General features: G+C 42.6%; 1 protein-coding gene and 3 long non-coding RNA genes across 9 annotated transcripts; 3 read left to right on the forward strand and 1 right to left on the reverse strand.

The window, feature by feature from the left end:
* Positions 1-7,654: 7,654 nt before the first annotated feature.
* On the forward strand, positions 7,655-61,953 carry LOC140639103 (uncharacterized). Of its 6 annotated transcripts, XR_012035949.1 has the most exons (8): positions 8,450-9,440; positions 10,293-10,446; positions 10,896-10,950; positions 27,533-27,614; positions 40,183-40,361; positions 41,557-41,658; positions 60,197-60,396; positions 61,687-61,953. It is a non-coding gene; the product is annotated as an uncharacterized lncRNA (long non-coding RNA). The 6 variants fall into 6 exon arrangements; XR_012035951.1 differs by lacking the exons at positions 8,450-9,440; positions 27,533-27,614 and adding an exon at positions 7,655-8,075; XR_012035952.1 differs by lacking the exon at positions 10,896-10,950.
* LOC140639104 (uncharacterized) lies at positions 42,617-102,353 on the reverse strand. The gene is made up of 3 exons (XR_012035954.1): positions 102,136-102,353; positions 46,903-47,123; positions 42,617-44,606 (listed from the first exon to the last, which is right to left on the reverse strand). It is a non-coding gene; the product is annotated as an uncharacterized lncRNA (long non-coding RNA).
* Positions 102,354-102,430: 77 nt separating this feature from the next.
* On the forward strand, positions 102,431-106,438 carry LOC140639205 (uncharacterized). Its single transcript, XM_072837695.1, has 2 exons — positions 102,431-103,769; positions 104,289-106,438. Exon 1 carries the CDS (start codon positions 102,431-102,433, stop codon positions 103,055-103,057), a length of 627 nt encoding a protein of 208 aa, XP_072693796.1. The 3' UTR covers positions 103,058-103,769; positions 104,289-106,438.
* Positions 106,439-111,675: 5,237 nt separating this feature from the next.
* LOC140637689 (uncharacterized) lies at positions 111,676-115,437 on the forward strand. Its single transcript, XR_012034748.1, has 3 exons — positions 111,676-111,860; positions 114,906-114,978; positions 115,165-115,437. It is a non-coding gene; the product is annotated as an uncharacterized lncRNA (long non-coding RNA).
* The last annotated feature ends 28,742 nt before the right edge of the window (positions 115,438-144,179 follow it).

Consider the following 144,179-nt stretch of genomic DNA (forward strand, 5'->3'; position numbering starts at 1 on the left):
GCATGGTTTGAGTCTGGTTCACAGCTGTGCTATGGATTATTACTTACAGGGACTTTGTGCATGGGGTTGGATTTTGTATTCCAGGAGATGCCTGCATCCTCACTTTCCAAGCATGGTGCCACCAGTGATAACATGCAAGAGATCCACAGGGAAAAAGCGAACTTTAGCATAAAAAGAATCACCAAGTTCCATGGCTTGACTTGCAACCTCCCGCTCTTACCACCTTTCTTATCTAGAACTCGTGTCTACAGCCCAGTTATGAGTGTGACCACAGCAGACACCCAAGCCACACAGGCACACTGTGGCCAGCAGAAGGGGGAAAATGTACTGCATGGATGTGTGCATGATCGAAGGCAGCTTCCAGAGCCATGAGCCAAGTCATGGGCTGCAGGAAGGCATTGCCATGCTTCCAAACACCTAAGAAGAGGAGCGAGGCAGACACCAGAGGCATGATCAAAGGGCAGCTTGATCACTTCAGGAAGAGAAGTGGTTGGCACGCTGTGGATGTTTGGAGGTATGTAGTAAGTGCAAATACAGGAAAGCACCCAGTGGGGAAGAACTTCCTTTTAATCGAGAAACCTCTGAGCAGAGGCAGCTGACAACCAAGTCAGGATTGAGTGGCCCAGCCGACCAGTTCCCCAGGCCAGCTCTCCATATTTTTCCAGCTCTTAAGGTTTTGTTCGTTTGGCTTAATTAACAACAAGGAAATCAGCAAGGCTCCTTCGGGAACAGACTTCGGCATCTCAGTTTCTAGACTAAGGGTGTTTACTTCTCCTACATCTCTCAAATCCCATCTCAGACATTAAGCTAACTGCAGTCAAGCAACTTCCTAGATCCTTATTGTAAAAGAGGATCATAGTCATTTGAAATGTCTGGGAAATTAGGAGCAAATAGCAGATTTAGCCTTAGAAATTTTGCAGGGAGCATAGGTTCATACTAAAGCTCTGAAGCAAATGTCACAAACCCTCCACATCATCTTAGAGAATGTTTGCAGGTATGCATTTCATTGACATATTTAGAGCAAATTAGTCTATTTTGCATTGTTTCTCCAAATTGCATCATATCATCGCTTCATTAAAAATGCTCCAATTAAGGGAAAGAATGAAGTTCCTGTAGGGTAGCTCTCTGTACATATTAGTCTGAAGCTTTCAAATTAGAGACGAAATCACAGGTCTCTGTTACCATGAGAACCACAGCATTTCTCTGGCTGTTAAAATTATTAACTCAAAGAACATGCATCTTCTTAAACTCTGCCTGTTATTTATCTACTGTTCCATGGGCTTGTCTGTGCCTAGAGTGAACTCTATTAATCACCAGTGCAAGAGAGAACAGCCGCGACTTTCTTCCTGTCGGGAGTGGCAAGCAGTGGCAATTCATTTCCCCATGTCGCTCCATCCCTCTTGGAGGGTAGAGAAGAGGAAGGATGGAAGCACTCTGGAGTGAAGGCAGTCTTAAGGAGCCTGAAATGATGCACAGGGATGAGACAGACTGGCTGTCAATGGCTTTCAAACCCTCTGAGGGTGACCAGAAGACTAGAGGCTTCCTGGACCAACTGCCCATTTATTTTTTTTTCTTTTTTTTTTTAATTTATTTTTTATTGGTGTTCAATTTACTAACATACAGAATAACCCCCAGTGCCCGTCACCCATTCACTCCCACCCCCCGCCCTCCTCCCCTTCTACCACCCCTAGTTCGTTTCCCAGAGTTAGCAGTCTTTACGTTCTGTCTCCCTTTCTGATATTTCCCACACATTTCTTCTCCCTTCCCTTATATTCCCTTTCACTATTATTTATATTCCCCAAATGAATGAGAACATATAATGTTTGTCCTTCTCCGACTGACTTACTTCACTCAGCATAATACCCTCCAGTTCCATCCACGTTGAAGCAAATGGTGGGTCCAACTGCCCATTTAAAAGCAAAGACTAGTAATTGTGCAGTACAGTACAGTACATACATCACTTTCTGCCGTACAGAATGTTTTCCAAGCCATTCACTCTTTTCATCTCTATTTTACAGAGAAAGAAACAGCCGCTAAGAGAAATTCCAAAACTTGCTCAAAACTTAGGAACCCTGGGTGGCGCAGCAGTTTAGCGCCTGCCTTTGGCCCAGGGCGCGATCCTGGAGACCCGGGATCGAATCCCACGTTGGACTCCCGGTGCATGGAGCCTGCTTCTCCCTCTGCCTGTGTCTCTGCTCTCTCTCTCTCTCTCTCTCTCTGTGACTATCATAAATAAATAAAAAATTAAAAAAACAAAACAAAAAACAAAGTCAGTGAGATACTCCATTTTTAAATCCCACATCTGCCACACAAAAAATCTGCACAAGGGTGTTTACAGCAGCTGTATTTGTAATTGCTCAAACTTGGAAACAACCAAGATGTTCTGCAGCAGGTGAATGGATAAGCAAAACTGTGGCACATCCAGATAATGGAATATTATTCAGCGCTAAAAACAAATGAGCTGTTAAGGCACAAAGAGATATAGAGGAAGCTTAAATCCTTATTACTAAGCGAAAGTAGCCAATCTGAAAAGGCTACCTACTGTATGATTGCTACTATATGACATTCTAGAAAAGTCAAAACAGTGGAGATAGTAAGAAGATCAGTGGTTCCCAGGAATTCACAGGGAGGGAGGGATAACCACGCAGGACACTGAGGATTTTTAGGGCAGTGAATATACTCTGTATGACACGATTGTGGTGGATACATGTCATTACACATTTATCCAAATCCATAGAATGCACAACTCCAAGAATGAAGTGTAATGTGAACTGTGGACTCTGGGTGATGACAGCGTGTCAGTGTAGGCTCATTGAGTGTACAAATGTATCACTCTGGCGGGGGAGGTTCATACTGGGGAAGGCTCCACATGCGTAACGACCACAGATACACAGGAGATCTCTACGCCTTCCTCTCAATTTTGCTGTGAACCTAAAACTGCTCTAAAAAAGAGAGGCTAAAAAAATTTCATGCCTTTTCCTTGTTATTCAGCAGGCAGGAGAAGGGAACTCTTGGCCATTTAAGAGATCAATAGAAGATGGACACTGTGATTGGACACTGATCGGACACTGTGATGAGAAAATGGGTCAGGAGAAATGAGTGTTGGCAATCGATGGGGCTCTACAGGAACCTGGGCCCAAAGCTGTACAGAGCCTCTTCAGCAAAGCCTTCTGGCTGAATTGCCACCCCCCTACCCAATGTGGCGACAATCATTCATTTCTCAAGTGCCACAGTGCCTAGTCACACACTCTGCCTGTGGCTGACTTGCTCTCTTAAGGACTGTAGAGAGATGAGCATGTGCAGTGTGATGTGATCTCACAAAGAAAACACACCAAGCTCCCCAATCAGAAAATCTTAATCCACATCCTCCAGGCTCTGTTGTATCTTTTCTTGGTCACTACTTTTACTCTCACTACTTTTATTCTCATTTCTCTTTATTTTTTGAATATTTTATTTATTTATTTGACAGACACAAAGAGACAGAGAGAGAATGAGAGAGAGAGAGCACGAGCAGGGGGAGCTGAAGGCAGAGCGAGAAACAGGCTTCCTGCCAAGTGGAGAGCCCAACACGGGGATCCATCCCAGGACCCTGGGATCATGACCTGAGCCAAATGCAGGCGCAAAACCGACAGAGCCACCCAGACATCCCTACTCTAATTTCTTTTTTTTCTTTTTAAGATTTTAAAATTTATATTTCATGAGAGAGAGAGAGAGAGACAGGCAGAGACACAGGCAGAGGGAGAAGCAGGCTCCATGCAGAGAGCCCGACGCAGGACTCAATCCCAGGACTCCAAGATCATGCCCTGGGCCAAAGGCAGGCACTAAACTGCTGAGCCACTCAGGGATCCCCTTTCTTTATTTTTAAAAAAGATTTTGTCTTTTCTAAAAAAAAATCTTCTAAATTCAAATTCAAATCTTCTAAAAAAGATTTGAGAGAGAGAGAACAGAGTGAGAGAGAGAAAGCATGAGCAATGGGGAAAGGGCAGAGCTTGATCCCAGGATACTGGGATAGTGACCTGAGCCAAAGTCAGATGTTTAACAGACTGAGCCACCCAGGCATCTCCCCACATTCTCTGATTTCTAATACTATATATGAGTATTCCCTGTTCTGGGGCTTTATATAGATGAAATCCAATCATATATCCTTCTTTTGTTAAGCATTATGCTTGTTAGCTTCATCCATCTTGCATGTGGGTAATAGTTTGTCCATTTTCTCTGCTATATTGTACTCCTGTGGATTAATCAACCACGATGCACTTTTTTCTTCTGCTTTTGTTTATCTGAGTAGTTTCCAGTTTGGAACTATCATGAACTGTGTAGGTACATGCATTCTTCTGTGTGTTTTGGGGGAATATGTGCGTATTTCTTTGGAGTATATCCCAGGAGGGGAATTGCAGGATCATGGAAATGTATATGTTTAGTTTTAGTAGTTTATTGTTGAGTACTTGGGGCTGTGCCTTATATTTGTGTAAATTAGTAGACATTTGTAAATACTGGGCAGCCTGGGTGGCTCAGCGGTTTAGCGCCACCTCGGCCCAGGGCCTGATCCTGGAGTCACAGGATTGAGTCCCACGTCGGGCTCCCTGCATGGAGCCTGCTTCTCCCTCTGCCTGTGTCTCTGCCTCTCTCTCTCTCTCTCTCTCTCTCTCTCTCTCTGTCTCTCTTGAATAAATAAATAAAATCTTTAAAAAATTTGTAAATATTTCTGTGCTTTTGTAAATTATTCTGCGGTTTTATGTGTCACTGAGTATTAAAATGGGACTGTTTCAATTTTAGATGAAGGCCCAAAGATAGAAAGCATAACTATAGATGGCCAGCACTTTACATTCTCAAATGAGCATTTATACCATTTGGGAAAGGCTTAGAATTCCAAAGGTGGCAGACAACAGGCCCTGTGCCTCTTAGTGCAATGAAAGTGGGAGAGTTCAGGACAGAGTTGGTGTGTGTCTTGCTCCCAGTTTTAAAGGGCTTCAAAGGGGGCACCCAGGATGCTTCTATGGGTCTCCTGGAATGCAGTTTCTCAGATGGCTGAGTGTGGAGAGCAGTGAGCATGCTGGAAGCTGGCATACTGCTCTGATTGTGGGCAAGAATGCACATTTCCCTGGAATAGTGGGAGCACCATAGGAAGCAGAACTTCCTAAGGAAAGGGGGAATTTCAGAAGAAAGAAGCCAGAGTTGGGGTGGCTGTAATAGCCTGCCAAAAGGGGCCTTGCCTTGCTAAGGGAACAGAGTGAGGTGGCTTGCCAGTGGGGAGCTCCAAAGGACCCACAAAACAAGAGGCGGCAGTAAATTCCTGCTTATGGGCAAAGGAGACCACCAGGCCACCCAGGGGTTTCGGAGCAGTCCTGCCCCTTCCTCCTCCTGGTGTCTGACTCCTTTCCCCAAGAAGGAGGAGCCAAAGGCAGCCTTCACAAGGCAGATAGAGGATAGCAGCACTTGTCAGGGAAGTGGAGAATTCACCAGATGGTGCGTTGGTCCAGCCTTACTGCCTTTCCATCCTGCAGCAAGTACAGCTGACCTGGGAATGGTTTAACTTCATATGCAATTTGGAGTTTGGAGTTGATGTCCTTCAATCGTATTAGCTATTGAGATGAAATTACTCTGGGACTATCCTATCCTAGCTACAGGATCTTTAGTTTACAAGAGTGAGCTGAGCAGTTTGGGGCATCTTGCTCGGTGGGGCCGCTGAGATTGCACTTGGAGCTAGGGATGAGCTAGGGATAGGCCTGTAGAGGCAGATATGTCATGATGCAGGCAATGTCAGAGGCTTTGGATGGAAAGGAGTCATCAGTGGCCACAGACAGCCCTCACCCTCAAGTCAGGTGTAAAGTCTGGTTCACTCCAACGCTCTCATTCTCAACTTGGGAGGGAAGTATCTTTCCACACTGTGCAGGGCAAGCATGCCCTCACCAGTGGGGTTCTCAATACATCAGGACCCCTCGATTTAAACGTTCTAGGGCTTTAGGGGAGAAAGTATAAATGACCCAGGAAGATCTGTTGTAGGCAAGAAGAAACTGACTCCCTGGCAATGAGGCATACTCAGGAAGCCCACTGTGGCTGAGTTCCTCAGGCTGTACCCAAAAGGGACACTAACTTATGAATCCTGAACTTCACAAAGATGATCAAGAGTAATGATTCCCAACCCGTGGTCCACAAACCCCTGGGATAGGGGACAGAGCTGGGGTAGGGCCGTGCTTAGAATTAGAGCAAGAAGTTCAACTATTTCTTACCATCTTGAGACCATGCACTGCTGGTAAACCAACGTAGTAAAATATGGTATCATGGATGGTATTCAACAAGTGTGTAATAAGGCACATATTCTTTAAATGCACTACTGGATTTTTCATGACACTGGGCCATTTGCAATTCTTCATCACAAATGTTATCATGGGAGGACCTGCCGCTTTCTTATTTTTTGTTCCCTTAAAGAGATGTCCTTACACCAGATGAGAGGAAAGAGATACACAGGACCGTGATGCCATTGCATTAACACTAAAATGCCATTTAGCCAGCATGCGGGCTGCCAGATAACACTGTGAGGTACTAGAGGGATGAATTGAAAATTGTCATTCCATCAAACTTAGTGACAACATTATCTGCAGATCTTAGAAAAATCAGCTCAGAAAAATCCCTGGTTGGTAGTGATCCTCTCAGATAGATTGAAATCTTTCTAGGCTATTCCTCAGGGCTCATCAATCAAAGGTAGTTGTCATGGTGAACAGTTGAATGGATGGTTTCCATTTAATTATCTTCAGCCCTCTGGATATTGAAAACACTTGGGGACAGCAGGCTCTGCCGGCCCCTGTCTCGTCAGCTCAAATAACTGTTGCTCTTTCCTCACCCACCTCACCTGGAGGCATTCATTCATTCATTTGTTCAATAATATGTACCAAGTGCCTACTATGTGTTAGGCAAGTGCTCCTGCCAAGGATTCCTCTGTGAAAATATCAGGTGCCATCTATGACTTTGCAAACTTCAAGCTGGATCCAGACAATCATGACAGTTGGGAATCAGAGGAAGGCACCGATGCCTGGGAAGGTACTACTAGGCATTGGCCAAATGGCCAGGAGCTAGGAGTTGGGTTCCAAAGAATCAATAGCGCAGATGAGAGTATTGACTGAGAGAGGAGATCCAGGTACAATTCTTTCCAGAGTGGGAGATAAAAGGGGGTAACAACAACATAGGGGAACTAAACAAAGCAAGAGGGAACCCAATGCCACCAAGAGGAAACTGATGATGAGGAATCAAAGGGTAAAAGGTGGGAACCAGAGAAGAATTAATAAGAAATTAAGAAGGGTCCTGGGCATTTCCTTGAAAAGCGTCATGATTTCTGTGTCTCCCATTCATTAGATGTGAAGTTTATGATATCAGAGACAAGGCTTATATTAAGGAAGCAAAGTTAAGTGAGACCACTCAGACAATCAACATGGCCATATATCCATCGATCCACCTATCCCCCACACATCCATCCATCCATCCATCCATCCACCCACCCATCCATCCATTTGCTCATCTGGCAAATGTTTTCTGAACGTCTACCATGCACCTGTCTTCTGGGAGTGAAAAACATAAAACAGATTATTACACATGTGTTTATTTAGTCACAAGTGTAAGTCATGCTGTGAAGTCCACAATCAGAGAGATGATCAGGGAGAGAACTGCAGGGTGAGGAGGAACTAGTGAGAAGAGGCCAGATATGGGGTAAATTTTCCAGGCAGGGGGAAAGCACAGTTGGGGACTTTACAGACATACAAGCACACAGTAAACAAATGTGGATGCTGGCCATGTCACAGAGGGCCACTGAGACTTGGCCCTATAAGCAACAGCATTTAAAGAGGTGGAGAGATATGAATGGGGCTGCCTTTTTCAAGACCCACTCTGTGCTGTGGGAAGAAGGTGTAGATGAGGGCGAAAGTGGAGGGATGTAAAGCTGTAAGGAAATGGATATGGCAGTCCGGGCAAGAGATGTCAGAGGCTGGGCCTTGAGTGGCATCAATGGAAATAGAGAGCAGTGGTCATCCTCACTCTGGTGTCAAGGTTTATAGCTCATCTATACATACCTCCTGCACTTGACGGTATGTACCTTCACTGGACACGCACACTTAGCAGAGGAGCTGGCTCCAAACCACAGTAGACTCCCTTGGAAATCTTCACACCCACCCATAATGCTAATCAGTTCCATTAGGGAACACAGTTTGGCCTTAAATGAATGGAGTCTCTCTGAATTGGTGGCCTGACAATCACCTCAAATCCAGGACTAGGCTAGGGGGCTCAGGCTCCATGCTGTATCAGAAGGAAATAGTACTGACACCGAAAAAGAAATGTTTGAGTTATCTCAACATTTGGGGAACCAGCCCAGTGGTAGGGGTCTGAGCAACATCTGCTGCTGACCGGCTTTGTACCATATCAATGCTGCTTTCTTGGTTGATGAGAAAGAAAAAAACAAAATAAGCCTTTAAACATTCTTCCCTCCAAAGTGGTGGGGAAGTTCTGTCTGGCTTGTCATTACAGGGGAACAGGGAAGAGAGGAAGGAAAGAGAAGGGAGAGATTCGACTTTGTTCATTTTTGAAGGAAGATTTTTTTAAAGATTTTTATTTATTTTTTTGAAAGAGAGAGAAAGCAGAGCAGGGGAAGCGGTGGAGGGAGGAGCAGGGTCCCCGCTGAGCAGGGAGCTTGACATAGGGCTCCATCCCAGGACCCTGGGATATGACCTGAGCCGAAGGCAGATGCTTAATGAACTGAGCCATCTAGGTTCCCCAAATTTTGTTCATTTTTGAAGTTTATCTTTAATTTTTTCCCTTCTAGCAACAGGGCCAGTTTTCTATAATCTGTACAGGTGTGGAGACGGTTGGTAGAAACATATCAGGTGCTATATTGGCACCCAAGAGATGTAATGTTGGTGCGAATGGATGGCAGTGTAAGCAGCGCATCAAGTAGGGTGTTGACATTGACAGTGATGTGTCAATGTCAAAAGTAGGGTCTTTGGAAAACATATAATGAAGTTCCCAATTTTTACATTTAATGTGTTATCACCCAACTGAACTGACATTTGGAGATCAAGTGATGACTACTTCATCCTGGATTGCTCTTTTAGTTGAAAGTGGACATCTCCTCCTGTCCCTCACAGGCTTGGTTTCAGGACTCTCAGGAGCTGTGTTATGTGTATGTCTTGAGAAGCAGGATCTTGGGTCCCTTGTGTGGTTGGCATTTTACTCCTTGCTTGCTCTTGCTCGGAGCTTGCATGCTGCAAGGCAGGTTCATTCTTGTCAGTGCAACATGAAGGCTGCTATGTCACCAATGCCCAGTGTCGATGGCACACTGTTGTCCCAACTAGTTACCAGCACATCACCACCAATGTCAACACCTCCCACACACACTGCTGTGCCTCCATGATTGGCACCAACACTACATCTTTTGACGACCAGATGGCAGCTACGAGGTATTTTATCACCTTGGGAAGTCACACACTATCAGTTCTGTGGACCCCTGGCTGTAAGATCAGCCTGTTGATGGGAGGAGTCTGCACGGGGTGGGAAGACCCTGTATTTCTTGAGGGCTCAATGGGGCTACCTTGGAGCCTAGCTACCACACCTCACAAGCAATGATGATCTGTTAGAGGAGCCCTTGGAGGGAAGAAATAGCCTGGTTCTAGAACACTTGCTGGGCTCAGCCATAGGATGGGAGAAGCAGGGAGCAAAATGTGACTTTCATGTGAATGCTGTGGAGACCCCATGGAGGATTCATGAAAGATGGGGAAGGGGGAGCTTCTGGGGGCTGACTGCTCACTACACTTCTCATGGTAAGTTTCCTCCAAGGGAGATCTGAGCGGTACACCCCCCACGGGTGCCCCATCCCCATTCCTTTATGAAACAGATCCTGAGAGCATCCATTTATCAGCCTCCTTGTTCCAGGATTTTCTGAGTTCAAGGTGTTCAATACACCTTCAGGTTGAGCTGGGAACACTGTCCCCTCCCCCCCCCCCATTAAGAAAAGGAAGCATAGAGAAAGAGATACAATAACCCGAGGTCTTCCCCAAGATGACAGAAGCAAGACTCTAATGAAGGAGTCTCAATTCCAAGCCCAGTGCTCTTTGCTTGGTGCCATGAAAGGCCCATAAATTCTGCCCTATGTGAGGGATGGGCTTACAAGGACACTCCTGGCTGCTGAAGATGCCATTAGCTCTGAGGCACATTCCTATTTTTACTCTTCGTGCTGCTACGGCAACAGATTTGACTCCCTAATTATGTTTTGCTTGGGCTAATGTAAAAATTAATTTTTGTTCCCTGAACAGCCATCAACCGCTGGTAAGAAGAGATAACTGAGAAGATTATAAATTCACTCGACACCAGCACGATCCACCAGCAGGGGAAGGAGCTGTCACTTGTTACACGTGCGTTCTGTGCTCTACTCTATACAAGATGCCTCCTTTCTCCCGAACCTGTCAGGTAATTTTAATATTCCCATTTTAAAGTTGAAAAAATAGAGGGTAAGCATGTTGTTCAGAATTATATGCAGAATGAGTGGCAAGATGGAATTTAAGGAGTATCTGTCAGAGTCCAAATTTAGTTCTCTTTCGCCTAGGTGGGACTGCTTCCAGTTTTAATATTCACTTAGATGCCTAGTGGCAAGTAGGAGATGGGAACAAGAAGGGAAAGGCACACAACTGTTCAGAAGGGTCTGGGCAATGGTAGCATTTGTTGGGGTTACTGCTGTTCAGAGTATAGTTTTGAGTTTTGGTTCTGAGGCCTAATTATTTCAGGTCACAGGAGGATTTGTGAATCTTGGGGGGAATATATTCCTATTGATTAAATTCACAAGAGACTGATGTATAAATCTGAATGAAAATCCATTTCCTTGGAAGGGAATGACCAGAATTTCCATGTCCATCCTCCAGGACTTCCTCTTCCCAGAAGCTTCATAGGTTGGCTTACTGAGCATAAGGCTACTTGGTAAGTATAGAATCAGAACCACACTAACTGGGAGGTAGCTTTGAAGACCTCTATGGACATCTTGTGGATGACTCCTTCTTAGCCTCCTCTCTTATATGATGGGAATATTCTGGTGTCTCTCTCCTGTAAACACTCCTAAGGAAGTACCGTCATGTCTTGCTCATCACTTTTGTTTTACTAGACTTTCCTAACTTCCCTTTGAAGGAAAAAAAAAATATATATATAGGAATATATATTCAATATATAGGAAATATATATTCAAATATTTTATTATAATTATAATGAATTATACTACAATTATCTTTGCTATGCAGCCATGTTTAATTTCAGGGCCTCTTCCTACTATTTTGGCTTGGAGATTCTCTGTCCTTTGCTAGATGGCTTCACAAATGTTTAACATTATACATTTTATCTTATTTTCCTTAAGATGGTACAAGATATGTCAATCTAGTGCCTAAGGGCCTGACCATCCTCCAGAGTTATAGCCTCAGCTTGAAACCCACTCTCAGCTAAAGGGATGTGCACTGTTTTAAATCAGAGCTGATGGAGCCAGGTGTGGGGCCCTTACCTGAAAGAGGCCCATCTGTAGACTCATCAGATATGAAAGAAAGACCTATACCAAATAGATCCTTTCCCTAAAAAGTCTGAAGGGAGAAATAGAATTTTTAAAAAGGTTGTTAGCAGAGAGAGCTTGCCAGTGAGAGGTCATGAAGCAGAAGGATGCCTCTTGCGTCGCCTCCGAGGGCTGCCGAGTAAAGTACCACACCCTGGGCCACTTAAATGATAGGGATTTATGGCCTCACAGCTCTGGAGGCAGAAATCTGAAGTCAAGGTGCCATTAGGGTTGGTTCATCTGAGGACTGTGAGGGACGATCTGTCCAGGCTTCGCTCCCAGCATCTGGTAGCTCTAAGGTGTTTCCCGGCTTGTAGATGGCATCCTCTGTGTGTCTTTGCATCATCTCTTTCTGCCCGTGGCTTTTTCTCTTTCCAAATCATCCTTCTTTGTATTGGATTACAACACACCTACTGCCCTCATTTTAACTTGCTTACCTTTGCAGAGACCCTTTTTCCAAATATGGTTACATTCTTTTGGTATGAGGGTTAGGATGTCAATGTATCTTTTTTTTTTTTTTAAAGATTTTATTTGTTTATTCATGAGAGACACACAGAGAGAGAGAGGCAGAGACATAGGCAGAGGGAGAAGTAGGCTCCTTGCAGGGAGCCTGATATGGGACTTGATCCCAGGACCCTGGGATCATGACGTGAGCCAAAGACAGACGCTCAATTGCTAAGCCGCCCTGGCAGCCCCTAAGTACCTTTTTTAGGGGAATACAATACAACCCGTAGAGCCATGCCCAGAAACAAGGCCAGGATGGAGCCAAGTGAAGTTCTTGTTAGAGCCATGTGCTTCAGTGAGGAGGTGTAAGTCTTGGGCTCAGGACTGGGCCGCAGCCGATGCCATGGGAGGTGCCTCAGCAGAGCCAACAGAAAGGACAGCAAGGCACAGCAGGGAGAGAGGACCTCTGGGGTCACCACAATGACCTCTAATGGTTTCCAAACACACTGTCCAGGCATCGAGGGGAGGAATATACATTCTGGGCAGGGAATCAGATTTCTGTCCCAGTGTACCCACAGCTGCACACTGGCTGTGGGACTCTGGGCTTTCATCCTCTTGTCACACCAAGGCTCTTCCTAGCTATAAAATTCTATGATTTTTATCATGATCAATCTATTAAACCCAAAGAGTCCTTCCAACAGAAAGCCTTAAAGATGCATTTTAGAAAATGCCCCGCATAGGTAAATCACAGGTCCGTAAGTGAGAGTTTATCACCCAACTTTCTGGGAAGCAAACCAGAATTTCTTCCCAAATGTGAGCTCTCGTTGAAGCTTAAGTTATTTTTAAAAGATAGGCAAAACCTATGATATCATCCCTCTGTTAATTTGTGGATGTGGAAGATTTCTACTTGTTCTGAGTCTTAGATAAATACACAAGAATAATAACAACCCTTGCAAAAAGGTATTGAACATCAGACAGTTACAGAAGGCGAATATCATTTGTTCCAAGGAACCCGTGCAATTGGGGCTTTTGATTCTGTGTGTAAGCTGCCAGGAGAGGCAATTACTGTTCTTTTTCTATTTTGGGTCTTGAAATACCTTAGAATTCTTTCCATTGTGGTCCAGCCGTCAGGAGGAGCAACTCGGCACCGTTGTAGGAAAGGCTTCATATCAGACTTCTTCAAAGAAATAAAAACTCGAGGTCTGTGTAAGGCGGCCCCTGGGAAGCAGAAGGAAACTGTGCACGCTTGCACCCTGCAGACCGTTAGCAGGTGCCTACTGTGCTGGGGGGCCTGGGATCCACCGCCCCTCCCCTCCAAGCCTTCACAGACTGAAGTCGGGACCCCCAGGTAGTCAAATATTCTGGTGCGGTTTATGGTTTCTGTGAAGTGCCCGTCGAACAACAGAGGAATGCCTGAGTCCATTACAGCACGACGGTAGAAGTGAGTGTTATGCAGCCATAGAACATTGCATTTAGGAAGAATATTTAAAAGGGCTTGCTTTTTTATTCACCACTGAATAGGAAGTGGAAAGGGCAAGATACAAAGTTTTATAGGGTATGAACCCACTTCATTTTTTTGTTTTGTTTTGTTTTTCTCACTTCATTTTCTTAAAGATTTATTTATTTATTTGAGAGAGAGAGAGAGAGTGCGTGTGTGCACATAAGCAGGGGAAGGGTAGAGGAAGAGGGAGAGAATCTCAAGCAGACTCCCTGCTGAGCCTGGAGCCCAACTTGGGGCTCAATCCCATATTCCTGAGATCAGGACCTGAGCTGAAATCAGGAGTCAGAGCACATAACCGACTGTGCCACCCAGGCACCCCTGAATCCATTTTATATAAATGATACGGCTTGTATGATACGCTTTATTTGTGTTATATGCTATATATTACATACATATTGAAATATATATGTAGTATACACTTATACATAGTTTGTATATGTGCTATATATTACACATGTCATATATCATACATAAAGCCATAAAAAGAAATTAAACTTACCGAGAAGTGGTTGTTGAATTATTACTATGCAACTTAATACATTCTAGGTCCTGTGCTAAATTCGCCGTTTATCATGTCACTTAGATCTTAGATTTGTTGTTGTTGTTTTTTTGTTTTTTTTTTTAAGACTTATTTATTTGAGAGAGAGAGAGTGGGGGTGGATTCAGGAGAGGGAGAGAAAGAGGGAATCTCAAGCAGACTCCCCACTGAGCATGGAGCTGGCAGTGGGACTTGATCCTGAGATTCTGAAATCAAGAGTTGGATGCTTAGCTGACCGTGCCATCCAAGTGCCCCAGCTCTTAAATTTGCTTTATGTGAAATAGATAACATATAAAAGAGTAGCTATATCATGTGCACAGTGTTAGCAATAAAAATGAACCTAATTTCTGTGAGCCCACCTCCCAGCTTATGCTGTAACACAGTGGGGATCTTTATGTTTTCCTCGATGGCAGGTCCTGCCCTACTCCTCAGAAGTAACTACTATCCTGACATTAGTATTAATAATTCTCTTGCTTATCTTTATTATTATTTTTATGTTAGTTTAAAAAAACACAAAACCGGAGCTCTATCCTCTTAAAAAAAATTTTAAATGTATAGGACAGTACTGTTAACTAAAAGGACAATGTTGTATAGCAAATCTCTAGGTTAACAATTTTTATATATATTTTAATAATTATTTGATATGTATTTATATTGTTTATTTTAAAAACATAAATAACAATATTCCTTAGTTATTCAGTACTTATTTATATTACATATATAATATAAATAAGAATTTATACAATATGTATAATACATATAAAGATATATAATAATTATCAATATAATTTTGCTTCCACATCTTGGCTTTTGTGAATAATGTGATGAACATGGTATACAAGTAACTCTTTGAGATGCTGATTTCAATCCTTTAGAATAATTACTCAGAAGTGGGATCGCTGGGTGATATACTCATTTTATTTTGATTTTTGGAGGCACTTTCATACTCTTTTCCATAGCAGCTACACCATTTTACACTCCCATTACCAGTACACAGCTTTCAATTTGTATTTCTCCTACTCCATGTGATGTTGAATATCTTTTCATACACTTGTTGGCCATTTGAATATTTTTGGAGAAATTATTTAACTATATTTCCCATTTTTAGAAAAGATTTGTTTATTTTATTTTAGAGAGGGAGAGAGAGAGAGACAGAGCATGCAAGCTGAGCTGGGGAGTCGCAGCAAGAATCCTTAAGCAGAGCCCCCACTGAATGGGGTGCCCTACATGGTGCTCAATCCCAGGACTCTGAGATCATGACCTGAGCCGAAATCTAGAGTTGGCTACTTAACTGACTGAATCACCCAAGTGCCTCAATACTTTGCCCATTTTTATTTTTTTTTTAATTTTTTTAAAAATTTTTATTTATTTATGATAGTCACAGAGAGAGAAAGAGAGAGAGGCAGAGACATAGGCAGAGGGAGAAGCAGGCTCCATGCACCAGAAGCCCGATGTGGGATTCGATCCCGGGTCTCCAGGATCACGCCCTGGGCCAAAGGCAGGCGCCAAACCGCTGTGCCACCCAGGTATCCCACTTTGCCCATTTTTAAATTCAGTTATTTGGAAGTTTTGTTTTTGTTTTGTTTTTGTTTTTGTTTTTTGTGGGTTTTTGGCTATTGAGTTGTAAAAGTTCCTTATATGTTTTGCATATTAAGCACTTATCAGATATGTGCTTTGCAAATATTTTTTTTCCCATTCCATAAGTTGCTTTTCACTCTGTTGATTGCTTCCTTTGCTGTGCAGAAGCTTTTTAGTTTGATGTCATCCCATCTGCCTATTTTTGCTTTTGTTGCCTGGGCTTTTGGTATCATACACAAGAAATCATTGCCCAGAACAATGTTTTGAAGCTTTGCCCCAATATTTTCTTCTAGAGTTTTACAGTTTCTGGTATGTGTTTAAATCTTTATCTTTATTCTTTCTCAGGGAGGGTGTGTATCCCTAAATAATGCATGCTAGGGTCTGAATGTTTATGTCTCCCCCAAAATTCCCACATTGGAATCCTAACTTCTAAAGATGATGGTATTAGGAAGGTAGGACCTTTGAGATGTGCTTAATTCATGAGGGTGAGGCCCTCATGAATGGGACTGGTGCCTAACAAATGAAGCTCCAGGGAGATCCCGTGTCCCTTCTACCATGTGAGGACACAGAGGCCTCCTGCTATGAGGCAGGGAGAGAGACTTTACCAAAATACGACCATGCTGATACCCCGATCTTGGACTTCCCAGTCTAGGACTGTGAGCATTACATTTCTTTTGCTTATAAGCCACTGAACCTGTGCTATGTGGTTATAGTAGCCTGACCAGACTGAGACAATGCATTTCTTCTACTTTTTTTGTCTGTTTATGAACTTCTCATAAATGCCATCACATTGTGTATGTTCTATGATTCACTCTGTCTTGTTCATTATTATATTTCTGATATTCATCCATGTTGATTGTGTGTAGCTGCGGTTGATTTATTATTTTGGCGCTGAAATATTCATTTGCACTCTTAGCCCACAATTTACATGCCTGTCCTACTCTGACTGTTCCTCATTAAGAACTGTTTGACATTTATGTTCTGCTAGTATGGATATTACTGTACATGACTGTACTGTACCTGACTTCTGGGACACTCAAGCAAGAGTTTCTCTGGGAGAAATAGTTACAAGTGGACATACTTGCTCTTAGGATAGGCACATGCTTACTCTTTTCTGATTACATTAGTTATGTTTATCTAAAGTAAGAACTAGAAACAAAAGTACCTATGAACTCATCTCCTTAATCATAGAATACCTTAACTGCATTCTGGATCAGTGGAAGGTTATCCTCTAGAATGTAATTCAGAGACCAAGACCTCTTCCATCTCTTGGCGGCCATCCCTTTCATCTTGAGCAGTGGAGAAAGAAAGGGAATGTGCAAGAAGCTCAGCCACTTTTTAAAAGCCTGGAAATGACCCACAGCTCCTGTTCACACCCTGTTGTCAACGGTCAGGCAGTACCTGCCTGTAAAGAGGCAAAGAAATATGATCCTGACTCCACAATCCCATGTTCATCAGGCTCTTCTCAGAAACAATCCAACAATACTTAACAAAAGGGTGAATGAATGAAGTAAGTCAGTCGGAGAAGGACAAACATTATATGTTCTCATTCATGTGGGGAATATAAATAATAGTGAAAGGGAATATAAGGGAAGGGAGAAGAAATGTGTGGGAAATATCAGAAAGGGAGACAGAACGTAAAGACTCCTAACTCTGGGAAACGAACTAGGGGTGGTAGAAGGGGAGGAGGGCAGGGGGTGGGAGTGAATGGGTGACGGGCACTGGGGGTTATTCTGTATGTTGGTAAATTGAACACCAATAAAAAATAAATTAAAAAAAACAAAACAAACAAAACAAACAAACAAACAAAAAAGGGTGAATGAATTTTGGAGGACAGCCAGCTGGTGGTGTGCTAAAGAAGGTCAAGCCATGTCTCTTCCAAAGTAACCATGACCATTTAAATGGTCACAAGTAGTGCTTCAAAATGCCTACCACTATAGTCCCTTGCCAATGGGTGGTATTGCTCAACTTCAAATGTCTTGACAATGTGACATGTGTTTGATTATTATTTGGAATCATTTCATGGTGTCATGAGCTCTTTATGCGTCTTTTCCTGTGAAATGACAGTGTACGTTTTTTGCCTTTTTTCTTTTAACTACTTTTTTCTTCTTTTGATTTTTAAAAGTTCTGTATTCACACTGAATATGAATTCTTTTTTAGTTATATGGGTAGCAGGTAACATCTCCAAGTCTGTGTTTTTGCTTTACATTCTCTTTATGTTGTGTTTGGGTGAAGAACTTAGGTATAAGACTGTCCACTTTGGCAATTTTTTACCTTATTACTTGTGCATTTGTGTCTTGAAAAATGATTTCCTGTTCTGAGATCCTCCATACAGTCTCCTATATCTTCTCCTAAAAGTTTTAAGGTTTTGCCTTTTTGCATATGAATTTTTAATACATTATCTATCTATCTATCTATCTATCATCTACCTATCCATCTATATACCTACCTTCCTATCTATCCATCCACCCATCCATCCATCCACCTGTCTGTCTATCTTTTTAAATGGTATATGGTAGGGATCCAAATCTATTTTTAATCTTCATTGATAAATAATTGTTTCTGCTTCACATAATGAGCAGTCTACTTTTTCTCACTGTTCTGTAATTCTAGCCCTGATATGTAAGTTTTTCTATATATGTATGGGTCCTTTTCTGGGCTTTCCATTATCTTCATGAATCTAAACATCTATCTCTGTGCTTGCGTGATTGTCTTGATTATTATATAGCCTTAAAATAAATATTGATTTTGGTAAAGCAAGTCACTCCTCTTTTGCATCTTTTTTTTTTTCCAGGAGTCTCCTATATTCTTTCTGCCTCTACTTACTTTTTGGAAACTGCTTATTAAGTCACAGTATTGGCATTGCATTGTATATATGGATCAACTTTGTGGAGAATTAAAATCTTTACAATATCCTGTCCTCCCCTCCCTGACGTGGTGATGCTTCCTTACTTATGCCTCTTTAAATGCTTTTAAGTCTTGCCATTTTTTTTGTTAGATTTATTCTTAGATACTGCATAAGCTGTATCGTTATTGTAAGTGATATCTTTTTTCGACTTTATTTTCTAATTGTTTCTTGCTAGTATTTAGAAATTCAGGGGACCTCTGTATGTTTACATACGCAAACAGTGCTAAATTACCTACTTGAAACTAATAATTTGTTTGTGAATTCTTTAGCAGTTTCTGCATAGATGATTTTATACATTGAGACCATTGAATACTGTGTATCTTACTTTTCGATGTTTATATATTTTTCTTGTTTTGCTGCATTGCCTTGGATCCTTAATGTGATGTTGACTGAATTGGTGCCAGCAGACATCCTTGTTTTGTTCCTATTTTATAAAGAATACTTTGCATAGAATGAGTGAGATATTTACTGTGTGTTTGTGCATTTTCCACACAAAGAGGTGCTGTTCTTTTCCTAATTTGTTAAAAGATTCAGTTGTATTCTAACAAATAATTTAAAATTTTTAAAATACATTTTTTTCTTTCCTGGGTCTTGTTCTCCTATCACCTATTATCATTATACATTTCATTAATAGAATTTTTATTATTAACCACATTTATAAAGTAAACCTGACGTAGTCATGATGTACAGTCTTTTTACACATTGTTGGTATCACTTTGCTAATATTCTGATTAAAATTTTTGCATTTATGTTAACAAATTCTTTTCTCATTTAATTCCCGCATTGTTAAGGTTATGTTAGCTTCCAATGAATTGTAGCATGCTTATTTTTTCTTATTCTCTAAAATAATTTGCATAAGATTAGAATTCTTTCTTCCTTGCATATTTTGTAAAGCTCATCAATAAAAGTTTCTGAGGCTAGTGCTACCTTTGTGAAATTTTAAACTGTAATTTCAGTTTATTTGAATAATTATAGGATCATTTTGATTTTATATTTCTCTTTGAAAAAGATCTTTCAAAACTTTTAGATATTTGCTCATTTCACTCAAAAATCCTTTTTTTTTTTCAATTTTTTTTTTCCACAATGCTTTGTCTTCCTCTGGGACTCCATGGACACAAATGTTAGATCTTTTGTTACTGCTCCATGTGTTCTTGAGGCTCTGTAAGTTTTTTCCTCAATCATCTTTGTTTTTATTCTCTGTCGTCCAGATCAGGTGATCTCATAGCCTTTCCCCATGTTCACTGATATTTTTCTGTTTTTTTTTTCCATTCTGCCTCTGAGTTTCTCCAATGATTTTTTTAAATTGTGATTATTATATAAAATTGCAATTTGGTTCTTTTTAAAGATCTTTTATTCTCTGCTGAGGCTTTCCACATTATGCTCTGTTCAAAAAGTGTCTTTGTCTGATAATCTCAACATCTGTGTAATTTCATTGTTAGTATCCTTTGGTTGTCTTTTTTCATTGTGAGATGTTCAGATTTTCTTATTTCTTAATATGTAGAATTATTTTGAATTGTGTTCTAGACATCTTGGAATGAGTTATGTGACTCTGAGTCTTATTTAATTCTTATCACATTAGTTCTTTTAAAGCAGATAAATACCTAGTTAGATTCAGGCCACAAATTCCTACCCATCTTCTGAGTGCATTAATTCTTTCTAATGTCGGTTCAGTATACAAAGCCCTTGCAAATGTTATTCATATCTCTTCCACCCATACATTACTCAGGGATCCGTTTGGGATCTGGGTGGTATTCTAACACATAATTCAGTTCTCAAAGACTGTGTTATTTGTTTTAGCATCCAATCCATATATATACTTCATGTGTTTGAGTCCACAAGTTGTACATAATTTTATAGGATTGCTTCCTTGAACTCCCTCCTCCCCATGATCTCCCTGACACTTTCTGATTTTCTTGCTAGAAATATGGAGCTTTATTGTTCCCACTTTACTGCATATTTCCCATGATTGTGTCTGCCTCCAGATCCCAGTAGTAAGAGAATATTTGAGAAAAAGAAACTTGAAACTTAGAGATTCCCTTCTCCCACCTCAATATTGGTCAGAGGGAAGAATAGTCCTCTTTCAGAATTTTAATCTTCCTATCTACTTATTTCAATGCTGTCAGTGACATTGGAGAATTGCCTGGATATTATAGTAGGAGAGAGAATAAACAAAACAAAAGGGATCAGAGATCTTGGAGAAATGGTTGACTCTGGGGATGGAGCAGGGAATATACAAGATAAGTCTAGAACATCTTGTAGTATCAGAAATGAAGGAAATGCTCACAAGGCAAATGATGGGGTGTATATGTCAAAGGGGTATAGAGATAACTGAAATATGGGGCAATTTGGGAAAAAGAAATAAATTTCATGTACTGGATTACAGTCCAAATGATAAAATAAATATCCATGAATAGTTACCAATATACATGATTGAATGCATAAATAAATATATCAGAAATAGAGGCCTTTGTCTTGGAGCCTTTTGTATTTGTATCTTGTGTACAGTTTTAAATTTGGAACTACCTTTGAGTCCAGACTGGTAGATAAAGAGGGGAAAAATGGAAAAATGAAAAAATCATGATTAATTTGATCATATTTCACATTTTAGTGCCATGATATAATGAAATTATGTATCATAATATTTATTTCATGAACTTTTTTCTAATTATAAAAATAGCAAATGCCTCTCTGTACATGTTTTTAATTTTTTTAAAAAGATTTTTATTTATCTGAGAGTGAGAGAATGAGAGAGAGAGAGCAGGAGCAGGGGGAGAGCAGGCAGGAGGAGAAGGAGAAGCAGGGTCACAACTGAGCAAGGAGCCTGATGTGGGGCTTGATTCCAGAACCCCACGATTATGACCCGAACGGAAGGCAGATGCTTAACTGACAGAGCACTCCAGGCACCCCTGTTCACATTTTAAAAATATAAATAAGCACTAAGAAAAAAAATTCTAGCACTGGAAAGTAGCAAAAATTAAATCATTATTAATATTTGGTGTACTTATTAGTATTACTTTAGTGGTTTTGAGAAAAATTAAAATTATTGGGATGACTAACTTGAAACCATTCAGGAGAATAAAAATGCTGAAGAATAGGTTTCAAACATTTCAAGTATACAGAGCTCAAATGCAAGTTGGAGGTGAGAAACAATAATGCACCATGGTTTGAAAAGAGTAATTAGTTTTTGAAGCTGGTTTCTTTCTTGATGACAAATGTTAATCCATGAAGTGTTTTAGTGAAACACCAAAATCTAGATCCCCAAAACAATGTATAGATGGGTCAGAAATGCTGTCATAGAGTTAGGGCTCTGTGATATAAGACACCCTCAGAGGAGGGTTCCCTGGGTGGTGCAGTGGTTTGGCGCCTGCCTTGGCCCAGGGCGCGATCCTGGAGACCTAGGATCAAATCCCACGTCAGGCTCCTGGTGCATGGAGTCTGCTTCTCCCTCTGCCTATGTCTCTGCTTCTCTCTCTCTCTCTCTCTCTCTCTCTGTGACTATCATAAAAAAAAAAAAAAAAAAACACCCTCAGAGGATACAGTCAATACAATTCTTGTTCTAGAGAAGGAAGATCTTGAAAAAATTGCTGGTGTTTTTCCTAGCATCAGGTTGAATGACTGAAGAAAGAAAAGGTCTTTTGAGAATCCTAGTTAAAAATATATAACAGGGACGCCTGGGTGGCTCAGCCGTTAAGCGCCTGCCTTCAGCCCAGGGCATGATCATGGAGACCCAGGATCAAGTCCCATATCAGGCTCCCTGCATGGAGCCTGCTTCTCCCTCTGCCTGTGTCTCTGCCTCTCTCTCTCTCTCTCTGTGTCTCTCATGAATAAATAAATAAAATATTAAAAAATATATGTATATATATAACAAGAATTTGGGTCAGAATTCATTCCATGTACATGCCCTGGAAAAATCCAGCTTGAAATCTTAGATTAGGGCAGCCTGGGTGGCTCAGCGGTTTAGCTCCTGTCTTCAGCCCGGGGCATGATCCTGGAGACCCCGGATCGAGTCCCACGTTGGGCTCCCTGCATGGAGCCTGCTTCTCCCTCTGCCTGTGTCTCTGCCTCTCTCTCTCTCTCTCTTTGTCTCTCATGAACAAATAAATAAAATCTTAAAAAAAAAGAAAAAAGAAAGAAGAAATCTTACATTAGGGCAGACTCACATAGATGAACTTCTCTGGGACCTGAAATAGTGATCACAGTGTCTGGAGTAAACAAGTCACCACTGGAGTAAGAGTTGACAGAAAGAGCAAACTATAGGATCAGATCCACAAAGACAGCACAGTGCAATTACTGACAATGCTATGGAAAGGAAGTGAGTTTCATACATTTAAATGAATACAATGGATCAAAAATGATGAAGGAACAAAGGAATGCAGAACATTCAGGAAGATTTCAAAAAGATCTCAAAAAGCCATGAGGATTAGAGAATATTGAAGTTGGAAAAAAATGGACAAGTTGAACAGCATGTTGATGCAGATAATGAAAGAATTAGAGCACTGGAGGATAGATCTGAAAATGTTGCCATAAAATCGGCACAGAGAAAAGGGATGGAAAATATGAGAAGTGAAGCAGTATGGAGAAAAGAAAGAAAAGGTCCAATTTAGGTGGTCCAGAAAAAGAAAACAGAATGAATTGGTGAATTCACCAAATTTGGTGAATTTCAGTATCCAAAGAAGTGATAGTTGTGAATATTATAGATTGGTAAAATACATGAATATTTAACCTCGGAACACCCAGTGAATCCCAGGAACTACAAAATATCTAGGGATCACAGAGCTTCACTTGGATTTTTACTTATTTTCATATTCCCCAAAATAATTATTTGAAGCTCAAGAGGAAATACATATATGATCTTTGCCTATATTACTGCAATGCCCGGCACATACCAAGTGCTTGACAAATGCTTATTGACACTGAGGATGGTTATCTCTGGTTTAGTAGACTGCCATATATTGAAATATTTTCTGCACCTGAATTTGAAATAAAAATATCTATTGTTTGACCCTAATGTAATCACCATTTGAACAACTAGATAGGGGACGCCTGGGTGGCTCAGCGGTTGAGCATCTGCCTCCAGCTCAGGGCATGATCCTGGGTCCAGGGATCGAGTCCTGCATCGGGCTCCCTGCAAGGAACTTGTTTCTCCCTCTGTCTATGTCTCTACCTCTCTCTGTGTATCTTTCGTGAATAATAAATACAATTTTTTAAAAAAGAACAACTAGATGTTATTTCAATCCAGTTAACCAAGATGATAATCTCATTGCCATAATGTGAAGCTATTAATGGTACTCAAAAATATGCCTCATATGAGCTGAAGATTTTTTCAAACTTTGATTTAATGTTTATACACAAAATCCCATGAAGTTAGATTTAGTAAAGGTTATTTTGAGTACAAGTAACAAGAGTATGCTTCAAATTACATCGAATGCAAAATGTAACATAGGATTTATGGCCATTGACATATCAGAATATTATTCATGTATTTAACAGAATTCAAGTAAGAATTTTACAAAAGCTTCAAGAATCCCTTCCTTTTTAAAGAGCTCTTTCATCCCTTCCCTGCATTGCATAAAATTGCACTACACATGCTAAATCTACCTTAGAATGCTTATTTCTGATCCAAATTGAGGAAAGAGAACTAAATCCCAAGTAGCAAATGATACTTAAGAGATCTAAACACCCAAGGAACATGTCTCTTCTGCAATTTTTTATTTTTTTGAAAGCAAGATTTACTACTTCACAGTAGATGAAAAAAATTTAGACACAATAAAAGTATTTATGATAATGGGTGAGAAACCCATTAAGAATTTTATTAGGTAAGGATGACAAAATTAACTTTCCCTGTTTTCATTTTGGAATCACTGAACATTTGTGTTTCCATAATAAAAATAGCAATGAAAAGAAAATTGGACACAGAGCATTACCCCCTTTCCCTCTGCAGGGTGGAGGAGGATAATTCCTTCTCCGTTGAAAGAGGAGGGAGACCTACCATGGGTTTAATTAAAGAGGGCATTGCATGTAGAAAAAGAGGAAGATTTAAGAGACTTCAACGTAAGGCTTAACAGCCTACAACGTAATTGCCTGTGTTTCCTAGTAGTTACATGCTCCGGCTCGGATTCACAGCACTAGGTGATTTTCAATACTGTCTCTGCCAGTTGCTCGAGATACCGGGCAAGGAACTTTATATCTGCATCCTTCCTTTTTCCCTTCGGTGAAGTGGTTGATGGAGAGTGTCTCACCATCTAAGAGTATAAAATGAGCTCATTTATTCCGTAGAACAGTGTTTGGCACAGAGTGTGTGTGGGGTGTCACTGAATGCCAGCTGATAGTATCTGCCCTTAGTGCAAAATGGTATGAATCCAACCATGATGTGGGAGAGTGAGCCACATGTTTGAAAGGATTCTGTTTGTGAATTGATTTGTTGATTAGGTCTCTCACCCAAAATTCTGTGCCAGGCAGTCTGCATTTATCTCATCTTGTGACATGACAGAAAAGATCCAGACACCTGCCACGACCTCTGTAGTTGATGATTACTGGTTGCAGAAACTGTACCTGTGGGAGGATATGGGATAATGTGTTCGATGGAAAAACCAACAAAAGGATAGAGAGTAAGTTTAGAGGGGAGATGTAAAAAGAAAGAGAAGATGACCACTGAAAGAAAAGACAAAGTATAATTTTTTTTTTCCCTTACCAAAACTAGGACTAAGGATTTTGGTTTGTAGTGGGTCAAGCCCAGATGAACCTAAGTGGAGACTGGGTGCACGGGGCCCCTGATACTCTATATTTATTATTGCTGATCTGTAGGATGAACTGCTGGTTATTTGTTAATTCTGTTTGACTAAAGGCAAGGAGAAGGTTCTGTACCCAGTTTTCTGGGAGGTTGCTATTGGAAGTGGAGAACTGGAGGCTCTGCTTGCACCAGGTCCTTAGCCTGGCCCCAGAAACCAAGGTGGACATGCTAGAGAGATGGAGAGTGCAGTCAGAATCCAAAGGACCATCAGATACAGGACCTTGTGGGACTTAAGGTGGAAGCAATGGTGCTGTAGGCACAAGGCTTCATGATATACAGGCCACAGAGAACTGCAGCCCCCAGCCAAGGAGGGTTCTGTGTCTTAGTGGGGCATGTGCAGGAGCTCGTGCACTTAGCAGAGCTTTTTACATTTCTGTTCTATTATTATTTTTAATAATAATGTTCTTAGAACTCTGCTCCATTATTATTATTTTTCAGTGACTCACAAAAAACACATTTATTCCAGGTCAGTATTGCCTTTTAGTCTATTTCTAGAACATTCTATCATGGTTGTTCCCAGAAAGAAGCAAAGAATTTTTACCTCCGAAACTAAAAAACATACTGCCATTCTACATTTTCTGTATAAGCAAGTCAAGAACATGAGGTAAGCCGCTCTCAAACTCGAGCAAGCTTACAAGGTAATGAAAAAGAAAAGAAAAGCTAAGGTCGATGATGGGTTCTTGGTTGCCAGTACCTTTGGAATGGTCTTCCAACCTCTAGACAACTCTTCTTTCTCATTTGAACCAGTTTCTTTCTTTCTTTCTTTCTTTCTTTCTTTCTTTCTTTCTTTCTTTCTTTCTTTCTTTCTTTCTTTTTTCTTTCTTTCTTTCTTTCTTTCTTTCTTTCTTTTCTTTTCTTTTCTTTTCTTTTCTTTTCTTTCTTTCCAAATATTTTATTTATTTAATCATGAGAGACACACAGAGAGACATAGGCAGAGGAAGAAGCAGATTCTGTGGGGAGCCTGATGTGGGACTCAATCCCAGGACTCTGGAATCACAACCTGAGCCAAAGGCCAACACTTAATCACTGAGCCACCAAGGCACCCCTGGACCAGTTTCTTAAGATTCCTTCTTAGAAAATTCCAGTTGGGCTCCAATAATAACTCAAGTCTTTGAGCACTTATTATGAGCCAGGTGCTAGTCTCAGTGCTTTGTATGTAGTCACATATTTAGACCTATTGGTGAAGTATAGTTTCTAAGCACTGACAATTGGAGTGACTAAGTAGCTTGCCAGAGTCTCAGTTACTAAGGAGTAGAACCAGGATTTGCATCAGGATGTTGAGTATGGCATCTTGTTTTGAACCACCCAAGAATTCTGACCAATGGGGATTCCCTGGGTGGCGCAGCGGTTTGGCGCCTGCCTTTGGCCCAGGGCGCGATCCTGGAGACCCGGAATCAAATCCCACGTCGGGCTCCCGGGGCATGGAGCCTGCTTCTCCCTCTGCCTGTGTCTCTGCCTCTCTCTCTCACTGTGTGTCTATCATAAATTAAAAAAAAAAAAACTCTAAGAATTCTGACCAATGGATGGTGTAACATGTGTGTGTTATGGCTCTCCCCTGCTCATACATATTCAGTTGCTTCCCATTACTTATGGTTGGTCCTTTCCAAAATCCTTAGCCAATTATTTTCCTCAGAGTTTAAAAGTAATCTCCTGGCACAATCAGCCTGGTTTCCTCTGCCTAAAATCACTTAGTAAATCCATGGCATGAAAATGTTAAGATGGGAGAAAATAATTAGAAACTCCCAGAAAGCAAAGGGTTATTTTTAGCTGAGATTTTCTGTGTGCAGACAATCCCTTGGAGTGAAGTAAATGTCCATGAATCCATACTGATGAATGAGTGAATGAATGAATGAATTCAGTCAAACAGATGAACAATAAGTGGAAATATATTCTTCTAGCAAAATTCCAATCAACAAATAAGTGGAGCTGAGCTAAGCTCTTTTAGAGCAGTTCCCGGCCATGGCAGGTATGTTATGAGATGGGGTCCCCCTTCTGTGACCAGTGCTTGCTCTGGGTTTCCACCTTGGCTTTGCGAAGACTTTATCAACAAAAATGGTTATTCCAATTGTCAGAATAGATTATTATCAATTATTTTGTTGCTAAAATTATCCCAGATTTGGTCATTAAAGTCTTCTTCAGGCTGACATGCTCATGTAATATCTTCTGGAATCATGAATCATATTGGGCTCATCTTGTTTTCCATGTCCCAGGCCTGGAATGGACCATTTCTCCAAAGATCTCTGGTTCCTTATTTTGGACAACTGTATACAGAAAACAAGATCTAAATACCAGGTATGGAAAAAGCATTTTGTAAAATGTCACAGAAAAATAGAGGCAAAACAAACAAAAAAAACCAAACAGATTAGGGTAGTGTGATCTCAAAGATTAACACAGTGCACTCACTGGACACCCAGTAAGTGTTGCTAATGTGACCAAATTTTTAAACGCAACATAATCAAGTGACAGATGCTTACTTCAGGTAGTACGAGTAGAATGGCAACTATGAAAGATATTTGAAAGGTTTCCCAGAGGTGGCTCTGTGGTGCAATGGATAGCGCATTGGATTTACAGAGGCTGAAAGATTTCCCAGGACACTGGATTTTCAGTGAGAAACCAGGGAAAGCCCAGGGAAAATGGGATGAGTTGGTCGCTTGAATGTAGAATAGGGTTGGCTTGATATTGTTACTTCTTTATATCAGCTTGACTCGCCAATGGGTGCCCAGACTAAACATTGTTAATCATTATGTCTGGGGGTGTCCTTGAGGGTGTATCAGGACAACATTAGCATCTGAATCCATGAACTCAGTAAATCAGATGGCCATCCCCAATGAGTGGGCCTCCTCCACTCTGCTGGGGATCTAAATAGAACAAAAGGCAGAGGAACAGAGGAATTCAACCACTTTTTATTCTGCCTCAGTATTGGGCTGGAACATTTCATCTCATCTCTTGCCCTTGGACTGGGATTTAAACCATTGGCTTCCCTGGTTCTCAGGCATTTGGATTTGGATTGAACTACACTAGATTTCCCTGAGACTCTAGCTTTCAGATGGCAGATTGTGGGGCTTCTCAACCTCTATAATCATGTGAGCCAATTCCTCATAATCAATCAATCAATCAATCAATCAATCACTGTTTTGGTCAGGATTCTAACAGATAGATGATGGATGGATAAAAAGGTAGATAGGTAGATGATAGATAAATAGGGTCAGAGTTCATAGGTAGCCTACTGATTCTGTTTCTCTGGAAGTTCTCCAGAGAACACTAACCAGCACAGCTTGTTAGGGTTGGGGGTGATCACTGGTGGCTTCTGGGGGGAGGGGAGGAGGCAGATCTCTGAGGCTTTAAGAGATCCTAAAACCCCCTTGCCCCTCCTTATGCAGCTCAAACCCTGTCACTCCCTGTGAGTGGTTTTTGGCGCATGGGTCTCAATCATAGCTCCTGATTTCCTCCTCTCTCCTCAACTGAGCCGTAAATAATAGCTTTGGACTTTAAACACTGCTCAGATAAGCTGTGATTGGAAACACGGTCTGTGCCAATGGAGCATGTGTCTCTGCCAGTGACAGCCTGTTGGAGCAGGAGGTGGGACGTCCAGATGCACAATTACTATTGGGCTTCCAACAGCCTCCTATTCCAGGTTTACGGAAACACAGCGGCAACAACAGAGGTTCTGTTTCAGGCATCACTGACCACAGCTGCCAAGGTGTCTCAGCTTTTCCAGTGCAGTATTTTGTTCAAGGGCTGGGTGGGCAGAGGTTGCAGGTCAAGGCGTGAGACATTTGGATATAACGAAGTCCTAGGCTGGAGCAGCTCAGGCAAATACCCGATGTCAAGCTCCCTGTCTTTATGCAGGAACTCTTATTGTCCCCATAGTAAGGATTCAGAAACAGGCTTCAGAATGATGATCCGTCACATCAAGTTGCAACATTAATATGCACTGGAGCTGAGACGAAAGAACTTTCTGAAAGAGTGCTCATTTTGTCACAGCAATGTTTGCTCCATACTATGTATACCTTTTTTTTTTTTTTAGATTTTATTTATTTATTCATGAGAGACACAGAGAGGCAGAGACACAGGCCGAGGGAGAAGCAGGCTCCCTGCAGAGAGCCTGATGCGGGACTCCATTCCATGACACCGGGATCACGCCCTGAGCCGCAGGTAGACACTCAACCACTGAGCCACCCAGGTCTCCCTATGTATGACTTTTTGAAGTCTGCAATGGGCATAATGAGATACTCTGTTAAAAAAATAATAATAATAAAGGTCCAGATTTCTCCACCTTATTTGAGCATTAAGTTCTCTCTTCACTGGATCCCTATTATGAGATGACGGAATGCAGAGTCCAGGAACCTTGTCACGGGTAGGAAATTTATAGCAAAAGAAAGGAAAGAATTGGTGGAAATCAGTGACACTGATGGAGGGACCCAAATCCTACAACGGCCAATGAGGAATTGCTTTCGTTGGGAAGTCGAAATGATTGATACCACTTAAGGACATTTTGGTTGGCTGAGTTACGGTTTGCTTGAGACAACAGAGTATCTCCGCCTCCAGTTCTGCCACTCTCGGCAAGATTTGCACGCAACCCTATTTATTGTTCAGTGGGGGTGTGAGGACTGCAGCCATAGCAGGTGTTCTTCATGAAGAGGATTTAGAGACTCTGGGCGCAGGCGCTGCTACTTTAGGGTGCAGGTGACAGCCTGTGAGGCAGTCAGGAGGAGAATCAATCTCCCTGCTTTGACTCAGAGTTCAGCACATGGCTGGCACTTGGAGGATTCATGGTCTGGGAAGCGTGAGGAGATGGCACCCCTGACCACACACACACTGACGTTCTCACGCAGGGACGTCCTGTGTATTGGTGATAAAAAGATGGAAAGCCCACTAGGACAGTGAGAAGAGCTGCAAGAAGGATGTTTATAGAAAGGGAAGGCACCAAAGTTTTAAGCATAAGATGAGAGCCCAGGCTAGGTGGCAGGTTAGGAATTGGACAAATGCCATTTCAAACAATGGGGGCTACTCCTTCATGCTGAGGCACTGGTGAAAATCAGAGCTGGGTGGCACCAGCATGGGCAGGATGTGAAACAATGGTGAGGGGGCAGACACTCCTCGGGTGGGAGGGTGGACTGGTGCTGCCATTATGGAGAACCACATGGCACTACCCAAGCGATCTACACATGTGCACACGTGTGACTCAACAATTCTTTGGTGTGTATAGCAGGAAAATGATGTCGCCATCCATAATGGACAAGAAAGCCTGTTACACTATAGTTGAGGTCAAGGCAGTTTGGAGGCAAGCTGGTAATTCATCACTTGAAGAGGGGACAGGCAGGGGTGATACTCAGCTGCCATAGTACAGCCATGCTGGTTGTTGAAAACCAGTGTTCTGCTGATTGATAACTGGCCTGCTTCTCCTAACCCACTCAATGTCTCTTTATCTCCTTTTGAGACCTACCCAATCCTTATATATGCAGCAATTAAAGATTAAATTCCTGCATTTCAAGGACTTATAAGACCCAGTTATAGCACTGACGCAGCTTCCTGATTGGGCCATGCCTGTGTTCTACAAAAGTTAAATGTTTGGGACATTAACTCTGCGGACAGGTCAGATGAGATGGATTTATACCATGGAGTACTAGCGGTTGGAAGGAATGGATATAGGGGTGCCTGGGCGGCTCAGTCTGTTAAGAGTTCGACTCTTGATTTTGGCCCAGGTCAGGATCTTGGGGTGGTGAGAATGAGCCTTGTATCGGGCTCCGCTCTCAGTGTGGCGTCTGCTTGAGTTTCCCCCTCCTCTCTCTGCTCACCCCGCTTGCCAGGCACTGTTGAAAGCACTTTGCCTATATGAACTCATTTTATCTGGATGATAACTCTAAGTCCAGCCAGGCCGTATTTTCCCTCTGGATCCAGTCCTGGCCACTTGCCTGTCTTTGCTGTATCCTAGCAATGCTGAAGTTGTTCCAGTGGCTTCCCGAGAAGCCAACATTGATGAGTTTGAGCAAGCCAGAGCAGTAGCAGAACAGCGCAGAACAAAGAACCGTCCTGCATATAGGTCCAAGGTGGTTGGTAAGGTGTTTGAAGACACCCACTGGGGACCATCGTGGCTTCCTATCAGTGTAGTAACAGATACCACAAATTTAGTGGCTTAAAATGATTCATATTGATCATTTTAGGGTTCTGTGAGAGTCAGAAGTCTGACTCAACTCATTGGGCTAAAATCAAGGTGTCGAGTGGGTCATGTTCCTTTGTGAAGGCTCCAGGAGAGACTGTTTCCTTGCCTCTTCCAGCCTCTAGGGGCCACAGGCATGCTCTGGCTCATGGCTCTCCTCCTCCCTCCTCAGAGCCAGCAACATCTCACCTCTCTGACAACATTCTTCCATAGTCCTATCTCCTCTGTTTTCTTTCTTTCTTTCTTTCTTTCTTTCTTTCTTTCTTTCTTTCTTTCTTTCTTTCTTTCTTTTTCTTCTTCTTCTTTCTTTCTTTCTTTTTCTTTTTTTGAATATTTTATTTATTTATGTAAGAGAGAGAGGGAGAGAAGAAGGGAGGTAGAGACAGAGGGAGAAGTAGGTTCCCTGCAAAGCAGGGAGTCCGATGCAGGATTTGATCCTAGGACCCTGAGATCACAACCTGAGCCAAACGCAGCCACCTAAGTGACTGAGCCATCCAGGAGCCCCTCTTTTTTTTTTCTTTTCTTTCTTTTTTCTTTTTCTTTTTAGATTTTATTTATTTATTTAGAGAGAGCATGAGTGAGGGGTGAGGGAAGGGGCAAAGGGAGAGGGAGTGAGAACCTCAAGCAGACACTGCGCTGAGAGTGGAGCCTGATGCAGGGCTCAATGTCAGAACCTTGAGGTCATCACCTGAGCTGAAATCAAGGGTAAGATGCTTAACTGGCTGAGCCACCCAGGCGCCCTTCCAGACCACCGTTTCTGACTCTGACTTCAGTTGGGACCGTTTCTTTAAAGGACTCAGGTGGTTAGGCTGAGCCACTTGGATATTGCAGAATAACTTCCTCATTTTAAGGTCCTTACCCTGAATGATAGCTGCAAAATCTCTTTTTTCCACTTAAAATAACATATTCCCAGGTTCTGGGGATTAGGAAGGACTTGAGCATCTTCAGGGGGCCATGATTCCGCCTAGCCAAGAGATTAAAAGAAATTCTTTGGGATGGAATAACAGCTGAAAAGGGAGACACAATCTTTTTTTTTTTTTTAATTTATTTTTTTTTAAAGTTTTTTCTCTGTAAATTTTTTTTAAAAATTTATTTTAAGTTTACTCAGTTCACATGCCCTGCAATATTTTTTTCTGGAGTAGAATTCAGTGAATCATCAGGTACATACGACTGTGCTCATCACAAGAAGCCTGCACCCTTTGTGAAAATTCTAACGAGAAAGGAGAAGGCAGTGAGGACGGTGGCTGGGACCCTGCCAGCCCCGGAGCGGTATTTCCTGCAGGGTCTGTCTCCCATCAGGAGTCACAGATCACCGCGACCAAGGTCATTTCAGAAAGGGACAGGTCGCCTCCTGGTCTTGGCACATGCAAGGTTGCATGATGCAACCCAATGGGGACTTGGGGCGGCCTTCCCCTTATCTTGGTGTCTGCACTGTTTCCCGCAGGTCATGGTCATCCACAGCTGGAGCAGATGGACAGCGTGTGCTGGGGGCGTGCTGGGGGCGGCGGTACAGCCCCTGCTCTGAGGTCTGGTCGCGTCCCTGTGATTTGGTAACAGTTGAAGTAGAGCCTTCCTGGGAGCTCAGGAATGGCCTTAAAGCTGAAAATCTCCTTTACTTTACCAGCATGGGGCCGGGGTTCCTGAGACCGTGTGTGCCTGTGTGTGAGTGCTGTGTGGGGCTGCGGCGTGGCCTCCCCCAGTTCTTAGACCCTGCCCTGGCTTCCTTCTGTTTAGACTAAATCCTCCGAGGCTGGAAGGAGCCCCCCGAACCACCTGATCCTGGGTGTTCTCCCCCAGTGGGAGGCCAGTAGCCCAGGTGTGACCCCCACAGGATGCAGGCGCCTTCACTCACTTCCATTCAGATCTGTGTGACATGAGCCAGGGATGGGGCCTGTCTCGGAGGGCCACTGGCACGCGTGCTGGGGAGACACAATCTTTGAGGGGCAAGTTGGGGGAGGAAGGACAATTTACTAATAATACTGGTGCCCTGAGACCTCATTTACAATTCAATTGTTGATGAGGTCGGCCAACATTTGAGTTGCACTTAAACTGGAGCCCTTTGCAGCAGATCTAAAAAAGACCTGGAGAAAAGAATTAAATGGAAAGATTTGAGCAAAGCAGTTTGCAGACTCCCAGATGAACCTTATGGTGGTCTGGTGGCAGAGTGGCAGGGCCGGAGGGTGGGAGGGGTGCAGGGGAGGGCATTTGCAGGCTTTCAGATTTACTGTGCTGGAGCAGAGAGAAAAAGAAAAAAAGCCAAAAAGCACACATATCCTTGTCTTTCTTTCAAGGGAGTTGAACCCTAGCATTTTTAATTAGGTAGCTTAGTAACACAAAACATTGATATTAAGAATAATTGAAATATATATATATATATATGTGTGTGTGTGTGTGTGTGTGTGTGTGTATGTATAGATCACATCTTCTTTATCCATTTATCTATCGATGGACATCTGGTCTACTTCCAAAGGCTTGAATAAAAAAGAAAAAGAAAAAAAAAAACTAAAGTAATTTCCAGTAGAATGAAAAAACTGCATGTTTTTCTTCCAAATCACTGACCAAGACGAAAACCAGCCTTCCCCATACATCAGAGGGTAACATTTAAAAAGGCTCACCCAGAGAACATAAAGAGAAAACATAAAATAGGACAGAGGTTGAGTAAAGTGAAGCTGTTTTAGCAAACATAAAACTAACAGTGTAAATTCCACTGCCAAACAGCCAATTCTCTGAGACTACTGGAATATCTTTGTTTAAAGAATTGCTGCAGGGACGCCTGGGTGGCTCAGTGGTTGAACATCTGCCTTTGGCTCAGAAGGTGATCTCAGGTCCTGGGATTGAGTCCTGCATCAGGCTCCCTGCTCAGCGGGGAGTCTGTTTCTCCCTCTGCCTGTGTCTCTGTGTCTCTCATGAATAAATAAATAAAATCTAAAAAAAAAAGAACTACTGCTTATAAAACATACAGCTCAAGAGAGCTGAATTCCAAAGTCTAAAAAACAAAATTGAGGATGGTAATCTTGATTAAAACATAACAGGTGACTGACAGTGGTGGGGATAGTAACAGCATTTAAGGCAGAACTTGTTGGCCATGGTAAATGGGAAAATCGGTTATATGAAAACTATAATCAATACTAAGGTCCTAAAGTTATCAAGGATTTATTCTTTGAATCAATATAATCAACAAAGTACAATCTCTTAGAAATACATAAAATTGTGGGTAACTGTAAAGGGAGGTTTTAATTATTAGAAATTAAATATGGGTATAAATGACATGATATAATGCAAATAAATTAGGTGGAATGGATAGGAGCAAATGTTTTGCTTTACCAAAGTGTGCTTTCTTTTCATATTCTCATGATTACTTATATAAATTGATTGTATGATGCACACCAAAGCTTATGAAAATTCAAGAAAGCTGTTCAGGAAATTAGAAAACTAATAGTATATTTATAGCCACTCGATTTTGAAAAACATTTCATGGAATAACAATCCTTTCAGAAGCTCAAGACTGAAGCAATAACAGGTTATTCAGAAGATAATGAAACTTCTTTTTTTTAATTTTAATTATATTATTTAGGTATAATTGACATTATATTAGTTTCAGGTGACAGTATAATGATTTTATATTTATTTGTATATAATGCGAACATGGCCAGCTAAGTAAGCCTGGTTAACATCTGTCATCATACATAGTTACAAAGTATTCTTTTTTTTTTTTTAAATGTTTATTTATTTATGATAATCACAGAGAGAGAAAGAGAGAGAGGCAGAGATGCAGGCAGAGGGAGAAGCAGGCTCCATGCACCGGAAGCCTGACGTGGGATTCGATCCCGGGTCTCCAGGATCGTGCCCTGGGCCAAAGGCAGGCGCCAAACCCCTGCGCCACCCAGGGATCCCCAAAGTATTCTTTTCTTGTGTGGAGAACTTTTAAGATTTGCTCTCTTAGCAAGTTTCAAATATGTAGTATAATTAACAGTATTATTAGTTGCACTTGTCGTGTTGTACATTATATCCCACAGTTTATTTTATAACTGGAAGTTTGTACCTTTTGACTCCCTCCACCCATTTTATCTATTCTCCACCCATTTTACCCACCCTCCACTCTGATAACCATCAATGTGTTTTCTGTATCAATGAGCTTGTTTTTTGGCGTTGTTTTGTTTGTTTGTTTTGTTTTTTTAGGTCTCACAAATAAGTGAGATCCTACAGTATTTGTTTTTTCTGTCTGACCTTTTCCACTTAGCAAAACCCCCTCAAGGTCCATCCATTTGGTAGCAAATGGCAAGATTCCATTCTTTTCTGGACTATATCAAACTAAAAGTCACTGCTAAGAGTATCATCAATAATATGAAAATCTAGTGAAATGAAAATGAAAATCTGGGAGAAAATATTTGCAAACCATACATCCTGTAAAGGATTGATGTCCAAAATATATAAAGAATATATAAACTCACCACAAGAAAAACAATTGGATTAAAAAACTGAGCAGAGCACCTACATAGAGATTTGTCCAAAGAAGACATACAAACGGCCAACAGGCACATGAAAGGATGCTCAACATTACTGATCATCAGGGAAATGCATCAAAACCACGAGATACCACCTTCAACCTGTTGGAATGGCTATTACCGAAAACACAAGAAACTTCTTTGTAATTTAATACATTATGGAAACATATAAAACAAAGTGGGACTCCAAAATTAAATCCTTCACTTGAAGTATTTTATAATAAAATAAAAAGGTAAAAATAAAACCAGTTGAGCTAAACAGTAAAAGACAGAGAAATCTAGCAAAGAAATAAATGAATTTGAAAAGCATGAAGAGGATCCAGAAGTCTAAGATTTGGTCTTTTGAATAAGCAAAACACTGGCAAGTCTCCCAAACTGAGAAAAAAAACACAAATACGATGAGAAGAGGGGATTTGGCAATAGACAAAAGAGAGTATATACTTGTAAATGAATATGCGTTTATAAGTACATAACCCATTCCTATTAGTAATAGAAGATCTTGCTGAAATAATTTTTTACAGAAATATACAATTGCAAATTGACCAAAAGAGCAAATAAGAAGGTGAAGTTATACCAAGTAACAAAAATAAGGAGAACCATCTAGAAGGCTCCATGCCCAACGTTCTCTACTGACTGAGCCAGTCAGGTGCCCCAACACTGAGAAACATTTAGTGTGGGTGTTCTCTGCTTGCCTCTCCTGCCCTCTACTCTTCCCCACACTACTTTGAGTCCCAGGAATCTGACACACATGGACAACGTCAGTGGATGTTTTTGACCTCTTTCCAGTTGGGTTTGGCCGATGTCAGTTGGGTTTGGGGGTGTCATTTATAAGTCAGAAGGCAGAAGGGGCGGGGGGTGGGGTGGTGATGCATCAGTCAGCCCTCTCCTTGCAGGGTCGCTTGGGACTGTTGGTGTCCAGAGGCCACAACTCCTGTCACACAGCCTGTCCACACTGCACTGGTGTTGCAGAGCACCTGTGATCGCTTCCTCCTCTCACTTCTTCATGCTCAAGGTGGTGATGCCTTCTCTTATCCGTCTGCACACACCTTGGTAGATAAACCTTTTATTAAACACTCTACTTACCCAGTTGAATGTGCTAATGCCCATGTGAACAACCACTATTTGCTTGAGCATCTGCCGCTTGCTCCTCAAACAGCCCCTTTGAAAAACACGTAGCCCAGGAGTCTGAGGTCTGAGACATACAGGTGGCCAGAGGTTGAGTAAAGGGGGGCAGAGGCAGGCAAAAAGACACAACACCCAGGACAAGCTTGTACGTTTTGATTTTTATCACATTTTATAAAATAATTTTATAATGTCTCCTCCTTTTAAGTATTTGTCCAACATGTATTTAATGAGGGTAGAATTGGGGTGCCATCTTCTGTGGCGAGGGCAAACCATCAAAGCAGAAGCCCAAAGCGGGGATTGCATTTCTGATAATCGGACAGGTTGGCACACCTCCGGGCCCTGTCTGTTCGTCTTGTTTTGAGACAGGTTTTCAGCCTGAAATCGAAACGTGCTGGTTCCTTAGGCAGAGTTCTGTGCCAGGCACTCAGACCTCGTGGGCCTCAGGCAAGAGCACTTTGCTTGGGTACCAATGTCTGAAAATCAAAACCGAACACCACATTGCTATTCCTCTCCCAGATCGTTCCAGCGACAGTTCGTACCCACCTGCTTTGTGCCAAGTAATGAGCGAGGGCCCAGGCAGCCTGGAGGATGAGCCCCTCTGAAACACACAACCGCTCTTGCCAGCTCCATCATTTCTGGCAATTCCAGCCAGGCGGGGCTGGCCTTGGTGGTCATGGGGACTGTCCTTTCTGACAGCTGGCACAGAGTTTTTCTGAAACCCTTTCCATTCTGGTTCTTGCCTCTGATCTCCTGCTGGAGAGTATCTGCCAAAGTCTTTCCTTTGGGCTCTGGCCTGGCTGCTTTAGTCTGATTTCAGCTTCAGTACCTTCCTACAGGAGACCGTTTCTTCTGCACAGCTCCTGGAAGCGATGGCCCTGGGCATTCTCTGCCCCCATTCTCCGGTCCCCTCTGCTACAATGCTGCCAGCACTCCACTGGAGACATTTCCTGAATGCACCACTTCATCTCACCAGCTGGGTCCACGCCTGGTTGAGGCCACCTATGGGTCTCAAGGTCAGCTCCCAGCAGCACTAGCATAATCTCTAGAAGAGGTGCTGGTGAACTTGGAAATAGTGCAACTCAGATATCTCCACTGTATTCCTTGATACTTAATTAGTGGCAATAACTATTAGGTGTTATTTCTAAATATTTATTGAAGACTTTCTCCAGAAGCCCTGTGGCATGGACCAGGACCCTCCAGCTCACTGCCTCTACTTACCAGCTAGAGTCATCAAAGTGGTGCCTTAAACTTTCTAGGCTCTATTTGCTTCCCAGGTAAAATGAAAACCAAGACTCCCTGCCTGCCTGTACCCTCACATTTAGGCTCCCTCATGGGGTGTGCTTAGATGCTTCTAGTTCTCTTAGCTGCAATATTTTCTGCTCCAGCCAAACAGGACTTGCTGCTCATCAGCCCCATGCACAGCATGCATTTCCACTCTGCTGTACTGGAAATGCCTTTCCCACAGATCTATGCCCTCCTATATTCCATACATGCTTCAACATACTTTCAAAGTGACAAATGTCTCCTGGTGGGCTGTGGATCCGTGTGGGCTGAGGAGCTTGTTAAAAATTTAGGCAGTTTTCATATCTGCTTTGACTTGTGCTGCTGCTAGGGCCCCCTGAGTCTCAGTCACTCAGGATTGCATGGAGAGTTTACACACACACACACGTATGTGTCTATAAATGCATATATACATATATATATAAATACATATATATCACGTATCTATCTCTCCATCAGTTCTTTTTAAAAGATTTTATTTATTTATTTGAGAGAGAGAGAGAGAGAGAGAGAGAGAGATAGCACCAGCAGAGGAAGGGGCAGAGGGAGAGGGAGAAGCAGACTCCCAACCGAGCAGGGAGCCTGACACGGGCCTCGATCCTGGCACCTGGAGATCATGACCTGAGCTGAAGGCAGACGCTTAACCAACTGAACTATCCAGGTGCCCCTCTCCATCACTTATTCTTTAGAGGAAGTCTTTGTACCATTTTTCTCTTATTGCTCCCAGCAGCACTCCGAGGCATGAGAAATTATTACCCTTGCCTTCCAGAAGAGACTCTTGAGATCCAGAGAGCCTATACAGGTCGCTCGATTTTCCTTCTCAGAGTCTAACCTACTGGAACCCCAGGAGCACATCTCCTCTAAATATCTTCTCCTGTGCCTAGCACAATGCTTGCTTGATCAATGAATGGGCACCCATGTTAAATAAATAAGCAAGTGCCTATGGTGGCTACTTTCGATCTCTTAGGCCTATTGCCCAGTTTCTTTGGGGACCATGCATGCAATATCAGGGTTGCATTTAGGGCTACTGCCACATATTCCATTTGAGGAATAATTTAGAAGTATCACTGGAAGATAAGATATTAGTCTGACTCCAGGTTAACCAGTGTTCCTAATTAAGCCACAAGGTACAGTGCTTACAGCTAAAGACAGTGCGGCTTCAGTGATAACTCAGCTAATAGTCTGTGGCCTCTGCTATCCCCTTCTCTGGCATTTCCCTGATGAGTGCAGAAATCCCTATGGAATCATGGCCTCCATCTCTTTAATGAGGATTTAAAATACCCAGGGAAATTATATGGACAGATAAAGTTAGCTTATATATATACCTCCCAAAGGTTTCTCCTCCCTGAAGTGAGGTAATATCATTTGATAGACCTTGGAGTTGAGTTTCATGTGAGTTGACTGTGTCACATGGTTGAGTTAATTTCCCAAGTAACAAAGGAATATTAAAAGCAGATTCTTTTATTGGTGGTCTTCCCTGATCTGATGGGAAACAGAAATTCAAATATTCTTTTTTTTTTTCTAGTAAAGAATGGAGTGGAATGGGAGAGCTTGGCCTTCATAGTCATGGACCCGGGAACAATCCTCTCATGGTCAATGATTACTAAGCCTCTACTATGTTGGGGATAACAGCAATGACAAAGGAGCTTTGAGAAAATTCTACCACTATGTAGAAAGTGCTGAGGTGGATGAATGTGTAGGAGGATTTCCAACCCTGATGGGCCGGACACTTGCCTGTCAGTACTTGGCATCATTTCCAACACCTTCCATGCTCTGCTTGATATTGCAGATGCCAGAAGCATGGAAACTTGTGTCCTCCACTCTCTTGCCAATGGGATTCCGATGTACAGTCTGTTCTGAGAGCTCACATGCAAGATTTGGAAGAAGGAAGAGAAGTAGAAGCCATTTTCACAGCGGCAGGTGGAACCACGGATTTAGGTCGACATGCAAATTCACACAGAAACACCTGTAGGTGGTACCTCAGACAGTTTGGCAATAGCTGTGGGTCCTGACCTAAGAGATAGCTAGCGCTATCATTTTTCTTCGAAAGGGAATGGTGGGCCTTACAGGTCAAAGTGGTCTTTCAATGCTTTAGTTCCTTTAGTGCTAGACAGTGTTGCTTGGGGGAAGACTAAGGCTCTGAGTTTTGGAGATTCCAATAAATATCAGTAGATTGTGCTCCCTGCCTCCACTGCCCACTTAATTCTACTGAAAGCAGAAGTATCCTCCACCTCCTGCGAGGAGGCTGCTCTCCCCCTTTCTTTTTTTACACATTTTTTTAAAAATTCAATTTGCCAACATATAGTATAACACCCAGTGCTCATCCCAGCAAGTGCCCTCCACAGTGTCCATGACCCAGTTACCCCATCCCCCCACCCACCGCCCCTTCCACAACCCTTTGTTTGGTTCCCAGAGTTAGGAGTCTCTCGTGGTTTGTCTCCCTCTCTAATTTTTCCCATTCAGCTCCTCTCCTTGCTCTTAAAATCCCTTTCACTATTTCTTATATTCCCCTTGTTTAAAGACCTTGCAATGACTTTACCTGAGATGGTTACCTTGTAAAATACTATTCTCAAGAAGACCCTCAAGAGCCACGCTGTCTACTCCTCATTATCTCTAGACCCATAACTGGATGAGATCTCAGCATAGCCTAGAGAGATCTCTACAAAGGTCTCACCTGGGGGGAGCCCATTTACATACCAAAACAATGATTATATTTTGTTAGCATTGGTAGAAGCCCAAGGAATATGTGTGGAGATGGATTCTGAAAAGTGTAGATCAGGAAAGTTACCTATCTGAAACCTGACAATATTTTTCTTTTGGAGGAGACTTCTAGTAATTCCATTCTAAATGGTAGATGTGAACGGTGACAACAGTAAATACAGGCCGAATCATATGGCAGGAGGTAAAGTTTGTCACCCCATCAGAGAGAAACCATAGCTGCAAAGGGATCATAGAGTAGATGGTTGAAGAAGGAAGTTCTGGACACCAACTCTGGTCTCAGGGACTGTCACAAACAAGCAAAGAAACATGTGTAAAATACATGCACAAGTTTTTCCTTGCTTTGCTATTTAAATATTTGCTTATAATAATTGCTGTGTAATTTCTTTTTTCTTTACCATCTTATTAAGAAATATTGGTGGTAAACTAAATATTTATTCTCCAGGGTAAAAGATGTTGAAAAATGAATAGAAGAAGAACCAGCATCAGCCAGAGATGGATACAGTGTCTGATGGGACCAGAGCCTTCCCTTTTGAGCATAAAGTGGGTATGTCTTGGTTTGCACAATGTAGAGCCATATCATGTTATATTGTTAAGTATTAGAAACGTATATACAGATAAGGAGAAGTTGAAGGGGCTGACATCCAGATGACGCTCTACTGGAATTTTGCAACTTTCTGGCTCCTTTCTATGTTCTCCCTATAGAACAGATGAGGAAACCAGAAAGTGCATCTTCCAGAATCCCTGGTCAGCACCTGGTTTACACTCTAATAAGGACAGAAGTGAAGCAGAAGCCACTTTTGCTCCTCTGGCAGTAGTGAGAAGATGTTTGGGCTTTGGTAGGCATGACGTAAAGTTTTGTACCAGCATCTGGGCAGATTCTCATGATATATCTGTCCCTGTGCCACAGACAACTGTGAACAACAATTTTGGCATATTTATGTACCTGACTTGGGTGGTCAGATTCCCTAAAAACTAGTGGTAACCTTGAGATCTGATAGTGGACGTCCTGACTTTTCTCCTCTCATCTTCGTACAGCATCATAAGCCCTGCTTTATTACGTCTCTTTATTTTATAAATACCTTTTAATTCCTTAACATTGTTTGATACACCAGTTTAGGAGATCCAGCAAAGTGATGAGAAATTCAGGTGGAACATGGAATGATAGATTCTATAAAGCCTAAACATAAGAATATGGGGGAAGTAGAAGGTAGCAGTGGACACTATGATTTTCCAGGCATCCCATAAATAATTCTAACTCATCCCTATAGTAAGAGCTTGGGCTCTAGAGGATAGCTTTTAGCTTGGATTCTAGCTCTTATTCTTATTCTTAACCCTGTGGGATGATGGATAAGAAAAGTTTCTTTACAGAGGCCCCAGTATGCTAATAATGTGTGAGTAATAAATTCCTAGGCCATAGCTCTATTGAGAATACAAAAGACCATTTACATAAAGGCTCAATGCTGAGGACAAAGTAAATCGTGAGTGTAGATAGCTTCTGTTATTTCATTTTAACGTACCTCAGGAAATGGAGCCTCAGAAAGAGAAAATGTACCTGTATTATAACAGTTAATATCTGATAGAGCCAGAACTCCAAAATCTGTGCTCATTCTTCTATATAAGGCAACCATCCACATAGCTAATATGTGATAATTAACAGGCTCAGAGACTGTATGTTTTGCTGAGATACCAAGCAACTCTGAAATCTCATGGCTTTTAAGGGTGAATATTTGTCAGGGATTTGTAGGTTGTCTGTGGCTCTGTTGACTGGGTGCCATGTTTTTGTTTTGTTTTGTTTTGTTCTGTTTTTGTTTTTTAAATCTGGCACATCCAGGCTAAAGGAGCAGTAGCTCTCTTTTGAATGCAGAATCTCAAGATTCCTGGAAGAAACAGGCAATGCTTCTTAAAACCTCTTCTTGGAACCCCTACTTCTGCCTATATTCCTTTGGTCAAAGCAAGACAAAGGCCCAAGCCCACATGGGTGGGATGGGAAAGTAAACTTCTTCCATAGAGCTGGAGAAAATTGGAGGATGAATATTTGGTGAGCAATAATTCAATCCACCACCATATTACAAACCAGAGTTTTGTAATGCTTCTTGCTTTCTCCTTACTTTTCTTTGGTTTCCTCATTGTGCTGGATTATCTGTTTTAATTTGATAAAATTAAAAACGTGGGGTGATCACCACACGCATGTTTTGCAGTCTTTTTTGCATTGCCAGAAAGAAACCTGGGGATATATCTCTTAGAATCTTTATCTCTATGTGGTTCCAGGTTAGAGTCTCCCAAAGACAGGGCCAACAAGTGAAATTTGGAAAGCAAAAAAGAGAATCCATTATTATTATTATTATTATTATTAATTATTATTATTTTTATTATTATTGGTGGCAGTTTCACATAGCTACATGAGCATATGGCCAATATGAAGTTATAGTACCTTCTGGGCAAGGTCCTAGAAGTCACCTGTCTTGATATCATAGACAGCTGATGTTGGCAGTGTTGACACCATTTAGCTTCCAAAGATTTGCTGTGGGTACCGGGTGAGCTCTCTTGTTAATTACCTTCTTCTCGAAGCTTCACTAACAATTATTCTTAAGCCCTTCCAATGATTATGTAGGCTTTTAATGCCCTCTGTTAAAGCACTTTCTACTTGGAATGCCTAGAGTGGCTTCTCTTTTCTCAATGGAATTCTGATTTACATATTTCATATTCTATAAAAAATTTGGATATCTTCCTTTGTAATAAAAATGACCAGCTTTTGCCACCTCTGGGTTCTGAAGATCAACGCAATAATCATCAGGTAGGGTCTGCTTGGTGCATTTTTAAACAGAAAAAACGTGAAGGAGATCCTAATTTGGGTCCCTAAGAAATCAATGGCAAAACAATGTTTTGAGAAATACTAAACTTGTACTTGGTACGTATATTTTTCTCTCAGTATTTACATGGAATGAACCACAAAGGAAGAACCACAGAGCTCCAGTTCATCCTCCATGAGAACGAATGGTGACCCAACTTGTATGGCTAGAGATCTAATTCTTGTTCAGAGCTCACTGGTTCTGAGAGATCTCATGGACCCAGCAGTTGACTCACCCAGTCTGTACATCAGCTCCAGACCCTGCTTTATGTATCTCAGAAGGTTCTAGCAAATGTGTATAGTGAGGTTGCAGTCTTTAACCACTGAAGTTTCTGCTTTGTTTTGTGTTGAAGGGAGCTCAGGTGCACAGAATGGATTAGTCATAATCCTTGATTCATGGCACATTCATCCTCAGTCCATACCCAGGGCCTCTTGTCATTTAAGTATTTATTTGTCAATTAGTACATCTTAATGCAATCAGCATCCATGAACCCATCACTCCTAGATCTTGTGGAGGCTTTCCATTCTTCAATGTGCTCTGCAAAATGCTGGCAGAATTTTAGCAAATATAGCTATGTGATTTTTCCAGGGTCTCTTTAACTTCATCGCCTGATTTATACCATGGGTTGCATTTTCTGTCTTGTCTGTGAAAATAAGGAATAGACATTTTAAACCCCTTTTGGCAGAAGAATAATATCCTTCTGGTAGTCCAAACTATAATGGACCTATCTTGGGCAAAAATACAAATGCCCTGACATTTCTGCTTGCCACTATTAAAGCATCCCCTTGGCAATACCAGATTAGGGCATTTCTACATGATCAGTGTGGTACAGATTAAAGCCTTGGGAACTCTGTTTTGGATTAATAGCAGAAGAAATATTTGCTTTTCAATAGTAGATACTCACCCAAGTAATAAATGAATTAAAAACTAAGTAGTATTTAAATATTCTTTAAATGAGAGTACATTTGTTAAACTTTAATCAAAAGAAATTTTATATCAGAGGGCTTAACAAAATACAAATTTAAAAGCCATGCAAACAAACAATTATCTCACTACTTAGGCAAAATTTCAACTTTTTTAAAGCATGAATTTGAACCAATCATTAAATATAGAAATCGACATTTAAATATGTCAATTTGCTTACAAGCAAATTTAACAAAAAGTATATCATGTAAACAACAGAATGAAACAAAACAAAATCTGAGAATTCTAAAGTAAGTGGAAAGAAAAGCAAATGAAAGAATGGGATCAATTGAAATCTGAATTAAAAAGTACATTTTCTGAAATGATTGCCATGTAACCAAGAGGTATTCTCTAAAATGAATGGGGACCAAAATGCTCATTCATTAAGATTTATTTAGTCATTTCTAAAAGAGTTGACTGTTTTATATTACAGAGGGTCAGTTAATGTGAGAAGTCTCATAATTTACTTTCACTTGAATTCAACATAAGATGGATTGATAGATAGATAGATAGATAGATAGATAGATAGATAGATAGATAGATAAAGATAGATTCTCCACTGGGTCTTGAGCAGCTGGAAAGGAGTCTGAGAAATCTTGGAAAAATTTTCTACTCTGTGACTTTTCCTCCAGATTCAGGAGATCTGTCCCACCCTCCAGGAAGAAATAGCTAACCACCTTTTATCACGTCTATGGTAGAGCAGAAATTTCTCCTGTGGTGGACTGAACACAATGAGGACCTTGAAGAAAACCATGCATTTGCAACTAGTACCACAAACCAAACACATGAATGGTTCAGTGATCTTTGTTCTTACAGCCACACCTACACCTTCTCCAGCCACAGCTCATACTCAGAGATTTACACTTCTCTATATCCATGAGGTAACTTGGTCTTCACCTCATCTAACCTTCTAGGCAGCGAACAAAACCACCTTTACTAAACAAAGTATCAACCCTTTTCCTTTTATTTTCACTTGCATTCATGTCTTCAAAGGAAGTACTGTTGTTGTTTGACTTTTATAGATGTAAAACTGAGGATTGGAGATTGTGTGATGTATCTATAGCTAGCTTTGCAGTGACTAAAGGATGGAGCCAAGGAGGTAAATATGAATCTTTCTCTAAACCTCATATTTTGTGTGTGTGTGTGCTACACTTGAGCACCAATTACATTATCCTCCCAGATACTCAACTCTTCCATGGATGGACAGTGGTCAACCTCAGAAGGCAGCTTGACTCTTCTCCAGCCAAGTGAAATTATTAGAAGAATCTTTCTGTCATTTTCACCCATTGGTTTTGCCCTTTGGAAGTAAAAGAGAAAAAAATAGTGTACCTTTCCTTTACATGACAATCTTCAAGTATCTGAAGACCCCTATAGGGCATTCTAGGTCTGATGTCACCATAGACCCACAAGTGGCCATGGTTGCCACCACAAAAGATCTCCTATGACAGCTGAACATACACAGTCTCTAGGGTTGAATCAATCATAACTCTGTAGTGTGACTTCCAGAAACACTATGTTTTTTCTCTAGATGTTGGTCACTGATCAAAGAGGGTGAAATAAATCCATCTTCAAGTCTCTCTGTAGACTTGAATACTGCAGAGGCAATGGGGGGGACTTTTCTTATTTTTAATAGTGAGTCTATAGAGATGATTGTTGCTTTGAAGACAAGCTACTGCCTAACCCATATCCTAGGAAAAGAAGCCCAAATCAGTGAAATAGGATCTCTGGATCAATCCTGGGCATTATTCTTTCACTTTTGTGTTTCTGTGCCAACATTTGCAGCACATTCAGTACATATTTATTAATCATCTACTATTTGATGACTGCTATTCCGGACACTGAACTCAACAAAATTCCTGTCCTGGTGGACCCTTCATCCTAAACAAAAAGAAAGAAGAAAAGAAAAGATTCCTAGGAAATGTAGGAAGCATGTAAAATTCAAAATGGGTGGTCAGAGAAGGTGTCATTGCAGTTACCTTTAAGCAGACCCACAGGTGACAAAGGAGTGAACTGTAGGTCCATGTAGGGAAGAAAGAAGACTCAGCTGAGGCACCAGGGATGGGGCTGTCTGTGAGGCTAAAGTTCAACCAGCAAGGAGGCATATGGTCCAGATGAGTTCAGGGTGGTGTTGGGGGCCAGATGGTGTGGAGAAGTGGTTCCCAAAGTGTAGTCCACAGATTCGGGGCATCCTCAATCACTTTAAGAAGATCCAAGAAAGCAAAGCAAGTTTTATAATACTACTGAGGTATTATTTGCTTCTTTTTTTTCCTATTCTTTTCTCACTAACATATGATAGAACTTTCCAGATACTACACAGTGGGCAACATTGCAACAGAGTGAATACAGAAGCACATAAGAGAATCCAGCCCTCTTCCACAAGCCAGGCATTAAAGCATTTTGCAATACTATAGTGTTACTTTTACTGCTGATTTTTTTTTGTTTGTTTGGTTTTGGAAAATGCAGGTATTTTCAGAAAGATGTTGTTTGTGGTAATAGGTAAAGGCTTATTATGGTTATTTTTCAATGAATCAATACATATGTTTTTTAAATTCTCAATTTTAATTTCTACTCTGGCATGGATTGATAGATGCAAAGCACAGAAATAAAAGTTTCTTGGTGCCCTCAATCACTTTTTAAGAGTTTAAATGGGTCTCAAGTCTACATGGTTAAGAACCACCGGTGGAGGGCTTGAGAGGCTGGGTTGGTGATTTTTGTCTTTTGGCACTGGGTGGTTTTGAGCAGGGGAGTGATAAGAAGGAGCCCACGGGACCAGTGTGACCGATGACTGGGAACAGGTTGAAGTGGGCAGCAGTGAGAGAGAAAGGAGAGAAGCAAGAAGGCTAGTCAGGAGGTCCCCATAGTGGTCTAGCAAGTGGTGTTGGTGCCTTGGACCAGCTAGAAAGCAAGGGTGGGGGGATGAGGGTAATGAGGGTGTGGGGGGTGAGAAACAGTCTCATTTCTGGATTCATCTGAAATAGTGAGCCAACAAGCATCTTTGTTGAGAGGCTAAATGTGGAATGTGCAAGTGATATAGGAATCAAGGGATCTTCTACAATTTTTGTTTGTTGGTTTTTGAGGAAAGAATGGTCATTAACTGGGGTTCCCCATGGGATTACTTCCCAAGTAATCCAGGGTGCAGAGACTTTACTTGTAGTATCCCCACATCTTGCCTCGGAAAGAATGTAGAAGGTTCAGGAACAGGAAGAGTGGCTTTGCCTATAGAAAGAACGAGCTGGGGGCCTGGGAGTGGGGTTTCCTGTACAGTCATGCTAATTTGGTTTTGCCACCATGGAAGAAAAATCAGACAGTCCTGAAGACATGTTCAAGGTTTTCCCATGTGCTCAGACCCTGTCTGTACCTTGGCGGGGATGGGGAGGGGGGATGTTGCTGAGGCAGGGAGACATGTCACAGCTCTGGAGTATGCCCTGCAGGGCTGGGAGTGCTGTGTGCTGTCCTGGCCCTGGGGGACGGCCCTTGCACCCCATGGATCCCTTTCTTACAAGCATGGCACCAGACTTCTTCATCTCAGGATTGTGTGACTCTGAATGTCTCTGTGGCAGCATTGTGTCAGGGGGACAAGAAGCATGTGCAGCCTCAGTGAAATCACATGCACAGAGCTAACATGCCTGGGATGCCACCAGCCCAGGGCTCTGGCCCCTTTCTCACTTCCTGCTGGTCCATGAGCAAGCAGAGGTGACAGGGCTGGGGCCACGTGCTTCAGCAGAGATGGCCTCCTGGCCCATTTCCTCCACTGACTGAAGCTGCAACACCCGTGCCCTCTCTCCCTCCCTCTCTCTGTCTCTGTCTCTGCTGTGTTTCTGTCTCTATCTCTTTTGTGGCATGAGATAAATAATTGGCCAGTGTCCATAGTAAAAACAGAACAATAGTACATAAGCTTTATTTTCTGTTCCATCAGAAAACCAGGTTAAATTTTTATACCGCCTTAAGGTAATTCTTCCCCCTTCCCCTCCTCCTCCCTCTCCTCTTCCTCCCTCTCTCCTTCTCCACCTGCCACCCGCTCCTCCCCCTTCTCCTCCTTCACCTTCTTCCTCTTCCTTATTCTCCTCCTTCACCCTCCTCCTCCCTCTCCACATCCACCTCTTCCTCTTCTTCCCTCCACCTCTACCTTCTCCTCCCCCTCATCCTTCTCTTTCCCCTTCTCTTCTCCACCTGCCTTCCCCTCCTCCTCTCTTCCTCATTCACCATCCTTTTCCTCCTCCCCCTCCTCCACCTCTTACTCCTTCTTCCTCCTTCTCCTTCTCTTCCCCCTCCCTCCTCCTTCTTCACCCCTTCCTCCTCCCCTGCTCCTTCTCCTTCTTTCTACTATTATCATTTTTTTCCCATTAAACTGGAACCTAAGGCAACCAAACACCTTTGCTCACTCATCACCATCATCTTGCCTGAGTTGGGTTTGAGACATGTGCCAGTCAGTCAGGCTTCTCCAAAGGAACAGAATACACAAACTTGACCCTTGAACAACATTGGAGTTTGAGATACTAGCCTCCTGCAGAGCTGAAAATTTGTGCATAACTTTTGATTCCCCCAAAACTTAGCAGAAGCCTTAATTATAGCATAAGCAGGCAGTGAACATGTATTTGGTATGTTACATGTATTATATGTCATGTTCTTACAAATAAGTAAGCTAGAGAAAAGGAAATGTCATTAAGAAAATAATGAGGAAGAGAAAACACATGTACAGTACCATACTGTATTTTGAAAACCATCTGCATACAAGTGGACCCACGCAGTTCTAACAATTGGGTACCATAGCCAGTTGGCATGGAGAATTAACCATCACGCAACAACAAAATGGCCTAGTTCTGGGGAAGAAGATCAGGTTTTACTTCCAACAAAGCAACAACAGGAGGTAGCTGGCAAAGAAGGCCTCTGACTTAAATGGGTTTGGGGGCAGAAATGGAAAGAGAGGCCATCCCCATAATATATTCCACTGGAAAGGTGATCTGCATTCTGAAGTAGACACATGAGTTCATAGGACCAATTCCCTCCACAGGTGCAAAATCATTTCATAGATGAGCCACCATGCAATCTGGGTTCATTTCAATGTGTAGGCAGCCCACCAGGAAAACATCTTGCAAAGTTGCTAGATGGTACCAGTTGAGGTTGCACAAAGAAAGAGATAGAGTTCCAGCCACCCCATTCCCCATCCTATGGACCAAAGATATTTTACCAGCCAGTTACTAAGAAAGCGAGCTGAGCTTTCATAGGTTGGTTCCTAACAGACACTCTTACCCTGCCTCTAACGTGTCCCTAATCACCACTCCTGTTGCTTATTTCGTGTTTAACATCCCTAGTCTTACTCAAACAGCTATACAAGCAACTGGGTCAGAGTCACAGTAGATGTCCTTCTCCCCTTCCTTCTCCTTCTATGGAATCAGGGTGTATCTTCACTGTATCCCCAGAAGCAACTTCCTAACTTCAACCCACAGCTTTGTATAATAATATCCCACGCACCCAAGCTCCCCACCTTACAGCTGAGTTTTGTGCTCTCAATGGTATATAGGACATGGACAATAGACACTTGATGTTATCATGACAGTTGTCCGGGTATTGGTATGATATGGGGCTGGAAATCAGACGAATCCAGGACTTAAGAAAATTTAGGATCCCAAATCACCAAATGAGAGGGAAGATTAGCTGATGACCCCAGAGGTCAGGCCAGGAAACCAAATCCTAAGTACCAGGAACCTAAAAACACAACCAAGTGAATGGAAAAGAAGATGATGTTCAGGCAGGCACAGGTTTTCAAAGAAATAATCCTGAGTGTGAACCACAGGTCAAAGACAAAGAAATCCTGGCAAGGTAGTGGAAGCAGAAAACAAAGTGACATGAAGACATCTGCTTTAGTCTGGATTGCTTCCTAGAGGCACTCCGTGTCACTTCTTATTTCTTGATGTCTTAAAAGGAACACCTAGTACCTGACAGGCAGAAATGATTCCTCAAAAGGGCACAAGATGGAGGAAGTTTATTGGACTTGTAATCAAGACAAAAGCTTACCTCAAAGGTTTCCCAGTGCCCCTTTCACAGACACTTCAATTACTGGAAAGTGAAGGGCAGGTTCCTTCCACAAAATAGCCCTTTCTGGCCACTTCAGAGTTCTGAAACACTACCTCCAAATCACGCACAAATTAACTGTGGCCACTGGCTATTAATTGTGATAATGGTGCCTCTCCCTCTAGGGACCTGTGAGTACTTCACGCTGAAGTGAGCAAATGGTCCTGTCTGGAACATTGTCATGGGCAACTGTGAGAAGAAGCTGCAGGAATTGAGAAGCCCTAAAGGTCAAGAAAGGGACATTCACTAGAAGTGGCTCTGGAGAATTCTCAGACATTCTGTGGGCATCTGGAAGGAGGTGGATTTCTCCCGAGTAAGGGGGGAGTTGAGTCAGAACAATATTTTTGTACCAATGTTGGGTTTTTTAGAATTTTATTTTAGAAGACTTTTATACTTCAAGAAACATCGAGAAGATAGTACAGTGTTCCCATATATCTCCTCTACGTATCCCCCTATTATTAACACTTTATGTTAGCGTAATGCGTTAGTTATAATAAGTGAACCAATATCAATACATTATTAACTAAAGTCTGTGCTTTGTTCAGAATTCCATAGTTTTTAACCTAATGTCCGTCTTCTATTTGGGATACCATCCAAGGTGCCACATTACATTCAGTTGTCATGTCTCCTTAGGCTCCTTATGGCTATGGTAGTTTCTCAAACCCTGCTTGTCTTTGATGACCTTGATGACTGAGGAATCTTGTAAAATATATTGCAGGATGGCCCTTTATTGGAATTTGTCTGATGGTCTTCTTATGATTACACTGGGGTTATGAGGTTTGGGGAGGAAAATCACAGAGATAAAGTGCCATTTCCTTCACATTAAATCAAGGGTGCATACTATCAACATGATTTATGACTGTTGATGATGACCACGATCACCTGACCAAAGTAGTGTTTGTCAGGTTTCTCTACTATAAAGTTACTTTTCTTTTTTATTCCTTTCCACACTGTACTCTATGGAAAGAAGTCACAATGCACAGCTCACACTTCAGGAATAGAGAATCACGCTCCACTTCCTTGAAGGTGGAATAGCTACATGTATTATTTGCAATATTTCTGCATGGAAAATTTGTCTCTTCCTCCTCATTTATCTGCTTATTCAATTACTTATGTTTGCTTGGGCTCATGGATATTTATTTTATACTCTGGGTTATACTGTTGGAAATAGTACTGGGGAATACTGTTTTATCTACTTTCTGGCTTCGATTATTCCAGTGTGAGCCATTGGGAGACTTTTCAGTTGATCTCTGTGGTTTTCTGAAATGTCCCCACCATTGAGCATTTTTGGTTTTGTTTGTTTGTTTTAGGGGGGTGGTATTTCCTTACTATCTCTCATTACAAGATGCTTGGGTTCATCTTCTGTATTTTCTGCCCTAGTCCTAGAATCAGCCACTTTTCCAAAGAGCTTCATTCTTTTTATCGGAGAATGGTATTAAAAACCAAGATTTGGATGATAGGTGTGCTCACTACTATTGGGGTGTGGTTGCTTCATAAACTTCTTCCTGACCTTTGTGCTGCCACAGCAAGGAAATATATGTGTGTATTCCAACTGATGAACATAGACATACTGTGACATATTTCTATGTATAACCATCTTTATATTCATGTAAACATGAATTTTTACTACTAACTCTAACACTAATTCATTACCACATTGATTATTCTAGCCTCCTCCCCTTGTTGATCTGTAAATTTCCACTCCAACAGTGAGAAACCTGACTCACACCAGCCTCTAACCATTTACTTGTTCATTTCAGACATCAGTGGACAGCAACATCAGAATTGGTAACTCATACCTCTGTGGTAGGCATTTGTGGATATACACTGATCATCTCTAGTATAGAGCTTAGGTACAGTTTCTTTTGGCTTTAATTTTACGTACTTCACTGATTTCTAAAGTTATTTGGACCAGCATATTTTCTCTTGACCCACTTCACTGAGGTTGTTTTATGCATTTATAATACATTTAGATTATTTGTTACATTCTACATTCTATCTGGGATCCTCTGTACTCTTAAATTATTTGTTTTGATGTATATAGTTTCAGGTTCATATTTTATGCAGTAAAGTTCTATGGGTTTTGAAAAATGCCTAGTGTCTTGCATTTGGTAATAACAGTAGCATACTGAATGGTTCACAACCCTAAAAAAATCCCCTATGTTTCAATTCCCTATGCTGAGTCAACCCTCCTCTCTTTCTTCTGGAACTCCTGTCTCTGGGAACCACTGTTCTGTTTCTAATCTCTATAGTTTTGTCTTTTCCAGAGCATCATGCAATTGCAATCACTCATTATGTAATTTTTAACAGATTAGCTTCCTTCACTTAGCAATACACAGTTAATATTTATCCATGGTTTCCTTGTGTCTTGATAGCTCATTTCGTTTTATCATGGAAAAATATAGCATTGTATGTATATACCAGTTTATTTATCCATTCATCTTTTGAAGGACATGCACATGTAATTTGTATGTATCTTGTTAGATTTATACTTCTTGTACCTAAGTATTTCACTTTTGGGGGCGCTATTGTAAATAGTAATTTTATATCCAAATTCCTATTGTTCATGCTGGAAAATAGAAACACAGTTGACTTTTGTGTATTAACCTTGTATCCTGAAAGCTTGAAACACTCATTTGCTAGTTTCAGAGGTTTTTGTGGAATCTTTTGTACTTTCTACATAGACAATCACATCAGCTGTGAATAAAGGCAGTTTTGATTTCTTCCTAAGGCAGTTTTTATATCTGTCTTTCTGTATATATTATTTATATGTATTATGTTATATGCAATAATATATAAGATATACATATCATACCCTGTTCTTGTTTTATTGCACTGGCTACAGCTTCCAGTACAATGTTGACTAGGAGTGGTGAGAAGGGACATTCTTGCTTTGTTCCCAATCTTAGGGAGGAAGCATTCAGTTTGTCACCATTAATTATGATGTCAGCCCTAAGTTCTTTGTAGATTTTATTTATCAAATTGAAATTATCTCTATTTCTATTTTGGTAAGACTTTTCTTTTAAAGATTTTATTTATTTATTCATGAGAGAGAGAGAGAGAGGTAGAGACACAGGCAGAGGGAGAAGCAGGCTCCATGCAGGAAGCCTGACGTGGGACTCGATCCCGGGTCTCCAGGATCAGGCCCTGGGCTGAAGGCAGGTGCTCAACCGCTGAGCCACCCAGGCTGCCCCTATTTTGCTAAGACTTTTTAACATAAATGCGTGTTATATTTTGTCAAAAACATCTAAAAGCTTTTCTGAATCAATTGATATGATCATATGACTTTTCTTCTCGAACTTGTTGATGTGGTATGTTATATTGATTGATATTCAAATATTTAGCCAGCCTTGCATGCCTGGAATAAATCCTACTTAGTCATGGGTATAATTCTTTTTATACATTATTGAATTTGCTACGATTTTGTGGGTTATTTTTACAATTGCATTCATTAGAGATATTAAGTCTGTGGTTCACCTTTCTTGTAATGTTATTATCTTGTGTTATTATTAGGGGAGTGCTGGTCTCATAGAATGAATTAGCAAGTATTTATTCTTCTATTTCTGCAAGAGATTGTGAAATATTGGCTTCATCCATTCTTTAAATATTTATGAGAAATTATTTGTGAAACCATCTGGACCTTGATTTCTTTTTTTCTTTTTTTGGAAGGTTTTTAATACTGACTCAATTTATTGAACAGATATTAGCCTATTGAGATTATCTACTTCTTCTTGTATGAGTTTTGGTAGCTTGCATCTTTGAAGGAATTGGTTTATCTATGTTATCAAATCTGTAGACATAGAATTATTCATAATATTCTTTTATTATCCTTTTAGCATCTACAGGACCAGCAATGATGACCCTTCTTCATTTCAGATGCTGCTAATTTGTGCCATCTCTCTTTTCTTTTTGGTCAGACTGACTAGAGGTTTGCCAGTTTTATTGACTTTTTCAAAGAATCACTTTATGATTTTATTGACTTTATTGCTTTCCTCTTTTCAATTTCATTAATCTTTGCTCTAATTTCTTTTCTTCTGCTTGCTGTAGGCTTACACTGCCTTCTCTATTTTACCAAGGTGGAAAGCTTAGTTTCAGATCTTTCTTATTTTCTAATGTATACATGTAATGCTATAAATATCCCTTTAAAGTACTGCTTTTGATACAACTCAGAGAAGTTAATTATTTGTATTTTCATTTAGCTCAAAATATTTTTACGTTTGGTTTGTGAGTTCTTCTATGACCAATGTGCTATTCACAAGTGTGTTATTAAATTTTAAATATTTGGAGATTTCCCATCTCTTTTTCTCTTGTTGAATTCTAGTTTAATTTCATTGTGGTCTGAGAATATGTTTTGTACGGGTTTTATTTTTAAAAATGTGTTGATGTGTTTATGGCCCAGAATATGCCCTGTCTTGAGGAATGTTTCATGTTAGCTTCAAAGCAGTGTACATTTTCCTCTTTTTGGATGGAGTGTTCTATAAAAAAACTAGATTAATTGACTGACAATTCAGGGCAACTATATCCCTCTGACTTTTCTGCCTACTTGATCTATCAGTTCCTGAAGAGGTATGTTGAAGTTTACAACTATAATATTTCATTTTTCTATTTCTCCTTGAAGGTCTGTCAATTTTTGCCTTACCAATTTTGATGCTTGGTTGTTTGGTGCATATGCATTTAGAATTATGTCTTTTGGAGAATGAAGTGTCTTATTATTATATAGTGCCCCTTGTTACTCCTGATAATTTCTCTTGTTCTAGCGTCTGCTTTGTCTGAATTTAATATAGCTACTCTGGCTTTCTTTTGATTAGTATTAACATGATCTATTTTTCTTCACTACTTTACTTTTAATCCATTTGAGTCTTTGTGTGTTTTTTTTTGTTTTTTTTTTTTTGTTTTTTTTTTTTTGTTTTTAGTCTTTGTGTTTTAAATGCATTTCTTACAGACAAACTATAGTTGGCTTTTTAAAAAAGGTTTTATTTATTTCCTCATGAGAGATGGCGAGAGAGAGGCAGAGACATAGGTAGAGGGAGATGCAGGCTCCCTGCAGGGAGCCCAATGTGGGATTCAGTCCCACGACCCTGGGATCACGCCAGAGCCAAAAGCAGACGGTTCAACCTCTGAGCCACCCAGGTCCCCTTCTTTTTTTATTGAGGGCTGTTTTGACCATACTTTTACCTCTACACTGGTACAATTCAATATAAATATGTTAACTCACAAAATTGTGTAAGATAATGTTATTATTCCCATCTTATACATAAGAAAATGGGGACTTCCAGCATTCCAACATGCCTAACAAGGATGGCACATAGCCCAGTGGGTAATAGTACTTGTCTTTGCCATTTGCTGTATGTGTGATCCTCTTCTCAATATCATTTTCCTCAGCCATAAAATGAGAATGATGGTAACAAGCCTATAGCTGATGATTAAATTATGTTAAATGCACTTAAAGTAGTAAAGCATCTAGAAGAGCATGTTGCACTGGGTATTAAAAGAAGAGAAAGAAAAATAAAGCCCTAAGCTTTTCCTGGATCAACATCTGCCTTTGATTCTGACTTTATCTGAGCCTGAAGAATATGAATAGAATAAACTTCTGAAATTTGTTGAGTAGATTAAATGAAATATTACCTTTGAAACACATGCTAAGGAGATGAGCATCAGGTGAGTGTTCAGCAAATATTGTCTATGGCTATAAAAATGTTTATCAATGTGCTTTCCCACATTTCACTCTTATGAATATTCCTGGAATGACCATCCTTTCACACACGAACATATCATTATGTGAGAATGGTTTGTTTGTAGACTAAAATTAGAGAAGTGCTATTGCTGGGTCAAAGGTAGGGATGTTTAAATTTTGAATAGAAATTTTACACAAGCCCGTTCACGTTCAGAGTTACTATTGAAAGATATGAGTTTAGTGTCATCATGATATCTATTCAGTCCTTGTTTTTGTGGATTGTTCCACTGGACTTCTTCTTAAAGGGGAATTTTAAGAGTCCCCCTTAAAATTTCTTGCAGAGCTGGTTTGGAGGTCACATATTCTTTCAGTTCCTGCCTGTTTTGGAAGCTCTTTATCTCTCCTTCCATTCTGAATGAGAGCCTTGCTGGATAAAGTATTCTTGGTTGCATGTTCTCATTGAGGACCCTGAATATATCCTGCCAGCCCTTTCTGGCCTCCCAGGTCTCTGTGGAGAGGTCTGCTGTTACCTTAATATTCCTCCCCATAAAAGTCAGGGATTTCTTGTCTCTTGCTGCTTTAAGGATCTTCTCTTTATCTTTGGAATTTGCAAGCTTCACTATTAAATGCCGAGGTGTTGAACGGTTTTTATTGATTTTAGGGGCGGATCTCTCTATTTCCTGGATCTGAATGCCTGTTTCCCTTCCCAGATTAGGAAAGTTTTCACCTATGATTTGTTCAAATACATATTCTGGCCCTCTGTCCCTTTCGGCGCCCTCGGGAACCCCAATTAAATGTAGTTTTTTCTTCCTCAAGCTATCATTTATTTCCCTTAATCTATCCTCATGGTCTTTTAATTATTTGTCTCTTTTTTCCTCAGTTTCCCTCTTTGCCATCAACTTGTCTTCTATGTCACTCACTCGTTCTTCCACCTAGTTAACCCTCGTCATTAGGACTTTAGCTTGGATTACATCTGATTCAATTGATTTTTAATTTCTGCCTGATTGGATCTAAATTCTGCAGTCATGAAGTCTCTTGAGTCCTTTATGCTTTTTTCTAGAGCCACCAGTAGCTTTAAAATAGTGCTTCTGAATTGGCTTTCTGACATTGAATTGTAATCCAAATTTTGTAACTCTGTGGGAGAGGACTGTTTCTGATTCTTTCTTTTGAGGTGAGGTTTTCCTTCTAGTCAATTTGCTCAGTGCAGAGTGGCCAAAAACAAGTTGTATTGGGAAAAGGAGAAAAAGAGAGGAAAGAAGGAAAGAAAAGAGAAAAACAAAAAAGAAAAAAGGAGGAAAAAAAGAAAAAAGAGAAGAAAAAGAGAAAGAAAAAAAGGGTGGGGGAAGCAAACAGAAATCAAAAAGCAAAACAAAACAAAACAAAACAAAACACGGGGGAGTATCTTCTGTTTCTGTATACTTTAAGTCCCTTGACTTCCCTGGAACTTGTCCATATAGCTGGTCTTCTGGGGGAGGGGCCTGTTGTGCTGATTTTCAGGTGTTAGCGCTTGGGGGAGCTGCTCTGCCCCCTGCCTGGTGCAGGGCTCAGTGGGGGTTGTTTACCCTGTGAAGCCCCAGGAGTAACAACCACAGTGGTGGCGGCCAGCTCTGGAGCCCTGGAGTCTGCTCCCGCAATAACTACAGAGCTCTCCGTCTGCAGGGCCTGGAGGCTCCGGGGCGGGACCGCTGATCTGCTCAGCTTCCTGCAGGAGCGTCCTTGCGGTCCTGGGCCCTCCTGGCCTCTGCCTAGAAATGACAAATACCCACCATTTGCTTCAACGTGGATGGAACTGGAGGGTATTATGCTGAGTGAAATAAGTCAATCGGAGAAGGACAAACATTATATGGTCTCATTCATTTGGGGAATATAAATAATAGTGAAAAGGAATAGAAGGGAAGGGAGAAGAAATGGGTAGGAAATATCAGAAAGGGAGACAGAACATAAAGACTCCTAACTCTGGGAAACAAACTAGAGGTGGTGGAAGGGAAGGAGGGCAGGGGGTGGGGGTGAATGGGTGACCGGCACTGAGGGGGGCACTTGACGGGATGAGCACTGGGTGTTATTCTGTATGTTGGCAAATTGAACACCAATAAAAAATAAATGTATTAAAAAAAAGAAATTTTACACAAATGTCCCCCTAAGAATTTCACCATTTTAAACCCCTCACAGACAATGTTTGAGGATGCCTGTTTTCTGTACACCTTCACCAACACAGGGTGTTATTAACCCTTTGCATTTTTCTGTCAATATACAAGTTATATTTTATTTTAATTTGTGTGTCTTTATTTATTGGTGAGATTAATCATATTTATATGTCCTTCGCCTTATTCATGTTGTGTACCCATTTTTTCTTTAGATTTCTTTGAATACCTGTTATATGCTGGGCATGATCTCTGAGCAGCAGGAATATGCTGGTTATCAGAACAGATGAGATTTTTGCTCTTGCCAACTGAGGTTGTTTCCTGATTTTTGTTTGTATTGATTTTTAAAGGCTCCCTGTGTATTTAGGAAACATCTTTGTCTATGATGTGTTACAAATTTGGGGGAGAAATGACATTTTTAAGGCATAGGCTGATACAGGACATCTTTTCAAAGTATAATAAAGTATAAATTCTCAGGAGGAGCAGAAGCAGTTATTTCCAAATTGGAGGCAGCAGTTACAATTGACTGTTAATGATTTTCCTGATTCACCAGAAAGAATCAGATGTTAAGTTCCTTAATACATTCTTAATGAGAGCTGGTCAGGGACAAGAGAGGCGAGGTCATCCTAGAGTTTTGAATTAATGCCCTAGTTCATAGCAATTCTTTCTTTTCTTCTCTTTCTTCTTTTCTTTTTTCATTAATTAAACAACTTTTATTTTTTTTTATTTATTTTTATTTTTATATTTTTTTAAATTTATTTTTTATTGGTGTTCAATTTACTAACATACAGAATAACCCCCATCAGGGAAATACAAATCAAAACCACAATGAGATACCACCTCACACCAGTGAGAATGGGGAAAATTAACAAGGCAGGAAACAACAAATGTTGGAGAGGATGCGGAGAAAAGGGAACCCTCATACACTGTTGGTGGGAATGTGAACTGGTGCAGCCACTCTGGAAAACTGTGTGGAGGTTCCTCAAACAGTTAAAAATAGACCTGCCCTACGACCCAGCAATTGCACTATTGGGGATTTACCCCAAAGATACAAATGCAATGAAACGCCGGGACACCTGCACCCCGATGTTTATAGCAGCAATGGCCACGATAGCCAAACTGTGGAAGGAGCCTCGGTGTCCAACGAAAGATGAATGGATAAAGAAGATGTGGTTTAAACAACTTTTAATGGTATGGCCTGGCAATAGACTCTCAGGCCCAAATCCAAAAGTCAAAATTGAAGGACATTACCTCATGTGCCCTAATGATAGAGTCTTTTGGGTAGTAGGTTAGTAATCAGTAGCTCTCATCGAAGTATGGAGCTCTTTTAAAATTCAGGACAATAATTTGTATCTAATCTGTGCCAATGAACCAAACATTTAGGGCATCAAGATGTTCTAATGTAGTCACTGCTACTAAGGTCAGAAGAGACAGAGTTGAGCACCCAGCCTTGGATGGCTCCTGGCAGTCTACCTGGGAAGTCACAGTTGAGCTGAAGTCTCTGGGGACACCAGCAAGTGCCTCTTGGGTCTTCTCTGTGAGATGTGATTTCAAGGGGCATCACTACTACTGTGAGACATCAGGTAAGGATCCAGAAAACCAGAGCACAGACCATGGTACTTGGCAGGAGAGGGTGTTAGGGAAGGCTCCCCCAACTATACTTCTGGCAAAAACTGGAGGATTAGAGAAAACAAAAGAAGAATAAAGCTTCAAGCTTCTACAGTCTCAACCCCCTAGAATCATCCACAAAGGGCATTTTGTTATATTCCTCTGAAGTCTTTACTTTTTAAAAGTTTTTTTTGTAATCTTATTTGTTTTTCTCTATGCCCAATGTGAGGCTTGAACTCACAACCTTGGATCAAGAGCCACGCACCCTTCAGACTGAGCTAGCCAGGCCCCTCTGTCCGCTTTTTATAATCCCACAATTTTTATTAATGCACATTTTTATATTGGTGGAATCTGTTTTTACTGGCTGCAAAATTTTCAATTTTCTGAACGCTCCAGATTTATTTCTCCATCTTTCTCATGATGTTCATTTCACTTTCTATTTATATTTGAATGCATTCTCTAGAATAAATTTCTTGAGATAGAATTAAAGGTGCAAGACAATCACGTGTTTTGTTTTGTTTTGTTTTTAGATTTTATTCATTTATCCATGAGAGACACAGACAGAGGGGCAGAGACATAGGCATAGGGAGAAGCAGACTCCCAGCAGGGAGCCTGATACAGGACTGGATCCCAGGACCCTGGGATCACGCATTGAGCCAAAGGCAGTCACTCAACCACTGAGCCACCCAGGAGTCCTGACAATCACGTTTTACCTTTTTCAAACATTGCAAAAGTGCTTTCTTAGCAGATGATTCATATTTGCCCATCTATCAGTAATGTATGTGATTGCTCATTTCAGCAAACTCCTATCATACTTTCACATTTTTCCAAAGTCATTCTAGCTACTTTGGAAGATATAATAGAGTATGATGTTAAAACTTAATGAGTTTGCATGTTTTTCACATGTTTAGTAGATGTTTAGAATCTAATACTAGTAGATATTTTTTTTGTTGCTGTTGGGGGAGGTAGTTGTCTTGAAAGACCTTTAACACCCTGAGGACTGATGTGGTTGAGAGATATGGAACCTCCTGTCTTGGTCCTGTTGACTTTGTATGTTTCTAGCTACCTTCGTAACCCCAAATGCCCTGGACTGATTTTAGATCTATATGTTTTAGTTAATTTTTTTTTTTACCACTTTCTCTGATGGATCTTGTCCTACTGAATCCATTTAATCCTGGGGGAAGGAAAGGAGAAGCCCTCTTAAAGCTGTAGGTCTAAATCTCTTCTCTTCACCACTGTAAGCCAGTTTTTCTGCTTTCTTGTAGGACTCATAGAGGAAAAAAGATCCATTCCTAGGACTATGAAGATGAAAGCCAAGTGCCAAGCTCTACTAGCATTTCCTTAATGGAGGACCCAAGGGGTCCCACATCATTCTCCAGAGAAGGGGCAGCATGGAACAGTTAAATCCAGTTAAAGTTAAGTTTTGGAATCAGACCTTGATTTGAGACTGGACTCAATCACTCATAGCTGAAGTAATGTGGAGAAATGTTCAGAAGGATTTAACACAGAGGTGGCACATAATGTGTGTTCAATAAATGATAGCTATCATCATCATCAATAGTAGTAGTAGTGTAGATTAATAGCGGGGATGTATGGGAAAAAATAGTCAAGAGAAAAAAAAATGTTGAGAGAAAGAGGGCTAGGAGTGGTTCCTTAGGAGACTTAATATCCCAACTTTACAAGTTTGCTAGGAAGAATATTACTAAAGCTATCCTCCCTCCAATTTTAGTCATTTAGCTTCCTAACCACGTGCCCCTTCTGGTTATAGTTTTCAACTGAGTGACCTAACTTCCATCTGTCTATAAGTGGTGCAATTGACAGAAACCACAAATATCCTTTGGCTAATTGGACCACTCATCAAATGGACTGTAGCTGATCTGTTCAATCAGAAGGCACAGTAGGAAAATGTCAGACTTGGAGTCATTTCCATAACTGGCAAAGACATTGCTAAAAGATCAGAACACTGAAAACATTGAGCCATCCTTCCTTGTAAGATTTTCATGAGAACTTCATTTTCTAAACTTGCCTCTCAGCCTCTTAAAGATTTATAAAGATGATTTAGTGCTTTGATGTGAAGATAAATATGCCTGTGGTTTCAGAAATGTCAAAGATATTGCTTGAAAATGAAAATTTCAGGCTGCCAACTTCATGGTCTACATGGGGCCATGGAACTTGTTAAGTTGCTTCTTATCCCATTATCTCCAGCAAACCGTTACTCCACTTTCCATATATAAACAAAATTAGCCTAGCCCTTCTTCACACACATATTTATTTATTCAGTGACCATCTTTGTTGACATTCCTGATCGGTTTAGTCATACAACTGATCAACATAGCGATAAAGCTTATTTTTCTCCAACTCTACATTTCAAATCTACTGCCTCTCTCCCATCCTCAAGACCCCTGTAGTTTTATATAATCTCGTGTAGGTTAGCATGTTATTTTTTCTTATTCCTCTCCAAGTTATCTTCCTGAAAAGCTATTTCTCTAAAATGCAAATATTAACATAGCATACCCCCACTCAAATAATTTCATATGCTTCCAAATATCCATGACAGTGCTGAGCCATAATTAACAATGATGGAAGTGCTCTGTATCAGAGCTGTTCAAGATGGTGCCCACTAGCCACATGGAGCTGTTGAGCCCCTCAAGAGTGGTAAGAATGAGAAACTGAATTAACCTTTTAAAGTTTTAACTAAGTGAAGTTGAATTTGAAATAGCCATATATGGCTTGGGTTGTCTACCCTGATGCTGCGGATCTATGAGATGAGATCCAGGTTGCTTAGCATGGTACACAAGGACCTCCATCATTTGGTTCCTGACTACTTCTCCAGTCCCAGCTACCAGTGTTCCATGCCTTTAATGTTTATTAGTAAGGTTAAACACTTGTAGCTCATACTTTTCCAGACAATGCAATTATGTCTGTGCATAGCTATTCCCTTGGCCTTATATATATCTGTCTCTCCTCACCTTGTACAATTGCCATATTCTCTAGGATCCTTAAAACTGGAGTTTTATCCCTCCAATGACTCCTTCTTGCCTAACCCTGAAGCCCAATGACTTCTTTAGTTAGGTTGTTTTTACCTCCTGCATGTGGTTTTGTTATTGCACTGCTAACATTAAATTTTAATTACTTACCCAGCTGTCAGTTTCTTGAAAACAAATTTATAACTTAATCTGTTGGTTGGTTGGCTTCTCTAGCACCTACGACATTATCTGGGATAGACTGGTCACTTAATGGATGGTTATTTAATTATGTGTCATTGGATTATTTAATTGACATTATGTAAACAAAACCATTCATTATTTAACAATTATTTTTTTCTGGTTCAGGGGTTATCCTTTGGAATCAGGTGGTTTCTTTTTAAGATTTATTTATTTATTTATTTATTTATTTATTTATTTATTTATTTATTTGAGAGAGAGAAAAAGCAAGTGTGGAGAGGAGGGGTAGAGGGAGAGGGAGAGTTCCAAGAAGACTCCATGCTGATCACAGAGTCCAAAGCGGGGTTTGATCTCACAGTCCTGAGATCATGACCTGAGCCTAAGCTAAGAGTTGGAGGCTCAACTGACTGAGCTGCCCAGGCGCCCCTGGAATCAGTTTTAAGTGAAACACTGAGACATTTCATTTCCTTAGCAATAGAAGAAGAGTTGGGATGGAGTGAGCTTGCTGAATTCTAAAAAAAGCAGCTACAAATGTCTGATATCCAGTTTTACCTGTTTGTTCAGCGCAGAGTCTGAGAATCGAAAGCCCTTAAAAGTACAGACTCTTTTCAAAAAAGACCCTATTCTGTTGTAAGATTGTTCCTTCTACAATCACTTGCCAAACATGAGCTGTATTTAAAATATATGCAGTGCCTGTGTTTTCATAAAACATATATAAATTAGATCTGTCCTTTGCATAGTTTAAAATATTATAGCAATTTCTCTATGTGGAGGGAAGTAACTTCTAGCAAGTTCTTTTCTTTAACAGTTGTTCATATAATGGATAGACTTTGAGTGGGTTATCTCTGATTTTTGATCTGGAAAACACCATGAATCGCTCTGTTATTTTTTTTTCCTGGCTCTCTTAAGCCTTGTATTTGTATAGCACTTCAGAGTTTACAAAGCACATTTATCTCTATTATCCCACTTGATTGTTATGAGAATCTTGCCAAGCAGGCAGAGCAAAAACTGTTATTCTGTATTCATAAGAAAGGAAGAAAGGAGCCAATACTCTATTGCCCAGCCTCTGACTTGCCCAAGTTCTTTGGGGAGCAGGATGGGGCCAGAATTCTTCCTCAGTCTGACCACAACTCCAGAGCTATTCTCTCTGCTGGGATTATGCTCAGATTATGGGCGGGCCGTACTCTGCTGGGACCAGGAGCTTGCAGCCAACAATAGAAGTCTTCCCAAAATTGCAGTCTTAAAGTGAAAGTGTGTTCTCACTATGTCATCTTGCTATTTCCTTTCTGGGATGTTGCTTCTAGTAAATGAGGGGGAAGATTGCCAGTGACAGCTTGATAACTATCCCCAACCACAGTCGACAGGGGTTACCTTCAGCCACAAGTTGGCAAGTGTCTCCATGGTAACCCAGAAGCAAAGCTATTTCTCGGATGCATCTCAACAGCAAGAGCACGATTATAAACTTTGTCAAGAGGCTGGAGTTACACCTCTGGATAGGGGAGAAAGGGCTCCAAATACTTAAAATATATATTTGTAAGATTGCCTTCTGGTCATTGACATATGCCATATCGTATAACTTTTGAATCTCATTCAATGTGATAATATTTCCTGTATACTGTCTTCTGAATTCAGAATTTTGGCAATACCATATAGGTGAGAGCACATTATAATATGAATTTTCGAAAAATTCTGTAACCAAGCTTTCTTGTGTGGAATTCAAATTCAAATGGGATCTACTTCAGAATAAATACAGCATTGCACCAAATCTAATTCATTATGAGGTTTGTTGGTATTTCACATTGATAGGTTGGAGGGTCTACCAAATACTCCAATGGAGTAATGTGCTTTATTTCCAGGTGCCTTTCATAAACAAGAGAATTAAGATACTCTCTATTTTCTGCCAAGTCGCTGGAATGTTAAAAAATCTGGTGGTTTTTTCAGTCTGTCTCCAAATGCCACTAGCTTGCTCTACAAATGTGGACTTCCTACCGCATCTCTCGGGACCTTCTACTCCTTATGAGGAGCCTGCTTTCAACTGTTCCTTAGCTCTAAGACTTCCAAAGATTAGTATTTTGTTCCACACAGAGTAAGGAGCAGATAATGGGTTCAGTGTTCCCACTTCAATTCAGATATCCTGGCAGACAGAAATTCAGAATAAGAGAGCTAAGTAAGGGTAGAAAATGAAATACAGTTAACTCTTAGTCAACTTCTTAGTTGTAGAAATTATCTACAACCTGTGTGTTTAGTACCAAGCAGAAAACCTGTCTCCTTTCTACTTCTGGACTCCTCACCTAAACCAGTTGCTTTGAATCTGAGCAGATAATGTATTTTTAATTAGACATAATCAGTTATTAGTGTGTGCCAGTAATTTATTGCTGTGTAACAAAAGGGCTCCAACGTTTAACGGCCTAAGCCAACAATATTTTATTATTTCTCACAATTTGGTGGGTCAGTTGGATATTGCATCTGCCCCGTGCACTGTTGTTTGAAGTAATATATGCATTTGCATTAAGTTAACAAAACCGATTGGGGCTAGAATGTCCATAGTAACTTCACTTGCCTATCTGGGAGCTCATGTATGAAGGCTGGAATGTCTGGTGGTTGGTGGGCCCTCTCTCTCCATCAAGGTAGCTATTTTCATGGTGACTCAAGAGTGACAGGTGAAGATACTAAAACTCTAAAGGGTTAGAGTCAGAATCAGCACAGTGTTATTTCTACTGTATTCTGTTGGTCGAAGTAAGTCAAAGTCTAGCCGAACCCCAAGAGGCAGAATCAATCCACTTCTCAATGGGAAAAGTTACATCTCTGTACAAAAATCGAACATAAGAGGAGTTATTTTTGGCCATAGCTGGAGACAACTTCCCAGCCTGCCCTATAGCCACAGCAATTTATGAGCCTCCCACATGCAAATGTTATCCACCCACCTCAAAGATCTTTAGTCTCAAAGATCTTGGGCCCAAAGCCAGGATTTAAAGTCAGGTCTGCTGTGGCTAGATGTGGATGAAACTACTCGGGTAAAGTTCCTCTTGATCGGGGACTTTGGAAACCAAAGCAATAACACCACCACCAAAAGCAAGCCTAGTCAGTAGGCTTGCTCATACAAAGACACCCAACATAAATGGTGAGATAAGAACAGAATAATCACAATAGACACATCTGTTCAAGAAGTCAGACACAGGGATCCCTGAGTGGCGTAGTGGTTTAGCGCCTGCCTTTGGCCCAGGGCGCGATCCTGGAGACCCGGGATCGAATCCCATGTCCGGCTCCCGGTGCATGGAGCCTGCTTCTCCCTCTGCCTATGTCTCTGCCTCTCTCTCTCTCTCTCTCTCTGTGTGACTATCATAAATAAATAAAAAAAAAATTTAAATAAAAATAAAAAAAACTTAAAAAAAAAAAGAGGTCAGACACATACCATGAGCTTTGCATCCATGGGGATGGGAAATGTTGCTTTGTTAGAGAATGTTGCTCTGCATTTGAGAATGGTTCCCTAAACCACAGCTTTCCTCTGCTCCAGACTCTACCCTCAGAGTCATTCTCTCTTTTGAATAAGAAAGGGCTAATGCTAATATCTGAGTAGCTTCCTCATCCTGTTTCTGACCAATATGGAAGGTTGGACACCCACAGGACTCTTGTTATTTGGCACTTTTATTTCTTCAGCCAAGTTGGGAGTATTTTGCTAGTACAATTATTTTAAAGCCTTTTGGATTTCCTATGAATCTTATAGTGGCCCAGAAGCCCCATCCAATATTCTCTCTGACACAGCTTCTCCCTGTTTTGTGCTTCTTGGGCTGATATGGGACAGCAAGATTGTTGGATAACCTTACAGTCTATCTGTGAAGATCTACTAACGCTACCTTAAATCTTGCAGGGGTCTTAGAAAGAGTTCTAGCAGCCTTTATTCAAGAAGAGAACATACTCACACTTTTATTGGGGGCAGCACTAGCTGGGCATGGATGGGTGCCACTATTGGTGACTGTCTTTGGAAATAATTCAGCACAGACCTGAGAGGGGTCTCAGAGATCATCTGATCCTACTACCCATTTGGTACCAAAATCAACCCACCTTGAGATTAAGAAACTAAAACCAAAAGAGAAGGACTTGGCCACAACCATAAGCCAAATGGTTAACAAAGCAAGAAAGAAAAATTTCATCTCTTATATTCACATTCAGGAGTGCTTTCTGCTACATTTATCCCCTAAGTGAAGCTGGAAAGAAACATGGCTTTAAACTACAGGCTGAGGAATATCAAAGGTAAATTATCTTGGAAGCATCTTTTTTATTATTATTCATAGCATTGTTAGCTTCCTTTAGTATACACAGCAGAGTCAACTATATTAGAAAGATCTAAAGTCAGAGAACAACAATCAGTGTGAAATTGGAAACCGAGCTCCAGTTTCTGTGTTTCTAGAACATCTGGAGGAAAAATAAAATGCCATTTGTTTTGGTGTTTTAAGGATCTTTTACTTCCCATTAATTTTTCACCAAGTCATATAACAAATGCATTTTTAAAAAACAAATGCTTTTTATTTGATTTTTATTTTTTAAGGATTTTATTTATTTATTTGAGAAAGAGACAGAGACAGAGAGCGAGAAAGAGCAGGAAGGGGGAGAGGAGCATATGGAGAAGCAGGATCCCTGACTTGGGGCTCGATCCCAGGACCTGGAGATCATGACCTGAGCCAAAGTCAGATACTTAACCAACTGAGCCATCCAGGCTCCCCTAAAAGGTGCCTTTTAAACACCTTCTACATGTCAGATTCTATCCTCTGCATTGGAGGTCGGCCTTGGAGATGCTCACTAGGTAAGAGTTTAGACAGCTGATGGTGGGAAATGTAAGTGTGTAGTAGAGCAGAGAAGGCAGCTCCATTTGGAACAGCTAAACAGTACCTTGGATAAAGAAGAAAGAACAGAAACTCACCAGGACTTAATAACTGGAAGGAGCCCTGAAAGAGCAAAGAAAGTCCACAGTTGGATGATGTTAGGGTATAGTATGCATGATGAACAATGGTGGAAAGAGAAGTTCTGGGGAGGTCAAAGACTTGTGGAATCCTTTGACTTGGACAAGGAAGCTGCAGAAAGAAAGAATCAGAGGGTGTTCTGGGCCAACCTCAAATCAGAGGCCATTCACTCTGGATTAGAATGGGGGTTTCCAGGGGCACCTGAGTGGCTCAGTCAGTTAAGCATCTGACTTTTTAAAAAAGATTTTTTTTATTTATTTATTTATTTATTTATTCATGAGAGACAGAGAGAGAAAGAGAGTCACAGACATAGGCAGAGTGAGAAGCAGGCTCCATGCAGGACCCCAGGCTGACCTGAGCCAAAGGCAGACACTCAACTGCCGAGCCACCCAGGTGTCCCAGCATCTGACTCTTGATCTCAGCTCAGGACTTGATTTTAGGGTTGTGAGTTCAAGCCCCATGCTGGGCTCCACACTGGGCAAGGAGCCTACTTTAAAAAAATAAAAATAAAGTAAAAGAATTGGAGTTTCCAATCTATCAGTCAGGTTTCCTTTCACTTTTCTGTTGTCATAGTTGTTGCTCTGTATGGTAACAAACCCTGATGAGAGCATGGCTTTCTCAGGGAGGTAGCACATGGAAAAGACACATGGTCATAAATCAGGAAATGTTCACAAAGACACATGAGTGCTGAGTAAGCCATACTGACCATACTGAATGCACCTACATTTTCTGTTTCGGGTCATGCCTTGTACTCTGAAAGGCATTGCAAATTTGCTTGCAGATCGTGTACCCCTGATTCAGGACCATTGCCATGAGGCAGTCAGAAGAGAAGTTATACAACATGTTTTAGGCAAAGTGAGTATACATTATTTGAAAACATCATTCATTTTTAGAGCCTGCAGCATTTCACCAAAATGAACATTAGAGATCATATAGTCGAAAATCTGCTACTAGTTTAAAAAGAGAGAGAGAGAGAAAGAGCTGGAGTGCCTAATTCTTCTGTGTCCGGATAAACCTGGGCAGGGTGGCTATTCAGACTTGTGTCCAACCTTCGAAGGCTGGCTACCTGTTAAACTTCAACCATGGCTCAAACACAAGGCCCAAGGCCAGACCAGTCATACTCTCAAAGAGACAATCAAGTCGCCGCCTAGCAAAGAAAACAGAGGCAGCAAGAAGGCGTGATGCCATGAAATAAATTAGAATGAACATCCCATTTTTATCTCCATGGCAGGCGGCCCGTTCCATTCTTTGTATGCTATTTTCATATGTTCCCAGCAGTTTGAGAGCTGAATAGGAAGAGAGGAGGAATGGTATAGAGGAATCAGAAGGGAAGTGAGAGAGAGAAAACCACTGGCTATTAATCCTGACCCAGTAAAACCCAGTTGTGTCTATTGTAACTAGACAGAACCAGACGTCCATTCAAGGACTTGGCATTGAAATGAGTGAGACATGGCCCTCACCCAGCCTGGGCCTCTCTGCCTCTCTCCCTAACCTTGTTTCCACTGCCTTCGTAAGCCTGGTTTGAAGAGAGTGACAATTCCCTGATTCTTCCCCAGTGGCTTGTCCAGCTGGGTCTATGGAACTTGAAGAGGGGCTTGGGAAGCTCCCTGATGGAGACAGGAGAGTCTTCTCCAAGTTCAGCAGTACTTCTGTGCACACATCCCTCCTGTCTCCCAAACTGGCCCAGCACTGAGGAAGGCATGATGCTGTATGATGGGCTGGGTGCCAAGCACTGAGATCGTGCTAGAAAATGGCCAGTTTCGATGGCAGATTTTATCCATTAAAACCTATTACTAGTTCCCTCCCAGAGCCCAGCTGGTTCCATTATAGAAAATTGGAGTGAAATGATGTCAGGTTTGTGCCATAAAAATGAATAGGAATCTTGCTTTCCATTATTTTAAATTGCAGATTGTTGCACTGATATGTATTTATTTTTGTCATTTCTCTCTGGCCCCAGTTGAGGGTCTGACCCTTGAATAATGAATAAACAGAAAGACACATGTTGGCACTTGAGCCTTGCCTGTGTCACCCTGGTTTTTCCTTCCATTTGTGACAAATTCAAAAAAAATGCAACACTCTTAAATGGGTTTATAATCTGTACTCTTTTAAGCTGTCACTCAATCTCTGTCTCAGAAAATAGGCTATTGAAACTCAGGAGGAAATATTTCATAGAGACCTCAACACTGCAAACTTGTTTCCAGTTTTAGAGGCAGCCCTTTGGTAGCTTTAGAATTAAAATAAGAATTTGGAGTAATTGTTGCTTATTGAGATAAAGGAGGTTCATTTGGAAATGCCAAGTACACTTTAGCAGCCTTAAAAATGATGGCTTCTTTTGTTTGGGCATAATCGAGTTTTCTAGATGTTTCTTTCAGACCCAGGATTTTTATAGGATGAATCTTGAGAGTGGGGAAAAAGGGCAAAGCAACAGTGAGTATAATGGTAATGACTATGTGTTCATTTTAAAGTATTTTATTGTTAAAGGAGGGTTTATATCTTGTTGCTCTAGTGCTTAAGTGGCTACCGGGGTATAAAGACCAAAAAATATAATAAGTCCTAAAGTTATTAGGGATATGAGAAGCAGTTGAAGTACCGTAGAGATAAGAGAATTTATATTTCTGGGCATCCTTGAGTTTTGGGAAAATGTACAACTCACAATGGCCATTAAGATCACAGGACCATACAAATAAAAAAGCCAGCAAACAGATAATAATTGCTTCCATTAAAAAAAAATTCAAATGCAATTGCTTTCAGAGATGCAGAAAACATCCTAGCATGTATTTCTTTGCCATTTCATTAATTACAAAGTGTGACAAGTGGATTTCAGAGCAGATGGCGGCATGAGAGTCAAACACACAAATGGTCTCTACTAAGTTCTATTCTTCTAGCTAAGTCCAAGTCCTAGTCCACCCTCATTGAGAGTGGCCACAGTAAACATTGGATCTGGCCTCTCTGCAATGTTACCACCTTGACTTTCAGCCCTATGGACAGCTGTTAAGAGTCTGGGCTTCAAGGTGAGAGAGAACATGAGGGCCACGATTTTCCCACTGCCACTTTTGAATGTGAGAAATAGAGAAATGTCAATGCCTTCCTTCCTCTCCAAATCAATCTTATCCTGAGCTCTTGGCAGGCAAGATGCTGAGAAATTTGATCTCAGTCATCATCAGAACTCTAAATTCATGATTGCATAAGAGAAATTTGGGGTTTCACAAAGCCTAGAACGTTTGGAAGTTTCCAGAATATAGTTCTATGTTGGTCATCTATGATGCAGACCTCTCCTAAACACAGAGAGTCCCCTGCACAAGTGCATGTCCATCACTAGGGGTTATACCTGCAACAGGCTCCTTGATGAGTCTGGGAGCCCCCATGCCTGGGTCTCACGACCTACACATGACTCTGTGTTATTCATCTCTGACATCCTCCAACTTGCCAGGCAGGAGTATAGCAGTTCTCCTCCCAGTTTTAGAGAAGTTTTTCCTGCCTCAGTTTGTTCAACTGTGTCTTCCTTTACATGCTCTTCCCTCCAGCCTTTCTTTCCCTTCCAGGAAGGTCTCCTGCCTCCGGTCATTAGAAACATAATGTTGACTCCCCACCCCTACTCCTTATTGGAGGGAGAAGCTGAAAACTGACAGCTCTTGTGACTTACTAAAGCATGTGTTAGGGATGCTTGAATGGCTCAGTGGTTGAGCATCTGCCTTTGGCTCGGGAGTGATCCTGGGGTCCTGGGATCGAGTCCCACATCGGGCTCCCCACAGGGAGCCTGCTTCTCCCTCTGTCTATGTCTGTGTCTTTCTCTGTGTCTCTCATGAATAAATAAAATCTTTTAATAAATAAATAAATAATCATGTCTTAAATCTAGATTCAAGTTCTGATTCTATCACTTTAGAAAAGCTAACTATGCTCTCTATGCCTTGGTTTTTGTACCAGTGGAATTGTGACCATGCCAATTTCATAAGGTTATTGTCGAGATTAAACAAGGGAAAAAAAGTGCATTTATACCGAGCTCAATGCACATGAAAAACACGGATAAAATAATACTCGTTAAGATGGAATTGTGGCTTATCTTTTCATTAGATCTTGTGCCTCAGTTCTTAATAGGAGTAGTTCACTTGGACCAATGTCATTTCTGAAGCCAGTTGATCACCATTTGAAAGTGCCAATGCCAAGATGAAGGCTCCTGAGAAAGAAACAAGGGAAACCTCCTCTCTGTGCCTTGTTCTCCCACCAGAACTCAGGCAGGATAAGTAACATGGTTGATTCATGACCCATCTCGAAGCTCCAGACACAAGTATTTATCTTTAGGTTCAACGATACCGTGCTTAAGGGCTCAGCAACCTACACCTACACCCAGACTGCCCTCTGGCCTCAGCTCAACTAAAATTCCCCAACACAACTCAAGAATGATTGCTTCTCAAACAAAGCCAGTATGATAAAGGATCCAGATATTTCAGGGGAGAAATAGAGAAATAGTCAGAGCTGGGTAGTGGGTCTTGGTGGCGTGGTTCTTAATATGTCACATAGAACAATCATCAGCCATGAATATTAGCTATTGGGTCCCAATCCCTAGAACCTGCAAATGTTTCCTGGTTTGGAAAATGTTTTGTTTTGTTTTGTTTTGCCTCTGTGATTAAGTTAAAAGTTGTGAGATGAAGAGGCCCTGGATTACCTACCCTATGGGCTCTAAATGCCAACACAAGCATCCTTATAAGAAAGAGGCAGAGGGAGATTCAACACACAAAAGGAGAAGACCATGTGAAGACAGAGCAGAGAGGTTTGATGATGCTGGCCTTGAAAGCTAGAGGGATGTGACCATAGGCCAAGGAAGGCTGGCAGCCACCAGGAGCTGGAAGGGGCAAGGAAGGGGTCTTGCTGAGTCTCCACGAGAAGAGTGGCCCTGCCAACACCATGATTTCTGCCCAGTGATATTATTTTGGGATTTTTGGTCTCTAGAACTGTGAGAAAATAGATTTCCATCGTTTTAAGCCACCAGGCTTTTAATTTGTCCTGGTAGCCCCAGGAAGTTGATAGAGCAGGAGAAAGGAAAGTTGATGAGAAGAAAACAGGAAAATGTGAAGGCAGTAGAGGGACAATAACAACGCTTCACCCCTTGTAAAATTGATGCTTCACCTCCTTATGAAATTAAACAGGGTTCTGCATGCAGAATCTGTGTGGTTCTTAGAATATACAGGCATGTTATTGAAATGACCATGAAATAGGTATGGACATGGAGTAAATCACTCCATAAGCACAAGAAAGTCTGGCATAGCAGTTTATAAGCCAAAATAAAAGGACATCCATCACAGTAAACTGTCTCCAGTGTGGCATCAGTGAGCAAGGCCAAGGACACAGTGGCATGGAGAGTAGAATGGGGTCTTCCAGTTCCCTGTACAGCCATTGAAATAATGTCAAGTTTTGTGTGTTGCCTAAACAATAGGACTCTATGCCAGTAGTACTTGCAAGATCTGTTCATGGTATATTGACTGCCACCTGCTTTATTGTAATAGGAAAACACAGAGAAAACAAAGTTGAATATTCATAAAGTTTTTCAATTGGGTCCTTTGGGTCAACAATTAACAGTGGTAAATGATACAGCAACAAACTGAGATTATTATAAAAGTCTGCACACATGCAAAAAGACCATAGATCTCACATTTTCTCCCTCCAATCAGAACTTAATTCACACACGAGAACAAAATTCGATATTAGAGATTTTCTATTCCTTTAGAGAAAAAAGGATACACTATCTTCTTAAGCAGAGCCTGTGTATTCAAAAATAAAGAAATGAAGCAGATAAAAACCAAGTAAACAGTTTGCAGAATCAGCTGTCAGGCAGATTCTCAGATTTATATTTGAGAGTTACCTCCAGAATATAGAAGACAACTTTAAAAACTAATCAAAAAGAATGTGCAGAGATATCAAAATATTTTAAGAATTCAGTACTTTTATTATAATTGTATTCTTTTTTTACTTCAAAAAGAAAGATGATAGACATGGACATTAGAATAAAAAGATCCAATCTGTTAATAAGAAGATTCCCTTCCTCCCCAAAGGTAATCACTACTCCTCTAAAAATAAAGCAATTAATTCAAAATTTTATCTTCAGAACTAATATGGAAGAGAAAAATCACAAACTTATAAAAGATCCAAATATTAGAAATCAAGAAGACAAAATAAGTTCAATAAACAAGACAAACCCATTGTGAAGATTTTAAATTCAAAGGATAAAAAGATAACCGCATGAGCTTCAGGAAGGCAATAATTTGGTTTCAGAGGAGTTAAATACAAGTTAGTTTCAGATTTTCTTTCAGCATAGTCAATATCTAAACATCTAGTTGTTTAGCATATCTTAAATCTGAGGCCCAGAGAGTCATTCTGAGGTCTTCAGAGTCTCAGATATATGTTGCCCCAAATGTCTTTTGGAAATAAATAATAAATAAAACTGAAAATATTTTGAACAATGCAGAGATTGTAATTTTTAAAGAACAAGAGATTGTCATTGAAATATAGTTCCTGGGATCCCTGGGTGGCGCAGCGGTTTGGCGCCTGCCTTTGGCCCAGGGCGCGATCCTGGAGACCCGGGATCGAATCCCACATCGGGCTCCTGGTGCGTGGAGCCTGCTTCTCCCTCTGCCTGTGTCTCTGCCTCTCTCTCTTTCTCTCTGTGTGACTATCATAAATAAATAAAAATTTAAAAAAAAAAAATTTGAAATATAGTTCCTATATGGAAAGGGGAGTTAAGAAAATATGGTATTTATGGTAGCATCAAAAAATGTCCTTAGGAATACACTTAACAAAGGAGGTAAAAAGTCCACAGTGATAACTACAAAACATTGCTGAAGAAAATTAAACAAGACATGAATTAATGGGAGGTTGTCCTGTGTTCATGGGTTGGAAAACTTAATAGTCTTAAAATGTCTGTACTACCCAAAGCATTATACAGATTTAATGCAATCCCTATCAAAATCTGATGACATTTTTTCAAAAGTTGAAAAAAAATGCTAAAATGCATATGGAATCTCAAAGGATCCTGAATGGCCAAAATAATCTTGATAAAGAAAAAGAAAGCTGGATGACTCACACTTTTTGATATTATGCAATATATATTATTTTATATTGCAAAATGACAGTAAACAAAACAGTATGGCACTGGCATACTGACACACATGTGGACTGATGGGACAGAATGGAAAGCCAGAAATAAATTGTTGTGTGAATGGTCAAATGATCTTCAGCAAGGATAACAAGGCTGCACAATGGGGAAATAACTGTCTGCTCAACAAATGATGCTAGGAAAACTGTATATCCACCTGCAAAAGAATGAGTTTAGACCCTTATCTTACACCACACACAAAAATCAACTCAAGACAGATCAAAGGCCTAAATGTAATACCTGAAACTATAAAACCCTTAGAATAAAACATAGGGTAAAATCTTCGGGACATGAGATTTGGCCATGATTTCTTGTAAGTGACAACAAAGTCATATGCAACAAAGCAACACAAGACATATGGAGGTATATCAAATTTTAAAACTTTTGTGCAGTGGAGCAATCCATCAATAAAGTGAAATTGCACCCCAAGTAATGGGAAAAATATCTGTAAGCCACTCATTTGATAAGGAGATAATATCCAGAAGATAAAAAGGACTTGCACAACTCATCACTAAAAAACAAAGAACCCAATGAAAAACCAGACAAATGAGTTGAGTAGCTATTTCAACAAAGAAGATACACCAACTGCCAATAAATATTACGAAAATATTATGAAAAGATGCCCAAGTGTCACTGGTCATCAGAGAAGTGCAAGTCACAATCAGAATGGGACATCACCTCATGCTTGCTAGGAAGGCCACTATCAAACAAACAAACAAAATGAAATCATAAATGTTTGCAATGATGTAGAAAGATTGGAACACTTGGGCATGTAACATGGTAAAATGACTATGAAAAACAGAACAGATATTCCTCAAAAGACTAAAAATAAAATTACCATATGATCCAGCAATCCCACTTTGGGATATGAATCCCAAATAATTGAAAACAAGATCTTGAAAAGATATTTGCACACTCATGTTCATTGCGGCATTGCTCAGGGTAGCCAAGACATGAAAGCAACTTCAATATCTATGAATAGACGGGGAAAGAAAATGTGGTGTATGCGTATAATGAAATAGTATTCAGCATTAAAAAGGAAGGAAATCCTACAAAATGTGACAACATGGATGGACCCGGAGGACACACAATAAGTGAAATAAGCCAGTCACAAAAGGACAGATACTGCATATTCTACTTCATGAAGCATGTAAAGTAGTCAAACTCTTAGAAAGTAAAAGAGTCTTTACCAGGGGCTAGCGGGGAGGAAAGAAAGGGGGAATTGTTCCCTTGGCATAGGATTTCAGTTTTTCAAGAGGAAAAAAAATCTAGAGATCTGTTACACAACAATGTATATATAGTTAACACTACTGTATGCTGAGAAATGGTTAAAAGAAAATTTTATGTTTTTTACAGTAATAAAAAATGGTCTTGACTTGTCTGATATGATTATGATTAAGTAAAAATATCAACTGTGAGAACATGTCATGTTGAGAAATGATTGCCGTAGAATTGTAAATCATTTAATTTTCACATCTTCGTAACATTTTACGGCAAATAGTCATGTATATAGTAAGTGCTCACTAAATGCCTCTTGAATAAATGAATAACATGGTTCATTCAACACAGGACAAAATAGATGTAATAAAGGAACACAGAATATGATTAAAGATTCCATAGCAAGAACAAAAGTTATAATCAAGAAGTGAAAAGTACAGAGCAGGAAATGTAGTCAATAATATTAACACTGTCATACGGTGACAGGTGCAACTACACTTACCGTGCTGCGCACCAAATAATGTATAGAATTGTCAAGTCCCTAAGTAGTACACCTGAAATAACATAATATCATGTGTAAACTATACTTCAATAAAAAACAAAAATTAAAAACTGTAAACAACATAAATTCCCATTTTAAAAGGGGGCTAAGTCTCCGATTGAGGTGTTTTTTGTTTGTTTCCCCTTTGCGTATTTGCTACTTTTGAGAGAAACACTAAAACAAAATGAGAGGAGAAAACCGAAATTGCAATGTTTGGTCTATTACATAAATGAAAATGAGAAGATCAGGGCTAGCAGTATTAAAATCAAACCAGAGATTAAATTTAATATGTTCTATCAAATTTAAACACAGTATTCAAGATAAAGTGTAACAAAAGATCTAATAAAGCGAAAAATGTTGGAAATTAAAAAAAGTGCAAGAAGCACAACGTGGGACATGCTCTCAGCTTGTTCTCATCAGCTCGTGACTAATTAAGTGAGCAGCGGTGGGTGAAGGTTAATGACCGACATCATGGGAAAGAGCCTGTAAGTATAGTCATAACTTAAACCCCCTATGAACTAAACATTTCTTTTTTTAAAAAAAATATTTATTTATTTTAGAGAGAGAGTGCAAGGAGCTGGAGGAGCATAGGGTGAGGGATAAGCACACTAGGCTCTGAGCGTGGAGCCCACCATGGTGCTCGATCTCATGACCCTGAGATCATGACCTGAGCCGAAATCACCAGCTGGTCGCTCAACGGACTGAGCCACCCAGGCGCCCCACAGACTAATAAATATTTCTGATGACTTTTGTTCACAGTTGTACTTTTTTTTTCCCTCATGACAAAAAGTAAAAAATGCTGAAGAAATTTTCAGAAAATATGGGGGAAAGATCAGGTATTTATTGGCAGGGAGGAAACCCAAAACCATAATTATTTTTTCTTTAAAGATTTTATTTATTCATGAGCGACACAGAGAGAGAAGCAGAGACACAGGCTGAGGGAGAAGCAGGCTCCCTGCAGGGAGCTTGATGGGGGACTCCGGAATCATGGCCTGAGTCGAAGGCAGACACTCAACCACTGAGCCACCCAGGCACCCTCAAAACCATAATTAATGAAAAAGTAAGTTGCAGAAGAATTATTACAGTATACCACCATTTATGTGAAGAAATGGGAGACAATGATACATGTATTATATATTATATATACTATATATTTAAATACATTACTGTATTTTATATACTAATTATAATATATAACATCAATACTTATATTATTAGTTACTATATTATAATGTTATTGTATTTTATTGTTACAAATACTTCCTCTATGTAATTACATATAAATTTTACTATATAAATAAATAAATACACATATATACACACACACACACACACACTATAAGGAAAAGCACGGGTGTGAGGAATACTTCATTCAGGATGTCATTAAGTATAATAGTGTCATGATAGGGTCATGATAAGAAAGAGAAGAGATGGAACTGCTCATTCCCCACATGGTAGCCAATTTCCCTTAGAGGATACGTAGCCATATAACCCACTTGATCTGACTCCTGCCACCTTTATGGTCTCACTTCCTGCCATCTGCTCCCATGCTCAGCTATAGTTGATTTCAGTTATTGGATGGTGCCATGATTTCTTCTGCTTCTGAGGCTTTGATATGCCCTGTGCCCTTACCCGATCCAGATCTCGTTTGTCAGGGGTTAGTTAATTTTTTTAAAGGTTTTATTTATTCATGAGACACACACAGAGATAGAGGCAGAGACACAAGGCAGAGAGAGAAGCAGGCTCCCTGTGGGGAGCCCAATGTGGGACTCAATCCCAGGACCCTGGGATCACGACCTGAGCCAAAGGCAGACGCTCAACCACTGAGCCACCCAGGTCTCCCAGGTGTCTTCTAAATGTCAATCCCCCTACCTTTCCCTCCTGAAGCTGGGATAGACACCCTTACTCTCTACGCACAGCTCCCTGTTCTTTCCATCCTTCACTTTATTCTAACTGTTTATAGAATTGTCTAATCTCCCATTTACACTATACATTTTGGAAGATCTTGTCTCTCTTATCTGCCCTGTATCCTGGGGAATAGCGAGGAGGGATACAATAAGTGTTTGTGGGATGAATGGATGAATGCACATGACGAGCTCCATGCCTCACCCTCAGGGCAGGCAATCTCCACTGATGACTGGTACCTCCACATTTCTGTCTCCTCTTCCTGCAGGAATGCCCATTTCACTGCAATTAGAGTTTTGCCCTGGTACTGCCTACAGCCCACTGCATCCACTGCAATGTGGATCGATATGCTACTGAACTGAACAGCAGCCTAAGCTAATCAGCTGATAATCCTAATAGCGGCCAAGGCGGAGTATAAAATATAAGCCCGGTGAAAGGAGGCACCCCAGGGAAGTATTGTGTTATCCATGTGAGAACTGAAGGGCTTAAAGATGCATTGACTTTCCAAGGAAACATTGGGTTTTTAACACAAGAGTTCTGACTCCCGTGTATATCCCATGTGGCCCCAGGAGAAAGGAAATTGTCAATTTCCTACCTCTATGCCTGTGTCTATTTCTATCATCTCTGTATTAAGATATTATTAAATTCAAACTTCCTGGTAAAGAGAAGAACCACAAGCTCAGACTATTGAGCAGGATCAACAGATCCCGAGGGACAGACAAGAACGATGATAAGTTAAGGTCAACACACACAGTTTAACACTCTTGATGGAGTAATGGGTTGGTTTAATTATATTAGCTTCTTTTAACCTGTAGAAAGATGATGCGCTATACTGGAGAAAGCTCTGGATGAGGGGCAGGACACCCTGGTTCTCTCCCCACACGCCCTTTTTACAAGCTGGTTTACTTTAGACAAGTAACCTACTCCTCCAGACCGCAGTTTAAATGATCTGTGAATACCCTTGGTCATTGGTATCCAAACATCATTTCATGTAGCAGTGGATGTACTGGGCTCTATCCCCAAAAGATTCCACTTGACCACTCCAGTAGGCTAATGTGAAAATATGACAACTTATACATCTCTTCTGTTACTAATGGGTAGAATTTGTTTCCAAATATTTGCTATTATGAGCAGTGCTGCTATGAGCATTCCTTCCTGTGTGCATGGGACGCTATAGGGTAAATCCCTAACAGAGAAATCACTGGATTATAGGGTGTGTGCATCTTCACATTTTCTATTACCAAATTGTTCCCCCAAAGTGGTCACATCCACCTACATTTCCACTCGCAGTTCTTGCTCTGTATCCATGCTTACACTTGAAGTTGTCTGACATTTTTGTTTTAAATTTTGAGTAAATGCTCTGAATAAAATTCTTCAAGGGTGAACATTGCCTAAGGATGTTCCTAGTGTCTGGTGTTCCTCTGCCGATGCCCTTCCTATGTGCTTAGTCTGCCTGTCGGGTAAGTTTATAGAGAAACTACCTGCCTTACTATTTTGTGTGCTCTCTACACATAAGATTTAAGATGAGGGGTGCCTGGGGGACTAAGTCGGCAAAGTCTCTGACTCGATTTTAGCTCAGGTCATGATCCCAGGGTGGTGGGATCAAGCCCCATGTCAGGCTCCACAATCAGCATGAAGTCTGCTTGAGATTCTCTCTCTCTCCCCCTCCCTCCTGCTCACGTGTGTGTGCTCTCGCTCTCTCTCTCAAATAAATAAATAAAATCTTTTTTATTTATTTAAAGATTTAAGCTGAATTTGAGAAGGAGGACTCCTATTCTGGTGTTTCTTGCTCAGATTCATTTGTGTAAAGGTGTCAGGTCTGCAGTTGTCTGCGTTGATGTGTATTACAGCTTACCATGAAACTAATTGAAATTGATAACAGTTATATTAGTGAGGTTTAGATCAATTTTAATTGCATAGGGAAGTGTCATAGTGATTTAGAAAGTGACTTTCTGTTACTATATCAATGAAAAAGGCATCTCCTCTAAATGGATGAATGGAATGTGCATGGAGAAGTTACCAGAGAACATGAATGGCCAAAGAATTCTTCATACTAGGACATATGTCTCTGTAGTTCCCTAATGCAACCCTTCAATGAAAAATTCCTTGAAAATTATTTCCTTCAGTTTTGGAGACCTTGATATGTCTTAGGTAAAATCAGGTGAGAAATAGAAAATGACAGGCAGTGACACTTTGGCCATGTGAAGTTAGACTTACAGAGCTTCTAGAATGAGAAGTGGTCCTGAAATGAATAGCTAAATGTCATTAAAATGGGAAAAGGTGCATCTCATGGAGCTATAAGATTCTTTTCTGTTCTCCTCAATCATAGAATATTGAAGGAATTATAGATTTTGAGAATGTGTTGTGACACCACCCCCATGACAAATCAAAAGGACCCTGGTTCTCAGTATGGGATGCCAGTCTGCCTCTCATGTTAGAAGTGGAATTATCTGGTAATCTGCCTCTCTGGGAGCCATGAGACATAACAGTTGAGTTCAGAGGAGATAGTTCTGATGGCCTAGAAGCTAAGTTGTGTTGTCTTTCCCTTCTCACTGCAGCTTGCCGGGCTCTGAGCAGCAGTGGTAATGTAGGAGGGTGCCCCCCTCCAAGTCTCCAGAGTTGGCTCCACCTTGCAGTGGAGGGACGTTCAGTGGAAATGTCAAGTGGCAATGTGGCTGAGGGTACTGACAAGAACTTTAGTTGGACTGAATTCTGGGAGAGCCTCTGATTTTTATAGCCACATTGGACTGCAGAAATCATTGGACTGGACTCAAATTTAAGTAGGAAAGAGATGGAAAATGTGATGTTTGTTCTAGTGGTTGTTTCAGAACAAAACGTGCTGCTGTGAGGATAAAGCTAGCTCTGGGTTTAGCTATGGCTGAGATGAGATTCTTTGCACAGGCTGATGATTATTATGGTTTTCTTATCATAAAAGCAGCACATATTTCTTGCAGGAAATACACTTTATCATTACACTCGATTTTTCTATATTCTCGGTTGTTAGCTTCAGTCCATCTGGGGAGTTATCTAGAGAAGGTAGGGTCTAGGTCACCAAAGATAAGATGACTTTCACTTCTAGATAGAACTTTCATGCACCATTAACATTCCTTGACTTTTGGTGATTAAGAAAATCCAGGAAGGTTTTTGTTTTTGTTTTTTTGAGGGTTTTTTTGTTTTGTTTTGTTTTTTGTTTTTTTTAGGAGATTCATTAGGGCGAAATATCCATGTGGAAAAGTAGAGAAGGAACGGGCAGTCACAGTCTATGATGGAAAGGCAAAGCTACATTCCTTTATAATTTCCTTTAGATACATGCCCCCATGGAGTCCTTCTGAATTCCTGTGGGGAGAAGACATAGTAAGTTTTTTTTGCCCAAATTCATGTATTTTGAGCTTTATAGCTAGTGATGATGAAGACTGTTTAGGAATGTTTGAACTAATTCCTCCAACTCATCTCAGTCACATAAGTGGATCACATCACCTAAGAAATAATAGTTCAGAAGCCCCACCAGTCTCTGAAAGATTGCTGATAATATATTGGAGCCCCAAGGTATTAAATTGCCCCATAGGCATTCAGTGGTGTTTTAAGCCGATATTACACTCAAGGAAAATACATTGACCTTCTTGTGATGACCCTATTGGTCTCATTCTATAGATGAGTGTATCAAGGCTTCAAGATATTTTATATCTTCCTTAAAGTCAACAAACAAGCGAGTAGCAAATCCAGCCCAAAATCCTTGCTCTTAAGTTTTTCAATATTTGGTTGTGCTATATGGTTTTGCTGCCAGACCATATTTTAATCCAGAAGCACAATTATACTCTCCAGAGATACAAAGCATTATAAATGAAGACTTAACAAATCCAGTCTCAAGAGGAGAGGTTCCTATTGCAAACTTTGGTGTAAAGCACAGAAAAGATAGTTTCCTTTTTTGCCATGTATCTAGCTATTAGTGATGCAGGAATGTTAACGGATGTATTGGCTTAAGATAGCCCACTGAAGTACCTAGCTTTTTGTGTCTAGCTTCTTCAATTTACATAAAGCTTAAGAGATCTACCCATATGACTGTGTGTTTCAGTCAGTCTGTTTCTATTTGTCACATGTCCCAGATGGATAGACCACAATTTGTTTACCCATTTATCAGGTCATGGACATTTGGGTTAACTCCAGTGTTCTGCTCTTACAAATAACTCATCTATGAACTAGTGTATGTACCAGTCTTTATATGAACTTATGTTTTCATTTTTCTTAGATAATATGTAAAACGAAATTTCTGGGTCATAACAGAAGTGTAAATTTAACTTGGTAAGAAACTCCTAAATTGGTTTTCAAAATGGCTACAGCATTTCAAATTTCCCACAGCAATGTGTGAGAGCTTCAGTTGTTCCACAATCTCACCAGCATTTGATACAGTCAGCCTTTTTAAATTTAGGCCCTTGTAATAGGTATGTGGTGGCATCTCACTGAGGCTTTAATCCAGATTTCTCGAATAACTAATGATGCTGGGAAATGCTCATGTCCTTATTGGCTATTTGTATCTCTTCTTTGGTGAAGTGTCTGTTCAACTATTTTGTACATTGTTTTTGGAAAAAAAGATTGTCTTTTGGGGCACTTGGGTAGCACAGCCAGTGAAGTGTCTGACTATTGATTTCAGTTTGGGTCGTGATCTCAGGGCTGTGGGATTACGCCTGTGTCAGGGCTCCACGTTCAGCACAGGGTCTCCCTCAGTTTCTCTCTCCCTCTCTCTGTGCCCCTACTCTCTCTCTCTCTCTCTCAAATTAATAAATCTTTATTTTTTAAAAAGATTTTATTTATTCATGAGAGAGAGAGAAAGAGAGAGAGAGAGAGAGAGAGAGAGAGGCAGAGGGAGAAGCAGGCTCCATGCAGGGAGCCAGACATGCGACTGGATCCGGGTCTCCAGGACCACGCCCTGGGCTGAAGGCGGCGCTAAATCGCTGAGCCACCCGGGCTGTCCAATAAATAAATCTTTAAAAAGATCTTTTTACTATAGAATTGTAAATGTTCTTTATATATTCTGGATATGTCTTTTGTAAGATACATATTTTTAAAAACATTTGTTCTAGTTTATGATTCACCTTTAATTTTTGCCAACTATTCTTAACTTTCCATTTTGAAACAGTTTGACTTACACAAAAGTTAGAAAAATTGTACGGAAAGTGTTGTATACCCTTCACTGCACTTCCTTTAAGGCTAAACTTTCATATACCCATAGAGGAGTATTTTTTTGAAAAACAAAAGCTTAATCTTGATTACATCCACTTTATCATATTTTCTCTTCAATAGTTCATCCATTTTGTCTCCTCTAAAGAAGTTTTCACCTAATTCAAGTCATTAAGATTTTCCACATGCTTTCTTTTATATAGGTCTATAGTTGATTTTGAGTTCATTTCTCTAGGTGTGAGGTAGTGGTTGAAATTTAATTTTTTTTAGTGCATATTTACATAATGATTTCAGAAACATGAGTCAAATTGTCCTGACACCTTTGTAAAAATAAATGGTCATACACGTGGGCACTGTATTCTGGCCCATTAATCTATATGTCTTTACGCCAATAACAGCCTTAATTACTCTGGCTTTACAACAAGTGTCAAAATCCAGTATGACATTCTTCAATGTTGTTCTTCTATTGCAAAAGTTTTGGGGCCATGCTAGGTCCTTTGCCTTTACATATACATTTTAGGATCAGTTTCTAACATCCTACTGGGAATTTGATTGACGTCAAATCCATAGATCATTCAAGGAGCACTGACATCTTAACAATATCGGGCTGCCCAGTCCATGAATAAGATCTACCTCTACATTTATTTAGGTTTTCTTTCGTTTATTTTATTAGTGTTTTATTGTTTTCAGAAACCATGCATGTTTGGTTAGAGGTAGACCTGACACATCTTTCTTTTTGTTGCTGCTATTGTAAATTGTACTCCTTTAAAATGGCATTTCCAATTGTTCATTGCTAGTTATAGAAGTGTAATTTATTTTTTATTTTATTTCCTACAAATCTGCTAAACTTAGTCCTAGAACTTTTTTTCATATCCCCTGGGATCTTGTACTTAGAGAATCATATAATTTGTAAATAGAAACAGTTTTGGTGCTTCCTTTCCAAACTGTTTTTTTGCATTGTCTTCCCTTGATGGGTTAGGACTTGTTGATCTATGTTGTATGAGCAGGACCTTTTGCCATCCATGTTCCCAGCCTCAGGGTGAAAGCATTTGGTTTTTAGAAGCCCTTTATCAGGTTGAGAAAGTTCCCTGCTAAAAGTTTTTAATAACATTAATGAATGTTGAATGATCAAATATTTTTATAATTTACATTATCATATAGTTTTTTGTTTTTCTATTTTTCTGTTGCTATGTTGGGCTACACTTACTGGCATTTGAATATTGAACGAGACTGCATTCCCAGAGCTTTTCTTTAAACATTTTGTGCTTTGGTCTGGGACAAAATTAAGTTACTTGTACTCATATATAACTTTTAAGGAATACACCATCTAAGACAAGTCCTAGAATGACCTTTAGTCTAGGATACTTTTGCCCCATGTCTTAGTCTATTTGGGCGGCTGTAATAAAAATACCATACACTGGGGAGCCTAAATAACAACTATTTATTTCCTACTATTATGGAGGCTGGGAAATCTCAGACCAAGGTGCTAGCAGATTCAGTGTCTGTTGAGAATCTACTTGGTTCTTAAAAGGCCATGTTCTCATTGTTGAGATTCAATGTATCTTCACATGGTGGAAGGGTAAGGAACTCTCTGGGCCTCTTTTATAGGAGCACTAATTCTACTCATTAGGTCACCTTTGTGACCTAATCACCTCCCAAAGGCTCCACCTCCAAATACCATCGTATTAGGGATCAGATTTCAACTTATGACTTCTGGGGAGACATGTATATTGCATCTAGCACAGTATTCGTGAGTTATCATAATCCTGAGGACTACACTCTATGCTTGCTGTTTTAAGAGATCTTTTCGCTCTGCATGGTGGGGCTATGAATTCTATCCAGCCCTGGTGATTGGAGGAGTTATTCTTCCTACTTTCCAGGGGTTCTTTTCCAGTCTGACCTGCTTCCTCACGTACACACACAGATCAGTATTTAGCCAAAGACACAAGAACAGCCTTCTGTCGATCACTAGATCTCCCTGTCTGCTTTTTCCTCTCCCCTACCCTTCTATGCTAATCCTGGTTTCCTGGTTCCAGCCCAGACTCCATGAACCTATGTCCTCAGCTCTGTGAGGCCACCTGGCTTTGCGCTGCTAACCCCTCCACATGCTTAGCCAGTAAGTCCTGTTGTGCCCAAGATTGCGAATCTGAGAAACCACCAAGGAGCCGACACTGATGCAAACACACGAGGATTTATTACAAGCTCGAGCTTGGGTCCAAGTATACCCGACACAGTGGAGCAGGGACTTGGACCCGGAGGCTAAGAGGCGTAGCAGCTTTATAGGGGCCAGTGGCCAATGGGATTGTAACACACGCAGAAAGTTGCACAGTCATGTCGGTTCACACGCAGGTGGCCAATTAAATTACATTTTACCCTAAAGTATCCATTTGACTGGCCTATCACTCTGGTCGGAATTGGCGTGCAGTTTTGGCGGGCACAAGGCGGGGTTATATTTTTATGAGCCGATTCGGGTAAGGGTGTGCCCAGTGGCTTGACTAGGGTGGGGCAGCGCCTTAAACAATAAGCAGGTCAGGTGGGGTGATAAAGGAGGTGGTGGGTGCAGCATAAAATGGAGTTAGTCCTGCTCTGCTTGTTCAGGGGTAGGGGATTTTTGTTAAATTTCCTGGGTCCCACAGTCCTTCTGCAGACAGCAAGTTGGGGTACCCTAAGGCTCACCTTGTTTGTTTCCCTTCTTGGTAGAGGTCACTGTCCTGTGCTGTCTAGTGTTCAATTTCTGAAAATTCCTGGGTCATTTTATCCAATGTGCTAGAATAGATCAGAACTCTCATCCTTGTTATTTTCTCAGAGCTGGAAGTAGGAATCTCTTAAGATTTTATTTATTTATTCATGAGAGACACACAGAGAGAGGTAGAGACATAGGCAGAGGGAGAAGCAGGCTCCCTGCAGGGAGCCCAATGTGGGACTCAATCCCAGGACCCTGGAATTATGCCCTGAGCCGAAGATAGACATTCAACAACTGAGTCATCCAGGTAACCTGTTACAAAAACTTTAACAACAATTTTAACTTAAATTCTCATGCAAGAAATGGAGCTTGCCCTAGAAAAGCCCTGATACTTAAACAGATTAGAAGAAACCAAGTCGGTACTTTCACGAAATTAACATCTCTCTGCGATCAGTTCACTACATCTGCTAATTCTCCAGATTTTATCTTGTGTGTAACTGGCTTCTTCCCCACCTGGTTCCCACCCTTTCTTTTTGAGCCACAGCTCTACTTTAAGTAGGATGTGAAGCATAAACAAATAGTAATGGTCTTTCATCTCATCTTCATTTCTCTTTCCTCCCCCACTAGACTCTTCGTACGCATTAAGTATCATAACATTCACAGGATGGGCCTGTGAACCATCTGCCATTAGATAGAGAGAGCATTTGAGAAGAAATCATGTATGAATTAGAGGCTGCCTCCTTCTGCCTCTGAAACAAGCACATCTTGGAATCTTACTGTAGCATAAATGAGAGAGGTAAGCTAAATGGCCAGAATATTTAAGTTGCATGAAATTAGTATTGTGTGGTTGGACAAGTCCCCCGAAGGGATCATGAGGAGCACCTTTCCTTGGATAGCGTGGGGGGATCTGCTCTATGGAATGAGAAGAAGAGCAGATGATAGTAGTTAAGCCAGGCAGGAAGCTAGAGACAGGGATGTAAAATATTTGTGCAAAATTTACTTTATTTTTTTAAAGATTTACTCATTTATTTTAGAAAGAGAGGGAGAGCTTGTGTGAGCAGGGGAGAGAATAGGACAGAAGCAGACTTTGAGCTGAGCAAGGAGCTCAACTCAGGGCTTGATCTCAAGACCCTGAGATCATGACCTGAGTTGAAATTAAGTCAGAGGCTTAACTGACTGAGCCACCCAGGTGCCCCCCAAATCTATTTTAGGTGGCTATATCCCTGCCATGTGAAAAAGCCATTCATTCATTCATTCATTCACTCACTCACTCTTTTATTCAGCACACATGCATGGCATGTTCTGTGCAGATGGTGATGGGTGTGTGTGTGTGTGTGTGTATGCAAAGTAGTGGTTTCTACAGAACCCCACAGTTTAATGAAGAAGCAGACAAGTAAATAAATAGTGGAGCATGATAACTGTAACCATGACCTTTGTAACTGACACATCTCAATTAGAATCCCAGCCTAGGAAACAAACTAACTATGTGAGCGTGGGCTTACAGTTTCAGAGGCTTAAAGCCATTATTTGTAATATATGGATAACAACATCCATCACTAAGGAGTTTCTCAGGGTTCAACACATAATAGAAACCTCAGGTCTGTATTTAATAGGCATTTAATAGATAATTTAAAATAAATGTATGTCCAAAATACAATGGTAATTTGGAAGAAGATATTTAACAAGAAGGGTCATCCCAAAGGGCAAAGAGAATATTTGAACTGCATTTTGAAGGAAATGTCAGAGTTCACCAAGTGGCTAAGGCAGACTGATTTCAGGCAGATAGATAAGCATGCACAAAGTCTGAAAATCATGAAACTATAACCAATTTGGGTTGATGTTTGGAAGAAGGTATGTGGTAAAGGTGGAAGGTCACCAGGGAAGTGTGACAGATTAGGTGTCATGAGGCTTCACATGGAGTCATGGTCTGTAAAAGGAGCCTTTAGCCCGAGCAAGCCAAGAAACTTGATATATGTCAGTGCACTGAGAGGGATTCAGTGTTCAGAGGGACTCACATTAGCTCAACTCTTGATAGGCTGATATTTAACCCGAACGCCTGTGTTACTTCCCATTGACAAATCTAACGAATAGTAAGGCTGGAGTGTTTCCATCAGCATATCAGCACTTTGTGCCTCTATACAGATTCACAGAAGGTGGATTCTCAGCTAAGGTAGCTTGAGGTACAGTATTCTCTAACAAGAAGAGGCAAAGGGGTTCTAGTGGTCAGTCTCTCCTGGACAGGGGTATCGCCAAGGCCAAATATGCCTCCCTGAATCTCTGCCATACTGACAAACAACTGCACCTTCTGGTTGAAAACAGAATTTCAATTTTTGGAGGTTGCTAACCCATTCATTTAGATTATGGTTGTATCTTGCTTCCACTGGGGAGCCCGTCAGTGCCCTGAAGATCAACCTCTATCATCTGAGCCTTCAGCTATCTTGTTCACCACTGTACCTACACTTCTTAAAACAGTGCCTATCCATTATCGACACACAGCAAAGATCCTTTAGAGAGCAAATGAGGTATTGAGTTCGTTATATTCTGATTTTATATCCAAAGTTTCAGAATGCTATTTTTGAACCAGTTGAGGTGACCTCACCTTTGGTCTCTTTCTTCCATGAACCTCCTACAACATGGTGGGCCTAGAATTCAGAGAGGATGGGGCAGGAGTGCTGATGGGAGACCTGGCGGTAGAAAGTTTGGGTATGCAGACTCTCATATTTGAAGCCAAGGAATAAAAATTAGAGGCTTGAACTTACTGTACCTTCCTCTTCTTCATGGAAACAACTACCTTTTAGTTTGTGTTAAGTGATTCTAGCTTCTATAACAGATAAACCCTGACTCTCAGAGTTTCACACTATGAGGCTGGTTTCTAATTCATGATCCAGGGTGGGTTCTTGGTGGGTATTCTCCATGTGGTGATTTGGACATCCACGCTCCTTCTATCTAGCGCTCTATCCTCTTCAATCCTGACAGCAGTAGTGCTTGACATGTGGTCCCCAGCCTGGCAGCACCAACAGCAGCATCACCCTAGAACCAGTAAGAAATGCAGGTTCCTGGGCCCCACCACAGACCTACAGACTCAGCTACTCCAAAGGTGGACCCTTCAGGTGATTCTGAAAGACACAAATGATGCAGAACCACATTTCTACGAGGGAGGTGTAATTTTGGTGACTTCAGTCAGAATTCATAAAAAAAAAATGTTATTGTAATTAGATGCAGTAGGAATGGTGATTGAATCATTATTCAATACATATTTGTTGAAATCCTTCTATGTGCCAGACTTCAAGATAGATAGGCCCTGTGTATATTGATGACAAAGAGGGTGACCCATGACTACTCTATTGCCAATATTTTAGGTTATATAGGCTCTTGTTGGCTTACCTGGGTACTTAGACTGATACCCAAGTAATGGATATTTAGGCCATTAATAAGTGTTTACTAAAAGAAAATGTAGGGCAGCACCAGGGTAACTCAGTTGGTTGTGTCTGACTCTTGATTTCGGCTCAGGTCATGATCTCAGGGTCATGAGATCAAGCCCTATGTCAGCCTCTATGCTGGGTGTGGAGTGAGCTTGGGATTCTCTTTCTCCCTCCCCCCTCTGTCCCTACCCCCACCCACATGTTTTTTTTTCTCTCTCTCTCTAAAATAAAGAAAATGAAAAAGAAAAGAAAAAGGATGAGTGAATCATTATTTTCCTGAGACTCAGATTGCTAACCTTCAGAAAGACAGAACTGAATTTCTAAAGTGGGCCCCCTTCAGATTCATTCTAGCAAAATACACCTCTAATATGGGGATAAACCTCCCTTGGTGGGTGACCATGCAAAACCCCATCCACAGAAGAAGATTCTCTCGGTTGGGCTACTAACAATGAGGATGATCATGGAAATGCCTTTCAAAGTTAACAATGCCTGACTAAAGCAGGCATTTTCCATGTCTTATTTTACACGACCCTCACAACCTCTGATATAGCTACTATTGTGTATTTCCCATTTTAGAGATGAAGGCAGAAAGACGGAAGAGCTCAAAAAGGTTGCACGTGAAGTAAGCGGCCAAACTGGGATTCAACTCACACTCTGTGTGGCTCTACATCTCTGGGCTAGTTTATAGGTTATATAGGTTGTGGAACCAACTTCAGGCTTATAAAAATAGAAGCAGGGGATCCCTGGGTGGCGCAGCGGTTTGGCGCCTGCCTTTGGCCCAGGGCGCGATCCTGGAGACCCGGGATCGAATCCCACATCAGGCTCCCGTTGCATGGAGCCTGCTTCTCCCTCTGCCTATGTCTCTGTGCCTCTCTCTCTCTCTCTCTCTCTGTGACTATCATAAATAAATAAAAATTTTAAAAAAAAATAGAAGCAAACCATAAAATTTGGTAGGAAGGAACTGGATTGGAAGGGCAAGAGCACCCTTTAGGAAAGCTTCTGCAGGATCCTGACAGCAGGTGCATGGGGCTGGTGAGAGAGGCCCTCTGGAAAGATTCCCAAGACAAAGGCAATGTCTCTACATATAGCAAGGCCTGGGAGCTTGGGTGCCCGGGTCCTGGTAGAGGCCCTACCTTCAGCCTATAAGGCCTTGGACAAATCAGTGAAACTTTATGAGCCTTACAAGCATATGGCCTGTAAAACGAGGATAATGCCTTTAATGATTGTCTTGCATGGCCATTATAAAGATCCAATAAGCAAAATTATAGTGTACATAAAAATGGTACCCACAGAAGCTGTCCTTAGAAAGTAGAGTGGCGTTCTATGCCTTAAGACAAAGGCATCAACATCGTCAAGGTGGATCGGGAAAGGATATCCTTGAGCTGGGGTTGAGAATGTGTACACATTTCCCACGGACGGATGACAGGACACTCACCGCAGAAACAGATCAGTCTGTGCAGAGCCAGGGAGAAAGATGTATCTGGGAAATAGTAAGTGACTTTCTTGAGTGTGAGTATGAGTGGCAAAGAGGAGAGGAGCAGATGAGAAGAGAGAGACAAAGTATGGTGGCCCTTCCCAAATCTTCCACGATAATGAAAAATCAGCATACCAATCCTAAAATGAAAACAAAAGTATCGCTAGAGCAGAAACTAAAGGGACTGGCTCAGTTGGTTACACGTCTAACTCTTGATTTTGGCTCAGATCGTGATCTCAGTGTCCTGAGATCGAGACCACATTGGGCTCTCAGCGGGGAGTCTGCTTGATTCTGTCTCTCCTTCTCCCTCTGCCCCCTCCTCGCTCATGCTTATTGTCTCTCTCCAAAAAAATAAATAATTAAAAATTTTAAAAAATAGGGCAGAAAGGAGGAAATATTTCATGGGAGCCCTCTGCAAGCTCCAGAGCACCAATTCAAACATTAGGTTGTTGCCTTGGCTACTGGCATGGGCAAGTAACAGCAAGCCAGGCATGGCCATCCTTAAAAGACAGCATGTAATTTTAAATAGTCACAGAAAATGTCAAAAAAAAAAAAAGAGAAATAAACAAAACTCCAAGCAACAACCACCACCACACACGCACACACATATACACACACACACACCCAACCAATGGAAGGAAAGTCCATCCAAATTGTCGCTGATTTATTACCGTGCATAATCAATAGTAGTAGGTCCACATCAATTTTATATCTAATTTAAAAATTTGAGGTCTCAATGTGCTCATTAAAGAATATAATGGATTTACATATTTTAATTATGTTTTATGGATTGTGAACATAATGTAATTAAGAGACTTTTCAGGAGGCATGATGAATGAACAGGGTGGCCCAACATATGGCAGGAGACACCACAGCGAGTGGCCGGGGCAGAGCGGCCCAGCCCCACGGCTGCCAGCCCACGCTGGAGTGTCAGGGCCATGGTCACGGTTGTGGCAGCCTTGTGACGCCACCAGGCAGGGAGGCGCAGGCCCAGTGGCCACGCGAGAGGGGGTGGGAGTGCTGTATCTGCAGGAGAGGGCAGCCCGCCTGCTGCCCAGCCAGGCCTTGTCTTGTCCCGCTCTCCATCTTCCTCTCTGTTGCAGCCTTGGTGGAAAAGCAATCCTGTCAGCTTTTTCTATTTTAACTATGGTGAGAAAAATAGCACGTGTGCACACACACACGCACACACAACCATGTAACAGAAACACATGCACACTACAGAATTGGCCACATTAACCATTTTTTAAATTAATTAATTCATTTATTTTTAAAGATTTTATTTATTTATATAGGAGAGACACAGAGAGGCAGAGACACAGGCAGAGGGAGGAGAAGTAGGCTCCCTGAAGGGAGCCCAGTGCAGGACTTGATCCTAGGACCCCGGGATCATGACCTGAGCCAAAGGCAGACGTTCAACCGCTGAGCCACCCAAGCACCCCTGATCACCCCTATTTTTAAATATGAACTGGGACCTTGATATTCCCTCCTGCAACATGAGGAGAATAACGCCTGGACTTCAGGTTTACTGTGGGCATTAAAAGCAGCAAGCGTTTAAATTAGGATTTAGGAGTCAAAAACATACTGCACACAAGGGCAGGAAGCAGACACTCGGAAGAGGGTAGTTTCTTTTCTCCTTTCCTCCAGTGTGTCCTGAGATTGAAATCCGCAATTCCCAGCTCTAGAGGGTTGCTTTGCTAGATACCTGCATGACACAATGAATTGTTAACAGGCCTCCTGGGCTGATGCCCCTGGGAGCACTCCCATCACTTCTCAAGTGTCCTTGTACATCTCATCTTTCCTCCTCTCAGGGAATGATGTAATAATTGGCCTGCATATTGGCCTGCAGAGTCTCACCGCTTTTCCTTCCTCACAACTACTACTGGCCTCTAGGGGGAGCTCAAGACTTCATCATCCTTGGCTTGGGTCAGAGGCAGGGTATCATCCCAGACTTAGTCAACCAATAGATAAATAGATAAATAACTTTTGCTGAATGAAGGGACACAAGCAAAGAAGGATGGATGTCAGGGATAAGGTGAAGCTTGACTTTAGAAGGCTTTTTCTCATTTAAAGCTTTACATTTGGATGCCCTCTTCTTTGCTCCCTGTTGGGCTCTAGGGACCTCAAGATACCTTCCACTGAGTGGAAGCAAGTCTACTCTTCAACCCACCACCATCTCTCTTTAAGAAACTAGGTACCAACTCAGTTGCAAAGAAGAAAGGCAAAGCACAGCCTGATGTGGGTGCCTAGGCCAGCCACTCCAGGCCCTGTGCTGAACCCAACCTGGAAGCATTTCCTTCATTTGTCTTTGCTTCAGCTCATGCTTAGCATGTGAGGCTTTGAGAGCCAGAATTGGAGTTCTAGAAGCAGGAAAATATATTGGTCATTGAGCCTTGGGTCTTTGTTTTGAGCAAAAATATCCTGTGACATAGAAAGTGATCTAGTTTGGTGGCTTTGCTGGTGTTTGAGACTTCATTGTTGGTCAAGTGTTTCAATGACTGATTCTCAGTACTGATAAGTGTTCACTTCTGGAAGTGAACGGAAGAATGGTTCCATGGATGAAAGATTAACTCATTGTCAGGAGGGCAACCAAGGAAACTTTCTCAGAGGTGGTAAAGTCAGAATTGCGTTTTGCGCATGAGTGAAGGAGGAGTATGCCAAGTGCATTGTATGGGAAATACATCCCACCATGTGGGAGGAGCATGTGTAAGAGTAGAGAGTTGTGATAAGGACCAGGACATGATGTGTGGATGTCAGAGATGGCTGAGCCCTGGGTGGGGTCTAAGGAGATGAAACGAGAATTAGATGGGTTTCACAAAATGGCAGGACTGGTATTCTTTCTTTCAACAAGTATTTTTTGAGCATCAACCATATATACTGCTCTGGGGACTAGGAGGCTGTGAATAGCAGACTTATTCCTTGCCCTCAGGGAGTGTAAATTCTACTACACAATCCAGGGGTGATTGCATTCATCCAAGGTTACTAAGGAATCATCAGGGAAAAGAGTAAGCAAAATGGCCCATATGATCAGAGCTGTGTTTCTGAAGCATTACTGATGTTGGCATGGACGGTGCACCAAGGATTGGAGACAACAGAGGTGGGAAGCCCTGCAGGAAGAGATTACTGAGGGTAGATTGGGAGGGATAAAAGCAAGGGAAAGATTTGGAAGTTATTTTAGAGGTCAGTTTCAGAAGCATATTTGGAAGAACTTGGTGCTATTTTATAATTCATTGAATGTTGGGCATGAGGGTTAACAAGGAAGAGTCAAGGAGACAGAAGTCCTAAGTTGTAAGGAACAGGAATATGATACAATACACTGGGTACAACATACCAAGGTATATGGTACCATACACCAGAGTAGGCAAGGGAGCTGGGAAATTGGCTTTCTGGGAGAAGGAGGGCTTTGGACTCCGTGGGTTTGCTGTGTGTGAGTACTTACAGAGATTTATCTGGTAGACAGCTGGTTGTTGCCAAATACTCAAGGACCTCTCCCAGGTGGGAGTTAGAGACTCAGATTTGGGAGTCATGACAGACTTGCTCCAGTAGTTGTGAGGGGGAGGAACAAGAAAAGGCACTGTGGGAAATGACACGGAGAGAGAAAGGAAAGGACAAAGAGTCTATGGTAGGGAAAAATGAGTGATTAAAGATCACATGTTCCCATGTGATCCCATGGGAAGATCCAAAGGTAGAAAGGACACTGGTGGCTGAGGACAGACACACCATTGTTCTGGAGGGGGTGAACACCATATTGGCACAGCCTGAGAAATAAGGAATTGGAGAGGAAAACAGGAACTTAAGAGAACCATATCTTCAGACCGTTGAGTGATGAGGGATGGAAGTTTGGGATAGTGACTTAAGTGACAGCAAGGGTTAGAGTAGGGATTTTTTTTTTTTTTTAATGGATAGTAGCTTGCCTTCCTGTTGAAGCCTTTCTGGTGCTACCAGGTGAGAACGTAGCCCAAAACATTTGTTTCCTTGAGTATGTTTGCTCCAAGGCTGCCAACAATAGGTGGGGTAAGATTCTCAATGGGCATCTTCCCCTTCTGTCTGTCCCAAGTGTTATGTTATGTGGCAGGAATATCTGTGAGCACTGAAATAGCTGCAGTGCTGAGAACCTTCTGGAAAAAAATTAATTTTGCCGAGGGATGGCCTTTCTCCCTTGTGGAAATCAGCACAGATGGAAACCCTGCTTTTTGACTTTTGTGGGCATCTAAGACTGCCACTTACTAGCTATGTGACAGTGGGCCAGCTACTTACTCCCTCTGCGTCTCAGTTTCCTTATTTATAAAACGGGGACAATATGTCATTACAGGAATGTTTTTGGAGACTTAAATTCTGCACCATTAATTTCCTGGAGCCTGGCAGAGTTAGGCTCTCAGTAAATGTTTGCCCTCTCTTCCCCACATCTTACCAGCATTTGATTGCCATGCATTTGATTACTTTGGCCTGAGCCAACTCCCTTAACAAATGTTTCCACCTTAGATTAAAATTAATTCAAAGACAGGGACCAGCAACACATCCTGTAAGGGACTAAGAAAATGGCATTAATTTTGTAAATTAATAAATATGCAAATGGAAGCTTTGTATGGAATAGGCTATATAAGCAGGAAGTAAATTGTGTTGTAAATTATGCATTGCCATATGGAGCAGATACCCTTGACTTAGCATGCAAGGCAGGGAAAGCTGGAGCAGACTCTGCCGTAATGGCTTCTGAGAATGAGTGGCATGCTCATCCAACAGCAACCCCGGGTGCTGAGTCATGTGGCTGGTCCTGGAGTGGCAGTGGAAGCCCCATGGTGAGCAGGCTGTTACCCAGCCATTGATGGGAATAATCTAGGGAAGACCATCCTATGGCTGCCAAGAGAATGGGCAAGCATGAGCTCAGATGGGACAGTCTGTGCGCACTGAGCACCATGCCCAGGGTCTGGAGGGGGCTTGGTGGGGGTTGTTGACTGGATGGGGAGAGCTGTCCTGGGCTTTCAGAGCCTTGCCAGCCAGTACTACAATCCCAACTCCAAGGCAGGTGTGACTGGCCTGGGGAAATGTGCATTACTGCTGGATTGATCCATCAATCATTAGAAAACAAATAGTGTAAGAACAGGCCAGGTGTTCCACATTGTGCTAAATAGATGCTGGAGGGCAGTGGTTCCCCCTTATGACTATTCAGCAGAATCATCCAGGGAACTTTTTAAAAATAGATTCCTGGCTCCTACCTCTGGGATTCTGGTGCAGCAGGTCTGGGCTGAGAATGAGAGTCTGTTTCCAAACTCCCAGCTAATTCCTCTGATCAGCTAGATTTAGGGGTCATGGTGGCAGAAAAAGTTTCTCCTTGGTCCTGAGCTTTGAGGGTCTCAAAATATAATTGGGAAGGCTAAGGTTAGGCTCCCAGACCCAATCCTAGTGTGTGTTCTTATTGCCTACGAGCTTAGTGATGGGGCAGACAGTGAGTCCAAGGGAGAAATTTCTCATTGAGAGGCAGATCAGAGAAGGCTTTCGGGGAGGCACGAGCCGTGGCTGCATCTGAGAAGCAAGGAGAAGGTGGGGAAACATTTGAAGATGAAGCTAGCTGCCATGGGAGACAGGGTTTGAGCGTTATCCTCTGGTGTGGGGAAAAGCAGCTTCGAGCTGGCCCCTGACTGGTCTGGAATGCCAGGTGAAGATGAGCTTTGTGCCTTTCGGGGTTCTTCTTGGTGCCTTGCCTCTGGGTATGCTGAGCAGTGGTACCTATCCAAGTGTGGCTCAAGGCCTCAGCACCTGGGACCCCAGGTACAAAGTTGTGTCAGGGTGCTACGGCAACCATCCACATTGTTTAGACTCAGATAGTTCACATAACCAAGAATGTAGAAGAAACCCATGTCTCTTCCAGGATGATGAAAGACTGGGGAGACCTATGGTTCTAGCACAATGCTTTTCTCCCTCTCTCTTCAGCCTTCTTGAAATTATACCTTGATCACATTTCCACTTCCCCACCTCTTACAGCCTAACATTCTCCTGCTTTCTCCAGGATGAGAGTCAAAGGCTGGTCTGACAAGGATGAGGAAGATGTGAGACTGGCCAAGCCAATGTCCTTTTCAAAGAGCAGGGGACCCTTGGAACTCAATCACAGCCAGCCTGTCCCGCGAAATGGAAACTACCACCAGCTTTGCCCACTCAGCCTTGGCAGACTCTAGGCATTGCCCTGCGGCTGTGGTCCTCAGTGAGGCGCTGGTCAGCTCCTACGGCTGCTCTCTGGATCTACAGAATGTGGGGCTCCAGAGCAGGCCCGGAGGATCTGCATTCTTGACCACTGGTGCTTTTGATGTGGTATACCCCCTTACACATCTGCAACATTCCCATACTGGGCTGGTCTGGCCCAGCTTACCACATCCTGTTTGTGACACTACGGGGAAAGTCTCAGCTATGTTGGCTCGGTGTGAGAGATCAGCGTGACATCACTGTAAAATGATTCCCATCATTGTGGGCTTTGCAGTTGTGGGCATGGGCCAACACCTCCTGTTTGCTTCACGTTCAAAGCAATGTGATCTTGAACATAAGCCCCTAAGACTCCGTTTCGTCGTCTGTGAAATGGGAATGGTAAGAAAACTGATCTTGCAGGACGGCAATGCATTCAAAGGCCAGCAGGGGGGTTTGCAGAGGTAATTAGGTGTTAGCAAGTGCTGCCCTGAGCCAAATCTGCCTCCATAAGACTTGGCTGACCAGGTACTGGTTCTGTCCTCGAGCCTGCCTCTTCCTCTGGCAGATCTTCAGATCCTCTCTGGAGCCTGGGACCCTGCCCCTCCACATCTCCTCTCCAAGCGAAACATCCCCATGGACCCACAAGAGCTGGCTGTGTTTGCCATCCCCGGAGGTATCTCATTTTACAGCTGGGCAAACCCCAGCATGCCAAGTTCCCGTCCTTGCAAAGTCATGCAGTTACAGAAATGTCTGGGCAGCAGGTGGCAAAATGGTGTTGTTATCGGAACCACACAGATAATCATGCTTTGCTTCTAATCATCTTCCATCTAGTCTGTGTTTTGTCATTTACAAGGGGCTTGCACAACCCTTACCTCATTTGGTCCTCCATCGCCCCGTGCAGGGGGATTTAGATGGTAATAGTGATGCTGTGCTCTCAGGTAGCACGCTGCCCTTTCTGAAACATTTCTACATCTCTTATTGCACTGGTTCTCTGTCACACCCTCGAGAAATAAGAGCAGGAATTATCAGATGAAGAAATTACAAAACAGAGAAGGCATGTGCTGGTCCAGATCCCACAAAGCCATTGACACATTCAGGTGTTGGACAGGCCTTGGACTGGGACTCAAAGTCCCTTCAACACTTGCGCTGGTCCTTGGCCTTTCTGCTCCTTTTCTGAACAGGTGAGCTTCTCCCCTGCCTCCTGGGGTGTTAGTATAAAAGTAGCAAATAATGTCTGAAAATTGTGTTCTAGTCAATAAGAATTACATATACATCCAGAGCTTCTGCTGCTTCTTCTGAGCTGAGTCATTACATCCTTTGCTCAAGGGCAAGGTCTAGTTACCACCACCACACTTGTATGCACCTGCCAGCTAGCAGAAAGCCCTGGAACATGCACTTCCAGGGCTTTCAGGGCAGACAGGATGGTGACCATGGCCCAAGCTCAAGTCCAGGCTGAGCACTCCTCCACCAAGTGGGAGTCCAGAGACTTGGCCATCTGTGGGCTTTCTTCCTTTTGCCTTCTGTTCACTGGCAGACCCTAGGGTTGGAGCTGCGGCTTGAGCCTGCCAGTCTCCCCAGTGACTCCTGCTCAGGCCTTGGCTGGCCTGCAATTGCCCGAGGGAAAGAAGAGACACAAAATCCACCCAGCCTCACGGAGGGGATTGCTTAAGTTGGGGACATGGTCAGCCTTCTTGGATATGGTCTGTTGGCTCAGGAGATGAGACAGAGGGATGGGAAGCCAGGCTGCCCACAGAAGCTCTGCACAGGAGGATCAGCAGGGGGGCATCCTACCTCCACTCCCCGGTGGGAAGAAGGGGAGGTGGAAGCTTTTGAGACGGAATCACAGCATGGATGGGAGACCAAATGTGGTCAAGGGTTGGGCAGATTCAGAGTGTATCTGTGGGGATTGCTTCAAGGAAGTGAAGCAGGGAAGGAAAAGGAGCAGGAGGGCTCTGCCTCTGGCTCTTTGCTTTCTCTTCCCCATCCCTATTTCAGGCTTCCATCTTTTGGTTATTGTGGGTACCATTCTCTCCCTATTGTATTTTTCGTAAGCCACTGTCTTCACTAAAGTTTACCTCCTGAATTCTGTGTATGAGGTGATGGATCAAGAGGTGAATTCAGGAATCCTAAGGGACTCTAGGAAGGCAAGTTCAGGTTGAAGCCAAGGCAGGGGAGGAAATCATACCTCGTGGCCCCCAGGATCCAACGGGGAATAGGAACAGGCAGGGGGCAGGCATGAGGAAGGACCGGTATACCCATGCCCCTGCCCCTGGTGCTTTCATGTTTTCATGAAGCTTGTAAGCCGAGATTGACTTTTCATTTTTCCCCTTACTCTCAACGAGGCTTCCCTACCCTTAATACATTGTTCTCTCCAAGATACATCCTTCAAGGGCTAGAGTCTTGAGTGAGCATGTAATGAGAGCTGGCAGATTGGCTTCCCAAGATCAAAAATGCTTTGGAAGATGTTCAATCTTGGGCAACATTGCAGGAAGGAAGCTATCTGGATTTAGCAGAGCTGGATTCAAGTCTTGGTCCTACTTCGTCTTAAAAATTAACATCCTTTATTTTTTACAGTAGTTTCAGGTTCACAGCAAAAATGGGCAGAAGGGACAGAGATCACCCGTGTACTCTGTGCATGAACAGCTTCCTCCACTGTGGACATCCCCCACCAGCGTGGTGCACTTGTTGTGACTGGTGAACCTACATCAACACGGCATTATCACTCAAGTCCATAAAAGACTGAAGAATTCACTGTTGTTGTTGCACATTGTTCAGGTTTGGACAAATGGATAACGTCTTGTATCCATCACTGACGGAGCATAAACGGTAATTTCACTGCCCTAAAAATCCTCTACAGTCCACCTGTTCATCCCTAAGTCTTCTCCAACCTCTGGCAAGTACTGACCTTACTGTTGCCTCCATACTCTTTGCCTTTTCCAGAATGTCCTATGTTCGAATGGCCTTACGTTTTTATGATCAGGCCGAACCATGTGCAATCGGCATTTAATATAAGTCAATGCTGGCAATTTCGTGCGGCTTCATGTAGTGGTTGGGGGGATGCTGGATGTGTCACTGGGCATGTCCGGTGCCCTCCTGCCTGTGTCCGTGGGTCCCGCTGTGGAATCAAGCCCCTCTTGCCACCCCAGCACCCCTACTCAGTCCCCAGGTCCGGTGGTGTTTACCTCTGAAATCTCTGGAGCCGTGTTTGCTTTCTCCGTCTTCCTCATGTTGTCTCTGTCCAGACCCTCATCCTGTTCTGGATGAGCTCATGCAAACACCCCTGAGTGGCTTCCATGCCTCCTGCCACAAGCCGCGGTAACGTTTAAGACCTAGCTCCAGATCGAGGTAGATCCCCGACGGATTATTCTGTGCTTGACAACTTCATCGCCTTGCCGCCTTGCCCCTGCCCGTGACTCAAGGTGACTCAAGGCTTCTGGCCGCGTGGGGCCACCAGCAGAGTCTTTTGATCAGGACCGTCCTTACACCTCCTGCTCTGCCCCCTGGTGTCCGTCTGCAGATCTGGGCACTCAGACCTCACACCCTCCCCGCCTCCCCCATGCTCAGCGCCCTTAGGCACATTCTGCTGTCCCTGTCCTAAGGCCCTGCCATTTCTTCCCTTCAGCCTGAAAACAACCCTATTCATCACCCAGGACCCAGCTCATCCCTCCTTGCCCTCCGCGGCCGGGGCTCTCAGCATTTCTGCTGTCTGGGGGACTCCACCCTGTTCTTGGCCCTGAGCCAGGAGGGGGCTACTGCCTCGTTCCCCTCCGCGCTCCCCCCCAGGGCCAACACTCGGCAAACACCGGTGATGCCTCCACGAGCAAGGCCCCACGTGGACACGGGAGCGCGCGGGTACCTGAGCACGGAGGCAGGGGCCGCTTCCTCCTGAAGCAGAATTACAAAGCCTGGACATCTTCTCTTCTCAAAGCCCCACAGTCGCAGACAATAGTCTTGGGGTTGGATTTCAGGCGCGATTCTGAGAGTGTCACGTTAGATCAGGTCCGGTCAGCGAGCCGAACGCCGCAGGGCCCCACGCGCCATCGCTCCCAGCGGCGGAAGTGCGTGCCCGTGCGTGCCGGCGTGCGCGTGCGTGTGCGTGCCGTGCGAACCCGCGTGCGCGTGCGTGTGCGTGCCCGTGCCCGTGCGCGCGCATGCGCGTGTGGGGGGCGTGGCTGACGGGTAAGCAGAGCTCCCGCTGGGCGGGTCCGCAGAGGCCCGGCGCTGATACCGTGGTCGGTGTTGCGTCCGCGCCATTCGGTGCTGCCTCCGATCCACTGTGGCCCGCGGGCCCTCAGACCCAAAGCTGGCGGAGGAGTGAAAATGAGAAAGACATCAGAGGTCTGATTCGTCTGGTGACGGTGGAGTGGAGCGGAGATCTCGAATGTCTCCTAGGACATGTGGGGGCTGTCTCTAGCAACTACCCACCTCTGCGCCTCCGTCCTATGTCCCCGGTCGTCGGGGCGTTAAGGACTACGGGTCACCACACGGGCCAAAAGAGCCTCTCTCTGCTTTTGCTCGGAGGGGAGTGCGGCGGACACGCGGGCCGGCCTAAGCGCATGCGTGGTCGGCGTCTCCCGCAGCAGCGGGACAGCGCCCCGTCCCGTGGGTTCACAGCGACCGTAGATTCCGCGGGGGCTGTGGCCCTCGTGCACCTGCACCTCGTGCACCTGCACCTTGTGCACCTCGTGCACCTCGTGCACCGTGAGCTGGTGGAGGCCCGGCTGGGATCTGGTCGGCAAGGCTCCCCAGGCACGTGGGCTGGGGGGCATCTGAGTTAGACGGGATCTAGACTCTGCCAGCGAGCGGGGCTGTGCCCAGCACGCCGGGCGCAGAGTCCTCAGCGGCCGCGACCCTGCGACGGGATTCCAATTTGTCGTTAACTTGGTTTGGTCCTTTGTTTAGAAGTCGTGGGGCCTTGGTATATTTTTGTTAAGCGGTTTGAGAATTCATTATCTTGGTCCAGGGCTGGTAATATTGCACCACTTTCTTCTCCCTCACAAAAACGGTTCTCGATAATGTTCAAAGCAGTCAGGGCAACCTGAGGATTCTCGTGAAGTTGCAAAGCCTCAATTTTATCAATGCCACCAACTTCTTCTATCAGAAGACACAGATTTTCCTTCTCTGAAAGCTTCTCTGCTGCCTGGAGGATAAAAGGGATAACATCAAGGATGATGACAGCAATTTTGGTGTCTTGGACGGATTCACCAGTGGCTCCTGGACTCCAGGGTGGACAAGGTGGATCAACTGGTCTATGGTGCCTCCAGTTATGAAGTTAGCCACGGTCCAAACAGCCTCTTTCTGGACTTTAAATTCTCCATTTTTTAGCACAGCCACCAAGGGAGGCAGCATGCCGCAAGCGATCAGCCGCTGGACGTGTTGTCAGGCAGAGGGAGAAGCAGACTCCATGCAGGGAGCCCGACGGGACTCGATCCCAGGACCCCGGATCACGCCCTGGACCGAAGGCAGATGCTCAACCACTGAGCCGCCCAGGTGCCCCAGATTATTACTTTTTAAAATTTTGTCTTCACGTGTTTGTAGGCTGTGTACAAGCTTATTTTTGGAGTCTTCACCCTATAATAAGTAAAAACGTACCTATCTCCCACAGTAAAACACAACGCCCAGCACATCCTCACTCTTTCCTTCCCAACACGCAAATGAAAAGTTTTGTTTTAGAGAAATCCATTTCTGATGTTGGATTTCATGTACATTTTTGTTAGAGCAATCTAAGTTGTTTCAAGGCAACCTAGCTGAGGTAGGTTGAGTCTTGCAAGGCATGTATAGCTAACAGTGGAGAAGAAAAGCACAAAAGTGGATGTTAGGGACTGAATTGCGTCCCCATGACCTTTAGGTGTTGAAGCTCTAGCCCCCAGTATGACTATCTCTGGGGATGGGGCTTTTCAGGAGAAAATTTGAGTTAAATGAGATGGTGAGGGTGAAGCCCTAATCCAACAGGACTGTGTCCTTCTAAGAAGAGGAAGAGACACCGGTGTGCTTTCTCTTTATGCACAGGCAAAGGAAAGGCTGTGTGAGAAGATGGCCACCTGCTCGCCAGGGAGAGAGGCCTCAGGAGAAACCAAACCTGTTAGCACCTTGATCTTGGCCTTCCAGCCAAAAGACCCTACAATGTAAGCCCTCCTGTATGCAATGTTTTGTGACAATAGCCCTGGCAGCCTGATACAGTTGAGTATTTTATGATCTTCTCTTGCTCTCTGTTGCTGGAAAGTGCTCTATGAACATTTTCTTATCTGATCCTGGGAGAAGTTCATTGAAATGGCAAAACTTTTTAAAGGGACCAAATGGAGAGACCTATTTCCAAGGATGCTTAAGACTTGCTGACTCAGCCAAACCTAGCAGACATGTCAGCTTGGAAGCAGCCTCCTCTGCTGTGAGCTCTTGCCTCCCGGGGAGCAGCCACTTGGAGTTTTCTAGGCTGGAGGGTTCCCAGGTGTGCCTGATTTACCTGTGTGCCAATGTATCTGTGCGCCGATGTACCTGCGGAGTGTTACTTTGTGCTGGTGGACCGGCCACATATGTCTCTTCTGCTCTGATGGAGTGATTGCGGAGCTTCCCCAGCTACTTAATTCCTGCCTGTCATTGGTTTGACATTTGAAAGTGAAATCACAGACCTGGATGCTGGCCAGGCTTTGGAGCTTGCTCTCCCCATGTCTACCTTTCAGTTTATGTACCTGTTTGCTTACTCGTAAGCTGAAGTGCACCCTGCTGCATTTCACAAATAATCCAGCAAATCCTTGAGATTTATTTTAAGGATTGATTAGAAAAGTCAATGTTGTACACGAAGGATTAAAACAAGAAATATTTGCAATCTGCTTATGTATCTGTTATCTCAAAGCCAAGTCTTGATTCCTCCAAAAATATACCGTCACAAGCAAAAAGACTATACACATTGTATAGTCTATATCATGGGAAGAACGCGGGGCTGGCCCTCAGAAGACCTAGATCCTGATCTGAATCTTGCTGCTCACCGATGGTGTCACCTCGAGTTAGAGAACCTTCTCAGGCCTTGGGTTGTGCTTGCTTGCTTGCTTGCTTGCTTGCTTTTTTTTTTTTTTTTTTTTTTTTTTAGTAACTTTTGGTGAAAACCATATAAAATGAATGTACCATCTTAACCATTTTAAAGTGTATAAGGTAGTAGTATCACCTAGATGTATATTGTTGTGCAACAAATCTCTAGACCTTCCATCTTGCAAAACTGAAGCTCTGTTCCTATTGAACACAAATCTCTACCCCCACTTCCCACCAGCCTCTGACAGACACTGTTCTACTTTTTTTTTTTTTTTTTTTTTTTTTTAAAGAGAGCTGGGTGGCAGGAGTAGAGAGATGGGGGAGATAGAGAATATCAAGCAGGCTCCACACCCAGTGCAGAGCCTAATGTGGGGCTCCATCTCTTGACTCTGGTATCATGACCTGAGCTGAAACCAAGAGTTGGATGCTTAACTGACTGAGCCCCCCAGGCACCCCTCTACTTTTTCTGTTTCTAAGATTTTGACTGTTTGATGTTTTTTGAGTTTTGTTTCTGTTCGTTTTCACACTCTTAACAATACCCATCCACAAAAAAGAAAACCTCATTTTAACCTTTTCAGCTTCCAATCTATGAGGCTATGTTGTGTCAAGCCCTGAGAAACTGCTTTGGAAACTGGATAGCGCTTGGAATGCCAGGTATTATAGCAAATCAATAATCTTGATGTAAATCTGGCATTTGGCTTAATAAGTCTAACCATCTGGTTATTTTCAAATGTCCAGAATTTTGATGGTGTGCATACCGTAACAATTATGAAGAGAGCTACAAAAACTCATTGAAAAGCTATATTGTTCAGAAACCTTTTGGGTTTAAATACAGATGAGTTAATGCTGAGTGGGTAGTTATTACCTGGGTTAGTTCCTTGTCTCAGAGTATCCACGTTCTACCCTCAGGACGGTGTGGTTGAATCCTGCCATCCCTTCCCACATCCAACTGGTTCCCAAGGACAAATGAGGATGTGCCTGTGTGGATACAGGGAGAAAATGGGACAACTTTGAGAAATGGGACAACTTCCAGGTCTTTTTATAGTTCATTCTTTAAAATTCTGTTTTTTGTGTTTTGTAAAATACACAGTATATTGATACTTGGGTCCATGTAAGTAATTTATAAACAAATAAATACACATGCATTGAAGTGTTCTTTTTGTTTGCTTGGTTAGTTTGCTTTAAATTAAGGGCACGCAGGTATAAAATGTATCAATCAGTAACTTACCTCTAATGTCAATCATTCAGGATTCTCTAGAAACAATAGAAGAGATACTCATTTATATATTTATAATTATTATATATTTATATAATTATATAAATAGTATATACATACATACACATATATAGGAAGAGATTTACTTTTTATTTTAAGAAATTGGCTTATGCAATTGTGAGGGCTGCCAAGTTTGAAATCTGTAGGGCAGGTTGAAAATTCAGGCAGGATTTCTTTCTTTTTTTTCAGAGATAGAGGGGGAGAGTGCCCAAGTGAGGGGGGAGGGGCAGAAAGAGAGGGAGAGAGAAAGAATCGTAAGCAGGCTCCCCACTTAGTGTGGAGCTCCACGTGGGGCTCCATCTCTCTGCCCTGAGCCCAAGTCAAGAATCGGACACTAACCAACTGAACTACCCAGACACTCCAACAGGCAGGATTTCTATGTTAACAGTCCTGAAGCAGAATTTCTTCTCCAGGAAACCTCAGTTTTGCCCCAAGGGCCCACCCACGATATCCAAGGTAATCCCCCTTACTTTAAGTCACCTTAATGTAGATGCTAACCACGTGGACATGCTACCCTTACAGCAAAACCTAGGTTAGTGTCTGATTATAGAACTGGATACTGCAGCCTAGCCCAGCTGACCCATCACACTATCCTAATGCCAGGTTTCTTTTGATCTGGCACCAGTCTGTCCCTGCTCTAAATCCCCTCTGTGCCATTTCCAGATTCAGTTTACTACAGCACATCTCTCCTCTGCTTGATGTCAGTTATTGCTAGATGAAGGCCACATCCTTGGACTGGCAGCATTTGCTGTTCTGTAGACTATTGCACGGCCAACCCCTGCCTCCACTCCTAGCTTTTTGTTATGATGAACCATCTCATTCATATAATTCCTGCTCCCTAATACCTTTCACCCCATCCGCCATCACACCTGGGTTTTGCTGACAATGAGCCCTCTTGCGCATGACTAGGGGCATATCTCCCCCTTCCAGGTCAGCCTATCAAGATCCTGCTCCTTGGTCAACATGTCCAGTGTCCAACTCATTACCTTACTTCAAAATGTGTGTCTTTTATGCTATTTCTGGGGCCCAGTTAATGTATTCCTTCCCCGTGCATGGGCTAGGAATTTCAAATAAAAATTTAATAGATGGCAGACTGAGGGAAGATATTTCCAAAGCCAAAACAGTCAAGGGAATAATTTCTAGAATATACAAAGAAATCCATCAAACCAACACACAAAGATAAGGAAAGCCAATAGGAAAATGGTCCAAAGATATCCCAAGGCAATTCACAGAAGAGGAAGCCCTTGTAGGCATCAAGTCTATGAACAAATGCTCATCAAGCTCACCACTAATCAAATAAGCAAAAATTAGAACAACACCGCAATACCACTTTATAACCATCCAGATGGCAAAAGTCAGAAAGGTAGGTCATACCTAATGTTAGGTAGCTTATGAGTAATTTTGTGTCTTTCCTTGTCTCCACCCATCCCTCTGTGGGTTTGGGATTCATGAGACAACTTCACTGAGGCTTGTCTCTGAGCTGATACCTGCAAATCTAATGCATTTTTAGACATTGTTACTTTAAAATTCCATTGGTTTATTAAACACAGCATGTTCAAAGCAGGACTTGAGCTGTGCTTCTCCAAACGTGATTCTTCTCCTCTGTTTGCAAAGGGCCACCTGTCACCCGCACATTTGCCTAAATCATTCCAATTCCTAATTCCTTCCTCCCCATTGTCCCTCATCTGTCACAAACTCCTTTATGTGAAGTTCACCACTTCAGTATATTTGACATCTGTCTCCCACGTCCCATCCTTTCCAAATGCTACCCTAGCTCATCGTCCTCTCTCACCTGGATTACTAAAATTGTTTCTGGTTTATTTCCCCTGCCTACAATCTTGCTAACTGATGTCATAATGAGTGCTTTCTAGTTGACAACCACTTGGACATAGGACTGAGTAAGATGGACTCTCTGACCTCAAGGAATTCGAGGGAGGGAAGGACAGGAAGGACAGATACGCAAATCATTGCAATCCCCTTCCCGCCTCTGAGAAGCTTGTGGTGACAGAGAGGGTGACCTGTATTTACTATGGGAGCAAAGAGGAAGTGGACCCAGTGCTAGGGACAGCCCATCCTTTATAAGCCAGGCATCTGATCTTCCTAAAATGCAAGTCTGATTGTACGCCTCTGGCGTTAACACTCTCTCAGAAAGACAATTATCATATGGTTTCACTCATATGTGGAATACAAGAAACAGCACAGAGGATAAGAGGGGAAGGCAGGGAAAACTGAATAGAAAGTAATTAGAGAGGGAGACAAACAATGAAAGACTTAACTCTAGGAAACAAACTGAGGGTTGCTGGAGGACAGGTGTGGGGGGAGGGTAACTGGGTGATGGGCATTAAAGAGAGCACAGGATGTGGCGAGCACTGGGTGTTTTGTTGTTAAGATTTTATTTATTTATTCATGAGAGAGAGACACACACACACAGGCAGAGGCAGAGACACAAGTAGAGGGAGAAGCAGGCTCCCTGCAGGGACCCCGATGCCGGACTCCATCCTGGGGCTCCAGGATCATGCCCTGGGCCAAAGGCAGACGCCCAACCGCTGAGCCATCCAGGCGTCCCAGCACTGGGTGTTGTATGCAACTGATGAATTATTGAACTCTACATCTGAAACTAAGGATGTACTATAGGTTGGCTAATTGAATTCAAATTAACAAAAGAAAACAAAACAAAACACTCTCCCAAGGCTTTCTGCTGCTTCTAGGATGAAATCCTCAACGTGGTGTAAACCCATGCATGGGCAATTTTGCCTACTTTCCAGCTCCTTTATGAACTCTCTCTGGCTGTGACAAACTATTCACATCACACACACAAACCATCCTTTCTTTTGCTACTTGGTGGGCCAACCTGTAGCACCCACCATAATTTGAGTAGTAATTTGGGTTGGTGAAAATTAGCTACGGTTCTGAAGAAGTTGCATATCAAATATCCATAGTCTCCCCCATCACTCCCGTGCTTAAAGATGAACAGCAATCATCCAACGGACATTATGTTCATCATATACAGGCAACGTGAGATGCATTTTGCTCAGCATTGTCGGGAGGCAAAGAGGAGTGACCATACTTAACCAGCTGCTCTCCTGCGTCCTTAACTCTACATGCCATCCTTGCTATGTACACAGCCAACCCCTGTCCCCACCCCAATGCTGATGTCCTAATGCTGACATACCCCCCTGATTTAGCTTTGCATGATGTGTGGCATGGCCCAGGTACTCAATAAGTGTGCTAACTTAATGAGAAATAGTTCTTGTTTCCTAGAAACTCATAATTCTCTATGGATTATGAAGTCAAGTCCAAATTTTCCAGCAAAAATTTCAAACCCCAGGATGCCTGGATGGCTCAGTGGTTGAGCTTCTGCCTTCAGCTCAGGTCATAGTCCCGGGGTCCTGGGATCGAGTCCTGCATCAGGCTTCCCACAGGGAGTCTGCTTCTCCCTCTGCCTGTGTCTCTGCCTCTCTTCTCTCTCTGTGTCTCTCATGGATAAATAAATAAAATCTTTTAAAAATAATTCAAACGCTTCTAGACATAGTCCCCACCTTACCTCATCATCTTCTCAGCTTTGCTAACACAGATCTGTGTCAGCCAGCCCGATTCTTGATTATACATCAAACAGACCATGCTTATTCATTTATTTCAAAAGTGCTCATTGAGACGAATATTGAAGATGTATGTTGAGAACCTACCACATGCCAGGCCCAGGTCTAGATGCTCAGGATAAAATAATGAGAAATTCAGACACGATTCCTGCCCTACTGGCATGCATAGAACGAGAAGGAAGCTAACCTTAAGTAAATAATAATTCACATTGGGAAAGCTCTATGAGAGAAGCAGACAGCCCTATGAGAGAGCGTAATGGGGTTGTTCAGGCCGATCCCCTCTCTGGGATATTTACTGCCTCCTCTCTGCCCCCCTTAATACCACATCTCTTTTATCCATTTAACCCCACAGCTCACTTAGGGGAAGTCTTCCCAGATTCCAACACCCCCCTTGACATTTAACATGTGCATCCCCAGACAAGAGCAGGCCCTTCTGGCCAGCAAAGCCGCGCTGAGCACCTGCCCTGGTGTCTGAGCCACAGTCATGGTAGAGTGTGGGCACTGGGCCTACAGTAATCCCATCATACAGGTGTTTCCCCAGTGTCGGAACCAGGCTCATAGGCCTATGGTGCAATTTCTGGGGTCTAATGCACTTTCATATACTAAGGCAGCCCAGCCGAGCTGATTGCACAGCTCCTGCCCCCTTGCACCCCCGCTGACTTGTCCCTACCCAACCTACCTGTGTGTTGTCATGACTAATCTTTCTCTTCCCACCAATCTCAGCCTGAAGGGTTCCAGTTAACTTATATTTTACTCATTTGTAATGGTTTAAGTGTTCCTTGCTGAGACTTAGGACAGGTCTCTCAATCTCCAAAGCCTAGCAGACCCCACCTGGGAATAGATCTGTTGGTTGGGTCTCTTTGGTAAGGCAGTGGGAAATTTTTCCATAACAACCAGTGTGCTAGGCCATCACAAACAAATATTTGGGAGCTGTGGGTGGAGGGGTCAGGAGGAAATTCGTGTTTGGGATACTATATATCACACTGCACATTGATCATTTCTAATTTTTATTTTTACTTTTTGACAGAGAGAGAGCGAGCATGAGCAGGATCAGGGCCAGAGGGGGAGGTAGAGAGAATCTTAAGTAGGCCCCACATCCATCATGGAGCCCAATGTGGAGCTTGATTTCATGACCCTGAGATCATGACTTGAGCTGAAATCAAGGGTAGGATGCTTAACTGACTCAGCCACCCAGGCACCCCTAATTATTTCTGATTTTTAAGAATTCCTACAAGATAATATAATTATGCCCATTTTTACAGATGAGGGAAATTAGGACAGAGAAAAGAACAATAGTTTGGCTAAGTGCTAATTCTTGGAGGACGGTCATATATTTAGACAAGTGATTTTGACACAGTAAAGGTTTGCGCAGAGTGAGAGTGCCCTGATTTGAGATTCCATCAGAAGCATTTGGAGGACTTATTCAACCACATGATACTGGGCCCCACCCCAAGAGGTTCTGATTCAGTAGCCTAAGAATTTACATTTCCAGCAAGTTCTCTGCTGCTGCAGCTCCGGGGACCACACTTTGAGAACCACTGCTAAGAAACGTGCTGTGAGTGCAGAGGAGACAGAAACTGCACTGCTTTGGGGGCATTTCAGGAGAGGCCTTGGCTTGGGCTGTGAAGGGTGTATGGGAGGCCACCAACCCACCCACACATCATCAAGCCCAACAGATGCAAGGTAAGCTCAGGTGCAGCGAGCAGTCCAACGGGCCATGCGTTAACTGGGACAGCTCTGCAGAGCTTGCCCTGGCAGATGAGCCTGGCAAGCCAGCTTGGGGCCAGACAGGGAGCCGTGCTAAGTTTGGACTTCATCCTCTGGGTACTGGGTTTTTAATCAGAAGAGTAATGCAATTCCCTTTGCCTAATTGTGTTCTAATTGTTCATTTATTAAAGATAAAAAGGCATTAATCATTAAGTGTGCCAAGTAATGCTAAGGGTAGAAAAATCTCACAGTCTGTAAGAGTCATACCCGCACGTGGAACCTTCCCGGCCCTTTGCAACAGCAGTGCACGCATGATCTCGCAGGCCTGATCTCACTCCCAGCAAACAGTTCTTGCAGTGGATGCTCCCACTATCCCATTTGAGGGATGAGGAAATCGAGGTTTACGGAGGCAAAGGCACACTACCTGAAGGTGGCTGAGTAGGGATGCAGGTTTAAGTTTAAAGGATTGGTTTTGCCATTTCAACTCCAGTTTTCCATCCAGCATCCTTGAGGCTAAGGACTGTGTCTCTAAGTTCCCTTTCATCCCCAAACTTGTTGCACCTGATCCAGAGCTGCCCCCGCAGTGCTCGGGAAGGGTAGCCTGAGCTGGCCAGACAATCCTGCCCCCCACCGCCGCCCCCCCACCACAGGTGCCCTGACCTCCTCTCACAAAGGCACCAGGCAGGCAGGAGCTACAGCTTGTTATCGGGACGATCTGTGGTCTTCAGAGTGCGGGAATGTCATCCCGAGGGGACAGGCAGGATCTATCACTGTCAAACCCGAAGGCCCTTTTTTATTCTTGCAAACTCAGGGCTTTTCAGATCTTTGAGGCTGATCAGAGATAGAGCACTACAATAGCGGACTTAAATCTCGGCAAGCGGGGAGGCGAGGCAAAGAGAGGTACCACGCTTAAAATAAAGTACACTGACTCTTTTTGGGAAGATAAAACATAACTCCTGGTGCACGCCGCACAATAAAAGCCCTCGGAGAACAGAGAAGATCTTTGTCAGGGATTGTATCTCATTTAGCACCATTGTTTCACCGTGTTCCTTTCAGAGTGGAAGCGATTCATCTTGCTTTTGTTTCACGCTGCCTTTTATTTTTCCCTTTCACAGAAATCTCTCTTCCATTAGCGGGCAAGCGCCTTTCCTTTCCCTGCTCTCCACAAACAGGACTTTCATCCTCAACGTGTTTATGCTCTGCTCTCGCAGGCCAATTCAATGATTTTCCTCCCCCATTTTGTCAAGGAGAGACTCAGACAATACAGACAAACCTGCTGTGAAGTGGGTTTGAAAAAATATTGTAATAATTCCATTCTTTGGTGTGTGTGTGTGTGTGTGTGTGTGTGCACATGCACACGTGTGCGTGAAGCTACAAACACCAGAATCATTTATTCACTCAGGAGGCAATTGCAAGGATCTGCTAGCTGCTTTGCATGCATGAGGACAGCAAGTAACTGCTACACAAGGTAGTGACCGCACCAGGTGTGCAGCCAAAGAAGAGGCTACACAAAAAGAGGTTAATTGAAGGTGCAGAAGCTGAGGAGCAAACCAACCCCATGAGAGATGTCTCGGGGGCAAATGCAGATGCTCTGTTCTCTGCATTTGGAGACAGTAGGATACAATTCGTAGAAACATGTATACATCATTGTGCACTTTAGCAGAAGGCTTTCTGATACAATGGACTGAAATAACATGCACCTTATCACGTTATCTCCTTTGTCTCCAAGTAGCGTTGAGTGGGTAGGGTATGGGGAACCGGGGTTCATGGCCATTGAATGATGTTCAGAAATCTGCATTGCTCAGAAGTGCCAGAGCATGATTTCAATCTCAGATCTTTAGACAATGAAGGAGACTAGCCGGACTATGGACCTAGGCTGGCAGGTCAGTCTAGATTATCTCAGTGAAAAGTGAATGACATTTCCTGTATTTGAACTCTTCTAGAAGTTCCTTCCTAGTCCCTGACTCCTTCCCAGCCATCCACAGGGAATGCCTGGGCATCTGAGGGCCTCCTGGCCCGGACTCCGTGTTAAAGCAGCTTGGCAAGCCATGGCCTCCCACCCTCGGGGCTAAGTGGCATTGGGACAAAGCTGTTTGCTGCATTATCCTGAAAGATGGGGTGCTGCCAGCGTGCCGGGGAAGTGTGGGGCCACGTCCCCAATCAGAGGTGTCCAGGAAGCTCATCTGGCTCTCTCTGTTCAGGTCTCTTGGGCTGCCAACTTCCAGAACCTCAGGTGGAAAGTAGAGGGAAGCTATGTATCCTAGCAATGGTCTCCCCAAACCTGCCACACCTTCCCTTCCTCTTCTGGGCCGGGTGCCATGCTCATCTGGTCTTCCTCCTTTCCTCCTGTACCTGTGTGTGCCTGATGTGTTCTTTCCTTTACCTCTGGACCTGCAGATCTCATTCCCCTGTGTTTTTGTCTAAGAATTTTACAGTTTTAGCTCTTACATCTATGCCTTTGATCCAGTTTGAATTAAGTTTTGTACATGGTGTAAGGCAAGGGTCTAACATCCTTCTTTGACTTGTGAACATTCCATCTTCCCAGCACCATGAGTTACATAAACGTTTTCCCGTTGGATGGTCTTGGTATCATGTTGAAAACCATTTGCCCATCATGAGGGTTGATTTCTGGGCTTTCTATTCGTTTCCATTGGTCTCTATGTCTGTCTTTACCACCCATAGATGTTTTTCACCCCTAGAAGATAAATTTCTTGAGGGCAGGTGTTAGGCCAGGCTTCCTGCAGCCCAGTCCCTGGCTCAGCGGGGGCTCAGCGAATTTCTGGCTGTGGTATGTGCCTTTTCTTCCATAGCCTACATGCATGGCTCTTACTCGGCCTATACTAGGCATACAACCCTCCCTGGGCAGCCACCTTTTCCTTTGACCTTGGGTCAGAGGGGCTCCCTCCTCTTGGTTTCTCCCAAAGCGATTCCCATATCTGCTGGGCTCACTTAACTGTATCTTGTCCCATTCTGATTCTACTTATAATTGGTGATTTCTTTATTTGTTGTTCTTTTTTCCAGGTGTCATCTGCAGCCAACGTGTGTGGCCACTGACATACCACTGCACGTGTGTTCCTGTCCTCCTCAGAGCCAGGTACTGCAGTCCCTCCTGGGCCCCTGTAGGGGAGGCACACCCACCTGCCTTCTGGAGTGGCCCTGCCTAACTTGAACCCCTGCATCTCAAATGCAAGTGAAGACCAAAGACAACTAAGTTTTGCTCTGCTCCGGCCTTGTGCGAGCTGCATCTAAAGGCCATCCTGGTTTTTGTTTTTGTTTCCAGTCTCATAAATAAGGCCTCGGTAATGGCAGGAAGGGAATCCAGAGGGCAGGAACACAGCATTACATCATCACATTACCTCCAGTGATGCATTTTCAAGGCCAACAAACTCAATTAGCTTGTTGGTAATAGCTGTACCAGCAGTGGGACTCCTGCAGCCATTTGCTGGGTTCTGCGGAAGGGCACAGGACACAAACGACAGTGTGGCTCACCCTGCAGCGTCACCAGCAAAGCTCTGCCTCGGTACCAAATGCAGATCACGTTAAATCATCCTTAACCGCTACTTGCAGATGTCTTTGGATTCATTTATATTTTGAGAAATAAAAGGCTGTTTGTTAACTGTGTCCTCATGATCTGGTACAGCCCTAATTCTTGGTCAACTTTGCTTTTTTCCTGTAAACCACCAGCCCCGAGACCCAGGGAGATTTTACAAGTCACTATGGAAATTGAGCAAGTGCCCTTACTCTGTCACTACGTCCATAGATTCATCATTCTCCGACACGTCAAAGACTCAGCCAAGCTTGCCTCTTGAGTAAGCTAGAGAAGGCAGAGAATTCTCACTCAGGAAGAGCAAGGAGGAAGGGCCCTTAGGATTCCTGAGGAGTCAAAATAATGTGATATTTTAGCCACAGCATCCTGAGGATACGAATGTTTCGGTGGAACAGTCCTGAGGCTCTAACTGGTCTAACGCTGTAATTGTACAGATGGGAAACCAGCAAAGGAGGCTAAGTGATGCCCTTAGGCCACGTGGCTGGTTAGCAGCCATGCAGAATTACTATAAATAGGACCACCACGCATGTGCTCACAGAAGGAATGGGCTTGCAAAGCCCCTTCAGGGGGAACTCTGTCCCCCTGAGATGAGTTGGATTTCAAAGCTGTGCACAGTGGGTCTGCAGGAGCTCTTGACATGATGTTTGGCTTTGGCCTGTAAATTCAAAAAGCCCTCTGGTTGGTGAACCTTACACTTTTAACGCTGAGCTCCTTGTGTGTGGTGACAAGTTGCAGCATAGCTATCTCACATTAAATTGGAGGCATCAAACTTTCACTGCAGGAAGGTGAAAACTGTACTTCTCTCAAAGCAGTCTGGGATCTCCAGGACATCTTTTGCCCTAGGATTGGTTTCCCACCCCTCTTTTAGAAACAAGAAGAGCTGATCCAAGGCCCCACCTTCCAACCACAGCCGCTTCCGTGGAGAACTCATTTAGAACACACGGGGGGTGGGGGTGGGGGGGCGGGGTCGGCGCTCAGCACTATGTTCTCAATGCCTCATAAATCATGCATTTCCTTAAGAAGGATTTTAAGGGGGAGGAGGAATCGGCTGGGTAGAGCTTTCTCCTTCTTCCCTCGGGCGGACTAGCAATTGCTGTGTGTCTTGCACATCTTTTATCTATTTACGGCTCAGAGAAGCCACCAGAATGGGGATGCTGGTGACTTGTAACTCCCAAGGAGAAATCAGCCCAATTCATGAAGACTCCCCTTGTGCCCCCAGGATGTAGACATATTGTAGGATGCACTTTTGGGGGGGCTTGACTAAAATGTTGGCCAGGTTAGCAGACATGCCAAACAACAAAGGCAGTCACAATGCTTTTGCAGCCCTAGAACTCAGAATATTCCCCTGGATGTAGTGGAGCTCATATGGGTGTTGTGTCCTCCCTTATGCCTCCCTCCCTTCTTCCCTCTCTCTTTATCTTCACGACGAGGCCCCACGTGGTCCCCAGCAACACAGCAAATCAGGAGGCAGGCATGGGATCACATCTGGGCCGTCACTTGAAAGTTGAGTGACCTCACATACATTATAGGAGCGCTCTGCCTTTCACAGATGAGGGATAACAACAGGGTGGAGAAAAGATGGAATAAGATAATAGAGACAGAGTTCCTGAGGCAACACATAACAGATTGTCGACTTTCTTTCATGCTTTATTCAATAACAATTATCTGGGCACCTCCTTGGCCAGCCCCGCTTCTAGATGACAGGGACACAGCACCAAATAAAACAGACATAACCCTGCTATTGTGGCACTGATGTCCTGGCCGAATGACAACTAGTAAGTACGATTTATAGGATGGGCCGCGGTGACAGTTGCCATGGAGAGGAGTCCAGTGGGGAATGGGTCAGGGATCATGGGCCTGGGGGCCTTTGAAATATGCCATGGGGGAAGGCCTCCCAAGAGGATGGTGTCACAGATATTGGAGAAAGGGTATCCCCAGCAGGGAGTGTGGTGCAATAGATGGTGATAATTTGTACACAAAGAAGAGCTGTGCCCATCTCACTGTCACACTCAGTATCACAAGGAACTCAAAGCCACATGGATCTAGATCAGGAGAACGTAGAGGATGGATTTTGCCAGTTGGCAAGGAGAGACAAGGAAGGCAGGCCGATGAGTGTCCATTGTTGAGTAGCATATGGTACTAGGAGGTCATACTGTGTTCCCAGTATTTGGCACATTGTATAATGCCTCAGGGGTGGATGGAGGGTTGAACACAGATTCCAAGGCAGCAGTGATCAGAGAGGTAGAGGTAGGCAATTGGACATCAGGCTCAAAACCCTTCTGTGCAGAATTCAAGCCCCGGGAGACAGAATTCTAGCAGAGGGGGGAATCAGGTAAAGCCTGATTTCAGGATGTCTGGGGAAATAGATAAAGGAGCAAGAAGTGATCTGAGGCATAGGAAAATAAGACAATACACCTGCTATTGGAGTTGAGGTTCAAAGACAATCTGGTACTGGTAGAAAGTAGATCGGATGCTTCATAGGAAATTGAGCATTGAGCAGTCCTTCCCAGAGGAAGCCCTGTCCCCCAGGCTTTGAGATGGACATCTGTCATTGTGTCAAGCACATGGGGAGTGCTCTGTAAATTCAGCTTCAACCACCTCATGCAGTATTCAGGCCTGATGCCCTTCCTGTGTAGAAATTCTGGAACCTAAAAGAAGAAGGAAAGAAAGAGAAAGAAAGAAAGAAAGAAAGAAAGAAAGAAAGAAAGAAAGAAAGAAAGAAAGAAAGAAAGAAAGAGAAGAAATTCTGGAACTCTAACCCCAGTGCGAATGAGCTCTATGCCTCCATGGGCTCTTCTCTTTCTCCAGCCAAGGGAGGGCTTTTATGTGGAGATGGTGGCTGTGCCTGTCCACATGGGCTGGACACCTTAGGTATGTTGCTTTATCCCTACTTCTTCTGTGAACTGACTCTTAGGCCAGCCACATGCCTCCTTTCCAAGTTTCCTGGATTAAGAGCAATGAAAATGTAACCAGGAGAAATGTGATGGGACAATTAAGCAAATGTGAGACAAGGTGGGAAGGACCTAGAGACTGCCTCTTTCCCCCCGTTCCTGACAGCAGGCAGCCATGCAGGTCCTCCTGGCCATCTCGAGCCCACACAGAACATAGTGCCCATTGGTACTGAGATGCATCCATGGCCACCAATGCCAGGCCAGTGTTCAATGACAAAGGAAGCCAAGTTCCATGAAAATTCACCCCCAGAGGGTCTTCACAATATGTGAACACAGGAGATGATGGGAACATTCTTCACAAAACAAAGTACGGCTGGAGAAGGCTCTGGAAAGGAAACCAGTGAATGTCCAGATAGAGCAGTGGCTCGTAGGAGGAAAAACCAGCTAAATGGGGACTTTGGGTAAAGAGAATAGACAACAGATGTAGATAGGTTAAAAGGAACCAACTTCACATCTGAGAATGAGATAAAAGATCTAGGGGTTTGAGTCATTTATGTCCCCAAGATCCTGGAGAACAAAAGATAAGCAGGTCTGGATTGGTGATAAAGGAAATGAAGCATAGATGCTACAGATAATGGTAGGAGATGGTCATGGATGTCAATTTAGCAGAGGAGAGACAAAGGAGAACGGAGTCTCCCCATGACTCTAGAGCAGGTGCCCCAGAGGGACAGAGCACCTTGGTGGGAAGACGCTGAAATGCTGGGGGGGACCAAAGGTCTTTCTCTTGCAGGTCAACTACAAGGGTTGGCTGGGGACCATGCATTTTTTTTTTTTTTTCTGGAAAGCTGAAGGTGCTCAGCTGAGCTCGGCAGAGGATCACTGGGAACTGGTGACTCATCACATACTCTTGGCTCATGGAGATGAGGGCAGAAACTTCTGACTTATTCTTGTCATTGTTGTTGAGACCCATCGGACATATACTCTATCTCTTAAGAAGGACTTTGGGCAATGGTCTTGCTTTGTTGATAAATCCAAGGTATTTGCAGAGGAGATGGTCCTGCGTTGGTCTCAAAAGCTGAGGCATTGCCACTTCTGGAAACTACTGGCTGCAGCCAGAACTGCCCAGTGCTGATTGCCTTTCTTCTTGGACATGTTTCTGCATGCTACCTGTCGCTGGGGGACTCAACACTCTGCCTGCCTCTAGGTAATATTGTCTTCTCAGGGATCCCAAGGCAAAGAAAATTCTAGGAGTCAGGGTCCTGCTCTGCTAACACCAGTCAGATACAACTCCAGTGGAGTAATTGCTTAGTAGAAGAGTTCAATGTAGACTCCAAGAGGTCATACTGGAATCAGGCATTCCAACAAATTTATATTTTATGTCTGCTATATGTGGGCCCTGGTCTAGGCACTTGGAATAGGTCAGTGAACAAAACTCAGCAAGAGCCACTACCTTGCAGAGCTTACATTCTAATAGACAATAAATGGTAAAGACATTATGTGGTGAAGATAGTAAGCTGAAAGGGAATAAGTTCCAGGGGGTAGGTAAACAAGAGGTAAGGGAATTCTGGGGGGATTGCAATTTTAAATCAGGGTAGCCCTTGTGAGAAGGTGAGATTTGAGCAAAGACTTAAAAATAAGTAGGATGTTACCTATGGGAGTGCCAGGGAAAGCCCTCTAGGCAGAGGGAATAGCCAGTGCAAAGGCCCTGTGGCTGGAGCACGTCTGGCGTGGAACAACAAGGAAGGCAGTGTAGCTGGAGGAAGCATGAGGGGGGTAAAGAGATGAGGCAGAGAAGTTATGGGGACCAGAGTCCAGCACGCTCTGGAGGACCTTGTAGGCCGCCGTGATTTTGAGCAGAGTGATCTTAAAAGAGTCACTCTGGCGGGCAGCCCCGGTGGCACAGCGGTTTGGCGCCGCCTGCAGCCTGGGGTGTGATCCTGGAGACCCGGGATCGAGTCCCACATTGGGCTCCCTGCATGGAGCCTGCTTCTCCCTCTCCCTCTGCCTGTGTCTCTGCCCCTCTCTCTCTGAGTCTATGAATAAATAAATAAAATCTTAAAAAAAAAAAAAGAGTCACTCTGGCTAATGGGATGAGCATAGAATTGCATGTACAGGGGGTGGGGCAAAGGCCAAATACGAGAAACAATCGGAGAGGTTCTCAGGGGACATGACCACAGAAGGATTGCAGTAAATCTTGCTGCAGTGCCTGCTTGCTCATTTCTTGAGCAAGCAGAGGCAAAGATGGTCCATGGGCCAAGGCGGTCAGAGCTGAGGCACGTGGCCAGCCAGTGGATCAGTGGTCCTGGTCACAGCTTGTCACAGTCGGGAGATGCCGTGTGAAGCCAGGAGCTGAGACCTCAGAAGTGGATCAGGATGTGGAGTCCAAGGTGGGGCGGATGCTCAGAATCCACGACAGGTCTTCAGCAATGCCGGGGTGCCTGGGGGCGGGGGGCACTCATAGGTACGAAGCGGAGTCCTTTCTTTTAAAGGAGCAAGGCCAGGACCTTCCGTGTGGCCTTGGGGAAGTCACTTCCTCTCCGATTGATTTCTCAAGAGTGGAATTGGGCAAGTTGTAGGTATTACCTGTGAAAGCACCTGCAGATAGGCTTCACAGGGTGTAAAGTTGTGGTTCTCAAGCTTGCACGTGGAAATCACCAGGAGCAACTTAAAAGTACTGGTGCTAAGGCTTCCTCTCCAGAAGTTCTGGTTTAATTGGCCTGGGTGGGGCCTGGGCACTTTGTAAAGCTCCCCAGGTGCTCATCCACATTTTGCATCATCAGTGCCCTTTAAACAACCCTTGTACCTGTTCCTAGACCCCTTGCCAGCACGGCTCCTGTGCATTCTGTCAGGGAGAGGCACTTAGCTACGACTGGGAAGGCCGAAGAGAAAGGAGGGGGCTATTCTAAGCAGCAGGGGCGGCAGGTGCATGGGCATCTGCAAACAGCAGATCTGGATTCTGCCCTAGGGCTTCAGGTGCCTTCATAAGATCACCTGGTGCAGTTTTACCAGCGGCCAAGATCACTGGGGGCCACTCCCCTGCTTGCCAATTTCCAAAGCAGTCTTCTGACTTGTACGTGGATCCTGCAGCCCTTCGAGCGGTTCAGCCCCTAACTTCATTTCAGCAGTGACTTTACATGGAAAAGACACAGTGGCTTTTGTTCCCTGGCTGGGGCTCCAGAGGATTCTGTTGTGCAGCCTGGCCTGAGCACCATTATTGTCAACCTTTGGTAAACCTTTATGGCCAGGAGCTTTATCCTCCTGACCCTAACCTGCCCTGATGGGCAAGAGCGGCCCCATCACCTGTCACTTGTCAGAAGCCACCTTTGGTGGATTGTTTGGGGGTCACAGAGTCTTCCCCTTCACAAGGCAAGCCACTGACCCTCCCACCCAGAGGGAAGACAGTGTCTCTGCCTTCTTGAATATGGGCTGGTGACTAGTGTTGGCTCGTAAAACATGGCAGAAGTGTCATCGTGTGAGCCCCAGAGCCTGAGGCTGCAGAGAGCTTGAAGCTCCTGCCTTTGCCTCTTGGGACTCCGGATAAGAAATCCCCAGGTAGGAAGCCAGTCTAGCTTTCTGGCAAGAAACCTAATGGCCATGTATGAGCTTCCATGGCTGCTGTCACAAGTTACCACAAGCTCTGTGGCTTAAAACAACACAGATTAATTTATAGGTATGGAAGCCAGAATCCCAAAATCAGTCTCCTTAGGCTAAAATCAAGGTGTTGGCAGACCTGCCAATATTCCTTCTGGAAGCTCCAGGGGAGAACACTGTCCTTGATTTTTTCCAGGTTCTAGAAGCTGCCTTGTTCCTTGGGTCATGGCCCCACACCACTCCATCCTATGCGTCGATCATTATATGTCCTTCACTGACTCTGACCTGCCTTCCTCCCCCTTATAAGGACCCTTATGATCACTTTGGACCAACCTGGATAATCTGGAATAATCTCCCTGTCTCTTAGTCTCATCTGCAGGAGCCTTTGTCGCCATGTAAGGCTACATATTCCCAGGTTCTGGGGATGAGGACATGGATGTAGGGGACCATTATTCTGCCAACCATGGGTGACCATGAAATTTTGCATTTGGACTAGAGAGAGCAAATGGACCAATGGCCCTATGTGCCATGCTCTGGAATCTACAGCCATGTTAGCACAGAGGTCATGCTTCCCCGGCTGTTCCCAGTGATTGAGTGTGGCAGGATACTAAGGCAGACTTATTCCTGAGAGACATGAGACTCCTCTGATGGGACCTTCCATGAGCTTTGTGGAAGCTTCCCTAGACTCTTGCTCTAAGTCTTGGCCTGCCCTACCTCCCCTTTCTCCTTTCTCTCCCATAGGCATTGACCAGCATCACAGGCTGATGGCTCTCCAGGCTTCTCTGCTTCCCTTCCCATTTCCCCCTCACAGAATTTTTCTCTAATAAACTTCTTGTATGTCAAATCCTGACTTGCTATCTGTTTGGAGGACCTGGACAGGAACACATCTCGCTGAGAGGTTCAAAATGCCCAGCCGACAGCTGGTGCTCCCTGTCCAGCCTCTGAGTGAGGCCAGCACAGACCTTCTAGTCTTTCTGACACATCCGTAGATCACAGCCCCACTGAGGCATGAGGAGCCAGCCAAGTAACCTCCCATCAATTGGACAGAAGTGTAAAAGTTTTAAGTCACTATCTTTTGGGGATGCACAGAAGATTTAAAGAAAATAAGAACCAAAGTGAAACTGGCAGAAAGGAGGATTTTATGGGATAAAGAGTAGTACAATGAGGCCACCTCATGCCAAGGTGGCTCTCAGCCAGTGTTCCCTGGGCCAAGCTGGGAACAGTGTTCCAGGTCTTTCTGTGACCTACTTCTGTCTACTTGACCTTGCACTACGGATCCATCATATGGCCATGTTCACACTTTGATTCTGGCCTCCCTAATCCTACCTCTGGATTCTGGCCCTGCCTCTACCTGGGGTCTTTGGTGCCCACTCATTCCCACCTTATCAATTACTCTCAGACTTGGGCTTTATGATGAAATTCTCACATTCTTGCTCTACCCTTTGCTGCCCATTCATCTGCTGCATCCAACCTGGCTCACCATCTTTCTGGTCTGGTGCTGGGCTTTCACCCTCTGGCTCCATCCTCTATCAGATGCCTATGAAAATCTTAACATCAAGGAGTTGGCATCATGGCTAAGCTTTGGGGCTGGAACCTGGCTCAGCAGACTGTGGTCCTTTCCTTGTCAACATTGCACTGTCTTCTGCAATCTGAAGCCTGACTTCTTATGCCCTCCTGGATCCCACTGTTCTTCCATGTGTTCTCTCCTGCTGACCTGTTTTCCAGCACATGAGGATATCACTGAGATTTTCAGCTTCTGCCAGCCAGTAATGTGCAACCTGACTCAGACGCCTCTCTCTGCCTGACCCCACCGCATTGCAGCCTTCCCCAAGTCAGCAGCTACTTCTTCCAAGGGATTACTCTGGTCTTTCCACTCCAGGGTGGATTATACCTACAACAGAAGTTATTAACTTGAGAATCCTTTCTATAGGAGGTTGTGCCTGAAACTGTTTTCAGGTGGCAGAAATGCACTTGATTTGTGGAGAGGCATTTTCTATCTGAGAAAATAAATTTAAATCCCTTTCTGCACTGTAGTAAGTAAACGGATTGTAGTATTGAAAAGCACTAGGAAAAACTAATTCTTAGGGGAAAAATGAATACTTTCCAATCATGGAAAAACAAAGGCACACAATGTCATGAATACAAGATACTCTTTTTTTGTTTTGCTTTTGGGAAATAAGATGTCCTAGGGATGCCAAGTAATGGGAAATCTATTAGTACCTGTCTTGACAGAAAGTGTTGTTTGACCTTAAGCTCCCTTTACATATCTTTAGGGTATTTAAAGAGATGGTGTTGGGCAGCCCCAGTGGCTCAGCAGCTTAGCGCTGCCTTCAGCCGGGGGCAGGATCCTGGAGTCCTGGGATCGAGTCCCACATCAGGCTCCCTGCATGGAGCCTGCTTCTCCTTCTGCCTATGTCTCTGCCTCTCTCTCTCTCTCTCTCTGTGTGTGTGTGTATCTCTCATGAATAAATAAATAAATAAAATCTTTTAAAAAAAGAGAGAGATGGCGTTAAACAGGTCAGGTACTAAAATGTCTGCAGGACTCCCCTTTAAACTTTCCCAGTGCTCTTTAAGGAAAGTCTGTTATTGGCCAAGAGCCTTGTGCTGGGAGTGCTGCCTCCATGGCCAGGTGAGTGGGGAGGAGGCATTTGAACCCTTCATGAACAGTCACTGACATGGGAACTCTTGTGTCTTTGCACGTGAGCTAGACAATTGCGCATGCATTGTAGAATACATGCGTTCCAGATGTGGTTGGTCATGTACATTTCAGAGCAGTCCCATACCCAATTATATTTCTTTGTATACCTCCACTCTCATGGAAACGCTGAATTTCTAGAAACAATGGTTGAATGAATCCAGTCTTTAAAAGCAAGTAACTAAAAAAAAAAAAAAAAAAAAAAGCAAGTAACTGAGCAAGCTGAGATTTTCTGATAATATCCTATATGACCCCCTTGATCCTCAGTACATGTGAATGATAAAAAGGGCCATGCATGTTCTTTATCTACACACATAGCTGGTTATTTTTCTGTGATGTGATTTTTAAGTGAAAAGTAATTAATTTAATATATGACCACAAAGAAATTTCAGGTTTTCACCTTTGCAAGACTGTACCATTTAGAAATGCTTTTGATTACAGGTAACATAGATCAGATTAATGGTAGGCTAAGCAAGAATGCCATTACATTTTTCATGTAACAGAAAGTTGCAGATAGTGCTTCCAGGGCAAGTTCATTGGCTCAGTGGTGTCAGGCTGCTGGGCTGACATCTCTGGATTCTCTTGGTTTTTCCTCATGGTTGGGAGATGGCTGCTGCAGTTCCAGGCATCAGGACCACACACGAGAATCTTAAGTAGAAAGAAGCATCAAAAAAAAATTTAAAAAAAATAAAAATAATAAAAAAATAAAAAGAAAGAAGTATCAAAAGCAAAAGTAAATTTTCCTCAAAAATTTCTTTTCTGCCTTTATCCTCTCCTTCTAAATCAGAGAAGAAAAATTTCTGAGAAGTCTTCCTTTTCTCTTTTATTAAACAGATCTGTGTCACATGTTCATCTCTATAAGGAAAAGTTAGTAGGTTAAAATCTAGCAAAAAGAAAGGAAATCCCACTGACCCTAGCTGACCAATGCCGAACTGCATAAAAAGGACTCCAAAATAATGTAACCTCAAAAGTCTAGTAGTTGCACTACTCAGTACATAGAAACATAGTCTTCTTTCTCAAGTACATATTCCCAGTTGAGCATTTCAGGATGACAGCCAGTTTTGTTCCACACAGTGACTGAGGAATCCAGGATGATAGCTTCCAAAGTTGCTCTGCACATCCCCTTCCCTGCCAGTGGGAAGGTGGAAAGATTAGAAACTCCAAGCCTGGGATTCTGTCTTCAGCAAGTGAGGTAGAAGTTGTATATATAACTTAAACTTGAGTTGAACTGGCAGGAGCATCACCACATAGGGGCAATGCAGCCAAACAGAGCCGGAAAATGCATTCCCAAGTTGGACTTGGGTCGGCCACAGCTGCAGAAATAGATGAGCAGAATGGATTTGGGCTGCAATTTGCATCTCTATCATGCCAAGCCTGGCTTAGACAAATTGTGATCTGTTCCTTGTTCTGGCTGAGGGACATTTCTTCTTGAGATCAAAGGATGTAGTGCTGTTACCTACACTTAAAATGGAGGTTTTATTAAGGGGAAGGAAAGAAAAAGAGTGAGAATCGTCTATAGGTGAGGTGATAAATACTGCCCATCACAGACTCTTCATGTAAGTAAAGGTTCACCTCAGTGGGGGGAAATGTTTGTGTTACCATTTGAGGGTTTGTTACTCTGAGTGTGACACATTTAATTCCTTGTCGATCTCTAGGACCAGACTGTGCTCTCTGGGGCAAGGACTTTGTTGGTGACATCACCTTATCCTGCCCACTGCCGGTGTTCAGAGTTTGCTAATGACCAGCAGTGATGAAGTTAAGGTTTTTCTACCATAACTCTCTGCTCTTGAACTACCCATATCTTTGGGAAACAAAATTCAGAGGCCAGAGCACTCCACGGCTTTAGGTATTGCTCACACTGATGGTTGAGGGCAAGGATAGAGAGGTAGCCTGATGAGCACACCTGATCATGCTAATTACAACATCAAGTTGGTATCAACATCCTCAGCCCGAATTACAAGAGCACCTCAGTGTACCAGGTTGGTTCCATGTCTATGTGTTGGAATTTTCTCTGCCTCCCACTCTCACAGCACTTGGTACATTGCTCTGTGTAATTCAGTCATGTGACAAAAATAAGTGTCCAAATACATCTCCCTTCTTCTTATTTGAGAATTTAGGAACTACAGGACAAGAAACATTTCTTAATCACATTATTCCCCAGCATCTTCCATATTGCCTGGCAAGATAGGATTAATTTATATAAATGTTGAGAAAATTGAATGAAAGACTATTTTTCTCATACTGACTTAATATGTTTCGAATCTCCCCACAAAACTGGCCAGTTATATTTAAATGACCCACTGTGACTTCAGGGCAAGAAGCAATACTACTGAGTCTATGGATTAGTGTATATGTATTGTGTGTCTTTTATGTGCAAAAGGTCATCTGGTACACAGCCGAGAGTGTTTGAATGTGAATTTACTGTTTTGAACTCAGGTACTGTCTAATGCTCTTAATTATGGGAATACATTCAAACAAACCCTTTTTCTATTTAAAGTTGAATTTAGGGATTAGTGGGGTATTGAGGAGATTTCTACCAAGTAGCGAGCTTCCTATATAATTAGACACATCGGAGTAGATGGCGATGAGCACCTGGGCAGATGAGGGAAGTGAAAACCAATTGAAGGAAAAATCTATTCCACAACAAAGTTTCCATGATTGTAAGGAGTAAGGAGTAATCCTTTAGCTACTACCTTCCACAGGGCTTAAAGTTATCCTATCTTATTCTTTGGTAAAGAATCTTTGGTAAAGACTTTGACCATCATCCTTGACTTGGAATTTCAGGAGATTTTGATGATGTTGATGTAGTGTCATGATTTGCCAGTGCTCTAGACACTCATCATGATGACTTTCTGAGGAGACATCCTGTCTGGGGTAAAACAAAGGAAAGTGATGAATATTATCTGGGCTTGGACACTGGACCCCGAGACAGAGTTCTGGTAAGCTCTCCTGGATCATGTGAAAAAGCATTTATCCTGGGGTGCCTGGGTGGCTCATAGGTTAAGTGTCTGTGTTTGGCTCTGGTCGTGATCCCAAAGTCCTGGGACTGAATCCTTCATCAGGCTTCCTGCTCAGCGGGGAGTCTGCTTCTCTCTCCCTCTGCCTTTCCTCCTGCTTGTGCTTGTGCTGTCTCGCTCTCTGTCAAATAAATAAATAAAATCTTTTTAAAAAGCAGTTATCCTAAGTTCTTAGGCACAAGGGTCTTCAAATTAGAGCCCGGTGCCCTACACAGCTCAGTCCAAGTGAAGCATCAGTTCCAGGACATTGTCACTACATTTGCCAGTGCCTTCCCTACCTGGCTGCCACCTAGGAGAATAACAGGGTACACAGACTACCTGGGCTTACTTTCAGCTGGACTCTTACCTAAAGGAAGAGTCTACCTTTCTTTCTAGGCTTAAGATTTGCAGAGCAGAGATAGAAGACAGTTGATAAAGGAGAATGCCAGAGAAAGAAAGTCATAGCCATGGAAATACACTTGCAAAGACCATCAGCAAATGTTGTCAGTCAATGCCCTGGAATAAGATTCATCCAGATTCCCTCCTCCACCCTGGATGGGGAATTGGGGGGAGGGGAGAGGGTATGACTTAGGCTCAAATCACGGGCCACATCTAATGAAGTAGAATGAAGTAGGAATAAATGTAAACTTCTCCACATAAGCTCTGAATACAGTTGCATAAATATCAAATTGGAGGCTTTGCCAAATTCAGGGGTTTTGATGGGCTCACAGGGCTATCATTCTGATGGCTCCATAGTGTACAGACCATTTTCACTTGCACTGTGCTGAATGGTACAGACCATTCAGTTTTGAATGATGTGTTTTAAAAGGAACCCAGACAACCTATAGATTGTTTAGAGGAAATTAAATGGTAGAGGAAATTAAATTAGAGAGTGGCTTTTTTTTTTAATAGCTCCATTCTAGGATTTCAAGGGTCTGAAAATCTCATCTAAAGGCAGTTGGGTTTGTTGAAGTCCTACCATGTGCACCGTGGTGGATGGACGCTGTGTGTGCATTATCCACTTTGAACACTGTGGCCATTATCCCTATTGTATAGATAAGAACACCAGGACTTTGAGTCACTAGTTATAGGTGGTTTTCCTGCAGTGCCACAGCTAATGAGCACCAGATCAGGATTTGCATCTCCATTCTGCCCAACTCAGAAGTGCATGATGCTTCCACTACATCAAGCATTTAATATTCTGTGATTTTAAGATTCTGTGCTTTGGTGCTCCTTAAGAATGATTCCAAGGTACAGAGTTCCAAGACCCCATGGACCGGCTGGGAAAGTGCCATGGGTGGGAGGGCAGGAAGAAATATGAGGTGGTGGGAAGCACAAAGAAAATACAAAGGTGATCATTCACCAAACAAAGCTTTCCTGTTTATTTCTCTGCCTCTCTACCAGGCAGGCATGTGACCTGAGAACAATTCCCTTGTGAGCCAGGGTTTTTCTCATTTCCTGGCTCCTAATCTAATAGAAATGTCTAAACTAGTTGGCTGGCTCTGCCAGAGAGAGGGAAAAACAATCTAGGATCAATCACTGCATTTGAAACCGCATCTGCAGAAAAGATGTCAGGAAAGGGCAGGGCGGGGACAAAGCTCTGTTCAGCCCAGTGCTTCTCCTGGCAACCACTGGCCTATCTCTTGGTCTCTGGGCTGTACCCCCAAAAAAGTGTGAGGCAGAGTCTTCCAGAGGGGAGTCTGGCGAGGCTTTGCACCTCTGCTAGTTACCAGCTAATTTTCTGCCTTTCTCAAATGAATTTTTTTAAGTCTTATTTATTTATTTGAGAGAGGTGGGGAGGGGCAGAGAGAGAAGCGGAGGGAGTCTTAAGCAGACTCCGTGCTGAGCTCAGAGCCTGACAGGGGACTCAATCTCATGACCCCAAGATCATGACCTGAGTTGAAACCAAGAGTCAAATGCTTAACCGACTGAGCCACCCAGGCACCCCGCCTTTCTTTATAACTTGTTTAAGTTCCAGTTTGCTTGTTGCCAACCATAGGGCTAGAGCTTCAGTGTCTGGGCTGCAGTCTAAAAGACTCTTTAAGGCATTAAAAAACCAATAATATACTAGTCAGAGTTTCCAGGAGCTTTCTGAAGCTTCAGTTATCCTTATTGGACAGTCAATGCAAACCCTTCCCCATTTGAGATCCATATGGTAGAGTCCTTAAAACACGTGGGCAAAGCAGTTTGTTTCCTTTTGTAATTTAAGGGACAGTATTGAGAACCAACTGGCATGTGGGTGGAACCTTACCCTGTCCCAGTTACAAATGAAAGCCACAGAATCTATTAGTGGCTAGCCACCTAACATACTGGCCCAGTAGAAGCTGCTATGTCCACAGACAAGCCTGCCCTGTCCTTAGATGTTTAAGACTATCACATGCAATTATTAGCCAAACTATAAACTCTACTTAGGTTTCACCAGATTTCTCATAAATATCCTTCTTCTGTTCCAAGATCTAACTCCAGATTGCATTTAGCTAGTTTCATTAATTTAATTTTTCCCGCAGCTTTCTTGAAGTATATATGGTTATATAAGATGGTAACATTAGGGGAAACTTGGTGATGGGTCTACAGAAACTCTCGCCTAGGGCTGGGATTGGGGTGAGGATGGGAACATTGACTGCAAAGAAACATGAAGGAACATTCTGGGACGATAGGAACGTTATACATTTTTATTATGATGCTGGCTACATAGATGTATACATTTGTCAAAACTCATCAAACTGTATATTTAAAATACACATATTTAATTTATGTAAATTATACCTCAAAAAAGTTGATATTTAAAAATTGTATTTTAAATTTTTTAAATCCTATACTTTTTGAAACATAAGATCACATCACTCCTATACATAAAATCTTCCAATGGCTTCCCATTACACATGAAATAAAATCCAAACTTGGAAAAAAATTTAAAGTACAATAAATCAAATAGCTCTAATAAAATGGTGGTTAATATCCTTAATATACAAAGAGTTGTCATCAATAAGAAGATGGGTCTCGGTCATGAATGGACAATTTATCAGGAAATAAAAATGAGTAATGACATTTGAAAAGAAGCTTAACCCTATTATTAATAAAATAATTTGTAACAAAAGATTATCATGAAATGGTTTGTTGAAGGCTTGAAACAAATAGTAAGACTTCCTCAACATCCCTGCATTTTAGGAGCTTGCTGAGTCCCTTTCTATTAGGATTTTCTTTTTCTTGCTTCCTAGTCAATATCTCCAGTGAAATGAAGTGTCAAAGAAAAATTATGTTTAAGTAGATGTTACCATGTTGCTCAGACTTTTTGGCAGAGACCACAAAGGCTGAGAACAGCATGAGAGGTGCCAAGTACATGAGTGTCTTTAATTAAGGTCCCAGACCACATGTAGGACATGGCAAGAGATTGTGAAACTGCTGCAGCTCATGATGGTCCCACAGTACAGGCTATGTAGAATCGATTCAGGACAAAGTTGAGTGACTTCTTTGGAGAGAGTCATCAGTGTGTCCCATCTCCCATTCCCATGGGAGCCTCAGGACCCCACTTGCAGTCATGCCTTATGGCTCTGGAGTTGGGAACACAGGGAAGTAGATACTTGATCCACTGGGGCCCGAGAGGCTATGGGTCTGGGCTTGAACTCACATCGCCTCCCCAAAGGCAAAAACAGGACTGGACTGGAATGGTCTCTGTGTACAGGGTGGGCAGGGCAAAGCCTGGGGAGGTCTCTCTGTGCCAGATGGAGATGTGCCAGGTGGACAGTAGAGACAGGTGACCCCAACAGAGGGCAGACTGCACGAGTGCATGAGGGAGCTGTGAGCAGCCAGGGGGAGGAGGGTTTTCCATTAAGGGATGTGCAGACAAGAGGGGTTCCTGGTGATGGGAAAGGTCTTAAGGGACCCCATGAAAAAGAATTGCCATATCCAGAAGGCTTAATGACAATCACAGTGGTATTCTTTTTTTTTTCTTTTTAAATATTTATTTATTTATTATTTATGATAGACACAGAGAAAGAGAGAGAGGCAGAGACACAGGCAGGGGGAGAAGCAGGCTCCATGCCGGGAGCCCGACGCGGGCCTCGATCCCAGGACTCCAGGATCGTGCCCTGAGCCAAAGGCAGGCGCTAAACCGCTGAGCCACCCAGGGATCCCCCACAGTGGTATTCTTTAAATAAGAACTTCCTTGCCCCTTGCCTCTCCTCCCTAATTGTTTGTAATCCTGGAGGGACCCAAAGTACAACCAGAAAGTGGTGGGTTAAACAAGAGGGAAAGAGACAATCATCCACACCGTGCCCCTGCCAGGTAAGGATTGATCTGGGGGAAGGAAGAAATTGTAAGTGAATGATAGTAGATAGGACTCCAGACTGGCGTTTTAAAAAATACCTAGAAAACAACATTCTTTGTTATCATGTATTTTTCTGGTTTGTTTATTTGGCTCGAAAATGATTGAGGGATGTCTGATTACCCCCAACTGACCTGAAAAGCTGAGATTTAACTAAAATTTCATATACCATGAGTGGAGACAGAAGACAAGGGTCAGAGTCGAAACCTGAAGTTCAGTGGCAGGTAGAATAATGTTGCTTTCTGTCTGCACTGCGTCTAGTTTAATGATGAAACCTAAAACGTAGGAGGCTTTAGAATGAAAAATAAAATAGAAAATAAGTGCATTATAAATCAAGAAACTACATTAATCATATAATTGGGGCGTAAGACATGCAGCTTTTATATATGAGAAAAACTGTTAGTACAGGCTCATGCCTCCCTCCTGCTTCCTGAGTCGTTGTGTGGATGAAATATTCTAAATGAACATTTAGGCCACCTTAGGCAGAATCTCATAATGTCCCTATTATACTCTCATAATACCAAACACCACTGGAAATGTTCTGTTCACGGTGTTACATTCAATACCCTATCATTGATTTCTGTAAGAAATATAATAAGGTTTTTCACAGAACACAGCTATCAAAGCTTCGGTGTGTGCAAAAACACACTGCAGCCATATTTTTTCTCCTTGTTGCCTAGAATTTCTAGAAAACTATAGTCTTCCTATTTAATAAGAAATGCAGAATTCACCCCCCCCGGTTGAAAGAAGCCATTTTGTCATGTCAAGCAATTTTGGGTGTCCTGGGTGTCATTATACAAATGGCAGAGAGATACTCCCATAGCCCACCCACCAAACTCTGTCCCATAACAAATGAGATTCATCTCACCTTTTCTTCTTATGCATACAGAGTTGGCCAGGGACAGTTTATGATCCCTGTATCTGTCAGGTGTCTCCCCTGTGTGGTCAGCCCCTTCCTCCTCTTTCCCTTGCTGTACATGGTGTCTTTCAAAACTGTTTTCATGTGTGTCGACACTCTACCCATCAAGTTTAATTGCCTTCCCCTTGAATATGAGCTGGTCCTAGCAAGTCACTTTTCACAACAGAATGTGACAGAAGTGATGAAATGTGACTTCCAGGACTAGGTCGTAAAAGGTGATACAGTGCCAGCCTAGACTGTCTCTTGGGACATTTGCTCTTGGAATCCAGCTACCGTGGTGGATCCCAGGCCACATAGGAAAGCCACATGTGGATGTTCCAGCCAACAGCATGACTGAGGCCCCAGCTCAAAATCCGCATCAAGCACCACACATGTGAATGAAGAAGCCTTCAGCATCAATACAGCCCAGCCATGGTCTTAAGACAACCACATGAGAAACCTTAGGTGGGAACCACCCATTAAAATACAATTCCAGGGATCCCTGGGCGGCTCAGTGGTTTAGCGCCTGCCTTTGGCCCAGGGCGTGATCCTGGAATCCCGGGATCGAGTCCCATGTCAGGCTTCCTGCATTGGAGCCTGCTTCTCCCTCTGCCTGTGTCTCTGCCTCCCTCCCTCTCTCTCTCTCTCTCTCTGTGTCTCTCATGAATAAATAAATAAATAATCTTTAAAAAATAAAATAAAATAAAGTAAAATAAAATAAAATAAAATAAAATAAAATAAAATACAGTTCCATTAGAGATACCAATATGTGATTGCTATTGTTTTATGCCACAAGGTGTAGTGTGGATTGTGATACAACTATAGATAATCAGAACATGATCAAAGCACTACTAAGGAAACGTTTAAAATATATGTTCTCTGTGAAATACTATTTCCATTCTGGGTTATATATTTTTTCATTTGTTTGTTTTTATTTTTATTTTAATTCTGGTTAGTTAACATATAGCGTTATATTAGTTTCATGTCATGCCCTGTGATTTAGAATCCAAATGGAAATAACTTTACGCAAAGAGTGATTTCTTTTTTAATAGAAAAACATTGGGAAGAACCATTTCCATATTACTGAACACTTGGGCTATACAATACTACCCCAAAGTCATATAATGTAATACTATGAAATGCAATGAAATACTATGAGGCCATTAGAATGTCTAGGATTTCCAGTCTAGACAAATACCATACTTGTAGCTCCCTGTGCTTCCATGCCAAATACAACAATAAATTCTGGAAATAATGCAAGAGTCAACCAACCACAAGAAAACTCTGAAAGTTGGTAAGAGGAAGGCCTACTGGTTTGGGACCCCAGCACTGGAGGGACAACACATTAGCAGGCTGTTGTATATCCCACGTCCACCCAACAGAAGGTAACCCAGACCTGCATTTCCCAAACTCCAACCTCGCATCATCTTCCCCCAGATTGAATGGGAAGCCTACCTATCACACCAGGACAGAGGGGCATAACTACAATAAAATGAGTAAGTGGTCAAGGAAAGACCTCTCCCTTATTTTGGCCAGAGACTCCCCTCCCCAATATCTGGGGCAGGGAGATGAACCTGGCAAGAGGAATCCACTATAACACACAGCCTGGTCCAGGAAGCCCCGCTGTCCCATAGGCGCGGGTCTGTGTTTCACCATCCAGAGAGAACATGGCACCAGGAGGGGATTCTACCCAAATGCATCTGGTCCAGGAATCTTTCTTTGGACCTCCATGAGAAGGAGAGGGTCCCACCACAAATGCTGGGCCATGGAAGGCTCTAAAGTAGGTAATCTCAACAGCTTTATAATCATTAAAGAAGTTGAATTTTTAAATTTAAAAGTCCCCCCCCCAATTTAAACCACAATGAAAAAAAAAAAAACTACAATGAGATATCACTACCCATCTCTCAGAATGATCAAAATAAAAAACAGTGCCAAATGCTGTTAAGAATGTGGAGAGACTGTGTCACCCGGTCATTGTTGGTAGGCATGTAAAATGATAGAGCCACTGTAGAAAACAATTTTGTGCTTTCTTATAAAGTTAAACATGCAAGTATTGCATGATCCCACAATTGTGCTCTTGGGCATTTACTGGAGAGAAATGAAAACTTAGATCCACACACAAAAAAAAAACTGTACAGAGCAGGTTTATTAGGAATAGCCCCAAACGGGATATAGCTCAGATGTTCTTCAACAGGTGCATGATTAAATGAACTGAGATAAAGATGATATAGATATAGATGATATAGATATAGATTATACAATGCCATTTCTATAATGAACTTTGAAATGACAAAATTGAGAAATGGAGAACAGATTAGTGGAGCAGGAGTTAGGGATTGGGTGGGATAAGGAGGGAGCATGGTGTGGTTACCACAGGGCAACACAGGGGATCCTTGTGGTGATGGAAATACTCAGTTATCAATTGTATTGGATACAGGAATCTACACATCTGATAAAATTGCGTAAGACTAAATACACACACACAAATGAGCTATAACTAAAACTGGGGAAGTCTGAGTAAGATCAGAGGGATTATGTCAATGTCAATGTCAATGTTATCTTGGTTGTGATATTGTACTATCAGCTTCTATGTTTTGCCAGCTTCTATCATTGGGGGAAACTGGGCTGAGTACTCTATATTTTTCCTTACAACTATATGTGAATCTATAATTATCTCAGTAAAACTTTTAATTAAAAAGTATGTTTATGAAGAGACTGCGATAGTATGCAATAAATTGTTTATAACATAAACTACAGGCTGTACAAAATTAAAATAGTCATAAAATTTATATACAGCCCAGTTCTGGCAAGTAGATTCAAATGAAGCAAAAATCAAGAGCCTATAAAATTTGAAATTAAAAGAGAAAAGGGGAAATCCAAAGGAAAAAAAACACTGTGTTCAAATTTTATTTCCCAAATTTTCTATAATGAGCACATGATATTTGTATGATAGAAGAAATAAACTTTCTTAAAATAGACATTTTTTGTCCACTCATAGATTTTTAGTATTTATCAACACCATTAAAGGCCTACATTTCTCAATAAATGCTGCTGGAATCTCAATCTGAATGGTACATCTGTATTTTGACAGAAGCAACAGAAGTCTTCAAAAGCCGAGTTCCAATGAAAAATAATTAGACATCAGCAAGGGAGTTCAGGAGAAGAACAAATGAAAGTGGTGGGCAGATTCCTACCCCATTCTGGGTCCTTAAACTTGTGGCATATTGAGATCACCCACTCTGCTGTTGCTTGGGGCTGCTCACATGCCTCAACGGTGGATTCCTCTCCTCTTCCACCGCTAATGGACTGCAGGCTTGGCTTGGAATTATTCAACTGTAAAGACACAATTTCAAATTGGGCTGCCTGTTTCAGTATGCACAAATTTCTCCACAACAGGGAGATTTCTCTGGGGAAATTTTGGAAGCAAGTAGAGATGCTGAAAGAGTTTGGAGAAGATTGTTTTCTGCATGGACAGTTCTGAGGGCAATTAAGTTGTACCCCAAATTCAGCAGGCTAGAAAATATTTGGGGAGAGATTAGGATCCCTTGTGCAACAGGAAGAAGAGTGTTTCATTTCCAAATGAAGGAAAACTATCACTGAATTACAAAAGCAGAAGGCATCTGAGAGACCAACCCCACCATGTTGAACAACATCAGGTGGCCCCATTTACATTTAGCATATAAATACGGTAACCCCAAGAGTTATGCAGTATACAATTTGCACGACTGTATTCATTGATTCCACTAAATCCAGTCATTACTATCACTATCCTTCCACCAGCTTGCACTGAGATATAGTCCCTTAGAGAGAAGGAAGCGAGGCCTACAGAAGGGAAAGAGGTTATCCAAGGTCACACAACTAACCACAGAACCTGGATGCTTGAATTTTAGACCAATACTCTTTCCTCTCTACAATACTTCCTGGAAGAAATGGTTTTACTCAAAAATTTTTTTTCCTAAAAGTATGTTTCAAATCTACATGGCTGGAACCCAAAGTGGGTTTTCATAATGTTGAAATAAGAGTCAAGTTGAGTGCAGATTGTAAGTACAGTTTTCTCATATGAAATGAGGATACCAATAATACCTGCCTTTTAGGATTGTCTGGGGGAATAAATGAGTTAATATACGTAGAACACTTAGATCACTGCCTGTATAAAGAAGGTACTATATAAGTTTTAGATGTTATTATTATCATCAGCAAGTGTTTCCATATGCTATTACTAAATAAAATGTAGGCCCCTCAGAAAATATGTACTCTTCATCTTTGCTTCCACAGGACCTGGCATGGCTTTGAGGAAGTGTTCCATTAATGTTGTTTGATAATCACTGGATGGGTGGGTGGATGGATGGATGGATGGATGGATGGATGGATGGATCAATGAAAGGATGAAGAAAAGGGTAGATTGATGAATAGAAAGATGGGTGTGGCAACTCAGGTGGTTCAGCGGTTTAGCATTGCCTTCAGCCCAAGGGCCTGATCCTGGAGACCTGGGATTGAGTCCCTCGTCAGGCTCCCTGCATGGAGCCTGATTCTCCCTCTGCCTATGTCTCTGCCTCTCTCTCTCTCTCTCTCTCTCTCTCTCTTTCTCTGTGTGTGTGTGTCTCATGAATAAATAAATAAAATCTTTTAAAAAAAAGAAAGATGGAATAAATAAATAAATAAATAAACAAACAGATGAATAAATTCAAGTTCATATAATTAAGCAAACCGTTAACTCCATAGAATGAGGCTTTCTCATCAGAGACTTTTTGCATGGATGATAAAGACATGAAATTGGTCCCAGATGATGTATTGGAGTCATTGAATTCTAGAACTGTTAGGTCTTCAACAACTCTTTTTGAGCTTTTTCTGACCCAGTACAAGAAATCATATGAGCAGTTCCCTGAGCAGACAGCTCTAGTTTGAAAGCTGTAAGGGAGAGAGAGCTCATTCCCTGGCAGGCTAACAATTCTGTGACTATATCCTAAGTCCACCTTGTTACTTCTGTGCATCTGGACCTCATAGTGACACCAAGAATGAATGTAATCTCCCTACTACAATTTTCTTTTCTTCACTCATTTGACAAAAATTGAGAGAGCATAAGATGATTAAAATGTAGATATGGTTCCTACTGCACTGGAGATCACTTCATGGAGGAGACAGAAGAGAAAATAATTAGCTGAACATAGAAGGACACACTATGGAAAGTGCTCTAGGGGAAAGGCACCAGATGGGGCCCCTGGGTCTGCCCTGAGCTGCACGAGAAGGAAACTTCTAGAAGGGGCTGCTGCTCTTCAGTGCTGAAGAGTCTGCTAATAGTGTAGAAAGAGAACTGTCAGGGCCACACACAAATTCAATGATAGCTGAATTTTCACCTCAGGGAGATGAGAAAGACAGTATCAGCCAAGTTTCTGCTCCTAGATCCTGAGATATTCTATAAAGAAGTATCGAAAAATGAAGCAGGCAGACCAGGTCACAGATCATCCAAGTTGGAACAGACCTTGTAGATCACCTGGACCACACTACTTCTCCTCTAGCACACACCCACACCATCTATACACATCTATACCCCAAAACCAGCCTCAGCAAGAGAAAGTGGGAAAGCGTCATGTGTCCTGACTTTCAGCTCTTGGATTCCAGGACACAGCTCTTTTTCGTGCCAACCTGCCTCAGAGGCTGTTCCCTCTTTAACCACTGTTGCTAGATCCTTCTAATTTTCCTGACTTCAGAACATAGTGCTTGGGGCTCAGTCCTCTCCTCTCTTCTTTCCTATCCTCATTCCCTAATATATATTATATATTATACCTGAAGTCTTTACGTACCTTATATGAATTGGTGGATTCAAAATTTGTGACTTCAACGCAACCCCTCCCCTAAACTCCATGTGCACTCAACATTACCAAGTACATTTAAAAGGATCTAATGCCAAAAATCAGCTCCTGCTGAATTTTGTTCCCAAACTTAATTCCTGCCTCAGTCTATGCAATCTTAGGCAATGGCGCTCTAGCCCTACAGTTGTCCAGGTCAATAACCCTGAGAAAGCCCTTGGTTTCTGTCTTTCACTCTGTATAATTAATAGATTAGCAAATCCTGCCTATTTTATGTGCAAATATATTTAGAATCCCAATCTCCACCATCCAAGACCAAGTCATCAGTACCTCTCTCAACTGACCCTCCTGCTTTGACTCTTGTCTTCCTGTGGTCTATGCCTTTGTAGCATGATCTAGCTACTGCTACTCCCTAACCTCATCTCTCACCACTCTCTGGCTTTTCTCACTCTAATCAACCACATCAACAACCTTTTAACTCTTCCCAGGACCCATGGGTCGTGCTCCCATCCCAGGACCTTGTCACTAACCTCTTTCTCTCTAAAATGCTGTTCTCACCTTCAGTAGATCTCTTTTACTCTCAGGATTCCATCTTGCACTTTTTCCTGCCTTCCCTCTGCTTGTGTGGTTGAGATAAAGAAGCCAATGGGGTAGGTAATGCCAGGGCTTTCTCCCCTCCGGAGATCAGGAAGTTGGCCATGAAAGGGCAATCTTCCGTCATGAGAAAGAATACTACATTATCCTCAGGTTGTGTCTGGGAACCAGAATGTTCCATAAGACTGTTTTGTCACAAGGAGCTCTGCGATACAGTCCATAAGGGGTATATAAACTTACCAGAACTTTTTATCTCCTGTGTTTTCATTGTTCATATCTTTTGAGCTCTGAAACCCAAGCTGGAGAGGCATTTCTTGTTTTTATGCTTTGTTATGGTTGTGAATAAACTTTATCTCACATTTTGGATTCCTGAGCATCTCAAAGCTGGGGCTTCACAGCTTTATAATCTCTCACATTTCTTTTTTCCTTTTATTTTTATTATTTTTTCCCAATCTCTCCAATTTCTACCACAAAACATGATATAGAAGAGGCTCATGCTAATAGTTAATATTTATGGGGCACTTATGATGTGCTAATTGTATAGGCTGTTGGCAAAAATGGCTGGGATAATTTCCTTCCTGTGTGTGTTTCCCCTCTGCAGTGTGAATCTGCAGCTCTCCCATCAAGTGGTAGAGCCACTTTCCTTGACCATTGAATCTGAGCTGGCCTTGTGGCTTACTTTGACCAACAGAGAGTGGCAGAAGTACCGACATCATGCCAGCAGCATGCATAGGCCTCAAGAGGCCTTGCACGTATTTGCCGAGTCCCTTGGAGCTCTGCCCAATTGCCAGTGGAACAAGCCCAGGCTGACCTGCTGGAAGGAGAGAGACCAGATAGAGCAGCTGAGGCCATTCCAGACCAGCCAGCCCCAGCCGGCCTGGCAGCTGGCTGCAGATACATGAGAAAGCCTCGCCAAGGCCAAGAAAATGACACAGTAGATCCTCATCCAAATTGTCAACTCACAGAACTGTGAAGCAAATCATTGGTTGTTGTTTGAAGTCAGGGGTTGGCAAACTATGGCCCATCGGCCAAATCTGGCCTGCCTCCTGGTTTTGTAAATATAGTTTTATTGGAGCACAGCCTCACTCAGTTGTTTATGCATTGTCTATAGCTATTGTCACATTATGAAAGCAGAACTGGGTAGGTACAACAGCCCTTGAAGTATTTACTATCTGTCCCTTTACAAAACTAGTTTGCAAACCTGTTTTAAGTCACGAAGTTTAGGGGTGGTTTGTTATATCCAGAGACTAAGCCATGCATTTTAAATTATTATATGTTTTCATTGCAACCCAGGGAGGGTTAACCATGCCCATTTTACAGATGAGGAAACAGAGGCACTGTGAGAAAGAGTATTTGTACATGATGGAGTCAGGAAAATAACACAGTCTGGCTTCACAGATGTGTGACCTTAGCATATAACTGAATAAGTATTGTTAGGTAGATGGATGAGTGTCTGAGGCAATATATAGCTGAATAAACATGCCAGGTCAGTTCCTTCAAGGAGGGAATGGAGATGATAATGAGCTTGGTGTCAGAGCTGTGCTACTAGTGGGCTAATTTGAACTCCTCACAGAAAGGATTAGGGATGCCCACATCTAGACCTTTAGAGTTCCTGATAAGTCTTGCACATGTGCCCCTAATGGATATCTCAGAAGCAACACTGAAATACATTGGCAGGGGCAGGGGTGGGAAAGAAGGGGTGAGAATATGGAAAGAAAGGCTTAGAAAAGGAAGAGAAAAAAAAAAAAAGAAAGAAAAGGAAGAGAAAGCCATCCAAATCCTATTGAGAAAAGAGTTCTTCATTATGGTTCTGGTATTCATCTGATGTTTGTATTTGATATCTGATATCCATAAGTCAATCACTAATATCTGAATTGATGGTAGAATCAGTCTAGAATTAATCTGTTCTCAGGAAGATTCGAAGGCTCACCAGGGGTCATTTTTCAAGGCAAGGAGACCCCCAACCTATCTTAGATCGAAGTTGAGATCTTTAATGGCCCAGGATCCTCTGGAGCAGATGAGGCAGCTTATTGATTGGTACCCTTCACAGGAGCATTGAGCAGCCTCCCCAGTTCACTTCTTTCTTAAGAACAGGAGCATGCAGGCAGCACAACTCCCCATCTCTGATGGAACAGAGATCTCCCCTGACTTTCTCAGCATCCTCCCCCACCCCCAAACACGCTGATACTCTTCAATAACCCACATTGACTTTGGGAGGAGAAAAAAAATGTAATTGTTAAAGCATAAATCCTTTTAAATGCTAAGATCAAAAGGAAGGTTTCCATCCAATGACACATAATTAAACATGCAGACGTTCCCAACTTTGATTCATGAATGCTTATGCACTTCTAAATTGTTGCCAGGGAGATCAGAGCCTGAGAAAATTAAAACCATTATGCCTCAAAAGGATACATGATTTTCACAGCTTTCTAACGTGATTTCCTGTTGTGCGGAACTTTGTGTTTTCCCATTCTCTCCTCCCCACCTCTGTAACGATGTTCAGAGCTAAACACAAGCAGCTTTGCAAACGCCCTTTGCTTGAGAATTCCCACTGGCCCAGCATGATGTGAGCACAGAGCCTGGCCACAACGCCGGGCATTTTCCTATTGCATTATGTTTGACCAGAGGGGTGAATTCCTGTCTTATAGTCCATGAGGCTGGTCTCAGACTCTTGGATGATGGGAATGGCAACATGGTATAAAGTCCTCAGACATGGTGTATTAGTCAGGGTTCTAAAGAGGAACAGAACCAAAAGGATCCATATCCATATCTGTATCCTTATTGTTTATCTATATAAAGAGAACTGTGATGAGAATTGGCTCATGCCATTATAAAGACCGAGACATCCCAAGATCTGCCATCTGCAAGCTGGATACCCAGATCAGCCAAGAGTGTAGTTCAGTCTGAGTCCAAAGGCTCTAGATCGGAGGAAGCAGATGATGTAGATTCCAGTCTGGGTCTGAAAGCCTATGAATAAGGAAAGCTAAAGGCAGAGAATTTAATACCCAGCCTGACAACCAGGCAGGAAGAGCCAAACTCTTCCTTTCTCCACCTCTTTGTTCTATCCAGGCCCTCAAAGGACAGGATGATGCCCATCCACAGTGGGGAAGGCAAATTGCTTCACTGAGTCTAACGATTCAAGGGCCAATTTCATCCAGAAGCACCCTCACAGACACACTAAAAAATAATGGTTAGTCAAATATCTGGGCACCCTATGACCCAGTCAAGTTGACACATAAAATTAACTACCACATGGAGTGTCTCAGTTTATATCAGGGTTGTCTGAACAATTAAATTTTCTCTGCTTCAAGGTCTTCTGTTGGGTTCCCCCAGAAGTAGACCCTGAGACAAGTATTTGAGTGCAGAAAAGTACAGGAAACACCACCAGGGTTTGAAGAATTGAAACAGGAAAGGGCAAACGGCTGTAATAAAGGTGTATCATCAAGCTAGAGAATGCCTCCTGGATGCGGTGATTACGTGTCTGTTTCAAGGAACAAGTAAAATGGTGGGAAGTTGCCAAGATTGAAAGAGCCCCAGGGGAGAATGAACCAGGCAGCCTCAAAGCATTTTTTTTGCTTACTCATGACTTTCAACTGTCCTTCAAGCAGGCAGACACACTATTCAGGCCAAGCAAAGTAGAGAGGCATAGAGGACCTGCTGGCTCTTACAGGAAGCGTGCTGGGGCCCTGGCAGCTCAGGCTGGTGTCATGGAAGGAGAACAAGTCTAAGTGACCCCTTTATTGCTTGGCCCTTACATGGTCAGCAGGCAGCTGGTCCATAATCAACAAGGTCAACAGGTGCAGTTCAGGGAAGCATCCATGACCAGGAGATAGATGATACTCAGAATCAGAAGACAGCAGGATCCTGATTGTCACAGGTGGTTTGGGAACAGAATCCAGGTCCCTGGGGAAGAGGTTGGACTGTGAATAGCAAATATCACAGAGAAGGCTGCCATGCAGGCAGAACACACATTGCTGGCAGATGCCTGTGGGGCTGAGCAGGGAAGCTGAGCAAGAAGCTTGTGTGCATGGCTGGACTGGTGAGTTCCAGTGAGTACAGGATACCTGGGGCTCACTCCAGTGCTCCAAGCACCTGGCAACAGCAGCTTGGTTCATTCCCTTCTCTCCCTGCAGGGCTCAGGTGGTGGATACTCTGCCTGCCTCACTTGGGATCATCACAGGGACCAATCAAGCCTGAGACTCTAGGGAAGGGACCAAAGGCTCCAGGTGGGAGGTTGAAGACTATGAGATTATACCATCCTTTTTATGGAATTGTGAAAAAATTAGGTCATCCTCTGGCAGGGCACATTTCTGCGAAATACTGGCAGCAAAGCCAGCAACACCAACCAACCCAACATGCTCTCTTCGAGAGGTAACTGTGGTTACTTTCTATCCTGGGCCTGAGAGATGAGATATTAAATAAACACATTGCCAAATAATGATTTTGTTGTAGCATTTTATTGATAACTAGAAAAGACTAGCTCACGTACCCTCTGTTCGATCCAGCAGGCTGCCCAACTCCCCACTTCCCACAGGTAATTACCTGCTCCTAATTGGGTCTGAAAGCAGTGGGTTTGTATTTAAAGGTAGGAGTACATCACACTTTGTATTTTTCCAGCGACCACATGGATGAGATTTTAGTGCTCCATGGAGCCCTGTCTTAAAGAGCCAGCTGACAGAGCCAGATGACTTCTTCATGAGACCCAGGACCTTTGCTTAAGCTGCGTTCTTGGACAAACACATCACTTCTCAGAGCCTGTGTCTCTTCATTTATAAATGGAAAGGAATAATGTGATGTTTAAATGAGGTTGGGGACATAGAAGCAGCTGTCCCAGTGTCTGACACACATGAGGTGCTCACTGAATTGGAATCTTTCAATCTTTTCAACCACGTGGAAAGATATGGTTCTAAATATCTACTTCTCATAGCTCTGGTGTGTGTTATAAATAGTCT

This window comes from Canis lupus, chromosome 8 (assembly GCF_048164855.1).
Source record: "Canis lupus baileyi chromosome 8, mCanLup2.hap1, whole genome shotgun sequence".
Classification (NCBI taxonomy): Eukaryota; Metazoa; Chordata; class Mammalia; order Carnivora; family Canidae; genus Canis; species Canis lupus.

Bases quoted from the DNA above. Each gene is read 5' to 3' on its own strand.
- LOC140639205 (XM_072837695.1), top strand. From the start codon at position 102,431: ATGCGCGTGTGGGGGGCGTGGCTGACGGGTAAGCAGAGCTCCCGCTGG.